This window comes from Rhinatrema bivittatum, chromosome 4, assembly GCF_901001135.1.
Source record: "Rhinatrema bivittatum chromosome 4, aRhiBiv1.1, whole genome shotgun sequence".
NCBI lineage: Eukaryota > Metazoa > Chordata > Amphibia > Gymnophiona > Rhinatrematidae > Rhinatrema > Rhinatrema bivittatum.
Genome location: NC_042618.1, coordinates 424,797,633 through 424,919,528, shown reverse-complemented (window position 1 = coordinate 424,919,528; position 121,896 = coordinate 424,797,633). Strand labels below are relative to the sequence as shown.

The window sequence follows — 121,896 nt, the reverse complement described above, 5'->3', positions numbered from 1 at the left end:
ATTTGGATTTTCAGAAGGCTTTTGACAAAGTCCCTCATGAGAGGCTTCTAAGAAAACTAAAAAGTCATGGGACAGGAGGCAATGTTCTTTCGTGGATTGCAAACTGGTTAAAAGACAGGAAACATTGTAGGATTAAATGGTCAGTTTTCTCAATGAAAAAAGGTAAACAGTGGAGTGCCTCAGGGATCTGTACTTGGACCGCAGCTTTTCAATATATTTATTGATGATCTGGAAAGGGATATGACAAGTGCGGTGATCAAATTTACAGATTACTCAAAATTAGTCAGAATCAATAAATCCCATGAGGATTGTGATAAATTGCAGGAGGACCTCGTGAGACTGTCTGTCCAAATGGCAGATGAAATTTAATGTGGACAAGGGCAAGGTGATGCATAAAGAGAAAAATAACCCTCGCTGTAGTTACTCAATACTAGGTTCCTTATTACGAGTTACCACCCAGGAAAAAGATCTAGACATCACAGTGGATAATACATTGAAATCGTCAGTTCAGTGTGCTGCGACAGTCAAAAAAGCAAACAGAATGTTAGGAATTATTAGGAAGGGAACAGTGAATAAAACAGAGAATGTCATAATGCCTCTGTATCGCTCCCTGGTGAGACCGCACCTTGAGTACTGTGTACAATTCTGGTCACCACATCTGGCAGGTGGAGACTGATAAGGGTTAAGGGCTCTTCATCCCTGATGGCACACTTTGGGGCCGATGCAATATTTGTGCCCAGAAAACGGGCGCTCAATGTTAAGCATACATTTTCCTAATGCGCGCCTAACCACTCCTCCTGGGCACATGATCCAATATTCAAATGAGAGGTGGCGCAAAAAAGGAAGCGCTAGGGAAAATTGGTGTGTGGTGCGTCCCTGGTGCCTCCGCAGCATTGGGCGCATAGGAGAGGTGGCTGTCAATCTACGAGAGTACATTTTCTCGTGCTACCAGCATAGACACGTACAAGATACACGGCCTGGACCATGTATCGTGTGTGTGCCTATTGGGTGTCCAGAATTTTTTTTTTCCAAAAACTTTTTTTTTTTTTAACTAAATCTGCTTTATTTGGCTCCTCTTACTTAGTGTTGCTATGATACTATTAGGAAGAATCACAGAAAGCAGGATTTTTCTTTTTTTTTTTAATGCGCCCTTGAGCGTGGCATACCTTTACGCTGGCGTAAAATTTGCCGCATTGCAATGGGCGCATTGGCTGCATGGGAAATTTTTTGCACCAGGGGAATTAGCTAATAGCTTCATCTACATGGAATTTACATGTGACGAGCGCTATTAGCTTCATAGTGATTTGGACGCACATTTTGGACGCATTAATCCCCATATTGTATGGGGGTTATGGACGTGCATCCAGTTGCATGTTAAACCGTGCGCTAGATGCTGTGCACGGTATTGCATCGGCCCCTTTAAGAGCACTGACATTTGGGATAGGTTTAATACTGAAATCCAGAAATGCTGTGTTTCACCCAAATAAAATATTCCTCTGTGTATGAGTATTTGTATGAATGAACCTTTAACTTTGCTGTAATAAAAATCTCCCATTTCCTGCCCTTTTTTTTCTAGAAATAAAAAAAAAGGATAAACAATATTCCTGGGATACAGATTGTATTTGCTGTTTGGAAGGTTATGTTTTTTCTGTGTGTTGGTCGTTCGTGTTCTGATCCGGCATGTCTGGGCACTGACTGGACTTTTGAAGATAGTGGTGCACTTCCTAAGCATCCGGGCTGGCCCCTTGCAGCCCCACACAGGGTGGTCTTTGCCAGCTGTGCTGTCCAGATGTTGAAGGCCTGAGTCGTCTGTTTCCCAGCAGCGGTGTTTGGGGCCTGTGGCTGGTTTCTTGATTGCTCACATCCAAGCAGGCTGACTGCGCTGCATGGTGCAGGGGCTGCAGATCTGCCAGCGGACAGCAGTTATTCAGACTGAATAGAAAGGTCTCTGTGAAGGGGAGAAAACCAGAGAGGAGGATGTTCAGAGAAATAAGAGAGAAGAGGAGACTGGAGACTCAGGGATGAGAGGAAGAGGTACTGCATGATACTGCTTCCGATATTACATAATTCACATGTTTTCTTTTGGCTGGCTATAGACGTTTTTAATAATTAGCACATGCGTGATCTTCACCTGCATTTTCTGGCAAGTAATCTGCTTTAAGGGCTACATTTTCCAAGGCTTGCATGGGTAAAATCACAGGTTACCAGGGTAGAATGACTGAATCCTTCTAAGTAGGTTTTTGGTTGGGTAAAAGTGCACACGTAATGCCACGACAGAGGAGAAAACCACCCACCTCCTTTACATTGACAAAAATGCAGGCATGTGGTCAACATGCGAACTTCACACTCCCACTGGAGATGTCTTAAAGTAGGTGCAGAACAATTCAATCTTCAAACACAAACTAGGCAGGTAGTTAATGTTTGAAGTTCAGATTAGCTGGTGCAGGAGAGTGCCTTGTTGGTTTATTGAAACTGGGAATTCTCAGTCCAGCATTGTACAATATTTCCCACCTCTACGTGCAAATTTTGACAAGGAATGGAGCAGAGAAGCTTCCCGTTTTAACAATATTCTGCTCATCCTTGTATAGTGCCATACTGTGGCCTGGCAAAGGTTAATACCATGAGTGTATTCAGCCTGTCAATGTGTGTGACCCATTGCTTGAATGCAAATAAAGGTTAACAAATAAAGAGAAAAAATAGATAAAGAGATGCCTTTTTATTGGACTAACAATATATATTCCTTGAAGCTAGTCCAATATAAAGGCTTCCGCTTATCTATTTTTGTTCTTTTTATTCTCATGCAGAACCTGGGTTAGTCTAGCAATGGAAGCAGAGGTTCAGCTGAGGGGGCAGCTGCGCTATTTTACATCTTAAGATGTATATCTGACCCATTCTTTTCCTCAGACCAGCTCTGTTTCTATTCTCGGCTCCACTGTACGTGTGTAATTCTGCTTTTGAACCAGCCGTGGGTTTATTGTCTCTCTGCGCTGCCTCTGCTCCGCAGCAGCACAATCTCATCTGGTGTTCTGCACAGTCCTTGTCTGGTTGATGGATCACGCACAGTTGAGATGCTGCATTTGACTTTTGTGTCTCTGTAATACAGAAAAATAGAAATAAGTATAGTTACAGCAAAAAAAAAAAAAAAAAAGAATCAGGACAAATGAAAAGTGCGCCAGAGATCATGGAGAAATGCCGTTTCTCCTGGAATAAGATGGCAATGGAATACAAAGATAGTTTTCAGGCACTGGGTGATATCCCTGGGAAACATTTGAAAACTGATGCCATGAAACAGGAAGGACGCAAAAGCATTAAACCCTTCCAAGGGCATAAAAAACATGTGGAAAATGATTTTCCTTACGTATAATTAGTTCTCATTAAAGTGAAATTACTTTCTAAAAGGTGGTGTATTTTGCTTCCTGTAAGCATCAAGCTGTCTTGAGAAGGAGCTCTCCCGAGTTTCACTGTAGAAGAAATACTTGTCCAATAAACAGTGACAGGGCGTCTCAACTCTGTGCTCTAAACATTCTGCCACTTGTCATTTTGGGACTACGCTGTCCCACTTTCTTAGAGATGGGAATCGGACATTGTGGACAGCTGAAAGCGTCCCTCATCGTGACTTGCAGGTGAGAAAGTACCAGAAGGTGGATTCCTTTACCTTAGGCTGAGGGCTGAAAGTCATCACAAGGGACAAGATGCCAGGCCAGCTGTGCCCCGCCATGAACAGAGATCTGGGTTGGATTTCTGGCTCAGGACTTCCACTGGCCAGGTTAGCTGGGGCTAGGGATAGTGCAGAGGCAGCACTCACATCCCTTGGTGGGAGGGAGGCGTAGTCATTGGCCATGGTGACACCCCGTGGCCGGAGACAGGGCCCGTGATTGCAGGGTTCTGCAAGGAGCCCTGGTGCATGGCCCCTGGCCCTGGACATTTGCTGCAATGACCAGACCAGGCACATTTGTCGGGGGTGGGGGTGGGGGGGAGAGACAGGGACGAGAGATAAAATAGAGGGAAAAAAATTGCCGGGTAGATGCGAATGATGACTTATGGAGCTGAATCCCAGCCCTAGTTCCGGATGAGGTGAAAGCTGAAAAGAGCAAAAGGAAACTTCCAAGTCAAAAAAAAAAAAAAAAAGGAACAAGACAGCAATCACTTTTAAATTCCAGTTTCACTGAACACTGTAGTTAAAAGAGTTCAGGTCCTGGATTTCTCAGAGAGGTAAGGAGGCTGCTTGCTGATATGGGGGGAGGCGGTAGAAATGGTGAACAGCAGGCCTGGCTTGCCTGAAGACCGGAAAGACAAGAGCCGAAAGAACCCAAACATAAGATGTGCGTTTGAACAGCCCGGCCAAGACTTTACTGGAGATGGCAGAACTTTATATTCGGTTACGCGATGTCTTGTAAAATTGAGCGGGCGCCCTCTTCTTGCATCCCACCTCCAACCGGAGAGAAAGCCAAGTTCAGCTGGCAGATGGCAGAAGAATGAATCTGTTCCCTTGTCAGCTGAAGGCTCCTTGGCATCCCAGCTTCCTGCCAGGATTCCAGCTGTTTGTTAACACTATCACCTGACTGGGGTTTGCCTCATTCAGCCTCAGATCTTGGCTGCTTTATAGATCTCATTAAATCAAGTCCACAGACAGGCAGCTGTAGTTCTGACTGTATTTTACTGACATAGGAAGAGACAATATTCTCATGTGGGAAAGGGAATGAAGCTGTTCTTTTCTTTTTTTTTCAGTCAATAAAACTGACACTCCTTTTCACAGAAGAGCAAGGGAACTGAGGTTATTTGGAAATAGAGTTTAAAAGGGGTTGATATTTAAAGAAGGGGCACGTTGGGATTTTATTTCACTGTAGATATGGCTTGTAGCAGTTATTAAAGAGTTTTTCTGTAAGAGTGGTCCAATATTATTTATAGATAGGAAGGAGACAGTTGTTTCTACTCATTAGATTTTAGCTGATTATTGATTTGGCTAATCTTTGATGGTTTTATGGGATTGTGCAGTTATGTAGAGGTTATGCTAGGGGTTTGTTTATGTTCTGCTGTGATTTTACTAAGGTTTTATTGTCAAGATTTGCGATATTATTTTTACCTTTTTAGGTTAAATGTTGTTATTTTATGTTTATTAAGCATGTTTGTGTTAATAGGAGATGGTTTTTATGTCATGTATGTCTTCTCATGAACTGGATTAAATTTTATGCTTTTACGTAGACCTAATCTTGAGCACTTGTGGAAGGATTTTTAAGAAATTAAATTTAATAAATACATATATCATATTGTTCCCAATTTAAGGTACTAAAGTCAGAAAACTGACAGCAGAGTTAGGGTTATCTGCAGAGCCAGGAAGGAGGCTGAGGAGATGACAGAGGGGGTGGCTGAGGAGAGCATCACTAGATGTTGTCTGTGGAGCTTCCCTACACTTAGACTTCCAAAGTGTTTTATGAATTAATGCCCTAATTTTTTGGACGTTTTAAAAGTATATGTACCAAAGAAATAAAAAATAAAAACCTCTCAGAGCAGAAAAAAATGCAAATAAATGAATATAAAAGATCCATTCAGATACTGTATATACAACATCAACAGCAATCATTAAATATGAAGGCTTGACTGTCATATTATCTGGATGCTGACACCACATTATATCAAATGCGATTTGATATTTGGAAAATCGCATCAAAGTATAATCATAGGTCTGCCCCTGCCTACATGTTTTTTTAAATATACATTGCTTATATATATGCAGATATAAACTTATCTTATTTCCAGGTGCCAATGAATTTTTTAGAAGCTTAGAAATTATCACTGATATGCGCAAACATGGATGAACATCTTTAGCGAATATCCTTCTTTAGCAGTGGTTAAAGCCATTCATATCTGCCAGCCGATGTGAGCGCAGATGGTCGTTGTCCATGTCACTGGTGGGTGAGCACAACTGGTCATGTGTTGGCTAAAACAAGAACACTCTTGACTTGGAACAGGAATACTCGGACGTCCAACATGCACCATGCTGGTCTCTGGGTAGCCCTCTGGCCACTCCGAAAACCCTTTCGGACCGCCGCTTGGAAGCAGATCGTGCATGAGGACAGACAGAGGCTGAGGGTTCTGAAGATGATGACAAGACGCTGAAGACTTGGATGACGAATGCTGAAACATGGCTTGAAGACAGGAACATGGCTTGAGACAGGAACATGGCTTGACTGGAACATGGCTTGACAGAGGTCCAAGCTTGACAAGGAATCCGACATAGACTGAAGACAGGGATCCAGGCGAGGACAAGGAAAAAGAGGGGACTGAAGACAAGATTTGGGCAGGCAATAGGAACAAGGAGTACCACTGGCTGGACAAGGATTCATGACCTAGGAACTTGGAACTTGGCACTCGAAAAATGGAACTTAAAACAAGACTTTAAAAATAAAGAAGGGCTCCAAGGACTTGAACAGTGAAGATGGGCATGGAGACTTGGAACTGGACTCGGCCAGGAACTCAAGACACTGGACTGGAGACAAGGAACAGGAAGCTTGGAAACCTGGAACTTGGAGATGAAAACAAAAACTTGTTGGAACCAAGAGACCAAAGGATCAGAAGATCCCTTGCGAAGGAAGCAGGAAACAGATTGAAGAACCCATTTAAAGGGCTGCAGGAAGGACATCATCAGGAAAGGCCGCGGGGCTTTTCCTGGGCAATCCCTTTAAATTATGAAAAGGGGCATGAGTGGGTGCCAGGGAGATGCTGCGGAGAGCGGCTGCCAGGCTCAGAAGATGTCAGGCCAGCGGAGTTTCTCTGCTGCATGGCTCAGCGGCAGCAGCGAAGGTCAGCAGTGTCTCAAGGCTGCACAGCAGGAAGTGGCAGCAACAGCGGTGTCTCACCACTGCAGGGGAGAGCAGCAATATTGCTTGGCAGCGCGGGGGGGGGGGGGGGGGTGAGTGAGCTACTCGCGGGCCTGTACCATGAGCAGAGATTGCAGCAATACGGATGCTAACCATACCGTTGAGTCTTTCCCAGCAGAGATGTTGATGTTTGTGTTGCATTCGGAGGATTGCGGGCCCGTTCCACAGCCTGCCACTCTTACCTCCAGCCTGGGCTCATCTGCACCACCTCCCGACACCACAGTCCCCTTGTGAGGCGCGGCCATCCACCGTGCCTGCTGACACTTTCTCATCAGCTCCTCGGCGTTGAGTCCTCCCCTGAGCACTGTGAGAGGCCACGCCACAATGGCTCTTCTTCGGCACAGGCCCCCCTCTAGGATGCGTGCTCTCTGGCTGCCCTAGCCTTAAAGGGCCAGTAGCGGGAAACCTCCAGAGGTGCTCCCTGATGACATCACCAAGCCAGCCCTATAAAAGGCTGACTCTTACTCCCATCCAGTGCCTCTGTAATAGATCATCTCGCTTCGAGAAGTGCTTTGCCATCGCGTTCCTGATTTTTGTTCCTGGTTCCTGTTCCTGCTGTGTACTCCTGAGTTCCTATACCTCATTCCTGATCCTCTTTGGCAGTCCGGTTCATCTTGAGTTCTTGTCTTCGGGGTCAGTCTTCCCTTGTCTGTCTTCAGCGTCTCCTGCCGAAGAAGAGCCATTGTGGCGTGGCCTCTCACAGTGCTCAGGGGAGGACTCAACGCCGAGGAGCTGATGAGAAAGTGTCAGCAGGCACGGTGGATGGCCGCGCCTCACAAGGGGACTGTGGTGTCGGGAGGTGGTGCAGATGAGCCCAGGCTGGAGGTAAGAGTGGCAGGCTGTGGAACGGGCCCGCAATCCTCCGAATGCAACACAAACATCAACATCTCTGCTGGGAAAGACTCAACGGTATGGTTAGCATCCGTATTGCTGCAATCTCTGCTCATGGTACAGGCCCGCGAGTAGCTCACTCACCCCCCCCCCCCCCCGCGCTGCCAAGCAATATTGCTGCTCTCCCCTGCAGTGGTGAGACACCGCTGTTGCTGCCACTTCCTGCTGTGCAGCCTTGAGACACTGCTGACCTTCGCTGCTGCCGCTGAGCCATGCAGCAGAGAAACTCCGCTGGCCTGACATCTTCTGAGCCTGGCAGCCGCTCTCCGCAGCATCTCCCTGGCACCCACTCATGCCCCTTTTCATAATTTAAAGGGATTGCCCAGGAAAAGCCCCGCGGCCTTTCCTGATGATGTCCTTCCTGCAGCCCTTTAAATGGGTTCTTCAATCTGTTTCCTGCTTCCTTCGCAAGGGATCTTCTGATCCTTTGGTCTCTTGGTTCCAACAAGTTTTTGTTTTCATCTCCAAGTTCCAGGTTTCCAAGCTTCCTGTTCCTTGTCTCCAGTCCAGTGTCTTGAGTTCCTGGCCGAGTCCAGTTCCAAGTCTCCATGCCCATCTTCACTGTTCAAGTCCTTGGAGCCCTTCTTTATTTTTAAAGTCTTGTTTTAAGTTCCATTTTTCGAGTGCCAAGTTCCAAGTTCCTAGGTCATGAATCCTTGTCCAGCCATCCTCCTCTTTGTTCCCTTGGATTGGACTTCTAGCTCTGACCTCGGACTGGTTCTGATTCTGACTTGGTTTGGATCTCTGGCTTGACCCTCAGACTGGACCTTGACGTTGTTTGACCACCACCTGCCACTGACCACTGCCTTCTTGCTGTCTCTGATTGAATTCCGCCTGCCTCTGACCACAGCCTGAACTTGACCATATCTGACCACTGCCTGCCCTGATCGCTGCTTGCCCTGATTTTGCTTCTTTCTCCGTGCTGGCCTGCAATGTCTTCATCGCAATGGATCATCACCTTCACAGAGACCCGTACCTGAGACCAGCCGGCCCCGGCACCCGAGGGCTGACCCTAAGGGGAACGTGGGCTGGTATTGGCGAAGCTCCAGTAGGGTCTCTCCTCCAGCCAGTTCCACCTGCCGACGGTGGGGCCCTGCAGGGCTTCTTCCTGCAGGTTGCGCCAACTCCGCCTTGGCCCAAGGGTCCACATCTGCAACAGTCTGAAATACTGCACAAAGTGTCAGGTTTCTAGTTTTTTCCAGTGCTGGCAAACAATAGTGCTTTAACCACCATTAAAGAAAGATATTGCGCTAAAGATGTTCTTTAGTGCTTGTGCACCTCAGTGATAAATTCTAAACTTTTAAAAGTCCACTGGCACCTGGAAATAAGATACGTTTATATCTGTATATACAATAACACTAAAGATATATTGCACAACCCCAATACATTTTTAACTACTTTCAAATACATTTTCCAATGAAAAAGCTTTTATTACATTCCTTATAAATATATTGCATATGCTATTAGACCATCACCCCTATTAAAAACCGTTCATACTTCAGTCATACCAATCATACTGCATCCCACTTAAAAAATCAGCACCCTTGCATCACATTATAACAACAATGCTCTTCTGTGCATAATAATTCTCAATAATCCTCTTTCATGTTATTAGAATAAACAGCACCATTGAGCAACAGCTTAGTCTGCTTATGAGTTTTTCTTATAGATGCTTTTTCTTCTTCTTCTTTATATATATATATAAAGTATATTAAAAACATATAGGAATAGGCAGACCTATGATTACACTTTGGCACAATTTTCCAAGTATCAGATTGGATTTGTTATAATGTGGGGTCAGCATACAGATGGTATGACAGACTAGCCTTCACATCTAATGATTGTTGTTGACTTTGCATATATCTGACTGGATCCTTTATATTAATTTAGAGTATATTTCACAGAGCATTGGAATAATCTAGAGAAGAGCCTCAAGGCCAAGTTCCAAAACCCAATTCATTCTCCAGCTGGGGACTTTGTAATTTATACTTTGAGTTCACCAAACTCAGAGCACTAACTAATAAAATATACTCAGCCCAGAGTACACACCTCAGTTGCACAATTAAGATAATAGGAAAAGTGCTGTCCTCACAGTCTAACCTAAAGTGATACTAAAATAGCAAAGTCTGTTATTACAAAGAGCCATAGTTCTAAAGCAGAGCTTCTCAAACCTATCGTAGGTATTCACAGCCAGTCCACTTTGTAGGAAAATCCACAATTAATTTGCAGGAGATAATTCAGTTATGCTAATTTATCTTGTGCATATTTACTGTGAATATCCTGAAAACTCAACCAGCTATGATATCATGTCATCTACACAAGTTTGAGAAGCTCTGTTCTCAAGATGAGCTTAGTGTACTAGCCCCAACCCAATCCTCGAGCCTTGCCCAACAGGCCTGGTTTTCAGGATATCGACCATTACTGTTCGTGTCATGTACACTGCATGCACTAGTTGGAAAACACTCGTTTCTTGCATTCACAAAAGCACACATGATATTCCTAGTACTTAGCGGCATATCTAAAGCAATAAGCACAATCCTTATTGGGTTCTCACAACAACATTTTTTTAGTGGCCTCCGAGTGTGGCCACCAAATCTTACTGGTGACAGCATTGACAAATACTTTCCTAAAACACTCAGTTAACATTAGCCAACACTTTCATCCAAAAAAGACTACTGGTGGCTGCATTTGAGAAATCCTGGTCTAAAGCTCCCAGTTAATTGTGCATCTAAAGGGCAGGGATTCTGGTAAAGGGACAAAAGGGAGGTGGGGATGAATTTCTGTCTCTGTTGCAGTACTGACCTCCTGCCATTTGAGGGCACTGGTTTGCTGCTCAGACCACTGTACCACAGATCAGAGATGTGGAGTTGGGACTCTATAAACAGTGATGGCTTGGGGCATTTACTTCTTGTGGCAATTATCTTTTTATATGCATTTAACAGTTCCATTTCATGGATGATTTTAGATAGAAAGTAAGTAATAAAACAATTTATGTGGTAATTTAATTGTCAACATTCTCAACCTTCAGAAATTATTATTTCATTAGTTCACATGTTACCTGCCTTTGTTTATTTCCTACTAGTTATTTTTTTTCTTATGGAAGTGTCATAATATCAGCTAGTTCTCAATAATGGAGGAGAAAAGGTTTATATTAAGGTATTTTACCAATCAGGAAGTCTTCAGATATTACACTATTAAAGCAATGATGCACAGCAAACCATCTACATCTTATTGTGGGCAAAATTGAAAGAAATTATTCTTTATCTTTTCTTCACTATAAAAAGCAGCCAGGTGAAGCCAGAGCAATGCTGACATTTACAATGAATCAGGCCCCTTCTCTGGGGACATTGTGGTAGGTCAGAGGTCTTCTCCTCTGACCTAGCCCCATCCAAAATTTCCCATTAGGGAACCCAGCCATCCCGGGCTTTTGGAGAGATGGGGGCATTGTCAGGACATCTTTGGACTCGTTATGAGCTGTGCTGCTATCTGAGGTCAGTCATTTATTTATATTCTGCTTTTCAGGCACTTCAAAGTGGATTACGTTTAGGTAAAGTAGATATTTTCCCTGTCTCCAGAAGGCTTACAATCTAATGAGTTAATTTTCAAAGAAGTTATGCATGTAAAGTTAGCACATATGTGCGTAAGTAGCTTGTACATGCTACTTTAGAAACATCAAAAGTACATGTATATTTTGGGTTTCTTACATACATTTACCTGTGCAAAAAAGGGGCAGTCTAGGGGTGTTCCAGGGCGGGGCCAAGGGGTCTGCATGTGCTGCTATTTTACAAAAGATTTACATAAATACATTAGGCAACTTATTCTGCAATTTTATACCTGCTAATTATCTAGCATAACTGATATCAGTCTCGTCTGTTGTCTGCTATTGTTAAGTCTGGCTGAACTTCGAAGAGTTCAGGGTGAAGTCCTAGGAGAGTCTCAATGAACTGGAGATGGACTGGGTGAACTGGTAGAGGTATCAGCAAAATATACCAACTTCCATGTATAAATCAGGGTTCTGCATGAACAAGTTCTATTTTTTTTTGTGCGTAAAATATACACCATATGTTTATAAAATAAGTACGTTTTCAATGTATTGCAGATATCCATGCGTACTAAAGCATACAAGTGTACATTGGGGGTGGACATAAGTGTAATTTATAATCTGTGAGGACCAGGTACATGCAGATTATACAAAGCTATGGTAGATCTCTGTGAGTCCATACAGAGGCATGCATAGTTCTTTGAAGGTTATCTTCTTAGTTTGTACATGAGGCAATGGAGGGTGAAGTGACTTGCAGAAGGTCACAAGGAGTGGTAGTAGAATTTGAACTGAGGCTTCCCCGATTCACAGTCTACTACCTTAACCATTAAGGTGCTACTCATATCTGTTCACTTGAGTATCTGCTCAGTAGGATGCTATTATGATGTCACAGAGCAGCTGTTTGCACTGAGACGTCAAAAATATTCTTGCTTCACAGGGAATGACTAGGCATTGCAAATTGTGATTAAACTGCATAATAAATGACTTCTTATTTGTGTTTTCCTGTTGACTTAATTGGAAAAGCCTTGCCTTGATGAGTAGAATACCTCACTCTCGCTTGTTTTGTAAAGAAAATCCCCACACTCTTTGTGTGACCCTACAAACTGAGAACAAGTGTCAGTGGTACATGCCAGATGTTTATGATTGTCCACTCTGTTGTGTCTTGCACTGCATAGTTAATATAGCAGGTGTGCATTCATGTTGTGCAGTCTGCTTCTGCCGGTGTCTAGCCCTGTCTCTGCTTTGTGCGTTCATTGGCTGCTTTCGCACAATGGCAGCCCAGACCTAGGTTTCTTACCATATCAGTGGCAGAGCATACGAGTCACCTCGCTGTGATAAAAATCAACATCAGCTGATAAACTCCAACTGCTTGCACTGTGGCTAATAGAATGGACATTTTTAAAGGGCTGCATTTCACTTGCCTGTTCCATGAGCAGAATGATTCCTGCTTTTATTCTGCGTTTCTGAAATTTCTCCATTACCTCCCTCTCAGCATAAAAAAGGTTTAAACTCTCTCCATAGCCACCCTTCCCTACTTCGCTTTAGTCATCAATCTGGATTAGTTTTGTATATCATCACCATAAGTTAATATAAATCTCTCCTGGGGAAAGTTCATTAAATTAGGAAGTTATCCTACTGCCCTGCTTGTTATTCATGTTCAGATCTGTACCTATTACAGCATTGGAGCTAATTCTGCAAGCAACGGCCTACTCAGCCTCAGCACAAACCTCTTTTTTTTTAATTCTTTATTTATGAGATTTTTACAAACAAACATAACATTAATTTGTATAGAAATTCGTGAGAAATTACAATTATTACAAATATGTAAGTTACATTCAAATACTATGGCAATAAACACTTCCACTTAGTTAACAGAATACTTTGCTTTTTTTTGGGGGGGGGGGGAGAAAGGAAATTACAGGGAGATATACAAATGGAAATATGACTAAGGTTTAATGACTTAACATAGACTTCCAGCATTACTAATTTTAATTATGAAGGCGATGGGGACGAAGTGAGAAGTTTTCGGGATTCTACAAACATTTTTAGCAGTTCAGGTGTGAAAGAAATAAAGCACTCTTCTCCTTTTTTTTTATGATACGTTTGCGATGAAAACGCAACATGAAGGAGAATCCTAAAGCAACAACCTCTTGACAAATAGCTATAAATCCTTTACGCCTAATTTGGGTTATTGAAGCTAAATCAGGAAATATATTTACAGATGAGGCATAAAAAGTAATTGGATATATCCTAAAGTAATTTTTCATCACAGCATTTACATCCATAGAAGAAATAAAGGAAACTAGCAATGTTCCTCTATCAATAACCTCAATAGAAGAGTTTTCAAGGAAATTAGTTAAATCATTTTGAAATGGCATATCTGCTGGTATATTTGGCGTTTTAAGCTTAGGTAAAAAGAAGCAAGTGTTTATTGATGGTACTGAATCCATAGGAAAATCCAAAACCTCTTGAAAAAATGTTTTCAGAGTAGTAAATGGGATCTCTCCAACTACCCTTGGAAAATGAAGAATCCTCAGGTTAAGGTGTCTGATGTTATTCTCCAAATATTCAATCCGTTTGGCCATAGCCTCTTGGTCTTTCACTGTTGCTGCGTTAAAGTCTTGTACTTGCTTAATATTTCCTTCAGATTTAGAAATTCTGGAAGACATCAAATTAACCTGGTTTTCTATATCTTGAAGGTTTTTCTGCAATATAGTAGTGTAATGATCTGTTTTAATATTCAAAGTGTTAAGATTAGTCCCAAAGCCAACCGCAAGGACCCACAGGGCCTCCAATGTGACAACTGCGGGCCGAGAAGGGATTTTAAATAACTCACCGCTGTCACCGATGTTACGCTTGGGCTCCGGTCAGGAGGCGTGAACACCACCCAGCAGAGTGGCTCCAGGTGGAGAGAGACAGGAAGCTAGAAACTGTGTCTGGTTCCAGGCTGGGTCAAGGCAGGCAGCAATAAGCAGTGTCTAGTTCAGGCTGGGTCAGAGCAGGCGGCAAGGAGCAGAGTCTAAGTTCAGGCTGGGTCAGGGCAGGCGGCAATGAGCAGAGTCTAAGTTCAGGCTGGGTCAGGGCAGGCGGCAATGAGCAGAGTCTAAGTTCAGGCTGGGTCAGGGCAGGCGGCAATGAGCAGAGTCTAAGTTCAGGCTGGGTCAGGGCACAGTAAGCAGGGCAAGGCAGGTCAGAAGGCCCGTAGGCCACACACACACAGAAGGCCCGTAGGCCACACACCATAAGCGGGGCAAGGCAGGTCAGAAGGCCCGTAGGCCACACACACACAGACAGAAGGCCTGTAGGCCACACACCATAAGCAGAGCAGGGCAGGTCAGAAGGCCCGTAGGCTCCACACACACAGACAGAAGGCCCGTAGGCCACACACCATAAGCAGAGCAGGGCAGGTCAGAAGGCCCGTAGGCCACACACACACAGAAGGCCCGTAGGCCACACACCATAAGCGGGGCAAGGCAGGTCAGAAGGCCCGTAGGCTCCACACACACAGACAGAAGGCCCGTAGGCCACACACCATAAGCAGAGCAGGGCAGGTCAGAAGGCCCGTAGGCCACACACACACAGAAGGCCCGTAGGCCACACACCGTAAGCAGAGCAAGCAGGTCAGAAGGCCCGTAGGCCAGGTGAGAACAACGAGGAAGGAGGCCCGAAGGCCGCGCAAGGCAAGGAAAGGAAAGGCCCGAAGGCCGCGCAAGGCTAGAGCAGGGAGCCCAGGTGAGCTCGATGCCGAAGCACCGAGGCAACTGTCAGGCAGGGTTATAAGGGCACACCCAGAGCATAGAGTGGACATAGGAGATGGACTGAGCCTGTCAGGAGAGCCAGCACTAGAGGGACCCCTGGTGGTGAGGCGGTAGCACTGCAGCCAAAACTGTAACAACCGACACCTTTGTTAATTTGGGTAAAAAAAAAACCCTACTGCACCGTCCAGACCAATCTCCCCGACATCCAGAGGCTGGCCGTCAAGGCGTGCCCCGCTTTCAGCCGCTCTGGAAAACGCCGACAAAGGACCCGGTTCCAGCGGCGAGGGTCGGAGAGCCGCTCCCTCTGCTTCAGATCCGGAAGTTACATCATCCCTCGGAGCCCCAGCGGGATTCTCAACTACTGTTCTCTGCGCTGGCGGTTGTCTGAGGTCCGGACTCAGGGGTGCCTCCTCTGCTGGCACGGGCGACGCTCCCACGCCGCCCCGCACATCAGGCTCCTCAGCCCCTGGAGAAAATGCTGGTGAGGACATGAAGCGGGTAATCTTCAGTTGTTGAATAGGAGAGGGGAGAGCTACCGAGGAGTAAACTCAGATCTTCCCCTTTCATTTTGGAGGCATATTTTAGGAAATTTCAGCCATGAAAATCAGACAATGCCACCGCTCAACCTCGCTATGCCGCCATCTTGACTCCTCCCTCTGGACACAACCTCATCTTAAATCAATAATTACTCTTTATTTATTTTATTTCCCAGCATTTGTATGGTGCCTTGAAGTAAGGCACTGTAGAACAAACTTCTTGCAGGTATGAGTCCATGCCCTGAAACATACAACTTTCCTGGATATTCAGCAAGGCTTACGTATATTCTCTACTATTGAACATACTTGGAGGAAGTTACGACTGCTACCTTTCCAACCAAAAGTACCCGGACAGTGCTGAATATGTGTGCTCACTGGGTATAATTATGCCCCGCCCATGGAATGCCTCCACTGATGACGCTTTTCCTGCAGGTACATTTTGTGCACACATGTATGAATTCGATAGGGGATAATATTCAAAACACAATTTTTGCACAGGTAACTTCTGATGTGCTTGCAAAAAGTGCTTTTCATACTCTCAACTATGAAATGCATGCACAAACTTCTGAAAACAAATGTGAACACTTTTGTTTTCAGAGGCACTGCTAATTCCATTTATTCCACTTGAAATTAACTAAATATTGGTTTTTTTCATTCCAAAAAATACATTCATTTCAAAGAAATGCACATCCCTAATCCCCATTCCCTCCCCCATCTCAGCTTGGATCCCACTGTCCTCCTCTGCCCTGCCAGTCTGATTCAAGTTCTCCTACATCTCACTCCACAAGCTCAATCCCTGCTCTCCTCCACCCCGCCCCCTCCCAAATTTGATTCTTACTCTTCTTCCATTTGTTCCCACCCACAGCTAAATTAATCCCTGATTTCCTACCTCTCCAGCCAAATCAATCACCATTTTCCTCCACCCAAGCTTACTTTTGGCTTTCCTCCAGCCACCTCGAACCCTATTCTCCCTACCCTGCTTCATCCTCCTCCCCCGAAGCCACCTTGCTCCTTACATCTCTGTCCTGTCCCTGGCCAAACTCCATCCCCTGGTGGGTGGACAGTCATGCTTCTGAAATGCTTACTCTGCTCTGCTGCGGTACTATTAATGCATGTGATGCACATGGATCTTACGAAACATCCCCAGCCCACACCAGCACCTATTATTTTGATTGAGCTCGTGTTCCTATTACGCAGCTGCTCCCCTCTGGACATTTGGAGTGGCAGTTACTACCCTGAACAACTTGCTGGGCAGACTGGATGGACCATTTTGGTCTTCATCTGCCATCGTTAACTATTTTACTATGCTGGGGATTTCAAGACGGCTGCACTGGCTCGGCGTCTGTGAGCAGTGCTGAACCAGCCCAGTAGTATTTCCTCAGAACGCCCCACTCTGGCCGAAAAAGAAGAGCCAGAGAATGGGGCTTCACCACAGCAAACAGCAGCTTCAGTGTGGTTTTGGGTCCGATGGACACTCGCCTTAAAAGATGTGTGCACCTCTTTCACAGTTTTGCCTTGTGCCTGCTTGAGGAAGAAGCAGTGCAATGTTCAAGATTCCCGATGTTGTTCGAAAGATTTAGGGCCCACAAGCTTGGATCTGTGTCATTTGAACAGTTCTGGTTTTACCCCACGGCAGCTATGAACTTGTGGATTCAACATTTTCTTTCAAACTTAGGGCCTAATTTATTTATTTAGACATTTTATATACCGTCGCCCCATGTATAGATCACAACGGTTTACAAAGTGACATTCATAGTTACAACTCAATATACAAACAAACAAAGATTGGTTACAGAGGAGGTATTTGGAGTGGCAGTTCACTCATTTACTAAGGCTTTTCTCCCCATTCTGTGTCCATGGGAAAAATGCTTAGTAAATGAGGCCTTTGTTTTTTTTTTCTAGTTTTTCTCAATAATTATAAAACATTAAATGAACAGATGAAACTCATCTTTTACAGATACAAAGGTTTGACAAAGTGAAGGAGGTGCAGTGTCAAGATGCAAAGCGAGGTCCATGTGTTTCCATTCACGCCGATGTACGGGTAACATAATTCTGGCGAGCACAGTTCAGGAACGGGGATGAGTTCTTATTAAATGAACATAGTCCATCCGTCACTAAAAAGGAAAGACGCTGAATCTACAAAATAGGTCAGATCGTTGCATTCCTCGCAGACAGGAGAGGAGACCTAATACATTTCCACTTGCATGTAAACGTCAATGGATTAAACTTTTCTAAATACGGTAGGACTGGGCTTCTCGTTTACTCACAGAGCCCTCCAGGGCATTGGTGCGAGGTAGAGTACTGGAGTAATTTCTAATGTGCACTGAGGAAGATAGCTTTGATGAATGCCAAATCGTAGACATTATACATTTATGTGTTCTGTACTGTTTATGAACAAATTCATCAGAAAACTGGCTGAGGTGACTCATTAATTGCTCTGACTAGTTAAAGTTACAGTACACCTGCAATCTGAAAACCATCAGGAATGGATATGGGCTCTGGGTATTCCCACTGCCAGCTGGAATAATAAACTGGTCGAAGCTCATTTTTTTTTATAGTACAGAGAAAGAGAGAGAGAGTGAGGAATGTAATATACATGAATTGTGACTACAATGTGTTCAATCCAGAGTATTTCTGCAGAAATACCATGGCAATACCAGTCTACAGTGTATTCCAAGGGTAGGCAACTCCGGTCCTGGAGTGCCTCAAACAGGCCAGGTTTTCAAGATATCCAGGATTATGAATATGCATGGGGTATTGTTGTATTTAGATCTGTCTCATGCATATTCATTGGGGATGTCCTGAAAACCAGATCTGTTTAAGGCACTCCAGGATCGGAGTTGCCAACCCTTGGTGTAATCAATCAGCGTGTTACTACAGGAATATCCCAGCAAAAACAGACCACAGTGTGACCAATCCAAAGTATTACCACAGGAATACCACAGCAATACCAGGTTATAGTGTATTCATTCCAGACCAGTGCTTCTCAACCCAGTCCTTGGGGCACACCTAACCAGTCAGGATTTCAGGATATCCACAATGAATATGCATGAGAGAGATTATCTATCTGGGGCACACCTAACCAGTTAGGATTTCAGGATATCCACAATGAATATGCATGAGAGAGATTATCTATCTGGGGCACACCTAACCAGTCAGGATTTCAGGATATCCACAATGAATATGCATGAGAGAGATTATCTATCTGGGGCACACCTAACCAGTCAGGATTTCAGGATATCCACAATGAATATGCATGAGAGAGATTATCTATCTGGGGCACACCTAATCAGTCAGGTTTTCAGGATATCCACAATGAATATGCATGAGAGAGATTATCTATCTGGGGCTTACCTAACCAGTCAGGATTTCAGGATATCCACAATGAATATGCATGAGAGAGATTACCTACCCCCTGTGATACTGTGCAAGCATGCTGCTTAATCTGTTTCATCATGTCTGTACTTCAGTGCTTCTCAGTCCAGTCCTCGGGACTCAGCTAACCATGAGAGGGTCTGATATTCAGACAATGGATAGCCAGATAAGTAGGACTTATCCTGCTATCTAGTGGCTGCAGAAAATACGGTTATGTTCAGTAGCTGGCTAACTTGGGGACAAGCAGTGGGAGGATCGAGGAGCTGTGCTACTAAGCCAGATAACATATCCGGCTAAGTCGCAATATTAAGACTTAGCCAGATAAATTAACCAGCTAAGTCAAGATCTGCTATTGAGCGTGTCTAGATTTAGCTGGATAACGCTTATCTGGCTAAGAAGCATTTTGTACGCGGATATTCATCATCAAAGCCATGCTGCTGAATATTCTTGTAACTAAGGGCCAGATTCATTAAGGCTTTTCTCCCATTTTGTGGCTAAGGGAAAAACCCTTAGGGGTAGATTTTCAAACCGCGCGATTTGGCCTACTTTTGCTGGCGCATCAGGCGCAAGCAAAAGTACGCTGGATTTTAGTAGATACGCGCGGAACCACGCGTATCCGCTAAAATCCAGGATCGGCGCGCGCAAGGCTATGGATTCTGTATAGCCGGCGTGCGCCGAGCCGCGCAGCCTACCTCCGTTCCCTCCGAGGCCGCTCCGAAATCGGAGCGGCCTCGGAGGGAACTTTTTTTTGCCCTCCCCTCACCTTCCCCTCCCTTCCCCTACCTAACCCACCCGCCCGGCCCTGTCTAAACCCCATCCTTACCTTTGTCGGGGGATTTACGTCTCCCAGAGTGAGGCGTAAATCCCTGCGCGCCAGCGGGCCGCTAGCGCGCCGGGACGCAACCTGGGGGCGGGTACGGAGGGCGCGGCCACGCCCCCGGACCACCCCGGGCCGTAACCACGCCCCCGGACCCGCCCCCAAAACGCTGCCGACACGCCCCCTAAACGCTGCGACGACCGGGCCCGCCCCCGACACGCCCCCCTCGGAGAACCCCGGGACTTACGCGAGTCCCGGGGTCTGCGCGCGCCGGTGAGCCTATGTAAAATAGGCTCACCGGCGCGCAGGGCCCTGCTCGCCTAAATCCGCCCGGATTTGGGCGGATTTAGGCGAGCAGGGCTCTTAAAATCCGCCCCCAAATGAATCAGGCACTAAGTTTATTTATTTATTTATTTATTTATTTATTTATTTAAGTGTTTTTAGATACCGGGATACGTTGGGAACATCATCTCGGTTTACAGTTAACTTATCTGGCTGGCCTTTGAATATCTACTCCGAGATAGATTTGCATCCAATGAAAGTAGCGCATGTAAATGAATCTCTCATGCATATTTATTGGGGATATCCTGAAACATGACTGGTTAGGTGTGCCCCGAGGACTGGCTCGAGAAGCACTGCTCCAGAGTATGGCAATAATAGACTTCATCAACAGATTCTCAGCGTGGAAAGAATAAAATAATCTGTTAGATATCAAGCAGTCTTAAAACATGCAGAATCCTGTTTAGGGAGAAAAGGACAGGAGAACGTTTTATGCATGTTCACGTTCTACAGGTGGTTCCATTACTAGGCTTTATGGTAATACCAGAATGTCCCTGGTATTACCAGAACTACATCACTGTAGGAACAAACTCCATTCTGTTTAAGCCAGAGCAGGACAGGACTACAATTCCCATAATGCTATGGAATGGGACATAATACAGCTAGATTGAAACATCCTGGCCTGCCCTGGGGCCATATGGCTTCCTTTTCCATAGGGCAGTATGAAATCATATGAGCTCCCCATGTTACAGAATAATGTGATTGCCACTGCCAACGCCCAGTGTCCTCATTCCTCTCTCCCTCCCCCAATTTATAGGTGGGGGGGCCTTTAATTTTCCAAAATCTTCTTTGTGATAGAGCATGATTCTGACATCACAGGCTCTAGGCTTTTTTTTTCCCCTGTGATGTAAATGGGGTTTGACAACTAGAGCGTTCATGACAATAGCAAGAGAGCGGGGAAGAGTCTGTTACAGCTGTAAAAACTGGGGCTTGTTGCGTTCTGTGTCGGGCACAGACTGGAACGGGGGGCCCCCAGAAGACGCGTACGTTGGTTCACTGAGGACATTCCTCCATGGTCCTTTGCTGCTTCCAGGCAGGAAAGGAAAATGGAAATAGAATTCCAAGATGCCACCGCCATGAGGTGGAAAGAGGGGGCAGGCGAGCCGGTGCTGGACTCGAGTTCTCTGCCCCGGGCCTCTGTGCTTCCTGCCTGGCCTCAAGTTCTCTGCCCCGGGCCTCTGTGCTTCCTGCCTGGCTTCTAACTGCCTTATGAGGCATTGCGAGCTGTGTAAACAGTAATGTTCTAATACCGAATCAGGAGGCACTTATCACAGCCCGTGAAGAATGGCTTACCAGCCAAGCAATATGCTCTCTCTAAACGGTATAATGCTTCTCGTGGACAGCAATATTAATCTCCCCGCCCGCTGACAGCGTCTGATGGCGCAGGCTGTTATTAATACCTATCTCCCTAGGAAGCATTTGCAATGGTAATACCAATTTTAATAATGCGAAGACAAAAGGCAGCGAAGCCGGTGGCTGCCTCGACAAATGAGAGCCAGGGAGGAAGGAGAGGAAGCGATTAGACGGGCAGTGCATAATTCACGAAGGAGGAGAGAGAGAGAAAGGGGGCCCTCCTGGCCACTTACAGCGCCAACCAACCCCTCCCCTTTATTTGTTTCAGTGGCTGCTTGTTTCATGGGTGGTTTAAATCCTGTTAGTAAAATATAATCCCCTTATCTTGGCACTTTACTGCTGTCCAGAGACTGCAGGTCTGAAAGGAGCTCTGTTTACAACACCCCCCCAGTAGCAGTGATTCGGTGTGAGTTTATTATTCCAGCCTCTTTGGTTCCCATAGCTACCTTGCAAACTTTTATTATTATTATTTTTAGAGGAGCCGCTAGAACAAGTTATACAGGGGGGGGGGGGGGTGGCAGTTCTCAAACTGCCCACCTGCACCCTGGACCTAATTTTCAAAGGGAAGCCACACACTACTTTTCCTACGACGATTGCCCATGGTTGCGCACAAAGGGCCCGTGCTGTTGCCGCTGCTTCTTCAGCTGGCAGATGTGTGCTGGATAGGTTGGAAAATCCCCGCAGTGCTTGCAGTTTTCCAACCCTGTCCTAAAACGTTTCCCCAGGAAGGCTCTCCGGCGTGGCGTGGAAGCTGGCAGGCGCACCTTTAGCCAGAGTGCGCCAGGGAATCGTTATTTAGCTGGGAAATGGCGCTATACAGCGCCTATACAGTAACCTGGGAGTGCGGGCCTAACGCTTCACGGCCACGCTGAGTGGTCTCCCGTCACTCAGGGTCCATCATAACGGTTCATCACAGTTTAAAATACAGTGTTCCTAGTAGCTAATGTCATTTGAAATGACAGGTACCAGGAAGTGGTTTATTTATTTAACATTTTTTATATACCGTCACTCAGGGTCCATCATAACGGTTCATCACAGTTTAAAATACAGTGTTCCTAGTAGCTAATGTCATTTGAAATGACAGGTACCAGGAAGTGGACGGTTCTCCGACGCTAGGGATTGTCAGCCCTCTCTCCCCTCCTCCCGAAGCAAGGCGCGAAAAGCAGCCTCGCTCCAGGAGGAGGGGAGAGAGGACTGGCAGTGTAAAGCGACGAAGCGACTTACTTTTTTTGCAGCCCCCCTCCGGAGACGGACATCTGCGACGAGGGACCGCGGCTCCCCTCCCCTGCCTCCAGCTGCCCGTGAAGATAGATGCATCGCACGGGCGAAAGCGGCCCCTGTGCGTGCAATTGGCCGCTCAAGATGTGACGTCACATGCCGTGACGCCAAACATCGTGACGTCACATCTTGAGCGGCCCGATTGCACGCACAGGGGCCGCTTTCGCCCGTGCGATGCGTCTATCTTCGCGGGCAGCTGGAGGCAGGGGAGCCACGGTCATCTTCGCCGATGTCAGTCTCTGGAGGGGGGCTGCAAAAAAAGTAAGTCGCTTCGTTGCTTTACACTGCCAGTCCTCTCTCCCCTCCTCCCGGAGCAAGGCTGCTTTTCGCACCTTGCTTCAGGAGGAGGGGAGAGAGGACTGGCAATCCCGAGCGTAGGATTGCCCGTCCTCTCTCCCCTCTCTCTCTTGCAACTTTTTTTTCGCTTTATCGCTTTTTTTCGCTTTTGTTGCTTCGGGAGGAGGGGAGAGGACTGGGGCTGCCTCGGAGACCAGCACCCATGGACGCGGCCAGGGCAGGTGAGCGGGGGCTGGGGGAAAGTTTGCCGCCTACCCTTACCCCTGCCTCTAACGCAGGGGTAAGGGTAGGCGGTAAGTTAGCAGGTTAAACGCGCGGCAAAACGGCAGGGTAAAAAAGCGATAGTCGGGGCGCGCGTTACTGGATGGTAGGGAATAGCTAATTCGATCGTTTACATGTAATATACATGCTGCGGGCGGAAGGGATTACCCGGTGATTTAAACAGGCAGTAAGAATCGGATAAAGGGGATTGTGTATCGCAGGAAGGGCTAACGCGGCCGGAAAGTGAGTAGAAAGCGGGTTAGGATCGGGGTAAACGCGGCCGCACTTTACTGGATTGACCTGAAACTGAGCAAGCGACTGCAAATAAGGAGCATTAGGCCCATTCGGTCCTGCCCAAGTTCCAGACCGGGGCCCAGCTAAAGTTTGTCACTTCCCCACAGCAAAGAGAAGCTGGTGTCGGCAAGGCAGCCTCCCGCTGCTGACTGATCCACGTTCTCGGGGGCAGCAGGGATCACCTTGCAGGCTCGTTGATTACTTCTGGAATCAATGCAAACGGCTCTTTACAATGTCATATTGCAACACAGAGCCATGAAAGGGATGACAACAAAACACGAGCCAGGCCATTACCGAGGTTTTTGATTAGAGCTTAAGAATGTTCTTCGCTCAATTGATGAGATAGTGAGGGTAAGCAGACTTGTGGCGTGCTCGACGTGTACAGCCATGGGGGTCCACCAGGCATGTCCATGAGCATAGAGAATGCATTTCTAATGTGACATGACTTTCAGAAGTATCTAGCAATTAATGCAAAGCAAAGACCCGAGGATTGGAGCTGCTGCTGTCAGCACTCTGCCAGCTTTCTTGATGCTACCTATTAAGTCCTGCATGAGACCAATACTAATGGATCTGAGTTATACGAGTTAAGGTGACATTGCAAAGTGCAAGACCAATAAAAAAAAATGTTCAGGACGATATATCAATATGAAGGAAGTCAGAAGAGAAACCTTTGAAAATACACCTCAGTAAGGGCCTCCATCCTTAAGCAAATGTGGTTGTCTGCGCTATAATTTCCCAGGTTCCTTCCATACTGCCAAATTCCTACCATCCTTTCATCCTTCCCTAGCAAAGACAGCACTCAGCTTTCCCCCCCTCTCCCCCCCCATGTTCTTTGCCCACCTGCAAAAATCATGCACCAGGAACTTTAAAACATTTAGTTTCTCTGTGAATCTCCATGGTTAGATTTATTTATTTAACATTTTTTATATACTGTCACTCAGGGTCCATCATAACGGTTCATCACAGTTTAAAATACAGTGTTCCTAGTAGCTAATGTACATTATAAAAGCCTAAGATCTGCATACTAACATAACAAAAAATATTTCCTAGCTTAAAATACAGAGGATCCTGAAATCATAAAACATAAAAATAACTCAACTTGTATCCTAAAACACTTAAAATTAAACTTAATGAATAAAACATAAATAAAATTGATTAAAACAAATATTAAGACAGTCAGTAGTTGTCTTTCTATATAAAATTCTAATATCAGGTGCGACAACATATAACCTATTTAGGCTTGGCTCGAGTAAACTTTGCTAAAAAGCCAAGTCTTGAGCTCTCGCTTGAACTTTTTAAAATTGGACTCCAATCTCAAGACCTCTGGTAGTGAATCCCAGATTCCAGGGCCAGCTAGTGACAACACTCTGTCCCTCACCTGATTCAAATGTGCCGATTGGACAGATGGTAAAGTTAGCAGACCCTTATTCGCTGAATGCAAATTTCTCTGCGGGACATGTAGTTTAATCGCAGCGTTCAGCCAGTCTACCTGATCAGCAAAGATCAGTTTGTGTAAAATACACATAGCCTTACATTTAATTCGGGATTCAATCGGTAGCCAGTGTAACTCTGATTATGATGCCATCATTGGATACATTTCTTATTTATTTTAATTATAATTTAATTTCTAAATTGCACTTTCACAAGAGCCCAGAATGATATACAGAAGTTAAGATTATACATGTAAGGGCATCACCAGTGTCCCTTACTAGTTATTTACATCACAAATTAAGCGGGTCTCTTTGTTCGGTTAGTTTCTTTAAATTTTAAGATTTTACGGCCATTGAAGTTTGTGATCAGTAGTGCAGGCTGTGATCACTGGGCAAATAGACTATTGTAATAGTCTTTAGGTTTCCCTCAGAAACAACGGGCGCTTCAATTAATTCAGCATGCAGCTGCAAGAGTTATCCCAGGCAAGAAATTCGATGAACATACATCACCAGTCTTGAGTGATTTGCATTGGTTACCGCTTAATTGGGTGGCCAAATTTAAAGTTCTTTTTCTGGTTCACAAATTATCGTATTCAGATGATCCTTGTTCTTTGATAAATTGTAAATTGCATGCTGCCACCCGGGTGTTGAAGTCTTCTTATACGGAGAAACCGGAATGTTCATATCCAAAAGGTCCGCCAGGTACTGAGAAATACGTCCCCTGAAGGCTTTAATCTGGGGGCATTCCCAAAACAGATGAAATAGTGTCCCAGTAGCCGCCTGACATTTGACACAAGACGCCGACACTGATAGCTTAGCAAGGAACATAACATTAGGTGAGATATATGCTCTACGTAAGAATTTAAACTGCATCTCCTGATAATACATATATGTTGGTTGTCATCACAGAGATGCATCCAAAGCAAGTGTGCAGAGTAGAAGGAGTAAGGACCAATTGACCCTCTTTGTTCCATCTCTCTGTCAATATAGCACAGACATCCAATCGTATCAGATTCCTAAGCCCCTTGTATTATGTTGATAATGACACAGGACCAGGCTTATCAAAGAAAAGAAGCCTTTCAAGTGCCTGAAAAACTGTGGGTTGGCGGGCCTCGGAAAGTATAGAATGGATGTAGTGTCATACCTGTAAGTATGCGAACACTTGAGAGCTATGTAGGCCATATAATTCTCTCAGGGCCTGAAAAGTAAGCATCGTCCCTTCTCCATCCAGCATGTGCCCCAACTGAGTGATGCCTTTATCCGCCCAGTGTCTAAAGGCCTGTGAGTGCAAGCTGGGGGTAAGCGCTGTATTACCCCGACTGGGCAACAAGTAGGTGCACACATGGGGAATACCCTGCATTCTGGTTATACGGATCCAGGTGCATCTTATTGGTTCCAGCAGCTCATGATTTTGCAAAGAAACTGGAAGACCCTGAGAAGGCGCCTGTAGAACATAACGCAGGTCCAGGGGGGCCACCAAAGCTTGCTCAGCAGAGATATTAACATAGGGTGAGTGACCCAATATCTAGCCCCGGATAATCCTCAAGTTCCCAGCCAAGTTATAAACAGCTCGGTCAGGAACCCCCATACCACCCCACCCCTATTGCTCTCTCAACCATGTCAGTGGGATACGGGCCTTGCTTCCTTGCCACAAGAAGGAGCGCAACGCTCTATCGAGAGTTACTCGATCCCTAAATTTAAGCTGCAGAGGCAGGTTCTGAAATACATAAAGCCACCTGGGGAGGAGGATCATCTTGAAAAGATTTATGTGTCCTCCAAGAGATAACGGAAGATCCCTCCAGGCCTGTAATTTGCTCAATGTACGGTTTAATACCTGGGGAACATTAAAGGCGGTAAAGCCTTTTTAAACCTGGATATAAAAATCCCCAGGTAACGGATAGAATCCTTGACCCACTGCAATGGAAAGTCCACTCCCCACACTTGTTTCAGCTCCTCAGGGAAAGCTAGGGTGTTACACGTGCCACCCAAGGCAGACCCGCGGCGCGGCCCTCTCACCTTCTTGTACAGTCTCCAGCTCCTGATTCCTCTTCACTGGCGGCGGTGGGCTGCCAGCTCCAACCTCGGTTGCCTTCGGTGCCTCCAGCTCTGCCATGGTCCCCAGTGTTGCCAGCCAAGTTGTCCCAGCTCGTCAGGCCTCTCCGTGTGTCCCGCGGAGAGATGCCGCCATCGGTGCCTCGCCCCTCCCTAGGTGCGCGCACGTGCATCGCTGATTCTTTTAAAGGGCCCGCGGCAGGAACCTGGCCATGGCCCTGGATGCTGACGTCATACTCTTCAGTGTATATAAGCTCAGGCCTCGCTCCATAGCGTTGCCTTTGCAACAGGTCTCCTCGTACTCCTCGTACTCTTTGCTGATAGAGAATCGTCTCTACGTCTTGTTCCTGTCTCCTGTGGTTCCCGGTTCCTGTCTTCCTCGTTCCTGTCCTGTCTATGTGTTGGACTGACTTTCTGGATTTCGACTCGGTTTTGTTTGACTTCTCGTCAGCCTTTCTCCAACCCCGGACTTTTGCTGCGTTTGACTACTTTTCAGCCTATCTCCAACCCCGGACTTTTGCTACGCTTGACTACTCTTCAGCCTATCTCCAACCCCGGACCTTTGCTACGTTTGACTACTCTTCAGCCTAACTCCAACCCCGGACCTTTGCTACGTTTGACTATGCCTGCCTTCTCGGTGCCCTGACCATTGCCTTGATTAACTACGCCTGCCTTCTCCGTGTCCTGACCATTGCCTTGATTGACTACACTACAGATTACTCTGTGTCCAGAGTTCTACATAGCTCCCAAAACCTCATCAGCCGTAATGGACTCATTCAAATAATCTCGCTGCGCCGGTGTTAGACACAGTAACGACAAGGGTGCACGAAAGGTAGTATAGCCCTCCCTCTGCCCTCCATTGGTAGCATACAAAGCCGATCAGTATTGCCTGAAGGAGGCAACAATGGCCGAGGAATCATTAACCACGCGGCCTGCGGGGTCACGTAGGGTAGCCATATGCCTAGACCCCCTGCGCTGGTCTAACCAAATTCACCAGCATTTTCCCCGATTTGTTGCCATACTGGAAAGGTTTAAATTGATAATAGGTCAGACTTTTTTGTACCCTTTGATGGATCAAGGTATTCAGAGCGATTTGAATTGACAAGTATTGCTCTCTATTCACCTTGGAGTGGGCCCCCTGAAGTGCTTTTCTGGCTCGCTGCAACTGTGTGCTTAAATCCAACAAGCGCCTATCCGTGGACCTCCATCTATGGGCCAAATAGGAAATAATGTCTCCATGAAGAAGCGCCTTAGCAGTATACCAAAACAGGACAGGGGTATTGGCATGTGCGCAGTTAAAGGACGCATATTCGGCCCACTTGGTGCGCAAAAATTCTTGAAAAGAGGCGTCATCAACTAAACAATAGGGGTACTGCCAGGGGGACTCGACCGAGGCAGGGATGGGTCCAAGAAATCAAGCCAAACCGGCGCATGGTCAGAAATAATAATATCCAGCGACTTTAGAAAAGGCCTGCACACTAACCAAAAGGTAATCAAGCCAGGAGTGTGACGAGTGGGCCCTAGAGATATGAGTGAAGTCCCTATCAGTGGGATGCAAAGTCCTCCAAGCATTGACCAAATGGAGGAACTGCTCAAGAAATAAAATCCCCCTACCTGGCCGACGCTCTGAGGAATGAGACTGAGAGACATCTAAATCAGGATCCCTAACGGCATTGAAATTTTCCCCTACCACCAGGGTATGAGAGGCAAAGGGTAATAATATACAATATAGGTTCCTGTAAAAGATTGGATCATAGGTATTGGGAGCATGTAGATTACATAAAACCATAGGAACCTTGTTGAGTTCCACAATCAGCCCTAGGTATCGGCCCATGGGGTCCTTAATTACTTTCTGGACCGTAAGGGATAAATTTTATGAACCAGAATGGCAACACCCGGAGATTTAGTGATAGCCGAGGCAAAGTAGGACTGCACCAACTCAGCTCTGAGAGAGTTTTTTATGCTCCAAGTCAGTGAGATGTGTTTCTTGTAAAAATGCTATAACTGCAGATTTCCTTTTTAGAGTGGTCAGGATCTTAGCCTGTTTGATAGGCGAATGGATACCGCACACATTCCAGGAAATTATACGAGAACCGTTCCGCGTCATCTATTCACCTGAGGACCGGCATGGCCTGTTGCAAAAACAGTACTAAGTTGGAAGGAAGACCCTCCCAGCAGGAGCCCTCCTGTCTGACAGGCGAAGAGACGCACCTCGGATCGCAGACCAGTGATAAAAACAGAATAAATGCATAATCTAACAGAAAAAGGGTGAGCCTGTTTCCCCCTCCCATCCCCCCATCCCCCACATCCATCAGGATACCCCAGGGGAGTATCAGAGATCACCACCGAACATGCTGGCTCCGTCCCGAGACCCAGCCCCACCCTTAACTGTAACAACAGAAGCTTCATTCCAACATACGGGCCGATACAGTAAAGTGCTCTCAGGCCGAGCGCACTGTTAGCCTCCATTTGGACACACGTTTTCGACGTGCTATTTTTACCCCTTATACAGTAAGGGGTAATAGCGCGTGGAAAATGCACGTCCAACCCCCCCCCCGAAACTAATAGCGCCCGCAACATGCAAATGCATGTTGATGAGCCTATTAGTCATTCCCGCGCGATACAGAAAGTAAAATGAGAAGCCAAGCCGCACATTTTACTCTCAGAAATTAACGCCTGCCAAAGGCAGGCGTTAATATCGGCCAGCACCAGGAAAGTGTACAGAAAAGCAGTTTTTTCTGCTTTTCTGTACACCCTCCGACTTAATATCATAGCGATATTAAGTCTGAGGTCCCAAAGATAAAAAAAAAATAAAAAAAATCTTCCCGCAGCCTGCAGGTTGGAAGACGGACGCTCAATTTTGCCGGAGTCCGTTTTCCGAACCTGTGGCTGTCAGCGGGTTTGACAACCGATGCCGGTAAAATTAAGCGTCTGCTGTCAAACCCGCTGACAGCCGCCGCTTCTGTCAATAAGGAGGCGCTAGGGACGCGCTAGTGTCCCTAGCGCCTCCTTTTTACCACGGGCCCTCATTTGCATACCTTGGCTTCCTGAATCGTGTGCCCAGGAGAGTGGCCTGGGCATGCGTCGGGAGAGCGGGCGCTCGCCGGCTCTCCCACGAGGTTTACTGTATCGGCCCGATAGGCAGGACATAGAACATGAATTCCGACCTTTCCCCTCTAAAAACCTGGGGAAGGTAAGACAGCAAGCATGACTCCAGCGGGAAAAAAAAGTCTCTGGAGCCGCCCGCGAAAGCACAAGGGCAACCAACTCCCCCCCCCCCCCCCCCCCCCCCCCCCCCCCCCCACACAGAGCAATGTCAGGGAGTTGCAGAGGTAAACAATACACCCCAGCCCATATACAAAAGAAACTGGGTGCCTTAATCAGGGCAAGAGTCAGAACCAGCCGGCCAAAGCAAGGCATAAAGTCCACATACGGGCCTGACCTGTCCATAAGTCCCCTGCCCCGGGGCACCAGATGAGACGTTGAACTTGCCCTCAGCAACCGTCTATATCCAAAAATGCTGCAGGTTTGGACTGCCAGGATAAGAGAGAAGAGAGAAAAGTACTCAGCCACTCACTGTGGGCTGCTCCGGTTTTTCCTGCTCTTTCACAAACCCCCGGAGGTCTTCAAGGCCCGCGAGCCAGCATACCCCTCCGGGGGTCTGGACCCTCACTCCAGCCGGGTAGACCTCGTCGGCCCGGAGCCCCAAGGTGAATAGTTTGCTGCAAAGGGGAGCGAGGGCCCGCCGCCAGCGAGGCAGAATAATCTTGAAAATTCAGGATCTTTTCATTTTGGTAGGTCAGCGACTTCCCATCGCGCAGACTGGGCAGAATTTCGGCTTTGTGCGCAAAATTTAATATTTTGGCAATAACAACCCTTGGTTTTCCATTTGCAAATCTCGAAGGCCTCAAACTGTGCGCGCACTGCACACGGAGCGGGCCGTTCTCCGGGGAGAGGCCCAGCTCCCATTGCAGCCACTTTTCAAAAAAATCTGGCGAGGCTACCTTCCTCGAGGGTCTCCGGCAACCCCACAAAGCTAGGTCCTCGATCCACGTTTCACATCTCTGCAGTGAAGTTTTGAGCTGCGCGATCTCTGCTTGGGCAGCCACGAGGCCATCTTGGTTGTCAGAGATGCGCTGTTCCACTTCCCCAAATCGCGCCTCGTACACCGCCAGCGTCCCAGAGAGTTCCAAAAGCTGCGCCGAGATCTTTTTCGGTTCGGGCGCAAGAGCTTCCAAGACCGCAGTTTGAATTTCACGAGCCGCCGCCATCGGAGTCGCGTCGGACAGCCCGGTATCATCATCCGGCGGGGGGGGGGGGGGGGGGAGGTTATCTGCAGGACGGGCCTTGTCCCTCTCTCTCTCCTTTTTCACCACGCGAGCTGCCATCGGAGCCAAAAGTGAGTCCCTTAGGTTATACTCACTATAGATCAGCCCTAATTATTAAAATGTTTAGTAGATGGGCTTGGATGGGGCCGGGAGCACGAAACGGGGCCCAAGGAGGGGACCTACATCCGTCCTCCTCAGCGCATCACGTGATCTCTCTATTCTGTTTGTTTTATGTTGTGTATTTATGTTGCCTAATATATTTATGGCTGTAACTGCTGTAATCCGCTTTGGGCAGCATGGTTGAATATGTGCAGAATACAATAATTTTTAATTAAGTATATAAAGAGTTGCATCGGTGTCTTCGCAGACCCTGAATATATACGGTCAAGGAGTATCGGTTTCCATGGCACTCCCCCAGTGGGAGATGTCTGTAGAGAGTGTATGTTTTAAAAAATCCACAGTCTTTTTGGTTCGTGTTCTGTTCTTTTAGTCTCCTGTCCTGAAAGGATGACTTGGACACAAGGGCCGGGTTCCTCAGATTTAGGAGATTTAGACAAGTAAGCCTGACATCAGTGCCGGGAAAAATAGTGGAAACTAAAGATCAAAATCACAGAGAATATAGAAAGACATGGTTTAATGGAAGACAGCATAGATTTACCCAAGGCAAATCTTGCCTCACAAATTTGCTTCATGTTTTTGAAGGGGTTAATAAACATGTGGATAAAGGTGAGCCAGTAGATGTAGTGTATTTGGATTTTTGGAAGGTGTTTGACAAAGTCCCTCATGAGAGGCTTCTAAGAAAACTAAAAAATCATGGGATAGGAGGTGATTACAGACTGGTTAAAAGACAGGAAACAAAGAGTAGGATTAAATGGTCAGTTTTCTCAGTGGAAAAGGGTAAACAGTGGAATGCCTCAGGGATCTGTACTTGGACCGGTGCTTTCCAATATATTTATAAATGATCTGGAAAGGAATACGACGAGTGAGGTAATCAAATTTGCAGATGATACAAAATTATTCAGAGTAGTTAAATCACAAGCAGATTGTGATAAATTGCAGGAGGACCTTGCGAGACTGGAAGATTGGACATCCAAATGGCAGATGAAATTTAATGTGGACAAGTGCAAGGTGATGCATATAGGGAAAAATAATCCATGCTGTAGTTACACAATGTTAGGCTCCATATTAGGAGCTACCACCTAGGAAAAAGATCTAGGCGTTATAGTAGATAATACATTACAATCGTTGGTTCAGTGTGCTGCAGCAGTCAAAAAAGCAAATTGAATGTTAAGAATTATTAGGAAGGGAATGGTTAATAAAACGGAAAATGTCATAATGTCTCTGTATACCTCCATGGTGAGACCGCACCTTGAATACTGTGTACAGTTCTGGTCGCCGCATTTCAAAAAAGATATAGTTGCAATGGAGAAGGTACAGAGAAGGGTGACCAAATTGATAAAGGGGATGGAACAGCTCCCCTATGAGGAAAGGCTGAAGAGGTTAGGGCTGTACAGCTTGGAGAAGAGATGGCTGAGAGGGGATATGATAAAGGTCTTTAGAATCATGAGAGGCCTAGAATAGGTAAATGTGAAACGGTTATTTACTCTTTCGGATAATAGAAGGACTAGAGGGCACTCCATGAAGTTAGCAAGTAGCACATTTAAAATTAATTTGAGAAAAATCTTTTTCACTCAATGTACAATTAAGCTCTGGAATTTGTTGCCAGAGGATGAGATTAGTGCAGTTAGTGTAGCTGGGTTTAAAAACGGTTTAGATAAGTTCTTGGAGGAGAAGTCCATTAACTGCTATTAATCAAGTTGTATTAGAGAATAGCCACTGCTATTAATTGCATCAGTTGCATGGGATCTTCTTAATGTTTTGGTATTTGCCAGGTACTTGTAGCCTGGATTGGCCACTGTTGGAAACAGGATGCTGGGCTTGATGGACCCTCGGTCTGACCCAGTATGGCAATTTCTTATGTCCTTGGGAATGAAGAAGGATATTGAGAGTGGAAAGGATCAAGAGGTGATCTGAAGGAAGAGGGGAGCCAGTGCCATAGTCCTCGTACTTTGCGGGGATTATCTAAGCATTCTGCAGACTGGATTTCTGTGGGAGACAGCCTGAGTGCTGCCAGACTGGGAAACCTACTTACAGAGTTGCTGTTGAAAGACGTTGTCAATAGAGAATCATCAGAAGTTGTATTAGGAGGAATTTCCAGTTTCCTACCTGGAAGGAGTCTGCGTCCAGCTTGCAGGTACCATTCAGGGGAAGTGCCTTTGTAAGAGTACCTACTGCCAGGAGTGCAGGCTTACCAGGGACTGTGTCTGTCATTTTGGGGGGATTTTCTTTTCGGTATTGAAGTGCATTGTTTCAAAATATTTCTGCTGTGAATTTTCACCTGCAATCAAGTTAATCAATAAAAGGATTTATTTTTCGACAACAGCTGACTGTGTGTGTGTGTGTGCGGGCACACTTTTTATTTTTTTATGAAAATTGGCAGGTAACCTAAGGAGCTTGAAAGCCTTTACCCTTTCCCTCCTGTTGGAAAAAGAGCCCAGGAGCATGGGTCGAATTCTAGCCAAAACTGCCCAAACTGAGCCCCTGAAACAGACGAGCTGGAAGAACAGGGGCAACAAACAGTTAATTATAACATCATATAATCATCACTATATGCATTATGGTAGGGTCCAAGACTCTGTGCTGTAGAGAGATGGTGTGTGGTTTAAAATATTTATTTTCTAGAGCTCTGTCCCTTTTGTACTCTTGGTCAGGGCTCGTTTTGCAGTTTCTCCAGTGAGATATTCTAAGCCGTGCAGCATGTGCTGTCGCTAGCAGGCTGCCTGATGTCCCCATCTCCTTCGGGGGTCTGGCAGTGGTTTCTCTCCTAGATTCTCCCCTTTAGATCCTGCAACACTATCACAGATTCTCCCAGCAAGATTTAGAAACAGAAGTTCACTGATCAGTGGAAATCATCAATTGTTTATTTTTATTTCCCCTACCATTCATTCCCCGCTCCTCTCCTGGGTGGCCGTATTAGCTGATTCAGGTCCTCCGGCTGGCTGAAATCGATCCAGCACCTCCGAGGCAAAAGTCTTCAATTCTTTCCTGATGCCAAAAAGGATACTTCCTTAAGGGGGCAATAGTCAACCTGTCCACATTCATGCAAAGTCCACAGGTCCTTTTTACCATCAGGGGCAAAGTATCCATAGACAGTTGCACCTGCTCATTCCCATGAAAAATAATGCACGTAGATTTCAAATTGCAATCTATGTGTGTTATTTTTCTCCCCTGACCCAAACATGCCCCCAAGGACACCACCTCCTGTGGCTAAAAGTGCAAGCACTGTAGAGCACTGCCCTGCTTTTAGCTACATAAAGGATAGGCAATTTTCAGATAGTCCTTTCACCAGTTTTTTCTGGGTAAATGGTTCATGAAAATCGCTCTATAAATGTAGAAAGAGTCCTTTCTCCCCAGTGACCCATCTCCACTGAATACCCTCTGTATTTTCAAGAGGTACAGCTCAGTCTCTCCTGCTGGACCAGCGGACGATGGGACTGGAGTGTGATTGCATTCCTGGGAGTGTACTGGGACTTCTTGGGAGCGTGTGGCTTTTCAATTCATTTCATCTAAGTGCATTTGTGGACTTCTTCTGAGGCCGGCAACAACTCCATTGTCTTCAGAATTGCTAATTAAACTGCCTCTCTCCTCGCTACAGCTTAAATTCCCACTGTGCCAATTGTGTTTAACTGGCAGAAAAAAAAAAAGAATACTTTACAGGCAGATCAATAAGGGAAGTGTTATCCTTCCTTCTGCCAAGTGTGCAACTTGTGCTTTCTCTGGGATCTGCTTTCATTTCTTCCTGGGGGAAGCACCAGCAGGTCTGTGGCCTGTGTGTGCAGTAGTGACAGAGTTTGCTTCAGATTTTAGTCTCCTGTTCCTGCTCTGCACCTTGTTCAGGACTGTCCCACCTGACAGCTGGCGCTCTTTGAGCTGTTTTCGAGGCACGGTGAGTGCCAGATAATGTCTGTTCAGTAGGTGATAGCTTGGCCAGCCGAGATTTTGTCCCCTTTCTTTAAAGGGAAACGATGACCTGACTCTCTTTGATTGAAAGCTTTTAGAATCAGATTGATGGTGGTGTGTGTGACTTTGCATGTGACCCACATGCAAACATCCCATTCCAGCCATGATTTGATGGAGTCCCATTGGCCATAGCCAGAGACGGACAGCCTTAAGATCCACTATTTAATGTTTTATCTGAAGAACGGGGGTCACCTCCACCCAGCGGGCACCTCCCCCAGAGTTGCGCTGCAGGGTTAGCGATAGCCTGGGGTTGTAACTGAGTCGCCCCCATGACCTTCTGATTCAGAACTTGGAGGGCAACAATCTGAGGAGCGGTAGGAACAGAGTAGGCGAAGTGCAAGTACTTTGAATAATACGTGTGGCAGTGTGTGTAATGAGAGCCATTCGCTAACGTGTTGTGGAGCATTTACAGGGCTTTTTAAAGTCCCCCTAAACTGGCTGTGACTAATTGACTCCTAGGTTCCTGCCATTTGTATTCAGTCTTCAGCTTTCATTGGCGCTATTCATAATTCACCGGGAGAGATTACACTTCAGGAGGAAGGAATTTGCAGGAAGATAAATGTTTGTGATCGGGGGCATGTTTAAAAGAGCAACACGGCTGTGAAGTAAACAGGGGGGAGTTTAGAAATGATTGACAAAAAATGATGACTCCTCTGAATCTGCATAAAGTGAAGAATTTCTCCGGTGCTCCTCATCCATCAGTGCTGCCGCACATTCCTAGATCAGTTTGTTTTTTTACAAGCATCTGACTTGTATCACAGTTGAAAGGGGTGACTGGGAATCTTATGGCGAGACAGAGCACGCTGTGGAGTCCGCCAAGGAGACATTTGCTAGCCCGTGAAAAAAAAAATGTTCTGATGAACAGAATACTCTGGGTATCTCCAGCACAGGCCCAGTGCAGCACAACCAGTGGCACTGAAATCTGCCCTCACCCTGCCCTCCCAGCTGTACCACGGCCCTGCCCTGGAGGGACCACGTCTAACATAGAGAGGGCACTTCACTCTGCAGACCCAGCCAATCCTTGGGCCTGCCGCTGAGACGACCAAGAAGGGTGGAGCTCGTACCAGCTATGATGGGGCTTTCCCAGTGCGGAGGGCCACACCATGGGAGCTCAGGACCCATCCCACGTAAACATAAAACTAATTATAGTTTTGCTTGCTTTTTTTTTTCTGGTTGATCTCTCTCATTGTGCTCCTTAGCTGCAGGAGGTAGGATTGCACTCTGATGGAATCGTACCAAAAATCAATACTTGGGCCTGGAACTCATGAATTTTGAGCCTGGCCCTGACTATTAATAAAGCGAATTATTTGGCATCATTTATAGGACAGAAAAAAACCAGTAAATACTAAGGCAGCTCAGAGACATATGGTACAAGCTATCCTACCATACATTATTGACTCAGGGCTATGGTTCCTCAACATTAAAGTAGGCGAACCCTAAGTAACTATGAGATAAATAAAAGGAAGTGAAGACAAAGAGGGTGGTTAGGTGGCTTCTGCATTACTTCAAGGGGAAGGGACAATGGGCAGAGAGAGTAGCTGTGCCTTACAGTCTTTATCTGCCATCAGAGTCTCTTGTTTCTATGAATTTAACTGTAAAGTCACTGCTAATAAGTTCTATTACAGAAACACTCAGCCCACTCACAGAATTTCTGCTTACCCATGACAGATGTTACATGAGCGCTCATTTCAGTTCTGCAGTCACTGCTGTTTTATGGCAGGTGTGCTAAATAAGCATGCTTCCTGAATACAATTGGGAAAAAAAACCCTTAGACTGTTGTGTAATCAGCCCACTCTCTTTATAACACAAAGGAAATAGAATGCCGAGCCTCATTTTGTGTGTGTGTGTGTGTGTGTGTGAGAGAGAGTGTGTGTGTGAATGTATAAATATATATGTATGTATGTATAAAAAAAAACCTTCTGGGACCTCCCAGTACACAGGGGCACTCTGTTGTCCCTGAGGTCACTTTTACTCCTGGATCTCCCTCTTCTCACACAAAAACAGTCCCGGGGTGCTGGGATTCTTTCCAGCGGGGAGGAGGATTACCTTCCAGGGCCCTAGGTTCACGGCAGACCCTCACACAGTCACTGAGTCTTTCTTTGGGGCCGATGCAATACAGAGCGCTCAGCCGAGCGCACTGTATAACCCGCAGTCGGACACGGGTTAAATAGGCGCTAATCCACCCCCTAATGCAATAGGAGGATTAGCACCTATTTAACGTGCGTCCGACGTGGAGTGAATGAGACAGCGCTCGTCACATGCAAATGCATGTGAATGAGGCTATTACTCATTCACTCCAAATGCACTCCAGAAGCACATTTATCGCTCAGCTATTAACGCCTGCCTGGAGCAGGCGTTAATAGCTGAGCGCATTGAAAAAAAAGTACAAAAAAGCAGAAAAAACTGCTTTTTCTGTACTTTTTTAAAAGTTTAAAAAAAAGAAAAAAAAACCTCTGCTGGCTGCTTTGAAGACTGACACTGATATGCTTGGCATCAGTGTTCATAAACGTCAGACCACCGGAAACCGCGGGGTTGCGTTAGCAAGGAGGTGCTAAGGTCGCATAAGCGACCCTAGAGCCTCCTTGCTAGCGGGACCCCCTAATTTGTTTATTGCATGGAGCCCCCCTTGCGGGCACCCATGCACACATTAAGAAAGTGGGTGCTGAAAAGTCAGCGCCCACTCTCCTCATTTAATATTGCATCGGCCCCTTTGGTTGCTCCCACAGGCGTACTCACTATTCCGATGCCCTTGCTTCAGGGCACTTTTGACTCCGAATGGACGCTCTGGTGGTGAGTTCAACCAAAACATTTTCTGCACTCAAAAATACTCAAAAGTCCAATTCACAACAAAAATTCTCCAGATAATCTTCCCGCGAAAATAAACAGTCCAAAAGTGCCTCTTTCTCGGTTTTATTACTTGCGTCAGTGTCCTTTGGGATGGCAAGCACTAGGAAAATCCCAACACTCCTGAGTGATAGAGAGTATGATCCCAGTGGGGCTGGGATTTCCTTATCGCTTTCTCTGATGGTAAAAGCTGGACTTTAAGTGGTAGAAAGTTCCCAAATGTGTTCAACATCCAAAAATCTCTCCTCCTTCTCAGTGGATCGGAACTGGTGGCAAAAATTCCTCCCAAAGCAAACTATCTGGAAAGCTCTGCTTTCTGTCAGGTCACTCCTGTCCCCCCCTTAGCTAGGCGGAAGGAATCACAGCACCTCATCCTGACGTCCCAAGGCAGGGGTGAGAATCCTTCTTAGGCAGGAGCAGGATCCCAGCACAAAATTCACTGAAAAACAAACCAACAGCTCTTCTCAAAAAAAATTCCTCTTCCACTCCTCCAAGACAATCACTTCCAGACCACGAGATTTTAGGCTAGATCACTCCCCTTGTTCCGGGCTGGGGACCCAATGTGGGAAATCTATCTGGCAACTCTGTTTCAACTCTCCAAAACGCTAACAAAATGCTACTTCTCCGTATCAGGGCATGGAGCTCAAATGATGGGGAGAACTCCAAAACTGTAACTCTGACCCAAAGCACAACTTATAGAAAGCCACACTGCTCCTTGCGCACATCCCGCTTTTATAGTGCACCAATCCAGGGGTGCCTGCAGGGATGGTCTGCAAACTACAAAATCCTAGCTTGGGATGCCTGGAGACCTAGGGATCTCTACACACACACACACATATCCATATATATTTTTATTTTTTTTAATGTATAGATGTATGTCTCTCCAGCTCCATGCTAATCCCCTATTTACTGATGCTCTCCAGCTCTGTGTTATCCTCTAGTCACTGTAATTCTCTCCAGCTGTACCTATTCACCAAGTAGGAGCTGTTTCCAGGTCCTGTTCCTCTATCCTTACCTTTGCATCTATTAAGATATTCTGTGGATGATGAATAGTTAAGCTGGGAACCAACTGTGGAACTGTCATTCAGGGGTATCTGTGAGAGGGAAGTGACTTGTCCCAAGATGCCAGTAAGGCTCCAATTTCCCTTTGCCTTTCTCATTAAGTTATATTGAAAATAACTGGATCCTGTTAGATCCAGAAATTGTGCAGAAAAACTCCAGAGAGCATTTCTTCTGCCTTACTCTAGCCACAACCATGGACAGCACCTATCGGAATAAGCTGAGGCCTCCCCCCATAGTAATCAGTTCAGGTTTGCTGCCCTTCCACTGCCCCTCAGCATTACTGCCTGCACATGGCCCACCCCACAAAGTCAGGTATGCGTATATCCTAGAGCTATCGGCAGCAAAGTTAGAGGCCATGCATCTGACTCCCTGTCAATCTACTTCAAATGTTTTTCTACGATGCTCCAATTATTTTTCCATCCGTCTCCCCTCGTCAGTATTTTCTCGCCTGTCCTACCACGGAAGGTTTACCTTTGCAGGGTTGTACACTAGAACCCACTGGGGGAGGAGGGCCAAGGGGCTGGATCCTTGGTGATATTAATCAGTCCCGATGACGGATGCCCCAGAATGGAAACAGAATTCTGTCTGAGCAGATTGGAAGGCCAAAAGTTGTCTTGCAGATGTACTCTTGCTACTGTACCTATGAAGCCATTGTACCCGGTACAATGATGTATAAATAACAGTTATACAGCCAAATGTTTGTCTTTAACTCCCAAGTTATTTATTATCCTATTATCACCATTTGCAAAGCGGCTCTACTCAGCACTTCCACTTCCCCTGAAATACTGCAGTGCTCCTGCAAAGCTGAATTCATGGGCCAGAAGCTCAATACCCTGATGCAATTACCCACGCAGAATCGCATAGGCCTTATTCATTCAAATACTGATGTGGTGCAAAATACAAAACTGATCTCTTTGTATGCCATAATATTATATCACTTATACAATCAGAGAAACAGAAAAACAGTTGAATAACAATGATTATTATGGCTTTTTAGAATGCCTCATATAGAGGAAATGTTTCTTTTTAGTGATTCTACAAAAAGGTTAAATTCACAGATTGATAACTTCTAAGGACAACATTTAAAACCTGCATTTCAGCATAGAGATGCTTGGGGATAGAATTAAAGTAAACCTCTGTAGAGGCACAATGGCAAGAATCTGAAAAGAGAACATGGAACCCATCTTATTTCCCTGACGTATTTTAGAGGTTGGGTCTAAAATCTTGCCACGGTGGAGTCTGGCTCCAGCACAGCTGCAGAGCTTCTTTCCAGATTTCTCTGAGCTGTGCTAGAAGACCTGCTGGGTGGGAAATGTCCTATCTTCCTCCCCCGTTTGGAAGAGGACACAAAACAGCGCAAAGATAATAATGGGAACCGGCATTCAGTGGGATCCTAAAATATCTTAATTCAGTTTACCATGTATGCATACAGAGGTAAATACAAATAAACTTCTTTAATCACTTGCTTGCTGGGAGATGCTCTGTTCCTGCAAATTAGACAAAATATACGTACATCCAAGTGAGTGTCAGAGGCTAACTAGAGTCTGGGAGGTGATGACAATGGAAAAATGATCAGGAGAAAGAATGACAGATCATATGGATTTTATCCGATGCGAGTCCCTGTTTTGTAGACCTATAGTGGCATTTGATGCTTGTGTTATCCTCCATTCTCTTGCTTCCACGTCTTCTTTTTGCTTTTCTCTTTTGTTACTTTCTATCTCTCTCTCTCTGTTTTTTCCACCTAGATTGCTTAATTTTGTTCCCGCGTGAGTTTCCAGTCCAGATTGGATTTATGTTTTCGATCATTTATGTTCCTTGTATTTGAAAAAAAAAAAATCCTGGAGCTTGTTTAGGATTCAGCCTCTGTTAATCAATTTCTTAAGCAGAATGTCTCTTGTTAAAGTGTTATATGGCTGTAATAACGCGGACATCATGACCTCCTGTTTCAGCCTTCTCTCCAGAGGGGAGAAGCAGCAGGAGTTAGGTAGCCAGCCGAACAACACCGTCCAGTTCCCTAGCTGGGCTATCTAGTGCTCCTGTGGAGGTTCAAGAATAACAGCCTTGCATGTTTCCCAACGCTTGGAGAAGAGTATATAGAGAGAGAGACCTAGTCTACAAGGGTAGCCCTGAAGGAAGTTCATTGGGAATCCAAATGTGCCAAGTAGAACCCTGTTCCGAGGGACAAGGATTCAGCCCCAAGCTGAAATCCTTCTAACTCGTCTATGTCAGCAAGTGGAAGCGAGTGCAGCTATTGACTGAGGAGACTGCTCTGGAATTTATTGTATTATATTCAATGCTCTAAACAAAGTGTGAGAACTGTTAGATTCTTTGGAAGAGGAACCTGTGAAAGCAAAAAAGCAGGGTTGTCTGTAATTGTTATATTATTTATACTTTGATATCACTTTCTTGAAACCAGTTCAACCCAAGGCGGTTTACATCAAGCAAATGCCACAATCAAAATACATTATATAAATAATACAGCAGTGAAATACAATGCATAACAGAGCAGAAAAACATATAGGAACATATCAATAATCTAGAACTGGGACTTTAAAAAAACCCCACCCTATCTGTTTTCACTAGGGGGAGCAGAGTCACAATTAACATAAACATTATCAGTATTAGTACTACACTTAAACCATCCATCATAATAAGTTTCTCACAAAATAACCCCCAAATAGCTACTCAAATCCCAAACCCCCTAGATGCTCTCAAAGGAGCTGCTAAAGTGTGCGTAAACACTCACACACACACACACACACACCCAGGAGCTGTCTAAGAAGGCACCTGTGGATGACATCCACAGAGAGATGGCGTGACCAGCAGTGTGGTGGCAACGAGCAGATGCAAACATCAGCCAGAGCTAATACAAAGATGTCATCTGCAGCAGGCTCCTTTCCAGGGTTTGCAAACTGCATTTCCTCTCAGCCAGGCACTCTCATCTTTTAGTGAGAGTCACAGAAAATAAACGGAGAGAATAAATCATCTTATTTCATTCTCAAACATCCAAGACGCTAGAGCTACTGCAGATGTTAGCATTTCCAAATCTGACATCTTAGATTTATGTTAGGATGTTATGTTGTTAGTACTTACATACTATCTTCCTCATACTATGGCTTCATCCAAAGTGGTTTACAAAATAATCAGGACATAAAAATACAATCAGTGACAATACTTGAATAATCTAAAAATAGTTCAGTTAAATACAATTATTGAAACGCAATCATAGTTAAATGTATAATTACAATTTAATAAACAATTTCCTAAAACCCAACAAAATCCCACTCCATGCCCCCACTAAGGAAAAGAGGAGGGGGTTCACAATAAAATTATTCACAGAACAAGTAATAAATGCAAGCATTAAGACTCGGCACATTATATCCCCTTATTAGGCATTTCTGTTTTACAGGTGAAGTATTTCACAAAAAAGGATGAAGAAGGAAAGCAGAAACAAACAGGTAGGCTCGGTGAAGGCTGTTCCAAATCTTGTGGGATCTGGCAACAACCCAAGTTTCCTCCTTGATCTCTCGTGACCTCCTCCATTCAGCATCTTTGGTGAGCTTGGATTTTGCTGATGGACACAGGGGCTTTCATCCAGTGGGTTCCAAAACTGGGGGAATCCGGGCAGATGTAGCCATGGCTGGTGGCCTATGGCTTAGGATCCCCTCCTAGCACCCATTCACAGTTATTGGCAGCCACAAAACCCAGCAAGAAGGAGTAGAGACTGGACACATTCACCTTCGGTACAGGCAGGGCTTAATTTGTAGACAAAAAAGGAATAGAATTGTGGAAGGGGGTGGGGGCCAGGGTCAGGTGGGACCTGTGCAAAGGGACGGGTTCAGGGTCAGGTATGAACTCTTTATCACACACACACACACACACACACACACACACACACACACACACACACATACCCAAATCGAAGCCACTGCCCTTGTCCCAGGGTAAGCAGCTCCAAAACTCTCTGATCTTCTCTGCTTCCTCCAGGGGCTGTAGGGCCATAAATAATCCAGGCAACTACTGGCGCTGTTCTGTTTCCTCAGGGGAGCCAGAACTGATATACATTGCTGGCTCTGCTCTGCCGGCTCTACTTTGCTCTCTCGGTTCCAGCAAAAAGGTGGCAGAATGCCGTTCTGGGTTGTTGTGCCAGAAATGAAGCCCTCGGTAATGGACACAAGAAGGGGTTCGAATTAGAACACGTTTACACATTTTGAGCAATAGGACTATTTATCAAGGCCAGGGCTGAAGCCTTGACATTTGGCACTACTGCTCAGAAGTTTCTAATTTGTGCTAATTCAACCCCTTTTTTTTAATCTGTTCTTTATTCTGCAGTGTCTGCTCCAGTATCACCCCTTCCCCTTCTGTTCCCTGCAATACAAGAGGGGGGGGAGGGGAGCAGGAACAAGAGGGGAGAGACTGGATTAGGGAGCAAGTGTCTGTTCTCTTCTCTGCCTGCTCCAGATTCAACCCCCTCCTCTTCTCATCCCTGCAGGCTGCCTGGAGGGGAGGGGCTGGAGCAGAACAATCCTGCTGCTCTGCCTCTTAGGCCTGAAAAGAAGTCCCCCCCCCCCCCCCCCCCAATTAAGCCCTGAGTAAAGGGAACATCCATCTGCCATTCTTGGTGACAATCATCTTGTTGGTGATCTCCCTGAAGCGCAGCCAGGGATCAGCCTTCTGCAAGGTGACGTTCAACTCCCACTCACCAGGGTTGCCCTTCTCCCTGCTCACCTGCAGTTTGCCCTCCGTGGAGCTCGGCAGATGATCCACCAGGCACTGCAGCAGACTCTTTCTCCCGCTGCCGCCGCTGCTGCTGCCGCCACCACCACCACTCTCCATGGGGCCAGCCCTCGCCCTCCTGCCATGCTTCACCCCGTCCCCATGAGACCTTCTTCTGCACATGCACACACAACTACTCTTAAGGTATATAACCACATGCTCAAGATCTGCAAAAAATATATACACTTCCTATACATTTTCCCAGTGGAGAAAAGTGAATAGTGGAGTGTCCCAGGAATCTGCTCTTGGGCCGCTGTTGTTTAACTTATTCATCAATGACTTAGGAAAGGGAGAGACAAGTGGAGTGATCAGATTGGGAGACGACACAAAAAATATTCACAGGCAGACTGTGAGGAGATGAGAGACTGGGGAACCGGGCATCTAAATGGCAGATGAAATTTAATGTGGACAAGAGCATAGGGAAAAATAATCGTAAGTTTAGCTATACAATTCTGGGTTCCATACTACGAGTAACTACCCAGGAAAAGGATCTTGGAGTCACTGTAGACAGTGTGCTGAAATCCTATGCTTAGTGTGCAGTTGTGGTCAAATAAGGAAGCAGACGAATGCTAGAAATTATTCCGAAAGGCATGGAGAATAGAGTTATGGTGCGACTGCTCCTTGAGCATTGTGTGTAGTTCTGGTCGCTCCATCTAAAAAAAAAAAAAAAGATAAAGCAAAACTAGAAAAGGTGCAGAGAAGGGCAACCAAAATGATAAAGGGGCTGGAACGGCTCCCCTATGATGAGCGCTAAACAGTTAGGGCTTTTCAGCCTGGAGAAGAAACAACTGAGAGGGGATATAACAGAAGCATTTATGTTCATACCTTTCCAGCTTTTCTTGTTCAGTTTACTGCTTTTCTTGGGCTTCTTTTGTGTCTCATTCAGCTGACTTTTGTTATCCCCTTCACCCATTTCCTTTGTATTTGTATTTGGGGGGTGACATTCTAATTTCTTTCTGCCACCCCGTTGTCTAGTTTAAATGCCTTATGGCATAGGATTTGAATTTATCTCTTAGGATCCTTTTTTCCTGCTACAGACAATTACTCTATATTGGACACACTAAGCGTCAGATAAGAGCCCGAATTGTTGAGCATAAGAGTAACCTGAGAATTAAAAGAAAAGGGGCACCGCTGGTGGACACTGGCATAAGTTTAAACATGAGGTAGAACAGCTACAGTTTTTTGTGATTACTCAGTTAAAACTGTGTATACAAGGTGAAATTATAAGTATGTAGTGGAAGTTGGAACAAAAGTTCATTTTTTGGTGGCGTTCGGTACAACCTTATGGGTTAAATGCTGGTGTGGATTGGGAGGCGTTTTATAAATAGGTACAAATGGTGGATTTATTGTGGGGGATGGCATTGTGGTAAGTACCCTTGTTTGGGTTGTAAGGTGTAATTGAGTTTCTATGTGTTTTGTGGTGAATGGATGTGAGTGGTGTTATTGTGTGAAGTTGGGATGTATGGTGTGATGTTTGGATATATGTGTTGGGTTGGTTTGAGTTGATTGGATGTGTCAGTTGTGTGATGAAATAAGGTTTTTGAGTATAGGGATGTTTAGAATAACTGGGTGAAGTTGGGATATGTGGAGTGGTGTTTTGATATGCGTGTCGGGTTGGAATGAGTTGATTGGATGCATCAATCGTATGATGAGTGAAGGCTTGGATATGCATGTTGGGTTGAGTTGATTGGATGCGTCAAATGCATGATGTGAGAAGGTTTTTTGAGTGTAGGAACCTCTTTGCAATGATGTGGATTGGTTGTTTAGATGCGTCCGATGCATGATGGGTGGGGTTATTGGGTGTGTTTGGGGAGCGCCATCTTAAAAGGAGAGGAAGATGCTGTGGTTGTACTGACGTTACCAAATGTGAAAGACGTGCTGCAGTCAAAATCGGGCGGTTTGGAAATAGTTGTAGAATTGAGGTTTTGCTTTTGAAGGTAAGATTGGAGATATAGTTTAATTTATGTCAACTTGAGGTAGCTGGAAGAGAATTGTATGGTTTGTGATGATTTATGTGTGTACCTTTTGTTTGAATAGGTACATGTGAATCCGGAATAGAGACGGGTGTTTTGACTTACCATTTGAGGTTAATTTAAGAACAGTGCTGGAATTTGAAGGTTAGAACTTTATGAAATAATGAGTAGACATATGTGACGGTTGTATTGGGCAGTATTGTATATTACAATAATATTCTTAATGGGGTTGTTTTTTGTTATAGGTAGAATAGAAGCAACGGAAGTGGACATGAACAGAAATTGATAATACTGGAGGAAGTGAGTTAAGAGATAGTGAGGTGGGGAGTGTAAGATTTTTCTCTTGTTGTGTTTTTATATGTTTTTAACATTGTTTTGTGTGTTGAGGTACACTGGGAGTATGGAGATGTCGACTCATAAATGATCTTGGTGCAAGTTATCCCCTGGAGAAGCTCATGTGAAACAAGGAACCTTGTAGGGCATATTGGAAGGATCCAGTGTGGGATCATTGGAAACATTTAATTCAAGAGAATAATATTGTTAAAAGGGTTCTCAATGAGGAAGTATTAGAACAGAGTGATTAAAGAGAAGTGTGGGAATATGAGATGAATCAGTAAATGTGGAGATATAGGGGTAAAGGGATATGCTATAGAGTGGCTATCCTGGGATTGTTAAAAGTGTGCATTTTAGGTTTTTAGATGGGATGGGGATTGTATGAGGCATGAGTGTGAAAGAGTGTGTGGGGGGTATGTTTTAGGATAATGCTTTTGAGTATTTCTGGCATGTCCATGATATAAAGATGTATAGGAATTGATATGAAAATTTATTGTATGAATTTTTGTAATTTGCACATGTGTTTATGAGATTGTATAAATTAATAAAAATGAGAAATATAAAATGCTGTTATGTAATGTGTAAAATTGAGGTTTAGTAATAATATGTATTAATACTGTACATTATATTTGGAAAATAAGACTTATGGCTTAACACTATATATACATAAGGTTTGGCAGACAGATCTTTGCCATAGAGCCTTTTACTGTTCCATACATGGCCCCAGCCTCCAATATATCCAAAATTTTCTTCCTTACACCAAGTTTTGAGCCATGCATTAAAATTATCTATATGGCTTAGCCTCTCTTTTCCCTTTCCATGAACAGGTAGCACTTCTGAAAAGACAATAGTCTGTGCCATGTGCCAGAGACTGGAAATTTCTCTTTACCACTTGAATGCTGTTTTTAGCAAGGTCTTACTGTCAATGGTGCTGTCTAGTCTTGATTACTGCAGCTTGTTCTATATCTTGCTCTTCCATTTTGGCCATGGTATTAGGGCACATAATACCCCAGAGTACTGGAGGATTCTGTACAAGATGGCGACATTCATTCACAGCCGTTTGAGCTCAGATTCTTCGGTATGGGTTTGCACTATGCTACAGATCTAGCAACCTTTCCTGGCTTTGTGATCAGCACAATATAGCCTTTCAGAGGTCCCATCTCATGGCTGGCTCACTTGACAGAAACATGTGCTAGAACTTTCTCGGTGGCTGGTCTGTACTTGTGGAATGCAATGCCTGCCTGATCACTTGAGAACAATGACATGTTTGCTGGCTTTTACAAAGCAGCTGAAAACTTATTTATTTAAGGCTGCCTTTGAAAAAAAGCAACGACTAGCTGTAGCTGATAAGCTCTCTCTAGCTGAAGGATAGTTGGTTGTGTTTTTAGCGTTCTTGAGAAAATTCAGGATAGACATGACTTTAAAGAAAGAAATAAAGAAACATCTGAAAAAGCGGATTTTTTATCGTTTGAAAGTACACATGCATTTACCGTATATCACATAGAAAGGAGGCATTCTGGGGGGGGGGGGGGGGGGTTTAGAGTCATTTTTGGAAACTATGTGCATCCACTGAATTTCCAACGAAGTAAGCTCGTTGCAGGCATGTTGCTAACACATCTATCTTATGCTGTCACTTGAGATGTGTTAGGGTATGTGCACAGAGGCGGATTTGTACCTTTGTCAGCCCTGTTTAGAAAGCGGTAGGGATGCACAACTGCCATAACAGGGCAGGGCGGCAGCCCACTGCACCTGCCTAATCTGTTTATTAATAAATCCGCCTCCCACACACACACTTTTGTGTATAATTTTATCCCACATTGCTTAATAATCCTTGAATTAATTTCAATTTCCCTCCTGCCAATTTTTCAACCACTTGTTACATGATTGATCCTAATTTCCAATTTATAAGATTTCTGCTATTTAAAATTGTATATATTTTATAAGATGTTATTTATTTAATTCAATTTTTTCCAAGTTCCTCATTTTCCTTGTTCTCTGTAAGACACTTGTGTTAAGTCATTTCTAAGTTTTATGTAAACCGAAGTGATTAGTAACATTGTTACCAGAACCTCTGTATATAAAAAATGTTAAATAAATAAATAATAAGCCGATTTTCAAACACGAGGGTGCGCGGGTAGCTTGTGTTTGAAACCCAGCTTTTTTAATGTTGGCTTAAAAGTCTGTGCATTCCTTAGCACTTGGAAACCTTACTGAAAATGTACCCAATTGTATTAAAATCTTCCACAGGTAAAAAACCTCTTAGTTTAGGAAATTTAATGCACAGGAGATGACATGCACTTAAGCGCTGTTCCTGCTGCCGGCCCGGGTATGGGATTGAGAAAGAGGACCTGGAAGGAAAGTTAACTGTACCAGCGGTCACCAGGAGGCTGGCCACCTTCAACTCCAGTCAGACACCCAATATGCCGGGATAGGGAGAGCTTTCTAAAACTGGAACAGCAAAGTTGGTGGTGGGGAGGCAAGCCATATTTTTTTACAGGAGGAGGGGGGCAATTGCCACTCCGCAACGACAACTAAGACTTTTGCGTCTCACCACTGCCTTGTCAAACTGCTTTGCTACCTTGGGATTATCATATACGAGCACCCTAAGATCTGATTGGTGCACCTCAGTACCTAACTCCCAGCATGCACTGCTGCCTTGGCATTCTATGCCCCCAGTACATGACTCAACACTTTTTTTTTTTTTGCATTAAATCTTAATTGCCATTAAATCTTTCGTTTTTTAGCCTGGTAAACACCCGCTCTATGAACTTTTGTTTTCCCTTGGAAAAACTCAAGTTAATGAACATGAACAATTAACTATTCTTGTTTGTTTTACAAACAGTACTTCCACTAGCCTTCTGTTTATTTATATAAGTGGGTCCATGTTTCCTCTGTGAAATCTAACAAGTTGGGCCTGAATTGTGAGTAATTACTGAAAAGGGAGCAGGGAGGGGGGAAGACCACCTTAATGATGGTCTTCCAGTAGGACATAAACCCTTTGAGTGGAGGCTTGAATATCACAGCTGCCAATAAATAGGTGTGAAAGGGGTGTTCCTGCCCCCCCCGCCCCCCCCCCCGCCCCCCCCAGGAGAACCCCTGGCATTATACAACCTAAACCTTATTTACTATCTGAATCGCTTGGGAAAAGAAGGAGGGAGGCAGCCAGGCATTTCTTCAGGAATGGGGAAGAGGTCAGAAAAAAAGGGGAGAGGAGACAAGAAAGTGTGGGTGAGGAGGAGGAGGAGAGTCAGAGACAGGGAAGGGGAGAGAGAGCAGGTGAGAGGGACCAGGGAGAGAGAGAGGATGGAGTAGACCAGAGGAGAGTGCCCTCCTGTTATTTTTGCACAGCAACACCTGGCTCCAGCATTTCTTTGACAGTGTTGTAGATATTTTGCTGAACATATTGAATATCCTCAGCTATGCCTGAATGCACCACCAGTACTGTACAAAGTGTCATGTGAGCCCAGCAAACGTTGCTAGCTGGAGGACAGTTCCTGGCTCATTTGGTAGCTGCTGTTAATTTTTTGTGGGGTTTTTTTTTCACTCACAGGGTTTGCATCAGTTTTCAAAAAGAAAGTATGCATGTACTTTCACTGAAAAATTTCTGCCTCCGGATTTTAGCATCTCCTTTCTGTGCAAGTCCTTTTTCCACGGAAAATGACAAACGTAGAGTTAAAAGATGCTATATCGTGCGCTGAGCCTAGCACACAGGCTAACGAGCTCTTGGACGCGCATTTTGGAGAGCTAGGCTAACACCAAATCCAATAAGGGGATTAGCGCGTCCAAAACAGGCATCCAAACAAGCACAAATTATTACTGCCCGATACAAAAAAATCACTCTGCACTCGATGCACATATTTTAACACGGAAAACTTAATGCCAACCCCAGGACTGGTATTAAGTCTTACACGCTCCAAGCCATCTATAATAAAACCCCACAAAGCCACATAAAAGCCCAAAATACTGCACCATGAAAAAAAATTGGCTGGCAGTCAGGTTAGGGAAACGGATGCCCATTTTTCTAACTGGCGCACAGCCACTTCTCCTGGGCGCCCGATGCCATGGACGCGTTAGAGACGCACAATTTATTTATCCCTAGTGCATCCTTTTTAGCGCGACCCCTCATTTAAATAATGCTTCACGCGCCCAGGAGGGGTGGCTGGGCTCGCATTATGAGAGCGTTACGCCAGCCGATATCGCATCGGCCTGTAATGTGCATTTTTTACCTTCCCCTCCGCGTACATACCCCCCACAGAAATCTAAGGTCAGCAAACAAAGCACTGCTAACTATTCCGTCAGTCAAAACGGCCAGATTAACACAAGTAAGGGACAGGGCCCTATCCCTAGCAGGACCGATAATATGGAACACCATGCCGGTAGAAATCAGATTGGAAAGAGACATCAAAACATTCAGAAAGAATTTAAAAACATGGCTATTTAAGCAAGCATACCAGAAAGAGAATCGAGAGTAGAACCCAGGGAACTGTTAGTTGCGGTCAGGCAAACTCCCACACACACACACACACACACCGTTCTTCTTAAAGTGTGTCTCCTCTCCTACATTCTAAATTCTTCTTTTTATTTTATACAACAAAGAACTAGAGTTAAGCAACACCAATCTTATAACTGAGTTAGAAAAACTGGACATGACTTATAACACTCACCAAATAGTATTTATTATGATATTATGTTACAGTATTTTTTATGGCACCTGTTTAAGAGTTAGAATTCTAAACACTTTATACAACATAGTTTTTGTGCCTTTTTGTGAACTGTTGTGATGGCACCCGCTTAACGATGGTATAGAAAAGATTTTAAATAAATAAATAAATAATCGCTCCCTCAGCAGTGCCTCCCCCTACATGAGGTTAAAAGTCCGCACGTTGTGGAAGAACGTGTGCCCTTTTAACCAGCTTACTGAAATAAATAACCAGTCTGAAGAGCTGAGAGATCGGAGGTGTACAGCAGGCGAATGGGCATTATAAACTAGGGCAAAGCCACAATCTCTCATGGCATGGATGCAGATTGGTAATACTGACTCTTGCTATGGCAGAAGTGATTAATTCTGCTTATTTGCTAATTAGCTTAACACTGCACCAATAATGAATATTTATTTAGTAAGCTTGTGCTCAATTTCTACTGCATAATTACTATGCAAATTTTACAGTTCCCAGTACCATTCTGTAAGCAATGAAGAGGAATAGCTGTCATGCCCCTTACTTACTCCAATTCTTCTGGTTGGCTGAGCCTCCAGTGTTCTCATCCGTCTTTGTCTCTGCTCAGAGCTGCTTTGGGGGACAGATCTCCACCTGTTTCCATCCCGCCCCATGATTTTTAGGAGGGCTAAGGGATACCTCGATTGTTTCCTGACGGACTGAATTCTAGTATGCGGAGAACTGGCTCTGAAGCACAGTCCTGTGTTGTTTTCCTCTATGAATATTTTCTTGGACTGTAGTGAGACCACTGGTCAGTGGGCCTTTGAAAGAGTTGCAATGTCCACCATTGATGCACGGGACACTGTAAGGACAGCAAAGGCAGGAAGGCTGCCCCGCACATGGCATCCCCAGCTCTGCAGGGTCCAACTTTGGGAGTCTGCTGGTGCCGATCTTTTCTGTGCTCTAGTCTAGATGGCACAGTGAGGCCTACAGCTCACATAAGAAAGGTCATTGCAGCAGACTGGATTTAGAACTTTCTTCGTGGAGATGCGCAGACATATCTTTCCTTTTCAAGCTGAGATGTGGATTAGGAAGTGGCACAATTCAGAAGTGCCGAACTCTTTGCACACTATAATTTCAGCCTTAGTATTGGGTTTAGGAAGTGTTTGTAGTGCTGCTTGTTTGATGCTGTTTATTTTGTACACTATGGTATGATGGAGCCGGATCAGACAATACTCTTTTTGACTCCCTGGCTGGCACATGGTGAGATATCAAGCTTGATAAATCCAGTCCTACTCTTGAGACCATGCTGAGATCATTTTCACCTTTAAAATATCAGTGCTACTCTCTGGCAGAAGGTGAGAAAATTGTCCTTTATTCATCTATTTTTGGAGCTTCCAGCACAATTAAAAGGGGTCCCTGCTGCAGTGACAGTGCCATGAGCCTTCATTTGCAGCTACTCATTGAATTTGTGCCCTGATTCTGGCCAATAGAATTCATGGTTGAGCAATGGCTGGGACTCTCTCGCTCACCTGGACCATGGAGCAGAAGCCATCCCTGGGAATGGAATCTGGATCTCTGGCATGGTGGTGCGGAGCTGCCACTAAACTATCATGCCAGTCCCATAGAGAGATGGTATGACTGTGGTGACATCAGGTTTTCCCTCTGGCAAATGGGCAGATAATATTGACCTTCCTTGCCCCCTTGCACATGTGGGCCACGTCCCAATTCTGGTCCATATGCCACTATTTTCAACTTTTAACCTTGACATAATCTATACTTAACCTCTACCTATTGATAGTACTGGACTACATTTGTCTCGGTGGTAGATAGTGTAATGCGGTATTTGCACGTTTTACTCTCAGCGCCTGGTTCTTATTATATGTGCCCCTAACAAGGTTTACAGAAATATACCATCTGGCCCCATTGCTTTATCTATTTTATTTTTGTTAGTTCCTTGTGAACACAGGCTTATAAAAATTGATTGAGTTCTAACTCCCTTCCTTTCCTATTTGTGGCAGTTTTCTGTGGCCCCTATTCCAAGCCCTTCCTCTGAACAGAAATCTTTGCTAAGCAATTCTGCTTTCTCCTCATCAGCATTTACATTTATCCCCTCCCCCAAACCACACTCTTCTGTATTTTATAATCCCATGTTTGCATTTCTTCCTGTCATTAATGTATCTAAAAAAAGTTACCATATTTGCTATTTTTAATTCCATTTGTGCTTTCAGTTCCTGACTACTTTCCCAGCTTCTCGCAGCTTTGCCAGATATTGTCGCTTGTCTTCCACCTTCTGTGACCTCTTGTAGTTCATGAATGCTAACCTTTATTCTCTTATCTTTTCAGCCACTTCTTTAGAAAATCACAGCGGCCTCTTTTAACTCTTTCCATTATTTACTTTCTTAACAAAAAGGTTAGTTGCCCTTACAATATATCCTTTTAGTTTTGCCCACTGCTTGTCTACTTCCCCTAGATTTTCCCATCCAGCCAGGGGCAGACTGACCATTTGTGCAATAAGACAGTGCCCGAGGGCCCACAGCACTTTCCCCTAGCTTCGATAGGTGGTTAGGGGCCTGGATCACTCAGGGGCCTAGATCACTGACTCCTTGAAGTATTTCCCCCTTGAAGTATTTTAACAAAGTCAGTTTTTTGAAGTCCAGGACCCTTGCCTTTGAATGAACCACCACTGCCTGTGTTCTAATACTGAATCACACCATCCTGTGACCACTGGATCCCAAGTGATCTCTCACTATAACATTAGAAACACTGTCCCCGTTGTAAACGTCACGTCCAGCGTCGACCCCGCACATATCCGTTTTGTTGCCAGATGAGTTCTTCCTTCAGGTCATCCAGGATCTCCCTGCTTCTAGAAGATACTGCAGCCAGGATGTTCCAGTCAGTATCTGACAGATCGAATCACCTAGTAGTGGCACCTCTCCTTTCATAGCAATTTTGTGAATGTCTTCAATTCAATTTCTATTTCTTCTGCCTGCCGAGGTCTGTATATCACACCAGTATAATCTGATTTTCCAAATTAATTCATAGTGCCTTTTCCTTACCTCTTAAACTTTATTTTTTCATATATAGCACCACTCTTCCTTCCTTTTCCCCCACCATGTTCTTTCTGAATAGATTATAGCTTGGTATAACTGTATCCCAGTAATCATTCTCTGTGTACCATGTCTCTCTGACTGCCACTATATCCAAGTCAGCCTCTTCCACAGCTGCCTCTAGCTCTGGGATTGTAGTTCCCATACTATGAGCATCAGTGTACATAGCTTTCTAGATGCCCTTTCTTCCTATTTTTGTGTTTAAAAATGGACTTACCTGAGTACTTTTACTTACTTTTGGGCTTTGTCCACCCATCCTTGAGGATCCTAGATTAAAGCCCTCCTCAGTAGGTTTGCCAGTCTGTTTTGGAAGATGCTGCACTACTTCATTGACAGATGGACCCCCATCTCTGCTCATCAGTCTTTGGAACATCATTCCATGATACAGGAAGCCAAAATGCTCTTAACACCATGCATGGGCCTTTATCCTTGACTTGGAGGACCCAGGAGAATACCGCCTGTGCACCTATCTGCTTTACCCTCTCTCTCAGAGCCATGAAGTTACATTTGATACGTTCTTGTGCGGTATCTAGCAGTATCATTCATGCTAACATGGATGCACAGCATCGGATAGTAGTCAGTAGACTTGATACTTGGCAAACTCTTCATATATGTCTTGGCACCCGATAGACAGCTTACCTCCTAGGACATGTTTTGTGGGCAGGAGGATGTTTTGTTGCTCCTCAGAATTGAGTCACCAACCACCACTATCCTTCATTCACAACTACCCAGGGATTTTCCTCCTATTTTATATGCTCTCCCAACTCTCATAGCCCAGTCATCACCGTGACAATCCTCAGCTGGGAGCCACACACTAGGACTCTTTCCGGAACTTTGCAATCCTAGGCCCTAAATACAGCAACTAGGTATTGCTGTTGTGCAATGACTGAGAATTCCTCCCTCTATGTCATTCCCAGCCCTGCCTGGCCTATAGAGTGATAGACCTGAGCCAGGATTCGATCCCATGTCCTCTGAAAGGTTGTTCTGGGCTCAGACCATTCACACTGGCATTCTTCCCGGGGGCTCTTACCAGGGGCCCTATCTCACTGAGGGCTACACTGGGAGTTACCTGAGGGGCATGCACACAGGTCTGCCTCGGGGGTTACCCAATATGAACACACACAATTACTGGGATTATACCTGGGGGCTTGAATCTAGGAGTTTATTCCTCACACAAATAGTCACATGCACGCTCTGACTCAGTACATCACGGTTTCAGGTATTTAGCAAAGTAGGTTTCTTTGAGCAATAAAATAATAGAACAGAAAATAAATAAAATCAAATAATACAGAAAAGTTAGTTGCAGCTAATAACAGTTACTATATACAGTATTTATAAAGCTTACATTTTTCCAAGGGATGAGTCTATGCTGTCACATCCAGGAAACACTCTCTCCCTCTCTCTCTAGCTGTTATTTCTTCTTATATACTGAACACTAGCAAATGCTTGGGAGAGAAGCAATGTCTCTTCCCTGGCTGCCTACTCTTACCAGTTTCAAGAACACTCTCTCAGACTTTAGTATCAGTTACTTACTTTCCCATCTGGGAACTACTGGCTCTACACAGGGCCGGTGCAAGAGGATTAGGCGCCCTAGGCACCTTCTGACCTTGCCCCGCCCCCACCCTGCCCCTGGTCACAGCCCCGACTCCTAACTCCAGGGGCAAGGACCACATGCCGCCATGCTCCCACCCCCTGTGCTGCCCCCCCCCAAATTTAAATAAAATAAACCCTTCCACCCTCCAGATCCCCCCCCCAAGACTCACGAAAACCCATGGTAGTCCAGTGGGGAGGGGGTCCTGAGAGCAATCTGCCACTCCTGGACGTCGGCTGCCGCTAACCAAAATGGCATCAGTAGCATTTAGCCCTTACCATGTGGCATTGGCCGACTGGTGGCATTGGCCAGCCCGTGTCACATGGTAGGGGCATGTTGGAATTTGTTGCCAGAGGATGTGGTTAGTGCAGTTAGTATAGCTGTGTTTAAAAAAGGATTGGATAAGTTCTTGGAGGAGAAGTCCATTACCTGCTATTAATTAAGTTGACTTAGATAATAACCACCACTATTACTAGCAATGGTTACATGGAATAGACTTAGTTTTTGGGTACTTGCCAGGTTCTTATGGCCTGGATTGGCCACTGTTGGAGACAGGATGCTGGGCTTGATGGACCCTTGGTCTGATCCAGTATGGCATGTTCTTATGTTCTTATGGATGATCAGCACGATGGGCGCAATGGGGGGAAGGCAGGGTGAGGCAGGGGCTGGGCAGAATTTTGAAGGGGCACTTTTTGCTGCTTCAAAATTCTGCCGCCTGAAGCGGCCGCCTCACCCTGGCTCGCGATTGGCGGTGGCACCCCATAATGGTCAGCGCTCTAGGCCCAGGCCTAGCTCGCCTAGTGCTTCTGCCAGCCCTGGCTCTACAGTTCTCAGTCTTACCTGTTCACAAGCATTTCACAGTGCAAAACAGTAAATATGAGAGGTTGCCTGTGGCCTTCAAACTAGTCTGTGTCTGGGTGAGAATTCGGAATCCACTACCTCCTCAGCCAGAGTAGTCAGAAGTAATTCCATTACAATGGTAGTGCAAAAGCACTGCCACTGAGCCACCCAGCCAGCCCCAGGGAAGTAACTGCAATGAACCAGAGGAAGATATCAAAAATACTTACCTGCTTTAATGCTTTTACATGAATACATATACAGCGTTGCTCTCTGCTTCAACGGCAGGGGGAAATGTGGAAAAGAGGATTTTGCATTCAGACAACAATCAACAAGGACTGAACTTCACAATCTGGGTTAACAAATAAGCATGGGGATAGCTTGCTTATTGCTGTGGTTACTACACTAAACCAATTAAGCCTGATACATCACTTCGAATACATATATAGCACTGCTCTTTGCTTCAACAGTAGGGGGAAATGTGAAAAACAGGATTTACATTCAGACAACATCCAACAAGGCATCGATCTGTGCAGTCTGGGTAAACAAGCATCGGGGTAACTTGCTTGATGCGGCGGTTTCTACCCTCAACCATTAAGCCTTATGCTCACCTTTGATGCAACCCCAACATTACTCTCTGCATCAATGACAGGGGATGGCAGGAAATTTGAAACAAACAGTTAAAACAAGGGCCCTTAACTTGGTGGTTGATGAAACAGATAAGGATGGGAAAATAAGTGTGGGAGCTTGCTGGGCAGACTAGATGGGCCGATTGGTCTTTTTCTGCCATCATTTTTATGTTTCTATGTATGTTTAATGAATTCATTTCCAGCAGGTAAAAAGTTTTTGACTGAACCCAAAAATTTAACCAAATTAAATCCCTGATTCAAAAAGTCAATTAGAATCTCCCCAAATCTGAAGTCATAATTAACCATTAACATCTGTAAAGTGTCTCAGGAGGTAGTTTAGTGCAACCACCATGTTCAGAGCACACAAAGGACAATCTTCAAAGTTGTTAAGAAGTACCTAAAAGATTCAGGACCCGTAAGTCCTCTTCTTCCCTCCCCCCCAAGGTTTTGATACTGAGCTCGACTACAGTTAGCAGTTTTCACTCCCCCCACCACCAAGAAAAAATCCTATAAAAGCACATAATTGGACATCACACAAATGATCTCTGTTCTATGTTCTCATGCAGCTGTCATCAGGGAATCCTCGTATGTGACATGTGACAGAGAAACCATCCAGATACTTTGATCCTGGAGGGAATTCAGTGGATCTATCCGAACTGCTTCTTACCAAATTCTATCCAAGAAGAGACAGGACACCCCCCATTCACATAGCAGCAGGTACTGCTTTATCAGAGGTTGGTATGCATTTTAGCAAATTTTATTGTAATTTCATCAGGCAAGTAGTTTTGATATTAAGGTAAAGCTTGTGTGGCAGACCCTCCCAGTCTGGCCACCAGATGTCACTGTCCCTGTAGTATTACACTCTAGTAAGGAACCATCCATACCCCTCAGTCCCTCCCACCTGGAGGATTTGGATTGGATGCCTGAACACTATTTAGCCCAGCCATTTTAAGATATCTGGGGTTCAGTTTGAGGAAGCAAGGGAAGAGTAAGGATGTTTCAGTTTTACACTCTGACGAGTCTTCTCAGTTTCATTCAAAAGGAGTTTCATTTAGAAGTGTCGTCTCACCGTGCACTCCCTGCCAGAGGTTCCTTCTAATTTGCGGAGAGAGAGATTTTTAAGGCAAAAGGGCTCTCACTATAGGACCAAAGTCCTGTGAGCCCACTTTAAACCCTTGGTGGGCAGGCACCAGTGATGGATCCTGCTGTGAGAGAAGGTGAGGGCAGAAGATAGGGATGGGTTTTGGATCCCCCTTCCCCACTGGGATTGCAGAGCTGAGAATGTGCCTGATGCCACTGATTTTCCCCCAAGGAAAGTTCCCTAGAAATATCAGTAAATTCAGGATGAAAGAACCACTGAGGACAGGAACTGGAGATCCCATCCGGATTTCCACCCCTGGGACCTGGACCAGCTGGGTGTCCATTATGAAGATGTCTAAAGACACAATTTTTCAGTAAAGCTGGGGACACCTCCATTAGGATTCCTGCACAGCCACTGGGAGAGTTATGCTCATTTAAAATCACCATGGCTTCTACCCAGGGGTCTGGATTCAGGACACCTACCTACAGCGGAGTAAGAGTAATGTACCATCAGTCAGGTGTACTCTCACATTTCTGGATAATGGACTTTAATTTCTTATTACCAATCAGTAAACTATTATTTTACACCCAGACCTGGACCTGTCTGCTTATTACAGTCTCTCGCCTCATGGGAAGCACCACTTGACTACACACACACTGGCGACCTTTTCTCATTGTCTGGGCCAGAAGCAAGAACATCCCCTCCCCCCATAAAATAATTCCACCCCCCCCCCCCCCCAGGGATTAAGAGTCAGCATGGGATGGAAGGGTTAGACCCTGAAGATATAAATTAGTTGTGTGCCCTTAGGACAGAGAAAGTGAACTCCCAGAGCCGCAGCATGCCTGTGGCCATTATGGCCACAGCCATAGGTGCCGCTACCAAAATGCGCCAACAAGAGCAGTACAGCCAGCTGCCATCGGGTCCTCAGCAAAAGAAAAGCAGCTCTGCCCTGATTGATGGCGTGGTCGGCGCGGACTTAGTAAATGGAAAAGCAGCACAACCCCGCCAGCAACACTGCTGATTCTAGTGGGGCCGCACTGCTTTTCGTTGGGGCCAGGCTGCTGAGGAGGAGGAGGGGAGCACGCCCTGCCGGAAGTAGTCCAATACCCCATGGCATGAAGTTGTTCCCTTGGCCATGGGGGCTGAAGAAGGAGATTGTTGCTGCCTACTATGTCAAGGAAGAAGTAGCTGAGAGAGAGCATGTGTGCAAGAGAGTGGGAAGGTGAGAGAGAGAATGTGTGCTTGTGTGAGAGAGAGTTAGAGAGCATGTGTGCTTGTATGTGGAACAGTGAGAGTATGTGTGGGAAAGTGAGAGAGCATGTGCACATGTGTGTGAGAGAGAGCAGTATGTGGGAAAGTGAGAGAGCATGTGTGCATGTGTGTGGGAGAGAGCATGTATGTGGGAAAGTGAAAGAGCATGTGTGCATATGTGTGGGAGAGAGGGAGCATGTGTGCATGTGTGGGAGAGTAAGAGACAGCATGTGTGCATGTGTGTGGGAGAGAGCATGTGTGCTTGTGTATGGGAGAAAGAGCATGTGTGCATTTGTGTGGGAGAGAGCATGTATATGGGAGAGTGAGACAGAGTATGTGTGTATGAGAGGATGCATGAGTATGCACAACTACTCCAGTACTCTTTGCCTGCTAATCCATGACAATTTCAGAGCATCTGGAAATCAAAGTTCCAAGGTATGGATAACGGAGAATTTTTTAAAATCCTTATTTTAATTGTTGAGTGTTATTTGATGTGTCTGTTCTGAAATATTTTATTGATATTTGGAAGATTTTTATGAGTTTTTAATTATTGAATGTTATTCTAATCATTAATTGTTTTGAATTATTCTTTTTATTGTTATGGTTTTACTAATTTTGTTTTATGAGGAATGGTAATGTTTCTGTTTTTTACATTGTTGCAGTACATACAGAATTTGGCTTGTTGCAGTTTCCAGATCAGTTTTTGTCTGTACATTTCTATTTATACTGTATGGTCTCTTTATTATGTATTTAAGGGTCTATCTGTGTTTTGCATGTGTGACTGAAGGGAGTTATTCCATTACTGTGTACTTTCTATGTAGGGATTTATAGCAGCTTGGCTTGTTCTATTTTCCTAATAGGGGGTGTATTACTATTTTAGGCCTGTTTTAATATTTGTAGCATTAACTTTCATAGGTAGGGTTGTTGCTGTTTGAGTGCTGGCAGTTAGTGCTATTTTTATATAAAAATTATTTTTTCTCATGGCTCTCTGAGGGTCATGCCCATTCTCAAGACGCACAATTAAACTCTGGAATTTGTTGCCAGAGGATGTGGTTAGTGCAGTTAGTATAGCGGTGTTTAAAAAAGGATTGGATAAGTTCTTGGAGGAGAAGTCCATTACCTGCTATTAAGTTCACGTAGAGAATAGCCACTGCCATTAGCAATTGTAACATGGAATAGACTTAGTTTTTGGGTACTTGCCAGGTTCTTATGGCTTGGATTGGCCACTGTTGGAAACAGGATGCTGGGCTTGATGGACCCTTGGTCTGACCCAGTATGGCATTTTCTTTTGTTCTTATGTTCTTATTACAGTAGGCCTAATACCATATAGGTTACAAGTATCACTTGCTTTTTTGCAGGGTTTTCTGGTTGGCACCTCAGCAGTGCATGTAACTATACATATTGTGATATTTTTACCTCAGAAGACTCTGCTTTGAATGTCCTTTTTCATGTAAAATCTGTTATTATAAATGCATTATTTGTAATTGTGTGTGAAGCAGGTGTGATGGGGTGGAGGGTTCAAGGCTGCAAAGTTTTCCTAGAGCCTCTAATACCTTTGCAGTGGCCATGGGCATTGCTGTACAAACATTGAACAGAGTCTCCCAACTCATGGTGTCATGTGTTGTGTAAAGGGGGAGGGCACAGATTTTCATTTGGCCATAGGTGCCAAATTGCCTGGCTACAGCTCTGCGAATTCCAGACCTCGAGTGCCACAAACAGTCCAGATTTTCAGGATATCTACAATGAATATGCATAAGAAAGATTTGCATGCACTGCCTCCATTGCATGCAAATCTATCTCATGCATATTCTTTGTGGATATCATGAAAACCTGGCCTGTTTGTGGCACTCGAGGACTGGAGTTCCCCACCCCTGCCTTAGGAGCAGCAATCCTCCATTTACAGTGCTGCTGTGAACCTTTCCTGCTGGACTTTTGTAGAACCCTTTAGGGCCTTAAAAGGCTTATCCTTCCTCACTGTGTGGGAAGGAAAGACCCAGGAGCATGGGTGTAGCAGTAGCGCATGGTCTCCCACATCAGCCCCTGTTGCCAAGGAGAAGTTGGGGCAGGGACTACATACAGATGATGTAGAAGTTAAGGGGTGAAAATATTAGTGGCATAGGGACTAGAGATGTGTCCTTTGACTTGTAGACCTGGGCCCAGAGCCATCTTCTTAGACTGGACAGGCAGTCCTCTCCCCTTGGAGAGACCATCCCTACTAGCAGCTCTCTATTGAGAGATACATCTCATGAAGAACCCTGAACCACAAAGAAACAGGAGTTTTATTAAACAACTGACATCTCCCACTGGGGAGTGCCAGACACCTCTACCACGCCTACTGTATTCTGACTTCACAGAGGGTCTGTTAAGACTCTGAGGTCTACTAGTAAAGGACCCACTACATATACTTAACCTCTACCATAGAAGCCAATGAGCTTCACTGATTTCAGTGGTAGGAGTTGTATGAGGCACATGTACGTCTAAGCCTGGATGTTTCATAGAGTGACATCTTCTGGTATAAGAGATGAGATCTACACAGAGCGCAGGAGCTCCTTTTGCTCAGCCTTTTTGTCTGGGCCCATTCTTCTGCCTTCTTGCCATGTTTTTGGCCACCTGGTAGAGAAACCCAGGGAGGCACATTTTCCCATGGAGGGAGTAAATGTTACACTCTACTCCTAGGCTTAAGGCCTAGTTTCCTTTGGAGGAGCCCCAGGACAGACTTATGGGGATACCACCGTTGAAAACAGCCTGCCTTGGGAGTCTCATCATTTATCTCGGTCTCAAAATTGAGTGACTGTGTTTCTCAGATGCACTATACTGGATTTTTGTCAGAAATGAATTCCCTATGCTGAGGAGTTTGTTGTGCTGTTAAAGTGTTTTATTTTGCAACTGGCTATCTGAACTTCTTTACTGTGTAAGCCTGTGGAGCTACCTGAGTGCCTCTGTTTGTATTTAATAAATTTGGCTTTATTAGAACCACCAATCTAAAATGTGGACTGAATCCTTTTCTGAGGGTTTGGGTGCAGCTGAGATGGAAGAGGCCTCTGAATTGCGGTAGGTCTGACGAGGCAGCCATATGTAGTCAAAGGAAGTCTGTTCAATCCACAGAGGAAAATGTTTCCCTGTCCAGTAAGAAGGGTCCATGAATGATACCTCTGAAGACTGGTCTGCAACACCATCTGCTCAACCATTTTTGAACCTACAGACCAATTCAAGGATGTGAACCCCTCAGTACCTGGGTTTTATTTTATGTACCCCTACCCGGGATTGCAGATACAAATACTCAAACTGTCATTAAGCTCGGTGGCTGCTCTTGATATTCCACACCTTGCAAAAAGCCATCTTTATATAGCTTTGACTTACTGTCTCAGTGGATTTATGGCGTGCTTTAAACTATGTTTGTCTGCATTTTAAATGCCACATTTGAGTGATGAAAGGCTGAAATTTCTGTAATTAGTTTGTCAGATCGAGCTGTTTAGACGAAAAGGGAACAGTTTGAATGGCGCCCCCAGGCAAGCAGCATTTTAGTAAGAAACAAATAAATTAATAAACATTATTTTGGCAGTGTTTCTAATTGCCCTGCTAGCATAATATAAGAAGAGCTGCCTGCTGAAGCATCTGCCATGAGGAGATGATCCAACCATGGCTGGGCCACTTCCTGAGGGCTTTGCCTTGGACACTCGCTGAAGTGAGCACGGGCAGGATGCTACAAAGTTAAGGGCTGGCAAGTGCTGTCCCTGTGGGGCTATCCCCAGAAAGGTCAGCATGTGGAACTGCTGCCTGCTGTGGACTGAGGACAGCTGCGTGCCATCTCCCGCCTGCTGGAATAAACACACTGACCACATGCCATGCTCAACGTGAGCACACAAAATGCTGCTATGAAATGTTAACGAGCATGGGCCACTGGCAATAAGCACAGAGGTGTTAATTCCCTTTACTGGGATTTTTTCCTTTCTGGTGTACAGTCATTGATGTTATGCCCAGTTTATTTCTGAAGAACAAATAAGCCATCTTAAAAGAGATGCTTCTAGGGAAAGTCGCACAAAGCCATGCAGGATTTTATTAGATGACACTATTAGAATGAGATTTCGACAATGGTCTACTTGTTGGCAAAGGAGTTACCTAATATTGCAGTCTAATTGGTTGCTGAGGCCGGTTTTGAGGGTGTGTGAGAGAGGAGGAGTATGTGTGAGAAAGAGCAGGAGTGTGTGTGTGTGTGTGTGTGTGTGTGTGAACATGTGTGCATGAGAAAGAGGAAGTGTGTTTGTGAAAGCATGTCTGTGTTTGTGAGAGACAGAGGGATTGTGTGATTGTGAGAGAGAGATTGTGTTTTTGTGTGTGTATGAGAGGGAGTATGTGTATATGAATGTGAGAGAAAAAAGGAATTGTGTGTGAGAACGTGTTTATGTGTGTGAAAGTATGTGGGTGTGAGATGGAATGTGTGTGAGAACATGTGTGTGTGAGAGAGAGGGAGTGTTTGTGTGTGTGTGAGAGTGTGGGTGTGTATGAGAGAAAGAGGGAGCGTGAGAGTGTCTGTGTGTGTGTGAGTGTGAGATAGGGATTATGTTTGTGAGAGAGAGCGAGAGAGACCGAGAGGGATTGTGTGTGAGAACATATATGAGAGAGAGAGTGACTGTGTATGAGCATGTGGATGCACAAGAAAGAGAGGGAGTATGTATGTGAGCATGACAGCATGTGTGAGTATGTGTGTGAGAGCATGTTTGTGTGTATATGTACACTCTGCTGATCAGACAAGTCACTCATCTAGGCTCTTCTCCTCTACTGCCAGTTCCCAACTCTGTGCTTTCCAGCTGGCTGCATCATGTGCTTGGAATATATTTCCTGAGCTGAAGCTTTACGCTTCCTATCTCACCTTCTTTAAATCCCATTTAAAAAAAAAAATTTTTTGAGGCTGCTTTTAAATCTTAAGCCTGATTGTCCGCTTTCAGCATCCTTCATGAACTAACCAATTTTAACTATTCTCTTATTATATGAAAGTCCCCAAGTCTCTTTTATCCTGTATGTTTGTCTTGATTAGACTGTAAGCTCTATAGAACAGGGACTGTTTTTTTTATATGTTGTTTATATATCGCTGTGTACGTTGAATAGTGTTATAGAAATAGAAAGAAGTAGTAATAGTGGTATATGAGTATGTATGTATATATATGGCAGAGAATATAAATTTTATGCAAGCCCTCCCCCACTAATCCACAACAATCTCAGGTTGACTGGAAATTAAAAGTTGCCAGGTAATATGATCTTTATAGTATGCTACACTGTGCATGACGTTTGTCATCGTCTAATGTTCTTGCCAGGTATAGAGAGCAGAGGAGTTGTTTATCTTTATTATTTTTAATTATTGGGTGCTATTTGATATGTCTGTTCTTATAAAATATTTTATTGATTTTTGGGAACTTTTAAAAAAAATTTTATATCAGTTTTAAATTATTTGTTGTTATTCTTTTCATCATCTGTTTTGAAATATGTTTTGTTTTGGTTTTTTTTGGATTTTTTTATATACCGAAGTATAGCAAACTGCCTTCACTCCGGTTTACATGATAACAACATAATACATACCTTTAACTAAGATTTATTATGTTTAACTAAGATTATTTTTATTATTATTTAAGATTATTATGTTTAACTAAGATTTATTATGTTTAACTAAGATTTATTATTTAAGATTATTATGTTTAACTAAGATTTATTATGTTACGATCATGCCTCATTCACCCCCAACACCATCCAGGGACATCACCGGCCCTCGGACATTACCATCCTCCTGCCTCTGCACGGGGCCTTCCTGCATGCGTGCGTGCAGTGCGCTCTGCATCTTAAAAGGACCGTGGCAGAAAAGTCCCCCATGGTGCCCTTTGACATCACTGGCTCCTAGTGTATAAGGGGACCCAGAACGCTGCCACGATGCCTCAGTAAAGGGTTTCCTGCATCAGCAATGCACGTTGCTCTCAAGTGCCTGGTTCCTGCTTTTTCCTGTGATCTTGGTTCTTGTTTGTCCAGCATTACTGATTCCTATTCATCCTGCCCTGTCTTGTCCAGCCTTGCCTTGTCCAGCCTTGTCCTGACCAGCTTATCTCATCCAGTCTCATTCCCTTTTCTCTGTCTCATCCAGTGCCTTCCTGTGTCTTCATCCATCCTGGCCTGACCTCAATATATAGACTCCTTGCCTTGGACCTGACCACTCTGCCTGCTGCCTGGACCTGACCTCTTGCTTGGACCTAAGCACGTTTGCCTGCTGCCTGCCCCGAACTTTGACCTGTCTCCGTGTCTCCAGCTTGCTGCCTGTCCTGACCCCGGTGTGCCCTTGGACTCTTGCTCTCTTCACTGCCCTAGGGACCCACCTAAATCCTGCCGGCTGCCAGAACCCAAGGGTTCAACCTGCGGGGGAGGCAACTGGTAAAGGCGAAGCTCCAGACTGTCCCACTACAGGGCGCGTTCACCAGCTGCAGGTGTAGGCCTCATAGGTTCACTTATCAGGCTGCGTCGACTACGTTGCAGCACAAAGGGCTCACTTCCACGCCACTCATTACATATTAGTATGGTTTTAATATTATGATTCATGTTTTATGTTTCTTGATTTTGTTTGATGTTTTATGAAGAATGGTAATGTATCTGTTTTTCCATTGTTGCACTGCATACAGAGTCTGGCTTATTGCAGTTTCCAGTTCCAATTTTGTCTGCATGTTTCTATTTATCCTTTAGGGTCTCTTTATTCTGTTTGGTGTGAATCTGTCTGTATTCTGCATGTATGACTGAGGTATTCTGTCAGTGTGCAATTTCTGTCTAGAGATCTGCAGTAATTGTGAGAAGATAATTTTAGGCAGCTTAAGCTAGATTCCCGGAAGACTTTGTGATGTGAAGAGAGCTATGGATCAGAACAGGCTACAACAATTGATGATTGTGGATCAATATGTATATTTATTACATATAATTTAAGTACAAGGATTGTAAAAGCATGACACTATTACTGGTCTTTGTTTTCCCTTTATTCTTGAGACTCCCTGGCACCAATGAACTAATAGTTAAGATAACCTCAAAAGACTTCTGGTGTCTCTTAAGCAATGGGAAGATCAAAAATCAAAAATACCTTCCTAGCAAGCTGGTTTTAAATCTTTTGTTAAAGTGCAAATTGAAACACCTAACTTGCAGTACCTGGACTAAACTCAGAGAGGATAAGATATATAAAGCTGTGTGCAACAGTGAGTCATTGAATGAGCCACGAACAAGAGAGTGAATAGCTTCTATATGTGGAGTTCCCAGAGTTGTAAAGTACTTTGTTTTCAAGAATACATAATTCCATAGCAGGGAGGACGCCTGAGGAGAGTATTCTTTGTATAATACCTTTTCTTTATGCTTATGATTGCAATCTTATTTACTTGATTAATCTAAATAATGCTTACAGTTTTGTGTGCTTGTATTGATATTCATTATGATATTGTTTCTCTTTGCTGATTTCACACTATATATTTACAATATTTAGAAAACTAAGGCCAGGATTCATCAAACTATCACATGCTATAGGAAGAGGGGCGTGTTTTATGGTAATAGCCTATTTATCACAAAGTGCGCTATCTTAGCGCTTCGCATAGGTATTACCGCAGAGTGTGATAACTTCTTATAGCCTTATAGCTGTTAGGATTTGTGGACCCTTGGCCCGAGGTGAGGTTTGTGCTACCTGAGGGATTGGGCCCTACAGGTCCCCACTGTCAGGAGGCGAGGCTGGCCGGGAACAGAGGCAAGCTGGGCTTCTCCAGTACCTCTGGGTGGCTGGTCCCGGAGAGAGTACGCGACTGGATGCAGAGAGTGTCAGAGGGGTTAGGTATAGTCCATGACAGGAGCACTCTCGGATGGGGAAAAAGAGAGAAACTCCTGGGATGCAAGACCACACTGGCTCCGAAGACTGTAGCACAGGGCCACGTGGAAATGGACTCGAGATGAGGAGGTGCAGATGCGGAGGCTTGAACTGTGATATGCTGAATAAAGGCCAGAGCGAGGAACCCACTGTAGCAGATGCCCATAGGATAGCAACGCAGAGGGACTGCGGTAGGAATCCAAACGGAGGAGCATTGGACCAGGGCCCGAGGAGCGGGAAGCACTTGACAGAGGATCCGGGTGAAGAAGCGCTATGCCTGGCCCCGAGGAGCGGGAATTGCTGAGAGTGAGTCCAGGTGAAGTAGCGCTGAGCCAGGCCCCGAGGAGCGGGAAGTGCTTGAGAGAGAGTCCAGGTGAAGTAGCGCTGAACCTGGCCACGAGGAGCGGGTGGCGCTGGATAGGAAGCACAGAGAACTGAAGAGCAGGAACAGGAAGTCCGTAGCGAAGGATCAGGCACCACTAGGAACCAGGGAACTCGTTGCCAAGTTGGTTAGTGGTGGCTGGAGGTGTAGCTTAAATATGCCGGGCCTGTGATGTCATCAGCCGGGGACCGGCCTGAAGTTCCCGTGCTTGGCCCTTTAAAGGGAGGACAGCTGGCGCACGCGTACACCTAGGGAGGTCCAGGGTCGGAATGCTGGTCGGCGGCGTCTCAGCCACCATGTGGAACACGGGGAGCCAGGAGGAACGTGGCGGCAGCGGCTGGCCAAAGCCGTGCGTGAACCGGGGGTGCTGAACCAAGCATGACGAGGTGAGTTGAGCCTGCTGTGGGCGGCCGCAGCCGGCGGCCATAACAATAGCTAGGCTCTCTCTCTCTCTCTTTCCCACTCTCTCTCCAGCTTAAAATGCTATTTGCAAAAACATTGCAAAGTGCGATAAAGCCACAGGAGTGGATTTTCAAAGGGTTACGCGTGTAACCCCCGAAAACCTACTCTTGCGCGCGATGAGCCTATTTTGCATAGGCTCGGCGGCACACGCAAGCCCCGGAACACACGTATGTCCCGGGGCTTTGAAAAAGGGGCGGTCCGGGGGCATGGCTGGGGGGGGGGGGGGGGGGGGGGGGGGGGCGTGATGGCAGTCTGGGGTTGTGGCCGGGGGCGTGGCGGCGGGCCGGGGGCAGGGCCGAGTGCTTCAGCATAGTGGCCTGTGCTGGGGCATGGCGCGCTGGCAGCTGGCTGGCGTGCGCAAGTTACGCCTGCCAGAGGCAGGCGTAACTTGATGAAATAAGGTGGGGGGGGGGGGGATTTAGGTAGGGCTGGGGGGTGGGTTAGATAGTGGAAGGGAGGGAAAGGTGGAGGGAACGGGGAAAGCCATCGGGCCTCCCCTAGGGCTCGGCGTGCACAAGTGTGCACCCCCTTGCGCGCACCGACCCCGGATTTTATAATATGCACGCGGCAACGCACGCATGTTATAAAATCAGGTGTTCATAACTTTTAAAATCGGCCCCATATTGCACAGCTTAACGCAAATTAAAAAGGTGTAGTTATTTCCCGCATTAAAATTGTGCGATATGGCTTCACAACTTGCGAAGCCAGCCCACTTGGCCAGAAATCCTGTCCCAAACTCCTCCCCCTTTTCCAAATTAGCATTGCACCGTGCATTATGGGGCTTTTCACATGCGAAAAGCCCATAACGTGGTTTGGAAAATAACCCCCTAAGTTTTGCTTTACCAGATTGTGTGTAGAGTGTTATATGGCATAATATACCTCCATAAGGCCACCAAATACAGTAATCGGATTTGTTCTATTTTCATAATAGGAGGTCTAATGGTGATTTAGGACCTGGTGTAATTTTTGCAGTGTTGCCTTTTCATAGGTAGGGTTGTTACTAGGATATGGTAGGTTTACTATCATTTTTGCAAGGTTTTGCATTATTACAAAATGTCCCTGGTAGTGGATGGAGTTTGTGCTGCTGTTACTGATGTACCATCTGAATTTGAATAATATTTATCTTTGGTGAGTGGTAAAGGGAAATGTCCTTGTTCTGTTCTGCACCCTTTGATGGGGGATTTTCTGTTAACCCAGAGTATTGTAGAACTTCAGGTGCAGGTTTTATATTGGCATTCTGTTCTATCTTGTGTAGACCCCAGACTTTACTCCTATATAGAATTTTATTGATTAATGCTCTCATATAAATTTAACAGTAAATTTACGTAATGGTTGAAACTGGCCAAGGTTTTTTTTTATTGTTTAGAAAGTCCTTTTGTCTAGAAATACTACTGGCATGCATGCCCAGCACTTTGAGACAATAGTGCAAAATATTTATCTTTATCTTAACTTAAATTTCTTAATCACCTAAGAATATGCAAAGTGATATACATAATAAAATATGCATAATAAATAACATAAAACCAAAATAGCACAAATGCATAAAAACATAACACAAATGGAATCCCTTTTGGAGGATTATGGCTCCTTAGGGCACATAACTAATTTCTTTCTCTTCATGTCCTGCTCCGGCTAGCAATTCCATCCCACTCTTGACTCTCAATCCCTGAGGGGGATTCCTTTTATGGGGGTAAGCTCTCGCTTGTGGCCCAGAAGATGTTAAAAGGTTCACAGTGTGTATATACTGTATTGGTACTTCCCATGAGATGAGAGGCTGTAATAACTTGGACAGGACCAGGTCTGGGTGTTAAATAAAAGTTTACTGATTAATACTCATAAATTAAAGACCATTCATCCATAATATTGAAGTTACTTCTGAATGTTGGTACGTTTAGTACTGGGTAAGTAGGCATCCTTTTTTTTCAGGCGTCTGGGTAGCCTCATGGTAATTTTAATGCGTACATCGTACCCAGTGGTTGTGAGGGAATCCTAGTGAAGGGGTCCCCAAATTTACTGCAAAAATCCTACCTTCGGACATCTTCTCCTCGGACACAGATCTGAAGGGGTCTCCTGCTCTTGTTCTTCCTTCCTCAGTAGTTCCTTCATCCTGTATTTACTGATATTTCTAGGGGACTTTCCTTGGGGAAAAGTCGGTGGCATCAGGCATAGTCTCAGCTCTGCAATCCCAGTGGGGAAGGGGGATAAAAAAACCCCACATAAGTGTTCAAAATAAAATCCTTTACTGGTGAAGCTTGTTTACAAGTGAAAATTGCAATAGGTTTACTTGTGCTCTGTGATAAGTCAATACAGGAAAATGAAGTTCCAAAACTCTCAATTAATAGCAATTCTGCACATCCCTCATTCCTTGGGCAGCAGGTACTTTTGGGCAACAACCCTCTCCCTGAGCAATTCCCCTTGTGGTACCCTCCACTACTGGATGCAGCTCCTGACATCCAGAAGAACTGAACCTGGATGCTTCTCTTTAGATACAAATTGAACCTCTGCTGATGCTTTCTTCAGACAGCAACCCCACAGACCTTTTCCTTGTAAAGAAGTCTTCTCTTTGAGACTCCACAAAGATGAATCCTCTCTCTCCAACTCTGAAGAAATCTTTTCTGGGACAGATGAGAAGTTAGGAATTATCTTCCCCTTAGATGTCTTCTAGGCATAGGGACAGGGAGGGATTTAGTGTTTTTGGCACCCCTGGGCATTGTTGGTGCTGTTACCTCCATCTCTTCCCTTTCCTCCCGAGTTTGGAAAACAGGGAGCAGAAGGTCTAAGGCACAGTCCCCTTATATTCTATGGCACCTCATGGGTAAATTCTGTAGCAAAAATTAAAAAATTCGGAAGCAAATTGGCAAACATTTCCATCCTTTGTATTACATTATAAAAATAAATTAGTTTTACAGGATATTTATGAGTATAATTAATTGTATTTTTATTAGTGAAGAAAAGTGATCTCAAGCATCAGTGCAGGGATTAGAGCTCAGCGATGGGGAGAGAAAGGTAGGAGGATCAGGAATTGGGAGAAGAGAAAGGGGGAGGAGTGAGAGAAGGAAAAAGTCTAGGGCTGGGGAAGATTATGAATCTGGGTTGGGAAAGAGGAAGGAAAAAGGGAGATTCTTCTATTTAGAAAGGAAAGGAAGGAGTAGGAAAGGTTGGGGCGTGGATTCCAGGATCTGGGGAAAAGGGAGAGGTAGGAAGGGAGGTTCCAGGATCTGGGGGATAGAATCCAAGATCAAGGGAGGGAGGATGTGAATTAGAGTGGCTGGGGAGAGGCAGGAGGTGTCCCTACCATACTCTGGTCCAGCTCCTCCTTGCATCTCCTCTTTAACATCCCACCCAATATAACATAACTTGGCACCAATCCCTTCTCTGACACAAAAATTGCCTCCTGCCCTTGTTCCCCTCTCTCTCACACACAGACATACACAGCCCAGCTGATCCCCCTCATCCTACAGCCTCTCTCCCCACCTCCAATTATCTCTACTCAGCCCCTCCTAGTCTCCCTAAAATGACACCCCCCCTCCCCACCACCATTTGCTCTGTCTGCTGCAGGTTTGATCCCTTTCCTCTCCTGTTACCTGCATGCTGCCTGGTGGGGAGGGGCTGGATCAGGAAACAGAGGGATGCTCTCTTTGAGTGAGATTCGGCACAACTGAGAGGCAGCAAATCTTCAGCCAGCCTGATGCCCCCTCCTCCCCCCCCCCCCCCAGATTTTTCCTGCCCTAGGCACAGGCCTAGGGTGCCTAGTGACACATCCAGGCCTAGTGAGGTATTCTGCTATCATATAATTTATCTGTAGTGATCTATAGCAGACTGATTTGTTCCTTTTTCCTAATAGGAAGTGTATTGGTGTTCTAGGGCCTGGTGTAATGTGTAGTGTTGCCTTTTCATAGATAAGGTTGTTACTGTTTGCGTGCTGGCAGTTAGGGTTGTTTTGATATGGGAAGTTTACTATATTGTAATGGTAATTCCATGGTAATTCCATTTATTCATGGCTTTCTAGGGTACCTAATACCTTTCCCTTGACCATGGGTTCTGCTTTTTTTGGATGGGCACAGGACAGAGACTGAATGATGCAGGGGTGGGGTGGGGGTGGGGGCAGCACATTAATTGTTCGTACAGGGCAGCAAAAAAGCTAGCACCGGCCCTGTTTCTGTGATTTAGTCAAGATACTTTTTGGCCTTCATTAAGAAAGAAAAATAGATCATGTCTGTTTGTCTGTCTGTCTGTGAAGTAGCAAAGAAACCGGAAAATGGATTTAGATGAAATTTGATATTTGAAAGGTATATATACAAAGAAGAGTCAAAACTGATACTTTCAAACTATGTCTGTCAACAAAGGCATTCAGGTTACATGAAGCTTTACCAAGGAAGGCTGAAGTACTCATGTACTTGCAACCTTGCTAATTATGTAGATGGTATCTAAGAGAGACACAGTGAGCTGGGTGAAAGTGAGGCTGGGGAAATGAAGAACGAGAAGACTTGCCGTAGTTGGGGAGAGGGACCTGGGAAGGGAAATGAGTAGAGGGGGAAAGGATGTGAGTCAGAAGAAGATTAAGGGCATAGAGGAGAGGAAGAAGTGTAGCAGAGTGGAGAGGCAGCTTACATGTAAGTGCTGGTGGGAAGGAACATCTTTGGAAATGTTGTGTATTCCTTGAGTTCACTTTACCAAGCTTCTTGATCCTTACTTATGGTCCTATAGGGGTTTTTGGGGTTTTTTTGCTACTTTGGATGCTGACCAAAGAAAGATGCCTTTTTTCTCCAAGGGACCCTGACAAAACCTTTTGTTTTTAATTTTCTATTTTTACATGGGTCTAGCATGTTCTGCCATTTTTAAACTTTCACTCTACAGGGGTAATTTTCAAAGCCATTTATAAGCATAAAACCTGGTTGTACTAAAATAGCCTGAGGTTCTGTGCAGGTAAAAGCACACGTTAAATGCATACTTTTACACAGACTGTAGAGAGGCATTCTGGGAGGGTGGAGTTGGAGCAGAATTGGCATTTATGTGTGAGGAGAAGGTGTAACTTTATGCAAGGTTATTTGTTCTGGACCAATTACTCAAGCATTTTTAAAACAAAGTGAGGCAGATTTTGAAAGCAGCACGCATGGGGTACATTTGTGCACGCTACCTGGCGTGCACAAATGTACACCTGATTTTATAACATGTGCGTGCTGCCGCGCGCGTGTTATAAATCCGGGGTCGGCGCAAGCAAGGGGGTGCATACTTGTGCACCTTGCACGCGACGAGCACTAGGGGAGCCCCGATGGCTTTTCCCGTTCCCTCCAAGGCCTTTACAAAATCTGAGCGGCCTCGGAGGGAACTTTTCTTCCGCTCCCCCCCACCTTCCCCTCCCTTCCCCTATCTAACCTACCCCCAGCCCTACCTAAATCCCCCCCTACCTTATTTCATTTTTTACGCCTGCCTCTGGCAGGCTTTTCTTGCGCACACCGGCCAGCTGCCGGCGTGCCATCCCCGGCACAGCCGCTGTGCCGGAGGCCTCGGTCCCGCCCCCGGACCACCCCCAGACCGGCACCACGCCTACACCCCCACCCCCTTCCCGCCCCTTTTTCAAAGCCCCGGGACATACGTGCATCCCAGGGCTTACGCGCGCCGCCAAGCCTATGCAAAATAGGCTTGGCACACGCGGGGGGGGGGGGGTTTAAAGGGTTATGTATGTATATTACGCGCGTAACCCTTTGAAAATCTACCCCACTGTGTGCAAGTTCACGTTGAAAATCCTCAGTAAAGTATGCGTGCACTGTGTGCATACAGATTTTACCACAATACAGGGAGTGATAAAATGACTCTCCCTAAGATTATGATGAATGGCATGGCAGCATCAGTCACTACAGCTGTACATCCCTATGCTGGGAAGGATTTCCCATCAGGCTGCTCTGATATTTCCAACAATGGCCAAGAAAGTGATGCAGTCCAGCACCTGTGCAGTGAGAATCTCAGAAGGATGTATGAAATCAAACACAGAGAAATTCCCTAACCCTTCTTCCTGTCCATCTGTGGCTTATCTACCAGCTCACAGAGCACCCACTGACTCAGAGATTAGGGCAAAACTATTAGTAAGAGCAATCACGGTGCATACAGAGTGGATCAATCAATAACAGAGGTTTACAGTCCCCACCAGAACTGCACCCACATAATTACAGCAGAGGACAGAATCCACAGAGCTGGTGGTCCAAGAGTTAATCATAGTTTATTTTTATTTTTTTTAACCTGGGATGAGAAAAGAAATATCCCCATTCTAAAGCTAATATGGTCATTATTCCAAGGAGATTACCGTAGGAGAGAAAACTAGTTTTCATGAATCATTTTTCGTGAGTTTATTCAAAACTTGGGAGGTGTGGATTCGCACCATGGTTTTCTGAGATCGTTTAGCTCCAAGCCCATTTTTGTAGTGCTGATGAACAAGGTAAAAGAGCAACCCATTGCCCCTGCATCCATAAAACCACTCTGGTAGGTTAAGAGCCAATGTTTATTGCAGAATTCATATTTACAAAGTCTGTCGACACCATGGGCGAGAGGCACCTTGGCACAATGCAGTGCAGACTCCGGCCAGGAGCATTATTCTGTGCTGCTTAGCATTCACACGTCTGGTTGGGTTTCCTCTCTTCTTTGACAGCAGTCTGATTCCTGGACAAGCTTTTGGGCTCAGTTTGCAAAAAGGATTTCTCCTCTTCTGTAACTGTGGCAAATAAGTTATTTTCAAAATCGGACTCTCGGATGTTATTGAGCCCTGTAAAACTTCCCTCATCTGCAAATCTGGGAATATTAAGTGCAGCAAAAGTAAATGTGCTGTGCTTGGCAAATGTATGCCGTAAAACCACCCTGAGAGTCCTCGGAGGCCAAAAACTTATGACCCAATGGTAGCATTAATGGACCATTCTCATAGAATGCCCTGGGTACACCAGGAGGGCAAAATAATCCGTGTGTATGATGGGAAGGTTACAGTTTAGCTGCTGATTCAGGGAGATGCCATATTCTGGGGCTAGGTGGGTAATTCTTTCTCCGGGAGACAAAAACTGCTGTAACAAGGCTTCTGTCTTCCTCTGGATCACCAGTAGGGAGCTGGCAGAGGCAGCTGCAGAAGGTTGAACATGATGGTCTTAATGTTGCTATGGCAACAGAAACACAGGATATAGCCAGGAAAATGTAGAGCAGCAGAAACTTGGTAAATTTCCCAGCAGGACGACAAGGACCAACGTTGACTGGGATGAGCATGGGAAAAGAGGACAGGGTTAAAGATCCTGAAGACATAGGGCCTTATTCAATTAAGATTTTTTTTTTTCTATGGGCACAGAACAGAAAAAAAAAGAAAAGTCCAGTCTGAGTTAGGCCCAGAGCATTGTAAGTTGGTAGCACTGTCTCCCTCAGAACTGCAAATTAAATAAACAGATGCATTGTTACAAACTGGAGAAATCGTATGTGCTCTTCGAAGTCTCATTTTCCAGGCTCCATTCCTTCCTTCACCATGTTTAAGCGTTGGAGTTTCCTCTCCTGAGATTTCCTCTGTCTTTATAAACTTCTGAAAAACCCATAAGATTAACATTTTCAGGGGGAGGGAGTTAAATCTGTCTCTCTGTCCTTCCTTTCTTCTCAGAATACTCTGTGCCATCAATCCGGATCAAACCATGGAGAGAGAGAGATTCCTTCCTTCCTGACCACTGCACCCCAAGGACAGATTAAGGCTGCTTCTGTGCAGGTACCAGAATTTTAATGTGGTCTATTAATACCTGATGATTTATATGTCTGTGTTTTTAATTGTTTACTGCAGTGTGGCCTTTGGAGGATGCAGAATGTCAAATGTAAATTGTGACTTCTCCTGTAGCTTTTTTTTTCCCTGCGCACATGAGCAGCAGCGGAAACGGTTTGGATTCATCTTCCAGAAACGGAGCATGCGATCAATATTCCTCTGGCCCCCCCTCAGTACTCTCTTTCACCATGAAAATTAGTAACTAGATGAATCGGGTGCTAATAACACCAACATAAAAAGCACTTGCTTTGTGGTGATGTAGACGGTGCCCCGACAGTGTATTAACTTCCAAAAAAAGACAGTGCCAGCAGCCGTGCATTACAAGACTCTGGATATACTGTAAGTGCAGGAAATTAATTATTTGAACAAGAAATGTGGCAGTTTCCCTGATAGCCTCCTTACCTTTGCGTTAAAGGGGGTGGCAGTAATGAATTAGGCTATCAGCTTTATATGTTTGCAGATTGGCTGACAGAAGGCAAAAGTCATATATACCATACTTTTTAGTAACTATTTGATTTATAAAGAAAAATCCATTGGCTCCATGTTGTATGTGAAATGTATTCTCCTCTCTTATTTACCTGAGAAAATGGAGGGATTTCACAGGCACTTTACAGCCCTCAGTTTCTCATAGCACAAAACCTCAGCCCTTTCCTATTTCGTAGTCAAATATCCTTTTACTTAATTGCAGGAATAGAACTTATGTTACCTCCTAATGCACAAGTTTTAGGGCTCATCTGAAGATGGCTCCTTTGTGCTCTTGAATGCTTTTGTACAGCATCCTCTCTGATCTAAAACAAGGTATCACAGTCTGCAAAGACCTGGTAAATCATGCACACATTTGGCAAAGGTTATTAACCTATGTGCCTGATGCCTCTCTCTAGTATTGGCTCCATTTTGCATTGACAAAACACACTTTACGCAAAACTCTTATACATTCCGGTATAACAAAGGCAATTTACACATATGGATAGTGGGAGTGCTTCTTTGCAAAAAGCAGCTAGGAATATGATCTTGTAACCATAGGTCAAAAACCATTCAGATCCTCTATACTTGTATTAGTTCTCAATACCTTTTTTTTGTATGTATTCTCCTCTGCGTTTGGTAGCCCAGTTCCCAGGGCTATGTCACTAACATCCTAGACTTCTTTGCTTCTCTGACACACCTCACAATTTACAGCTACTGGGATGCTGGGGTTCCATTGGCAGGAAGAAGGTATATATATATCCTCCTGGGCCTTTGATTCAAAATACTGTCAGACACTCTTATTCACCCTTCAAATCTCAGTTCAATAGGTACTCAAAGAGGGAAGGATCTCCATGAATTGAGGTCACAAAGAAAAACACAGTCCGCAGTCCAGTAGTGGTGTTCAACAAAAAATAGGTTTCCGTCAATTTAGAAAACCAGAATCCAGGCCAAAATGGAAAAAATCATTAGCATAAAAAGTAAAATAACAATTCCAAGGGCTGCAGTTTCTTTGTCTATAATGCGCCTCCTCTTTACTCTTCTTTTCTGATATGTGTCAGGAATTGGTCAAAAACCACAAAAAGCCACATAACTCCCAGTTTTCTTCAACTCTCTTCAATTGGTGAGCTGTGAAGCCTAACAAAAACACTTCCTCGCTTTAGTGAGTCATGAGGTCTACCAGGAACGCCTCCAAACTCCTGAGTCAAGATAGCCTTTCCCCAAGGGCTTCACCTCCAAGCCTCTCTTTAAGAGCTAACCCAGTATGTAAAAGATAAGACCCATCCCGAAAGGGGGACAGCCAAAGGCTAGGGGAGTATCCCCCAAAATGCAAAAATCCCCAAAAAGATGTCACTAGCAAAAATGTTCAGCAAGGGTTGCGAAGCCACATCACATATTTATTTTTACTATTTAATAAAATCTTGAAACTGCCACAAAGTCTCTGTTCTTATTTGCTGAACACTACTATCAATCGCAGATTTCTGCATTCAAGAGGCAAAGAGAGCTTCTTATTCAATATAAATAAGGCCAGACTCAAAGGCTGTGGAGCTGATGCTTGGCCAGCGTTTGCTGATAGATGCCTCAGGGCTCTTCCTAAAAGATAACCAAACTTGTTAAGATCATTCATTACACTAATTTCCTCACAAAACAAAGATCCATTTATTCATAGCACTTTACAGCGTCATTGTTCAATCGAGCAATAACGCTCTCCTACTTCTTAACTAAAAAAAGCTCAGCTCAGCAGACTCTCACTGTTGCGCATCCCAGCTGCACTGGTGCCGCGACCGGGCCTGCTCACCTCGAGCTTCCCTCCATGAGCTCCGGGCACTCCTCTCTCGCCACTGCAGCCAGCTCATGGTGTCCTCTGCACCTTCCCCGCTCACCTCCGTCATCGCAGGCCTCACAGCTGAGCTCCCATCAGGGCTCCGCGTCCTTGGCCCTGCCCCTAGGTGCTTGCGCGGCCCGCACCCCTCCAGGGCGGGAACCTCGGGCCGGATGCCTCCCGATGACGTCACCTGAGCACCACTTAAAAGGCGAGGTCCTTCCCACAGTTCCTCGCCGTGGCAAATGGGTCGTCACGTATCGTGAAGCTAGTTGCCATCCTGTGTTCCTGCTTCCTTGATCCTGTGCTTGTTCCAGTGTTCCTGCATTCCTTGTTCCTGTGCTTGTTCCTGTGTTCCTGTGTCTTCCAGTGCTCCTGCATTCCTGTGTTCCCGTGGTCCTTCCTGTGTTCCAGCTTCTTCGTTCCACTACCTAGGTTGTACCTCCTCAGACTGATACTCGGTACTGACCTCGGCTTGCCTTTGACCATGTTTGGACCGCTGCTTGGATCTGACCTCTTCTTGATACTGACCATGCTCAGACTGATACCTGGAACTGACCTCTGCCTAATACTGACCACGCTCGGACTGATACCTGGAACTGACCCTTGCTTTGGCTGACCACACTTGGATGCATACCCTGGCTTTGACCCTTGCGCTCTACTCGGACATTCTCTTTGCTTCTCCTGTGACCACCAGGCCTGCTTGTTCTGACGTCACTCATGGCCTTCTCCAAGCTAGACCACTAGGCGCTGCCTACCTTGACTGGAGGACCTTCAACTCCTGTTCCATTCCAGTGGTCTCCGGTACTCTCAGTTCCGGTCTAGCTTGTCTGTTCTCCACTAGCCACGCACCTCTGCTCTTGGTGGGCACACCTCTCTGCTACCTCTCCGGGAGACCCTCCAAGGCCCACCTAAGCCCAGGCGGTCCGGGAATCCAAGGGCTCAACCCACGGAGCCCCCGGACTGTTATTGGTGAAGCTCCAGCTAGCCTCAGTCTCCTTGTGTTCTCTGCCTCCTGGCGGCAGGTGCCCTCTGGGGACCCTCAGAGAGCCGTACCAATCCTGCGCCAGGCCAAGGGTCCACCTCCAGTGCAACACTCACAGACTCTCATAGGTGGAACTGGAACACATGATTCCACTAAAACCAATCAGATTAATGGAAAGCCTTCAATCTAATTGGTTAACTGTTCAAAACCTTTAAAAAAAACCAAAAAAAAACAAGCTCATAAAAGAACCTGAAAGAGAATGTTAAAACTACATACACTGTCCCTGCTCTTTTTACTGCATTTAATCCATGGGTTCAACAGTGTTTAGGTGAAAGATCCATCCTCCTTCTAAACTGTAAAGCTTCTTGTCCCAATTACCTCTTCAAATGTTTTTCTTCATACAGTCCAAATCTAAGCACCTCGAGGAAATAAATGTATGTCCTTTCATAATCCCTAAGAGCAAAGGTATCACTAGCTCCTTTTGAACTGTCGTTTCAAAAGCACACAGAGTGCAGGCCATTAATGGTCTTGATCAGAAATAATCTTTAGTGGAAGCTTCAAATCAAGCAATACAAAGACCGTGGTCCCTCGACATGGAACCTGTGTTGGGAAGGACAACATCATCTAAAAGAAAAGAACAAATTTACAGTGACAGGTCAAATTGAAGCTACTGTCAAAAACATGATAGCCACAAATATATAGACAGGGAAACAATCGTTCATGATTCCTATGACACGCTGTGAAAAAAGACAGCCTTCCAAAGGCTATCACTTACAGCACATAAACTCAGGTTCTGAAAACCATGCCAAAAATCTTTACTACTCAGCCATCCAAAGGTATGTATTAAAATGGCAAACAGGAGAGAAAATAAAAACAGTAGTACATAAAGGACTGGATAAGTTCTTGGAGGAGAAGTCCATTACCTGCTATTAATTAAGTTGACTTAGAAAATAGCCACTGCTATCACTAACAACGGTAACATGGAATAGACTTAGTTTTTGGGTACTTGCCATGTTCTTATGGCCTGGATTGGCCACTGTTGGAAACAGGATGCTGGGCTTGATGGACCCTTGGTCTGACCCAGTATGGCATGTTCTTATGTTCTTATAATGAGTGGAGTGGACTGAGTAAAAGTTTCTCGGTTGTTTAGTCTTTCAAAGAGTACAAAGACCAGGGAACGCACAATTAAGTTACTAGGTGATATATTTAAAACTAATAAGAGAAAATATTTCTTTACTCAATGTATAATTAAGCTCTGGAATTCATTGCCAGAGGATGTGGTGAAAGCTATTAGTGTAGTTACATTTAAAATAGGTTTGGACAAGTTCCTGGAGGAAAAGCCAATAAACAATTATTAAGGTGGACTTTTGGAAATCCACTGCTTATTCCTTTCAGAAGAAGCATGGAATTTATCTATCCCTTGGGATCCTGCCAGATACTTGTGACCTGGATTGGCCACTGTTGGAAACAGGATACTGGGCTTGATGGACCTTTGGTCAGACCCAGTATGGAAAGTCTTATGTTCTTTCAAAGGAATTGTCACCTTAATAAGACCCAGACAGAGTGTCAAAGCAGGAGCGGCTCAAGGCAATCTGCTGCCTGAGGTGAAGGATGAAATATCGCGCCCCCCCCCCCCCCATATGGCACGATGCAGGTGAAATCAGCAAGATGGCCAGGACAGGGGGGAGGCAATGAAGGGTGAAGTGACTTACCCAAGGTCACAAGGAGTAGCAATAGGATTTGAACCCTGGCTTTCCTTTGTTTGCAGCCCATTGCTCTAACCACTCAGCTTTTGGGCCTGCTATTTTTTTGTTCTCAGTCTTCAGCATCCCCACTAGGGGGTGTTGGAGAAATGTTTAATGAAGCAGGGCAGCCTTTGGCCACCCCACCCTTTGGGTCTAGAAACAGAACTCCACCATTCCCTATTGCCTGCCTCCCACCCTTCTCTGGGATCTGCCCCCTGGGGGTGTGAGAGGTTGGTGAATGGAGGGAGTCTGTGTGTGTGACACACTCTCTCTTAGTGCCAATGCAAGGGTAGTAGATGCCCTAAACAAACCTTACAGCCTTTCATTCCCCCTTCCCTCCCCTCCCCACACAATTTAAATGTATGCATTCTTTTCTATTTTAAAATTTATTAACTTCCCCAACCTAAAAAGGCAGATTTCCTATGGAAAATAGACATTCAATGTACAATCTTCTGAAGTAAAAATATCACTTACAACCACATATATATATATTTGATTACACTGCAAAAAAGACACTTTTAATAATAATAGTTTAACAGACTTAATAAACTAACTTTTCTCATAGTAATCAAGGCAGTTTACTGAATCCCATATGGTATTAGGCCTATGGTAAAGGGCACTGGGTATGGATTTGGCTCACAGAAAGCCAGAAATAAACTGAACTACAATTCCAATACTCAGGCCGATACAGTACAGTGCGCTCCATCGTTAGCCTGCTCTTGGACGCGCGTTTTCCCTTACCCCTTATTCAGTAAGGGGAGGAAAACGCGCGTCCAACCCGTGGCACCTAATAGCGCCCTCAACATGCAAATGCATGTTGATGGCCCTATTAGGTATGCACGCGGGATACTGTAAGTAAAATGTGCAGCCAAGCCGCACATTTTATTTTCAGAAATTAGCACCGAACCAAAGGTCGGTGCTAATTTCTTCTGGCACCGGGAAAGTGCACAGAAAAGCAGTAAAAACTGCTTTTCTGTGCACCCTCCGACTTAATATCATAGCGATATTAAGCCAGGTTGTTGTAAATCCCTGCACAGAAACTACATGCTAGCAGAATACCTAAAGCCTCAATCACACAAGCAGAACACAGACAGACTCTCACCAAATACAGAATAAAGAGACCTTAACATATAAATTGAAATGTGCAGACAAAAACTGAACTGGAAATCACAAGAAGCCAAACTCTGTAACAATGCAAACACAATCAAGAAATATAAACCTTTAAACATACCAAGGGGAAACACAGGTTGCACTGTAGGCCCTTTTCTGCCACCGGCTGCAGGGAAAACACTGGTGGCACCACAGTGACTCTTCTTCAGCTGCTGGATTGTCCTTTTGCTGGTGAGGACAATCCAAGTTCTGTGCCGCTAGGACCTTCCTTTTGCTGGCAAGAAGTGGGAACCCTGCCAAAACGTCACAATTCTGTACCTCCGGGATCTTCCTTTTGCTGGCAGGGAGTGGGAACCCTGCCAAAACGTCACAATTCTGTACCTCCGGGATCTTCCTTTTGCTGGCAGGGAGTGGGAACCCTGCCAAAACGTCACAATTCTGTACCTCCGGGATCTTCCTTTTGCTGGCAGGGAGTGGGAACCCTGCCAAAACGTCACAATTCTGTACCTCCGGGATCTTCCTTTTGCTGGCAGGGAGTGGGAACCCTGCCAGCACATCACAGTTCTGCGCTGCTGCGGGACCTTTCTTTTGCTGGCAGGAAGTGGAAATACAGCCAGCATGTCACTGCTCCATGCCGCCAGCACTGCAGGTTTTCCTGCCAGCAGAGTTATTTGCCTGAATGAAGGGTAGGGTGGCTGTGGCAGGAAGGTTTCAGGGGGCAATTTTGCAGCCTCAAAATCTTGCCGCCCAAGGCAGCCGCCTCACCCTGCCTCATTATAGAACCGCTCCCGCGTCAAAGAGACAAAACTTAAACACCACACATATCACATGCCAGGGAACTCAGTAATATAAGACCACTCAATTTCCCCTCTGTGGCCACCAGGAGCCAGAGAGTGGAGATCCACCATTGCTCTTAGTAAATCAAAAAAATGGTAAAGTTTCCAACTCATTCATCTCAAGTTAGAAATATCATGGCAGGACTGTAACCAGTGTAAAACCAGTGGGGCATCAACTCTGGACTGGCAAGTACAGTTACAGTGCTTGAAAACTGGAGTAATTTTGTCCACCTACAAGAGGACAGGGACACATGATCCTAAGCAGCTGGGAGCCTGTCATAATTATGAAGGTAATTTTATAACCCCGTGTCGAAAGAACACGTGGATTTCAGCCTTAATGTTCAAAGCGGACTTACACGTGTAAATCTGCCTTGAAAATTAACAGGTACATGGGTTCCCCTGCATGGCCCATGTACAAAATCCTAAGCCTGCTTGGGAGCAGCTGTAACCTGTGCATGTACAGTACATTTACACAAATACATTAGAAAATAGTAAGTATGCACATAAATGCTTTCCCTGCCCTAACTCCATCCTCGGGAACACCTCTTCCAAGTACACATTAAAGTACGTGTAAAATTGCTTCTGCATGTACTGAGCATACAACCCCTGGGGTAAGTTTCAAAAAGCCATTTTGCATGCGTAAATAAATACTTTTGAACATTACTCCCTATAAGATCAAAACAAGAGGAGGGATTCTCAATGAGCCCTATAAAATGTGACTAGTCTGCATGATTCTTACACTTATCCAGGCTCCGAGGCAGGGAGCGGGGATAAGAACATAAGAACATAAGAAAATGCCATACTGGGTCAGACCAAGGGTCCATCAAGCCCAGCATCCTGTTTCCAACAGTGGCCAATCCAGGCCATAAGAACCTGGCAATTACCCAAAAACTAAGTCTATTCCATGTAACCAATGCATTGCTAATGGCAGTGGCTATTCTCTAAGTGAACTTAATAGCAGGTAATGGACTTCTCCTCCAAGAACTTATCCAATCCTTTTTTAAACACAGCTATATTAACTGCACTAACCACATCCTCCGGCAACAAATTCCAGAGTCTAGTTGTGCGTTGAGTAAAAAAGAACTTTCTCCGATTAGTTTTAAATGTGCCCCATGCTAACTTCATGGAGTGCCCCCTAGTCTTTCTACTATCCGAAAGAGTAAATAACCGATTCACATCTACCCGTTCTAGACCTCTCATGATTTTAAACACCTCTATCATATCCCCCCTCAGTCGTCTCTTCTCCAAGCTGAAAAGTCCTAACCTCTTTAGTCTTTCCTCATAGGATCCACGCCACATGGTCAGCAGGAACGACGCTCTGACTGTGCGGCCTCATGACGATAGTAACTGCCCCCCCTAGACTTCTATGGGCAGCTTAGCCTGTCTGATAGGGTTTGTCAGGAGGAGAAACCCCATATGCCAACCTCATTGGGCTTCAAGGTTGGACATTTGCTAATTCAAAGCTCAGGGATAGAGGGGAAGGGTTGGTTTGGGTGGCGTGGACGTATATAAGGATGCACAATCTTGGTGCTAACCCCTGTTCTTCCTGCCTCCATGCAGCCTCAGCCTCCAGAGCCGACTCCCATCCACGCTCCCAAGTTACACTGTAACGCCAGGCAGAATCCTTGGTCTATCCCATCTCATAATCTATGGATGCAAAGTTCATTGTATCATTGTAATTTGCATTTGTCAAGTTCATAGTCACAGCATTGGGGCAGAAGTACTTGAGCCTGGAGAGTTTACAGGAGGTGAGGGCCAGAAAGAACCATGTTAAGACCTTACAGACACCACCAGGGTCTTTCTGTTGCCTGGGTCCACAGGTTCTCAGTATGGCGGCAGACTGGTTCTCCCCTGCCAAGGCCTTAGCAAGGCTCGGAGGAATGGTGTCCTTGCTTGCATGTGGGGAGCTGTCCAGTCAATATGGCCTTCCGGAAGGATCAAGACGTTGCTTGAAGCAGGTCCACGGGACCCAAGGTGATTAGCCAAGGCCAAGGGTCTTACTCTTTCCTCCTCATCCTCTTGTTGCCCCATCCTTAAGGAAAGGCAAGAAGGGGACATATTTGGGATGTGACTGTGTAGTTTAGGAGGGGTCAAGAACCTAGGCTAAGTGATTGCTAATTACATATTAATAAAGTTGTGGCCATATAATTATTCCATTTGATAAATGCCCTGAGTTTTATTGTGTTTGTGCATTTTCTGTTTGGGGATCCTCCCTATCACCATCCTGGGTTCAGTCACAGCTGTCCAAGTTACTCTTATTGACTGGAAATGTGGTGGTGTCTTGGATCTCCCATTCAATTTATTCTCTCTTGTTGCTCTTTTTTTGTATATTGTGATGCTCTGTCTTGATTACAATCGCTTATATAATTAAAAACAGATAAGAAGAAAAAGAAGAAGAAAAGAAAAAGAAGCCTGGTGGGAAAGATGGCACTGGCCCTTTAAAACATATTTCACATGGCAAAATTTAGCCAGCATTTTAAAATAGGAGAAAGGCAGTTAACATTTTTTTTTTGTAAGGTATTATCTAATAATGTAAAAGGAAGAGGGCTTGTTCAGACTAGCTTTCCTATTTTCATGCAAGTGAAATCAAACTTTAAACATGCTAAAATCCCGTCCACTGGAAGTGAGGTGCTAGAAATTCTGTACGCATTGTGGGTGAATGGATGACCGTAAGCAGAATGGTGGGTGTTAGTTAGTGGCACGTCCATGGTTTCCGCTTCGATGTGCTCTGAGTATCTTTGTTTCAAGTTGTCCTAAATAATCTTCTCGTTTGTTTTCAGAACATCCCATAAATATCTGCTTTAGCGATGGGCGCCATTCGACAAAACACAAATGTTTCTATTTTGAATGAAACAAGTTCCTTGCTGGCAGTTTTGAAAGAAGATATGTTCCAGATATGATTGACCCCCCACCTATTTTTTCAGGACATTTTATGTTGGAATGGGTGTACTGGTGATCTGTTTTTCATTTTGTGTTGCACTGAGGGGACAAATGGTCTTATTTCATGACTGCAGCACTTTAATATCAACCTGGAAATTTACAATTAGTTGTAGTGTTAGAAAGCTCAGGTTTTTGGATATCGGTATATCCCCAGGAAGCAATACAGGTTGGAGAGTTTTCCTCACTGCTGAAGGTAGTAGAGACAAAAGTAGTATCTGAATTCAAGAAAGCATGGGATACATACTGGGGATTTCTAAAGAAGTGATGAGAATTATAATGCTAAATGAATTGGACTGATGGGCGGACTGGATGGGCTATACAGTCTTTTTCTGCCGTCATGTTTCTATGTGTTTTAAATTGGGATTTGTTACTGTAATCGTATATGGGAAAACATTTGAAGGCGGTTATGCAGGTGAATTGCTCAACACAAGATTTATATTCAAACAAATGTTACAACAGCACTAATGGTGCTGCAGCTTCAAAGGAAAAATCCTTTTCCAAATGACCTTAGCTTTTTTTGTGAAGAAAGCTGTCAAATCTAATCCCAGAGCAGGCTGATAGCAATGAGAAATCAGAACAAAAAGAACAATTCCAGATGCTTGAAATGCGATCTTTACATCCTGAATGGTTTACATGTGGACACAGTGACCTGACAAATATCTTTCTGAACGTGGCTATACAGAGATTATTTGCTTCTTCAGTCAAACAGGCGTTGGAGGTCACTGTGGTGCCATGTTCACATTATTATGGACTGTGAAGGAATTCAGAAAGGCGGTGAGACATTGACTTGATATTAATTGGGTAAATGTTTTCCCATCACATATATACACATTACTTGCTGTCGGAACGAGAGCCTCTGTAACCACTGAACCCCCAGGAGTACACAGACATGCTGATGACCTATTGCATTTCTTTGTTAATTGCACTCAGGATATACCTGGCTTTCAGCATTGTAGACACATTCAAGATTGACTTAAAGCTTTGCAGAAAAGCTGATTGGATACCAGTATTCTTTTTTGCTGGGAATGTATTAAGTTTATGTAATAAACTTTATAAACCAGGCCTCTGAGCCAGAGATTAAAGGATGTTTTTCTTTTTTTTTTTTTCTTAATGGGAGGATTGTTGCTAAAACTTTCAGTGCAAAGGTGCTTTGAATCTGGCTCAGAAGTTATACCAGAAAGTCGGTGAATATAACAGAGGCTTAGCTGTCAGCAGCTGTGTTAACAGTTTTGTTGTCTAAATTCTCTTTGTTTCTCCAAGCATTACCGCAGTTCATGAAGTAATAACAGGCCAATTATGTTCAAGAAGCGAAAGCATCTTCAGTTCCCGTATCATTTTTCAGACGTAAGAGTTAGTCCAGTGGCTGAGGAACTTGGAAAGAAAGAGGATGGAGAGGGCACACGTATCAAGGCTGCTCCTGGATTTCCTACCACCCAAATCATTTTACTTTCACGCAGCTGGCAGACACTGAGAGCAGGTACCATCGCTAGGCTTTGAAATGCATCTGAGCATTTTCATAATCACAGAATCCAGATGCTAAGAAAATGTCTCAATCTTCCAATGGCATGCAAGGTCTTGCTTCAGGTGCACTGCATGGATGGAGAAGCCCCGGTCTCTGGGTATCACCAGAGAGCATCCTGTCTGCAGGTGCTGGTTCTGGGGTGCAAGGCGCTGCCTCCCTATTTTTATTACCGTAGCAGCACAATGTTGGGATGCTCTGTCTTCCTGTAGGTGGGGGGACGGCGTGGGCGTGTGTTGCTGACTCCTAGATCTTGCTCGCAGCATTTCTGGTTACCCACTGCCATGTTCTGCCTTTTACCCTGCAGTGTCTGAGATCCCAGAATATCAAAGAAGGCTGAGAAGCAGAAGGGGAAAACATAAAATCTAGAATAACTGCAAAGAATTAAATGTGCTGCTCATATATAGCTGCTAATTGAGAATCCGTAAAGCAATTAACAAATATTTTTAAACAAATAAAATAAATCAGGGGTGTGTTTGTGACTGTTCTTATCTGGTCATGAAGATGAAGGGCTGAGTTTCTCTTCGTGGTATGGATTCCTAGGTAGCCTCTTGCTTCTCTTCATTGTGTCCCAACCCTTCCAGCATTTGCTTATATTCCGACTGCCTTGGTCTGTAGTGTATGTCTGTGTCCCATGTCTCTTCTTGTGAGTTCCCCATCTGTCATTTTTCATGGCAAGGCTGTGCAATAGAAACACCAGCTCCACTGCATCATCATCAGAATTATTATTACTAATAACAGATTGACTTTTATTTATTTAGATTCTTATATTCCACTTTCTGGCATTTCAAATATAGGTATTTCCCTATCCTCACAGGGCTTACAATCTAATTTTGTACCTGAGGGTAAAGTGACTTGCACAAGGTCACAAGGGGCAACAGTGGGATGTAAACTCTGGTTTTGCTGGGTTATAGACTGCTGCTCTAACCACTAGGCTACTCCTCCACATTGTTAGGGGCTCAGATGAAGATCTGCTCTTCAGTTGTCCATGCTGTACTCATGCGTTACATGTATCAGTCTGACACCTGCATGGGGCTGTGCTAAAGATCTGCTGTTAGGCTGTATTCATTCCTAAATGTATCAGTTAAATCCAGGCCGGATTTAACATTTTGGCACCCGTAGGCAAAGAACCACAGCGGCGCCCTTTTGAAGCTGTGCCACCACATGACCCTAAAACAAGCAGAAGCAGGCTCCTCTTTGGCCTGGTCTAACACTCATGTTACACCAGGCCTGGTGAGCCCCATATAGGCGTTACGGTTACACCCTAGGTACGAACGTGATGACTGCATGATGCCCGTGCTGTATTCATGTTTATATGTATGCATGCAATGATTTCATGGGGCTCTGATAAGGATCGGCACGCACAGCAGCACCCTCTGATTTTCTGAGATTCATAACATCGAAGAGATTAAAGCGGGAGAGGTTTTCAAAGTCATTAAATGCTAATATCTCATGAATGAGGCTCTCAATGATATTGTTAAACTTTTACTGCTGAATGAAATAAAACATGAGCTAGCATTGCGTTTGAAAGCAGGGCATTACCCTAAAGATAAGGAGACCCAGAGATGTATGCTGCTTTTCTCTCTGCCTCACATACATTTTTATATTTGTTCAGCAGAAGAGGGTTTATATCTTAACAAGTCTCCAAATCCCAATTCTCTGCACTCAGCATCCTTCTCCATTCCTATACTGCCCGAGCTCAGCTATACAAGCATCTGGTGTCCGTGATCTACAAACACTTCCCTAGGCACAGGCATAAATATCCTTCCAGAACATGCCCAACAGGGCGCTGTCCCCTCTACCCCCCCCCCCCCCCCCCCAGCCACTTTCATGAGTCCTCACGGCTCATCACACACTGCTCCCTTTTCCCTTAACCGTTCATCTTCTGGGAGATGCAGTGATTACCAACAGATAGAGAAACCTGCTGATGTCTCACTTGCTTTTAAGATGTCACATAAAAAAAGCAAGAGCTAAGCTGTTTCACTCCTGATTATGCCACCTCAGCTGCTGCACCAAGCAGTGTGTGTGTGTGTGTGTATGCATGCAAGCGCACGTCTGTGTGTGTGTGTGTATGTGTGTGTACACACACACATCACATAGAATGGGCAGGACAGTGTTAAAATCCTGTCTTCCAGGAACTGGCTGCAGCAAAATGCATTGGTTGACCCAGGTGAGACCTATGAAGGTTGTAAGGTGTGTATACTTTTTGAGCTTCTCAGGAGAGAGAAACAGAAGGCTAGGGCAATGGGCAGGTAATACCCATAGGGAGGGGTGGCCACAAACAGGCCTGATTTTCAGAGAATCTATCATGAATATGCAAGAGATAGATTTGTATACAGTGGAGGCAGTGCATGCAAATCTATCTCATGCGTATTCGTTGTGGATATCCTGAAAACCAGATCTATTTGTGGCTTTTGAGGAATGGATTTGGCCAACCCTGCCATAGGGGAAGAGTCTTACTCTGTAAAAGAAGGGATCCAGGTTTGATTTGGAAGGGAAGCTGGGACTGCAACAGAGCAGCACTGCTGCTAGTAAGCGGGCCGATACAGTAAAAACGCGGGAGAGCGGGCGAGCACAGGCGGGCGAGCACAGGCGGGCGCGCACAGGCCACTCTCCTGTGCACGCGATTCAATATTTTAATTTATTAAAATTAGGCCCGGCGGTAAAAAGAGGCACTAGGGACACTAGCGCGTCCTTAGCGCCAGTTTTTTGACAGGAGCAGCGACTGTCAGCAGGTTTGACAGCCGATGCTCAATTTTGCCGGCATCAGTTATCGAGCCCACTGACAGCCACGGGTTCAGAAACTGGATGCCGGCAAAATTGAGCGTCTGGTTTTCAAGCCGCGGGCCTATTTCAATTTTTTTTTTTTTTTACTTTTTTAAACTTTCGGGACCTCCGACTTAATAGCGCCATGATATTAAGTCGGAGGGTGCACAGAAAAGCAGTTTTTACTGCTTTTCTGTGCACTTTCCCGGTACCCGGAGAAATTAGCGCCTACCTTTGGAATAAGGGGTAAAGCTAGTGCGTCCAAAACGCGCGTCCAAATGCAGGTTAACAGTGAACTCCACCGGAGCGCACTGTACTGTATCGGCCTGAAGGTAAGGTCTGTGCAACCAGCAAAGCACTGGCTTAGATGTACTAAAGGCCTTTTCCCATTAGTGCAGGGATGGCGAACTCCAGTCCTCGAGGGCTGCAAACAGGCCAGGTTTTCAGGATATCCGCAATGCATCCAATGGAGGCAGTGCACGCAGATCTTTCTCATGCATATTCATTGCGGATATCCTGAAAACCTGGCCTGTTTGCGAGCCTTGAGGACTGGAGTTCGCCATTCCTGCATTAGCAGGCCGATGCAATATTGGTGCGCAGAAAATGGGTGCTCATGATTGAGCGCCCGATCTCCTAACGCGCACAGATCGACCTCTTCGGGGCACCTGTTATAATATTTAAATGAGCTGCCACCGTAAAAAAGGAGACTCTAGAGGAAATTGGGCTCCCTTAGTGCCTCCCCTGCAGCAGGCGCCCAGGAGAGGTGGCTGTCAGTGCGGGTTAGGAAAACGGACGCCCATTAATTGAGCGTCCCTTTTCCTAACCTGACCACTGGCGACTTTTTTTTCGTACTCCTTTTTTCTGCTCCTCCAACTTAATATCGTCACGATATTAAATCAGAGGAACTGAAAAAAGGAACAGAAAAGCAGTGTTTTCTGTTTTTCTGTTAACTTTAGGGGCTCCTCAAGAATTAACACCTGCTCCAGGGCAGGCATTCATTTTCGAGAGTAATAGTATTGCACGTTGGGCACACATTTTTTTTTTTTTTCATCTGGGGTAAAAGCTCAGAGCCTCATGAACATGAATTTACATGTGATGAGTGCTATTCGCTACACGCTGGTAGGATGCACATTTTGGATGCGTTAATCCCCTTATTGCATAAGGGTTTTTTGACGCATGTCCACAACGCGCATCCAAGCGCGTGTTAAGCAGTGTGCTCAGCCGAGTTCACTATATTGCATCGGCATTGTTTGTGTCTATAGCAATAATGTTCAGTTCATCTAGTACACTCTAGGGGAAAGGCAAAAGCTGTAAACCCAATATCCAGCTCCACTGAATTTTTTTTTTTTAACTGAGCTTGATAGTACTGCCAGAGCCCAGTTCCATGGCCCTGATGATTTCAGTCTGGTTCTGGTTTTCTAACTCCCATTCCAATACATTGAAGTCTTGTTACAGTTTCTTCAGTGACAACCAGTTGCCCTACTGATATGAATCGACTTGAAAGTTACTGCAGTGGCGTAATATAAGCCCATGATAAGGAGTTACTCCAGTGAATTGCGGGGACCATTTGGTTTCTGAGGGCGGTTCATGAGGTTGTTGGTAAGCTGTTGATGGAGCTACAAAGTGCTTCTCTGTGAATAAAACAGAAAATGTCATAATGCCTCTGTATCGCTCCATGGTGAGTCCGCACCTTGAATACTGTGTTCAATTCTGGTCGCCACATCTTAAAAAATATATAGTTGTGCTGGGGAAGGTACAGAGAAGGGCGACCAAAATGATAAAGGGGATGGAACAGCTCCCCTATGAGGAAAGACTAAAGAGGTTAGGACTGTTCAGCTTGGAGAAGAGACAGCTGAGGGGGGATATGATAGAGGTGTTTAAAATCATGAGAGGTCTAGAACGGGTAAACATGAATTGGTTATTTACTCTTTTGGATAATAGAAGGACTAGGGGGCATTCCATGAAGTTAGCATGGGGCACATTTAAAACTAATCGGAGAAAGTTCTTTTTCATTCAACGCACAATTAAACTCTGGAATTTGTTGCCAGGGGATGTGGTTAGTGCAGTTAGTGTAGCTGGGTTTAAAAAAGGATTGGATAAGTTCTTGGAGGAGAAGTCCATTACCTGCTATTAATTAAGTTGACTTAGAAAATAGCCACTGCTATTACTAGCAACAGTAGCATGGGATAGACTTAGTTTTTGGGTACTTGCCAGGTTCTTATGGCCTGGATTGGCCACTGTTGGAAACAGGATGATGGGCTTGATGGACCTTTGGTCTGACCGAATATGGCATGTTCTTATGTTCTTATGGCTCTCTCAAACCTGAGAGACTATGTAGATTGCCAGATGTTGATAGCAGCTGGCACTGTCTGAAGATATATTGAGTCAAAACTTTATGCTTTCTTGGACAGACTGAGGCCAGATATGCAGCACTAAAGGAATTCTCCCATTTTATGTCCATTGCAAAAATGTTGTGTCCATCCAGCCTGTGGTCTTCAGGTACCTGATGTACAATGGTGAGAGTAACCCAGATGAGAAGGGTTCAGATCCTCTGACACTTCTCGTGACTTTAGACAACTCACTTTATCTCCCATTGCCTCAGGTGCCCATTTAGATTGATAGTTCTCTGGAGAAGGTTCTTGTGTCCGTATGAAATTTCTCATATAGGGACCTGATTTAGATTTTTGTATGGGTGCTAAAATAAAATTGAACATTTTTTTACTCTTTTTTTTGGTCTGGCAATTTCCTCCTTCTTTGGACTTCCAGCTCAATCAGAACCAGCCTCCAATGGGTCATGACACTGTAAGGCTTCATTTACATCTACCTGAGGTTTTCCCCTTATTTTATATCTCCCCCACTCCCCTCTCCCCAAAGAAATAGCCCCATCATTGCAGCAATAGTCAGTCTTTGTCCAGGGGCCACAATCCATAGCTCCTTCTGGAACACATCTGATGTGGACCCTAAGTATGGCCACTAAGTGTTGCTATTGTTCAATAACAGAGATTCCCTCCCCTTCTCTACCCAGGGGCTGTGGGCACTACCTCTGCAGCATCCCCAGCCCTGGCCCAGTAGCAGAGGACCTGACCCTGGATCAAACCTAGGTCCTCTGGCAGGCACCGAAATACCAGGGGCAGCCCAAATAGTTTATCTATTTATGAAGTTCTCTTTATTTCTGTTACAGAGAACTAATAACCCAGAGTGTCCAATAAAATCCTGAACAGATGGATAGCAGTAACTAGCCACACATAATAATTATGTGTTCTGATTGCTTACTAATTATACTGAAAGGTATTAAAATGCTTTCTCAGAATAATTGTACTGCAGCTTGCTAGAGATGGATCTGAATCATTCTGGGTTCAAAATCATCAGTGGATCTGGTTGCACTATTCTATGCTGACTTCTTTCTCTCACAATGGTCCCTGGTAATGACGGAGTCTGCTCGACAGCATATTGCTGTATGGAATTACCCCTTCCGAGTTTTGCCCTCACCATGGAGTTCATGTTCCAGTTCTAGTTTGGTGAATGACACCTATCACTGAAATAATCTGTCAGGGAGTGACCCCATGAGATTATGTTAGTTAGTCCTTAATACAGAATTAAGGTATCTGTGAGAGATGCCTAATATGAAAAACAGGGTGCAGTCTATTGAGTGTGCCACTTATTTTGGGATTAAGTTATTGCAGGCCGATGCAATAAAGTTTGTTCAGCACGGTAGTTCCATGCAAATGAGGGCATTAACCCAATGCTGGCTGAGCGCACATTTTCTTAATGCTAAAAACTTTACTCCTGGTCATAAGTGGAATAAAGTTTCTAATGCTGGATCTAACATGGGGCTCCCCACTACCCACAATGACAAGCAGCAGTGGCTCGGCAGTGCATTTATTTTCTTAAGCCTGACCGCGGCCAGATAGCCAGATAAATTAGGAGCACAATAAAAGATATGCCCCTAAATTAAGCTACAACAAAGGATATGCACCTATATGCTGTCTCCTGTTCAGCCCCCCTCTCTCCCTGAGGAGCATAGCCTTAGCTTACTGCATCAGGAGCTAAAAAAAAGTGTAACCTGTGTGTTAAAACCGTGTGCTGAAATTCAGTGCAAAGGCTCTTCATACATAGGTTATTTCATTGGCCTGTTGGGTAGTAGCAGACTGTGATGTAGGTTTCAGAGAATGATATTTACTATGGAATTAAGGTGTCAATAGGTAACACTGATCCTGGAAACAGGCTGTCTGGGATAAATTTGACCATAAAGAGGAGTCTGATGATGCAGATCAGCTTTGGGCTATCATAAAGGGCACTGTTTGGAAAGTAGATCCATGCAGACCCAGATTTAAGAATAGGCAACATAGACAACTGCCTAGGGCAGACCCTGGTGTAAATACAACCTCTACTCTGCTGCTTGGGGGCGGGGGGACGGACCACTGAAGATCTGCTGCTAGGTCCAAGTCCCTCCTGGGAGGAACTGAAGCTCCACTGCCACCTGGTTTTCAGGATATAGACAATGAATTTGCATAAGATAGATTTGCATGCATTGTTTTCAGTGTATGCAGATCTATCTCATGCATATTTATTGTGGATATCCTGAAAACCCGATTGGCTGTGTGTGTCCTGAGATTATCTTGAGAACCACTGGCTTAAGGCACCAGATTTTGAAGGCACCAACAACCCAGGCTGAAGAGGAAAGTAATCAAAGAAGACAAGCACACAAGGAAGCCATAATGTCAGGATATGACACCAGTGGTGATTCAAACCAAAGTTAACTAGAGAGGAAAGGCAGAAAGCTTAGCCACTAGAGGAGTAGTAGATACTTTTAGCCCTTAAGGACCACAACAAGGTTGGTTTTTCAGGATATCCCTAATGAATATTCATGAGATAGATTTGCATGCACAGTGCTACCATTTATATGCAAATCTCTTTCTTGCATATTCTTTAGTGATATCCTGAAAACTCAACCTCTTTGTGGCCCTCGAGGACTGGAAGTGAATACTACTGCACTAGCCGATCTCAATCACAAAAAACCGCCCAAATCTATATTCCAGAAACCCTCACAAAGTGTAACACACTCACAAAAACAGTAGGTTTCACTGGTCAAATTCCCCCCCCCCCCCCCCCTTTTCAATTGTAACCACATACCTAGCAATACCAATACATTGTTTGTAGGACCCACATGCTATGAGTTTGTAATTCAATCAAACTCAATCTGGTTATGGTCCATTTACTTTATTTAATTGTTGACTCCTTTTTATATTTTTATGTTTCAAAATTTTTCTTAAAACCGGAACAACTAAAAGAATTTATAGAGCAAAGGAAAATCCCATCCTCCTCCCCTATTTCGAGTTCAAATTGAATGGAAAATAGCAGGTAATATGTTGGCCCTGAATTGTTTTTCTTTTTCTTTTTTAACTCCCCTTTGATTATCGGTTTAAGTGCAAATCACTCTCAATTATGTTTGATATTAAATGATATTGGGGTTTATTTTGGTTTCATTATAGATTTTGATTATTTAATACTGTAAGCAGTACAGATGTTTCCTAAATATAAATGTAACCCAATACATGTATTTCTATGCAAACTATATTTTATTGTTTGTTTTGAAAACGAGAAATAAAGAATTAAAAAAAAAAAAAATTTTTCTTAAAAATAAACCAACTGGAGCTGACTCACTAACCCCATGTATCAGTATCTCCTCGGATCAATAGAGCGAATGAATAGGTATTCCTTTATAGTTCTTTATAATCCTTAGGAAACAATCCCATATCTCTAAGTATGAAACAAACTGCAGAGTAATATTCATCTAAAATAGCAAACAGTCCCATTTCAAAATAATACTCATCTGATGCAGCAAACAGTCCCAGTCCCGACACGATCGTGTTTCGGACCACCCGGTCCTGCCTCAGGGGAAAACGCTCATGAAAAGGCTGCACTCCATATCCCGTGACGGCTCCAGCCAAACGCTGTTCATTCTCCAAAACATATGTGGTTAGCTCAACAGTTCCTTCTCTTCGCAGTCTGGCTTCAGACCAGCTCTTGATAAAAAAACATGGCAGACCCCCCCCGGCTTTTTATTGTAAAACCGGAAGTGCTTACGTCACATCTCAGTCCTCAATTGGGTCGTGGAGAGCTCAATCCACTGTATCTATCTCTTCTCAGTTTGCAACTCAATACTAGATATATAAACACCAGATGAGAAATAGGAAAAAACAGTCACTTCTATAAATCTTTCAGGACCAAAAAAAGGTTAAAGCATACCAAAAACAAGTCCTTCAAAGCACCAAAAAGGTCCCAACCAGGTCCGATTGTGCAAATAAAAACCCAAGAAGGTCTCAACCAGGTCCGATTATGCAAATAAAACCCAAACATTCTAAGGTCTATAAGGACTCCAACCCTGGTCTCCTGCACACAAAGTAGGGATGCTCACCACTGTACTAAACCAAGGTGATTATCTCAATCCTAAAGTAGTGGCAAGTACGAAGAATGTACAAATTTCAGCTAAATCAGCGAGTACCAATTAATTTTCTCATTTGAGCCCAGAGGGCACACAGAACCAAGTTTAAAAATCCAGAAATGTTCACGTCTGTTAAGCCGAGCTTGAATGTAAAGTAAATGGACCATAACCAGATTGAGTTTGATTGAAATACAAACTCATAGAGCGTGGGTCCTACAAACAATGTATTGGTATTGCTAGATGTGTGGTTACAATAGAAAAGAAAAACATTTTGACCAGTGAAACCTACTGTTTTTGTGAGTGTGTTACTACTGCACTAGACCATCTAGCTTCACAGGGAGGTGTATCAGATAACTGGATGACTTCTCCCCGGGGCACTGAGACTGGCTGAAGGCTATATGCTGTATAGTTGGCCTTAGGGCTAGCCAGTGCCATTTTGAAAATGGGAACCAGCAGGGTGGAGTGACTGGGGATTATTCCTGTCCTATTTCAAGCTTGGAGACCCATAGATGGTGTAAGAGGAAACTGGGGAGTGAGGAGACATAAGGAAAGGTCTTGGGGAGGGGTGGAGTCCAATTTTTAACTGCTGCAACACTGTTTTTTAATTTTCAAAGCGAAAAGCAACAAAACTCTCTCCCCCACAAACACAATATCAGTGGTGGGTTTATGTTTTTATTTTCTTACAAAATGAAAACAAGCCAAGTTTTTATTTCCTTAGAAAAAGAACTCACATCCCTAAATTAAGTACTCAGCAGCATGGAGATCCCATCTCATACTGTAGACTTTCGTAATGGCCCTCTGGGAAGGCATAACCTAGTGCTTAGAGCAATGGGCTGTGAACTCAGAGAAAATGAAATCAGCTCTCAGACCCTACTTCCCCCACTCACACTCCTTGGGCGAGTCATTTTATCTCCCAGTGCCTCAGGTACCCACTTCTGGGAAGGGACTTACACTTGAATACTGACTACTGCTGTACAGTGCTGTGTACTTCCAGCAGCAGCACAGCAATGGGAAGCAGTCAGGTTTAATGCAGGTACTTCAGGAAAATTTCAAAGAGGAACTGCCTACCTTACTTCCCTTTGATAATTATCACGTGCGCTAAAAGCGTTTGTGTGCTTCGCACCTGCTGTTTGTTAGAGCAGCGGGGGAGGGGACGGGCAGACTAGTGCATGTACATTTGAAAATCCCACGTCCTCTCACTGTTCTCATACCCCCCCCCCCCCCCAAACGTAAACACACCTATAGGTACAGATCTTTCTGATGTGGCTAAAGGGTCCCCACACTCTGCAACCTGCGCACATCGTTTTGCATTTGAGGAGGGCGGATCATCAGTCGGGCCATTTTACCTGGGTATGTACCTATTTTCCTGGGTAAGTGACTTTGAAAATTGTTCCCCCTATGTTTTGTTTTGTTTTTTATTGGGGTTCCCCTTGCGGTCACAAAGTCTTCTGCGACCCACAGACTGAGAACTCCTTCACTCAAACACCACACTTCACATCACCCTCAGAACTGGAAACAGCTCTGGTCCTGACTCTCTGGGAAAGGGTTGGAAGAATGCCCTGTTCGTTGTATTAGAGAATGCACCTTTTATTCCTAATGCATGCCAAAAGTCTTCCTCTACCCTGGACTCACTCCTTCTTACCTTTCACGGCAGTAAATCTCCTTCCTTCCCCCATGCTATGAAAAACTAAGGGAGAACATTTTAAAACTTCATCAGCACATGAAATGGCTTTGCCTTGTACTTAAAGGTAATTTTTCTTCCAGCTTGTGATGTACTTTTGGCCTTCAGCAGGGCTTGTGCAGGCTTCCAAACAGATGTTCAATGCCTCTGGAAATCTATTACAATAGAGGATGCCTTGATACTTAAACATATTCCAAGCTGGATGACCCTAACAGCAGTAGCAAGACTACATCAGGCTTCCAGGAAGGCACTGAGGGGGTAACCTGCATGAGAGTGCTCATGGTAAAAACCCAAACTTCAGCGAGCATGGGGAGGCCGAATGTTTTCAACTATGGGCTTCGTTAGTTTTGGTGACCGAGTGGATTATTAGAAAACTTGTCCATAAGACACGGAAGGGGGTCTGGGTATTGGATTTAGTGCTAGCCATAAAGGAAGATGACAAGGCCTACAACGGCCTATCAGTGGAAGTGGTGGAGTCCAGCACTTTAACAGATTCTGGGCATGCTTGGGACCGATATGGAGGGCAGTGGTAGGAAAAGAGCTGAAAGTTCAGAAAAGTCATGGGGGGAGGGGGGAGTTGGGATTGGGGTGTATATGAGTGCTGCATGCTCTTCCACCCATTGGACAGACTGCATTGGGTCAATTTGGTCTTTTCTGACATCATTTCCTATGTTATTATGCCCGGAAAGGATTTTTGATTTGCTGTCTAATATTAGCCCAGGCACAGGTTGGAGAAGTCTGCTGAAGAGTACGACACAGATCCATCCATCTCTTCATGCCATCGTGGATGGATATGGAATTGGCTCCTTTGTGCGCTTCACTGTTTCCCTTTCCAGGATCTCTCCCCTTGCGACACTCGGCAGAATTTATCTGTTACTTTCCCTGTCCATCAGAAGTCAAGCCCCTGAGAGGTAGGCTCTCTGAGGCTGTGAGCCAATGATATGGGATGGATGCAACTGAGCTGTAGCTGGAAAACAATCCAATATATTAGCAGGGGACATTAGGGTGGCCCTTATTTTTCAACTTTTGAAATTCTTTGCTCCCAACACCTAATCTTGCTCCAGTATATGAAAAAGTGCTCCTTGCCAAATTTCAGCTCAATTGAACTCTTTTAAGGTGACCCCCCCAAAGGCCTTAAAATTTCAAATTGCACTAAAAATTAGTACTTCTTATTTAAAACTTTTGTATTTCATTTTCAAACATTGTTTGGGGAAATAATAGTCAAGCATAATCGAAAGACAATTTTATTTATAACTATTTTCTTCATAACAGTTATTTACATGAAATAAAAATTAGCCAAGATATTGAGGATGTACTAAAGAGTTTCTCCCCATTTTCAGGCCGATGCAATATTGGGCGGTCAGGTCAGTGCGTCACTTATCACGCAATTGGATGTGCGTTTTGGACGTGCTAGACTTACGCCCAATGCAATACAGAGTTTAGGGCATCCAAAACGTGTGCCCAATCAAGCACGTAGCTAATAGCTTTCATTACATGCAAATTCCATGGAGATGAGGCTATTAGCTATTACTCTGCAATGCCAAACATTTCCGCACAGCAAAGGCACCCATTTTAAAATGGCAAATTTAACGCCTGCCTGGTAGCAGGCAATAAAGCACACCCTTACCGGGTGACGTGACTTGTCAAACCGAACTGGTAACTCTTCGCACCAGAGCTCTCCACACAGAGTCAATTCCCTTCTTTGTGTTAGAGAAGGCCAAGCACCCTATCGTCCTGGGGTTACCCTGGTTGCAGTCGCACCAACCCCAATTCGACTGGGCTTCCTTGGAACTCTCCCATTGGGGCCCAGGTTGTCATGGAAAGTGCCTTAAGGAGATTGCTCCTGTCATCTGCATGCCTACAACTCCAGCGATGCCGGGACTGCCGCCTCAATATGCATTTTTAGTGATGTGTTTTCCAAAGAAGCTGCTGACATTCTTCCTCCGCATAGGTCCTATGACTGTGCCAAAAAACACAATACTGAACCTCTTAAAGGAAGTGTCTATCCACTCTCAGTGACTGAGAACAAGGCTATGTCTGAATACATCGAGGAGAATTTACAGAAGGGGTTTATTAGACCATCGAAATCTCCAGCCGGCGCAGGCTTCTTCTTTGTGGGGAAGAAGGACGGTACCTTATGTCCTTGTATCGACTACTGAGCTCTGAATGAGATCACGATTAAAGACCGCTACCCCCTGCCTTTAATCTCAGAGCCATTTGACTGGCTTCAGGGGGCCAAAATATTCTCAAAACTTGATCTGAAGGGGGCCTACAACTTAGTTCGCATTCGCAGTGGCGACGAATAGAAACAGCCTTCAACACTCGAGACGGCCATTTTGAGTACTTAGTAATACCCTTCGGCCTGTGCAATGCACCCGCTGTATTTCAGAACATGATAAACGATATCTTGCGGGACCTTTGTACAAGAGTGTCGTGGTATACTTGGATGATATCCTGATATTTTCTCAGGATTTGCCCACTCATCTAGAGCAGCGCTTCTCAACCAGTGTGTCGTGACACACTAGTGTGTCGCCAAACACCGGCAGGTGTGTCACGTCTCCGAGTGTCCCACTGCCCATTGCACTTCCCTTCTCCCTTTTTTCCAGCCCGCGGGCCAATTGGAAGCCTCTTTTCTTCCTACCCCCATTCCCCAATGGGAAGCCTCCTTCATTCTGCCTGTCCCCACGCAGGCCAATCGGAAACCTCCTCCCTTCTACCTACCAGTGGGAGTAGGAAGAAGGGAGGAAGCCTTTGATTGGCCGGTGAGGCAGGCATCGCCTTGCCCAGGGGTGGGATGGAAGAAATAGCAGTTTCGGACGCTAACGAAGCAAGGCCGCCACAGCCCGTGGCAGCGAAGAAGAAACCAGACGCCGACAAAGCATGGCCGCCACGGCCCATGGCGGTGAAGAGGAAACCCAACCCCGACCGAGGCTACTATGGGAGCCCATCCCATTGGTGCTCAAAAAGAAGGCCCGCCGGAGTAAAGCCGTAGCGGAACTGGAGCCCATCCCTGCAGTGAAGAAAGAATAGTTTTTTGTTGAGAGCGGGTGTGTCTGTGTGTGTGCATGTGTGCCTTGGAGAGAGCTGGTGTGTCTGTGTGTTCATGAGTGCCTGGGTGAGAGCTGGTGTGTCTGTGGGTGTGCAATGAGTGCCTGGGTGAGAGCTGGTGTGTCTGTGAGTAAATGGAAGCCTGGGTGAGAGCTGGTGTATGTGGATGCATGGGTGAGAGCTGGTGTCTGTGGGTGTGAATGGATGCATGGGTGAGAGCTGGTGTGAATGGGTGCTTGGGTGAGAGCTTATGGGTGTGAATGGAAGCCTGGGTGAGAGCTGGTGTGAATGGGTAAGAGCTTGTGGGTGTGAATGGAAGCCTGGGTGAGAGCTTGTGTCTGTGGATGTGAATGAATGCCTGGATGAGAGCTTGTGTCTGTGGGTGTGAATGGAAGCCTGGGTGAGAGCTTGTGTCTGTGGGTGTGAATGAATGCCTGGGTGAGAGCTTGTGTCTGTGGGTGTGAATGGAAGCCTGGGTGAGAGCTTGTGTCTGTGGGTGTGAATGAATGCCTGGGTGAGAGCTTGTGTCTGTGGGTGTGAATGGAAGCCTAGGTGAGAGCTTGTGTCTGTGGGTGTGAATGGAAGCCTGGGTGAGAGCTTGTGTCTGTGGGTGTGAATGAATGCCTGGGTGAGAGCTTGTGTCTGTGGGTGTGAATGAATGCCTGGGTGAGAGCTGGTGTGAATGAGTGCTTGGGTGAGAGCTTGTGTGTGAATGGAAGTCTGGGTAAGAGCTGGTGTGAATGGGTGCGAGAGCATTTGTGTGTGATCGAGAGCTTGTATATGAGAGCATGAGTGTGACTGAGAGAGAGACTGGTCAGGAAGATGACTGGTGTGAGAGAGACCGAGACTGGTCATGGGGTCTAATTGGAGGTGTGTGTGTGAGTGACTGATTGTGGGCGCTAAGGAAGAGGACTGTGAGGACAGAGCTTCAGCAGCCCTTGCTGCTTCTGGTGAGTGCTATTGGCCTGGAAGGGAAAGGAGTAGGAGAGTTGTTGGAGAGGGTAAGTAAAGGTGGCTTTTTAAATGTATTTTTCTTGATTGACTGCCATTTTAATTATTGGGTATTATGCAATGTCTGCTGTTTTGAAATATTTTTATTGATATTTGGATATGTTTTAATAATGTCTTATCAGTTTTTAATTGTTGGATATTATTCTGCTCAGCAGCTGTTTTGTAACATTTTTAGTATAGCTTTACAATTATTTCTGTGTGGGGCTCTTTAGCAGCTTTGCTTATTCTGTTTTCCCAGTAGGAAGTGTATTAGTGTTTAGGGCCTGGTTTAATAGCTGTGTTTCTTAGATAGGGTTGTTACTGTTGAGTGTGTTCCATAATACAGGTGTAACTTTGTGCGGGTTAGTTTGTGTACATTACTGCAAATCCTGAGAGTCTGTTAGGTGCTATATTTCTCTTTCCATTTCTCCAGGTTCGCACTGCATGCAGAGTGGCTTTTTTGATTTTCCATTCCAGTTTCTGTCTCCATATTTATAATTTGTGGTTTTTCTGTATTTGGTGAAGGTCAGTTCTGGGTGTGTGACCGAAGTGAGGTAATTTACTAGCATGTAGGCATTTGTATCAATCTTATTTGTTGTGTTTTCTCAATAGGATATGCATTAGTGGTAAATTACTGTCTTTTCATAAGGAAGGCTATTTTGCCTGGTAGTAAAAGGAGTTTGTTTTGCTTTTACTGAGATGTCATCAGAACCAGAATATCTTTTTTGTTTGGCGAGTGGCACAGGGTAATGCCCTAGATCTGCTCTGCACTCATTGCTGGGGGTTGAGGGGATTCCTGTGGTGCAGAGTGCATGTTTACATTTAGCCCCGTGATGGTCACATGTTCAGTGTGTCACGCATGTGAGAACCATCTGTCAGGTGTGTCCCGGCCAAAAAAAGGTTGAGAACCACTGATCTAGAGGATGTCAAGCAAGTACTTCGCCGACTCCGTGAACACCGGCTCTATGCCAAACTATCCAAGTGCGAATTTCATAAAGACTCTGTGCCTTTTCTTGGCTATATCGTGTCTAAAGATGGCTTCCAGATGGACCCTCAAAAACTAGAGAGTATTAAAAATTGGTCCCAACCTACCAGCCTGAAGGCCCTGAGATGATTTTTGGGGTTTACCAACTATTATAGAAGATTTATAAAGAACTACTCTTCTTTAACAGTGCCCTTGACCACAATGACCCGCAAGGGTGCCAATGCTTCAAAATGGTCTGCGGAGGCCATTTCCACTTTTGAGAAATTAAAGACTGCCTTTTCCACGGAACCATGCTTGCGTCATCCTGACCACAACAAGCCATTCATCGTAGAAGTTGACGCTTCGGATGTCGGTGTGGGGGCTGTATTGAGCCAAACTGGAGACTCCAAATCCTTACGTCCCTGCTCTTTCTTCTCACGACGTTGCTCCCTGGCAGAGAAGAACTATGGGATCGGAGATAAAGAGCTCTTGGCTATTAAGCTAGCATTTGAGGAATGGCGGCCTTGGCTCGAAGGCGCTCAACATCAAATAACCGTATTCACGGACCATAAAAATCTACAGTATCTCCACCATTTATTTATTTATTTATTTAAAATTTTTATATACCGGCATTCATGTTGCAAACACATCATGCCGGTTTACATATAACAGGGGTGTACAGTAAACAATTCAATAACCTATTTGTGTAGAAGGAAGCAGTTACAAATAACAAGGTAATAGAACTGGGAGGAGAGAAGAAAAGAAAGAGAATAACATTAGGTATAGGTATTTACATTAGTAATAACATTTTTACATGTGGAAGTGGTAGAATCTGGCTGAATAGAATTAATCGGTGTCCAGGAAAGCTTTTTTAAACAGCCAGGTCTTAAGTCTCTTCCTGAAGGTTGGGAGGCTGGGCTCCTGTCTAAGGTCCGGTGGGATGGAGTTCCATAGAAGGGGGCCGGCTGTTGAAAAGGCCCGATCTCTCAAGGTAATGTGTTTGGTAGTTTTGGCTGGGGGCACTTGAAGAGATCCTCTGAGTGTGTCTCTTGTTGGTCTGGAGGAGTTATAAATTTGGAATGGGACTTGTAAGTCGAGTGGGGTGTGTTGATGGATGGTTTTGTATATTATGGAAAGAGATTTGTAGAGGATTCTAAAGTGAACAGGCGTAACATCCTAACCATAGACAAGCTAGATGGTCCTTATTCTTCAATCGCTTTGACTTTGTGCTTAAATACCACCCCAGAGACAGAAATACCAGAGCCGATGCTTTGTCACGCTCCTTTCTCTCGGAGGATGTGCCTGAAGAACCTCAGCACATAATTGACCCGAAGAAAGTCATCTTGGTGACTACACATTCTGTGCCCGCTGTTAAAACCATCATGCCTAAACACCTCAGGAAGAAAGTGCTCTTTTGGGCACACAATTCCAGGCTGGCTGGCCATCCTGGTCAACGCCGTACCCTGCTCAAGATCCAGAAGTTCTATTGGTGGCCTACTATCAAAAAAGATACACTATCCTATGTGGCATCTTGTACCAACTGTGCCAAGCACAAACCCGCTTCTGGCCAACCGTGAGGATTGCTGCAACCGCTGCCAGTTCCGGAACAGCCATGGTCACACATTGCTACTGACTTTGTAGTCGATTTACCCCTTTCTGGAGGAATGAATACCATCTGGGTAACAGTCGATCGCTTCAGCAAGATGGCCCATTTTGTGATGCTGCCTGGCTTACCTTCAGCCTTGGAGCTTGCGAAGCTCTTCATATTGCACATTTTTCGCCTTCAAGGTCTACCAAAACACATAGTCTCAGACCGAGGATCCCAATTCACAGCAAGATTCTGGAGAGCCTTGTGCAAGCTATTCGACATCTCTCTAGACTACACTTCAGCCTATCATCCGCAATCAAATGGCCAAACAGAACGGATGAATAGAACCTTAAAACAGTTCATTCGAGCCTACGTGAGTTGCCGTCAGAATAACTGGGCTGAACTGTTACCTTGGGCTGAATTCGCCATCAATTCTCATCCAGCAACATCAACTGGATCAACACATTTTGAAGTGGTATATGGACGCTCACCAACACCGCCACTTCCACTGAAGCTCTCAGTGACATCCCCAGCAGCTCAATCTACTGCTGATGAAATCCATAATCCATGGACTCAGATGAAAGACATGCTAATTAAAGCGAGTGACCGTGCTAAGACGTTTTATGACCCTCACCATTCTCAAGCGCCTGTCTTCAAACCTGGTGACAAAGTCTGGTTATCCACCAAACATCTCAGACTGAAGTTACCCTCCACTCGATTTGCTCCTCGCTATGTTGGACCATTTCCAATCCTCCGACGTCTTGGCAACATCACTTACAGTCTGAAGCTTCCACCCAGATTAAACATCCACAACGCTTTTCATGTTTCACTCTTTTTTTTTTTAAATTTCAAAATTAAATACAATATTTCAATTTCATTTCAAATACACAAATATCGGGAGTACATAGAGTGAACAATCAAATATACTTCACTATTAATAGTGAAGTAAATATCCTATGAATCATCATAGCACAAACAAAAATTAAATATCTTCTATGTCACCCTGTTACCAAACAATTTGAGGGGAATCTATCATTTGAGCAAAACTACACCATGTATATATTCAAAGATATTATGAGAGGTTACAGAGCAATATTTTTCCAACAAATTAAGAAGATGATGTATTCAATTCATTTCCTTGGTTCCGTCGTCCTTCTAAATATCTTTCCAACTGATCAGGTTCATAATACACATGTCTTGTTCCATCCACTTTCATTATGCACTTGCATGGAAATCTAATTGTTAATTGTATACCAAAAGTTCTAGCTTGGTTTGCCAATACTAGAAATTTTTTTCGCCTTGTTTGTGTCTCCTTAGAGACATCCGGGTAAATCCACAGTTTTTGCCCTAAATATAGAGAAGATCTTTTATGCAAAACAGTTTTAAAACATTATCTCTATCCATCAACGATTTAAACTTAACCAGAAAGGTTTCCCTCTTTTCAATTTGAGCAGTATAAGATGTTTTCAGTAACTGTGACATTTAATGATGTTCCTTCCACAGGTTGATTTCCAATTAATTGTTCATTTTTCCCTAATAGGAATTAAGCTTTCAATATTGATGGAAATGTTTCAGGTGTCATTAACAACACTTCCTGAAAATAGTTCTTTAATTGTTCTTTTGGAGCAATCATTTTACACATGGGAAAGTTTAATATTCTTAAATTATTGTATCTAAGAGAATTTTCTAAACTTTCCACTTTCTTTTCCAGTAATGCTTCTCCTTTTATTATAGAAAGCTGCACTTTTTTAATCTGGTTGATATCTTCACCTACTTTCGTAAGGGTCTCCGTATGCTGGTTTATGACTGGATTAATATTATAAGACGCTGTTTGCATTTCGCTTATATTTACAGACAAATTTACAAATGGAATTTTGCATCATTGTTATTGCCTGCCATAACGAATCCATGGTCACGACGTTTGGTTTTTCAAACGGTACAAAAGGTGTAGGAATTACTGTTTGAATTAGAGATGTACCTTGTAACTCCTGGTTCCTCGGAAATTGAGCTGTCTTCATGTCTGTAATGATGGAGTAATCATCAGTTGCAGCTCCGACAACGCCGAATGTCTTATCCACTTGAGGGGAGGAGGTAACAGGGCCTCCCGCCCTCTCAAGCGCCACCATTACTTCTGCTGCTCCCTCCTCGATTGGGCTCAACACCATAGACGCCATCCGTCCCTGTGGTAAGCCTGGATCAGCAGCTGTTGCGGCGCTTTTTGGTGGAGAAGGAGTCGCTGGTGCCCTGGGACTGAGTAACTTCTCCCTGGGACGGCGGCGCTTGCTCTCCGCCTTCCAGTCCAGCGGGACTCTCCGGGGCTGAATTCTCTGACTGTGGGTAGAAGCCCGCTAGCTTTGTTTGAATAAGCGCGCGGGTCGCACGGGGGTCGAGGCACTCTCTCTCACCCGGCCTTTGCATTTTGTATGTGGCATCCTTTCCACAATGCCAAAAAACAGGAAATCAATTTAATAAAACAGCGATTCGGGAGCTACTAACACCAACACCTCTCACAGAAACACCATCTTGGATTCCCCTCTTTTTTTGTTTCTTCACATTTCACTCTTGAAACCTCTCATACTCAGTGAATTCTCTTCCAAGACTCAGGAACCACCTGCCATCAATGCAGAAGATGACCTAGAATATAAGGTCGAAGCCATTCTTGATGTCCGAAGATGAGGCAAAACATTTGAATACCTTCTTTCTTGGGAAGGTTTTGGCCCCGAAGAAAACTCTTGGGAGCCTCAGGCTAACATCCTTGATAAAGATATGCTCCATCAATTTCATCTCATGCATCCTTTGAAGCCAAAACCTGGTACCCGCAGAGGAGACCGCCCTTTGAAGGGGGGTACTGTTACGACTGTGGCTGCCCGATGTCTCCACTCCGTCCACCTTACCTTTTTTGCGACTCCTCCCGTGGTTGATGGACGTCTGGCTGCCGCGGTGTCTGCCTGCCATCCTCTCCGGCATCCCCGGTCCAGCTTGGGCGCTGCATCCCACCATGTTGTCCAGGTACCATAGGGCGTGTGCGCCGCGCAGCCCTGCTTCTTATTTTCTCTTTGGCGTGAACCTCAGGGGCGTCCCCCTGTGATGACGTCACGCATCCCGGATACAAAAGCCTACACTTTTTGCTAGCTAATCGAGTTAGCAAGGAAAGGGATCTCCTTACGGATGGGATTCGCTCTACGTACCTAGCTACTCTGCCTCTCCAACTTTTGGACTTTATCCTAACGGGGTACCCGCTCCTCGGGGGCCTCTCTCATTTCTTTCAGGTCGTTATCAGGAACCGGTACTCGCTCTTTGACGGCCCATGTTCCCTGACTCGCTGCCTGAACTTATCTCTTCTGCTTGGAAAAAGCCGCTGCCTACATCATCAGTGAGTTACCAACTTTATTTCCTCAGAGCTGTTCCCTGGAACCAGGTACTCGCCCGAGAGCCTGCCTCTATTCCAGCTTCTGTGTCACCTTCCGGGAGAAACCGCTGTGTGAGTAACTTTACCAATGAGGATCTATACCAGAACTCTGTGTATGCTCCACTGTACTCACTATCTCAGTTTTCTCCACTACAGCACAGCCATAGAGAGAATGGCTGTTCCAGTATCCTGAGCAACCCTAGCCAGGCTTCACCTCTACTCACTACTGCCACCTCTGGTGGCTTCTCAAATCTGTCTAATAAAAGATATAACTCTGTGTTGCGTTTCCCAAGCTGAGTCTGACCTGTGGCCCCTCACGGGACTTCCCCCGTGGGCATGGTCAGCTGCCACAGTGTCCAAGGGTCCACCCAAAACCTTACAAACAATAACAGACAGGGCCTGGATCCAGAAGCCTGGACAGGCTGAAGCAGGCTAGGAGTCAAGAACACGTTAAGTCCGAGCTTGTAAATAGCCAAAAACCTAAGAAAAGCCAAGTCCAAGTAGACAGCTGGAGGCAAAGTCAAGTACAAGCTGGAATCAGGGCAGGCGGCTGGAGACAAGGTCAGGACAGGAACAGGAACAAGCGGCAACTAAGCACACGACTGGAAGTGTGGAGACCTGTTGCCAAGGCAAAGACCGGATGGCGGAGCCTGCCTTAAATAGCAAGACCCGGAGACGACATCATCCAGGGCCGTGGGAAGGTTTCCCGCCATGGCCCCTTTAAAATCAGGGAAGGTGCGCGCATGCCTAAGGTAGACAGATTGAAACTAAGTGGTGGCGGCGTCTCCCCTCGTCGCATGTGGGGAGACCCAACTGGGACTGGAGGAGGCTGTGGAGCTGCCGGAGGAACCTGGGAGCATGGCAGGAGCGTGGGCGTGTAGGCGACTGCCTACTGCTGCCAAAGAGGGAGGGCCAGGCCCGGGGCCCGGGGCCCGGGGTGAGTAGAGTCGGTTGTGGGCCTGTCGCGGCCGGGATACGCAACATTGGCAGAGTTGATTCCTGACTTGGGCTTGTGTTTCTGGCTCAGGCTTGAAGTAACACAGCCTGGATTGCCAACTGTCACTAAGTTTACTGACAGCAAAAAAAGAAAAAGATCCATAAGAAGAATTTGACGTGTCCATAAAAACAACCTGAGCGATGGAGGCCCGGGTCACCACTGCTGTGGACTCAGACTTTTGAGGTTTCAATGGCGAGGAGTCAGGGACTACATCGCGGTGACTCTCAGCATAGTAAGTCCAGCTGTGCACAAATTAGCAATGGTAAAACACAAATCTGTAAAAAAAAGTGAGGCTGTCGGTAAAAATCTGAAAGACTGTCAGGCAAAACTGTTTTCACAAGTTGACGATCCTGAGCCAGGCTCAAAGGAACCTGGTGACTGAGCACTGCAGAGCACTGCTTTGGTCCATACACACGGAGATACAACGGGACCCACCTTTTTGGAGGAAGACTTGTGTTGTTGCCAGCCTGACAGTTGAGCTCCCAGCCCAGTGCATGGTGGGATTTGTAGTCCCTGATTCTTCCGTTTGCACTCAGCAGAACAAGTACCACAGCGCCTCAAGAGGGAGACATAAAAAATATAACCCTGCTAGCCCAGATTCTGTCTCCAGAAACCATCTGACATCACCTCCGACTGTATGAGAGGAGAGTGTAATAGTGGACAGGAGGACACATTGAGGGGATCCAGGCTTGGAGTTTTAAGATCAGCCCCTGTGGCGAGTCACCAAAGCATAAAAGATGTCAGCAGGAAAGGACCACTGGGTCCACCCAGCCTGCCCGTGTGTGCCATCGCGGGCCCAGGCCCAGATGTAGGAACAGGCAATTAATTGTTTAGTCATTAGAAGCAGCCAGAAAATGAAATAACCCAAGTTAAAACGAATCCTATTTTCATTATGTTTTTAATGCTCCTACAATAAGATTGGCTCCTAAATTTATGCCTCTGAGCAATTGCTTCTGCTGCTTAATTTTCATAATGGAGGAAAGGAAAGCTCATCCCTATGTTGTCTCGTCGTTGCTGGATGCAGAGGTAGCAAGGGCCTGGCCCGGGAGCTTGGTGTCAGAGTGCTGTGCACTGCCCTGCAGAAGGCCCTGGGTTCGAATCCTGGCTCTGGTTGTCTGCTCCCTAGGCTGGCTGGTGCTGGGAATGCTGCAGAGGTAGCGCTCATAGATCATGGAGGAAGGAAATAATAGCCCTCTCAGTGACGCCCAGTAATTGGACTTAGGGCCCCTGATTTCAGGATATATGGACCTCCGGCCAACGACTGTCAAATCAATGACCAGACTAACTACACTGGGGAGGTGTCAGGGAAAACCCCAGGGTAGTTGGGAAGGCTTATGGTGCTGGAGACCAGTCCTGGTTCTGTCTGCGCTGGAGGCACAAAAGAACAGGAAGAAGCTGCTGGGTCAAGAAAAAAAAAAAAAGAGCAAAGGGTACAATAAAGACATCTGTGGCTTATAACAAAGGCTGCACCTCTGGAGCCGTGGTAAAGACATCCTTGCAGTCACTGGAAGCCTTTTGGAGTTGCGCAAACTTGTTCTTCCCTGAGCTAAGAAACTGAATGTTACTTTTTTGCTTTTAATAATAACACTTCTGTATTCTCTATAGCTGCTTGTTCCTTAGTTGGCAAGCTAAACGTTCTGTTTGGTAACTGAAAACCCCCCTCCCATTTCCTGCTTTCCTTGTTCAGTCATCCCAGTGAGAAGACAGGGCTCCAGATTCCAGAATGCAATTTAAAAGCCTGTTCTGGAGGACCGGGGCCAGCTCCGCGTCTCTGATCCTGCTCGCAATCCACCGGCTGCTCTCTGATAAGACCTGGAAGGGGTCGGGGCAAGCTGGGTCATTGCTGTGACACAATAAATGTAACATAGCAAATGAGAGCAAATAAAGACCAAAAAGGTCCATCCAGTCTGCCCAGTTAAGATAGATCTATCATTCTTTTTAGCTTAGTACAAACAAGGGACATGCAATACTATAAAACAAGGTTTCCAGATGGCTTCAGGTCAGGAGGAACAGGCCGAATGACTTCTGATTTTGCTTAACTTCTGTCCTGCGATTCCTACTTCTGCTTCCAGCAAAAAAATCAGGATGGCTCATCTCTGGCTATAGTGGGATTTTAGCAGGGAAAAATCCAGGACTGGTCCATTCTGTGCCTGCTGACCTGGATGGAGATGTTAGAGAACATTGCCAGCAGCCGGATGTGGGCAGCAGAGAGGGTCTCCTGTGGGCTGTGACCTGCCGAGCCACAGAGGCTGTTACTGCCAGACAGAGCCTTGGTTGGCTCCTTCTTTTCATCCTCTAAGCACAGGCCTAGACAACTGTTCCCATTATAAAAGCGATGACCATCCAGTTGGTCATTCTTCCCTGGCTGTCCCAGCATTTCACAGGCATCCGAGCACTCCTGCCCGAGCCCAGGTGAAACCCTATCTATCGGGTCAACACTCAGCCATCCCGATCCACCCTGTGCAGGGCTGGGACAAGGATTATTTGGCACCCTAAGTAAACCTTTGGTTATGCACCTTCTCCCCCAATTTACCTCTAGAGCAGCGCTCCCTCCTACCGGCAGCAGTGGCTCCTCAACAGTGCTCCCCTCTTTAGCAGTATTAACACTGGCACAGCACCCCTCTGAGCCTCCTGCTGGCAGGATTTTGCTGCCCCCAAAACTTTGGCGCTCTAGGCAACTGCCTAGTTTGCCTAATGGAAGCAGCGGCCCTGACCATGTGTATAAATGAACTGGAAACCTATCGCGCTGCAAGCAGTTCCATGTTGGACACAGGGAAACATCATTCCAAGCAAAGCAACCATGTGCACTGTCCCTTACTCACAAAAAAAAAAAAAAAATCATCTTTACGGGGAGCTAAAGAAGACTGAGCAATGTCTGTGGTGATGGACCTGCTGCTGCCTGACTATCTCCTGTCCTTTCCCTCACTTCAGTGGCACCAGCTCATCTGATTCGGGTTATCGGCCATCTTTCAGTGAGTGCCTAAACTGTCAGTCTGAGAGACCCCTCTACCAGGAGGGGCCATGCAGCTGTCACTCAGCTTCAGGATCGTATGATCCCAATCTTTAGAAAGCAATATAAAGCAAAGTACAAGCTTTGTGTTACTGAAATATTATTTTAATCTAAAGGGGGAAGTGGAGCAGTGCTTGCCCGAGAAAAGAGGACTTCTGGGATTTCACGGTCTTTGACAGCTGAAAGCGGACGGCTGCAGAAACTGTTCCACTTTTCTACTTTCTTTTTATCCTCTCTCACAAAGCTTCGTGCATTTCTGGCTCCTTGCTGTCTGGATCCCATCAGGAGCCTTCATGCATGGTCACCTCACTCTTTGCCTTGTTTCCACCTAAAGATATCTCTGTAACAATTCCTATGAACTAACCTGTTTTGGGGTTTTTTTTTTTTTTTAGCATTGTCAGACCATGAATGTTAATCCATGTCCTGTCAACTGGGATTACGAGACAACACCACTGTTGTTATTGCTCTGGGCAGGTCAGTGTACTCAGCAATAGTCTCTTGTGGCTGACCGAGCAGATGTAATGTTCTCCAGCGCTGCTATTTTGCTACTATATGTCACTACCACATAAATAGGGTTTGGGTCTTTTTCTTCTACCCAGCTCGCAGGCTGTGAATGCCACATCAGCAGATTGAGTAGATAGTAAGCTCCTTGGAGCAAGGACTGTCCTTTCTGTGTATCTGTATAGCGCTACGTATGCTTAGTAGCACTTTAGTGATGATAAATAATAGTAATAGTATTTATTTATTTATACATTTTTATAAACCGACATTAGATCAGTGATGTCACGTCAGTTTACAGATAACGGAAAGGAAATAAGCGGGGGGTTATTTATTTCTTATAGTGAAACGTGTTTCTAACAATGCAATGTAATGAAACTTAAATTCTTGTGTATTTCTTACAAAGCAACTTAATTAATAATATAAATTGATATGAAAGTCTTCTAATGTAACTTAATGAGACTTGAATTCTTACAACGAAAATGTAATAAACATAATCAGCATGCAACATGGGTAACATGGAGGCAGAAAATGTGTACAAGGGTCGGATGGGAATATGGTGCTACAAAGGAGGGAGGTGGTGGGGAGATAGGATCATTCGGGGAAGGCTTGTCAGAAGAGCCAGGTTTTTAGGTGTTTTTTTTGAAGAGCTGTGTTGAGGGTTCAGATCTTAGTTGTGCTGGAAGGTTGTTCCAAAGTGAGGGTCCGGCTATGGACAGTGCACGTTCTCTAGTTATGGTTAGATGTGCTTCTTTTGGGGTGGGGATGTGGAGAACACCGGTGTTAGAGGATCGGAGGTTTCGTTGCGGTGTGTGTTATCGTAGTGGCGTGCTTAACCAATTCAATTTGTCGTTGTGGAGTGACTTATGGATGACTTTGTGTTGTATTCAGAAGATGATGGGTAGCCAGTGGAGGTCCTTGAGGATGGGAGTGATGTGGTCCGATTTCTTTCTGTTTGTGCGGGATCTGGCTGCTGCATTTTGTAGTAGCTGCAGCGGTCTGATTGCAGCGGTGGCAGGGAGGCCGAGCAGAAGGGAGTTGCAATAGTCAAGCTTTGAGAAGAGTAAGGTCTGGAGGACGGTTCTGTAGTCGTATGGGAAGAGGAGCGGTAATAGTAATATTATTAATAGTAATAGTTGTAATCTCCTAGCCGAAGTCAGCCAAAGGAAGACCGTTTTATTGTCAGGTTTTTGATATGCTGTGCACCGCACCGATCAGGGTTTCTCTGCATGAGCGGTCAATAAGAATGAATGAATGAATGAATGAATAAAGACTGTGCCAGGGATGGGACCCATCCAAGTCCCCTGCATGACAGTGCAGAGCACTAACTACCGTGACCCAAGGAACAGGGGTTTGAGCTGTGACTGGAACCCCTGACTCCAGCATGGCAGTGCAGAATATCTATCTCTGTGAGCCTGAACTGGGATTGGGGCCCAGACCGCCAGCCTGGAGTCCCGACCGCTGGCATTCAGACCACTGGGCAGCCCCAAAGCATTCATTCACTTTTCAGTGTTTAGCCCTGGCCTTCAGAAGCTTTCGCTGACTAATGTAATCACAATCCGCCCCCCATTACTTAGCCAAACTTGGGTGCTGACCAGATCTCAGTAACAGCAATGCCTTTTGAAGAATTTGTTGTCCAGATGTTGGGCACCAGCACATTAATAAAATGCCAGCTTTGCTGCTGCTTTCACCTTCTCTCCGTATGATTTGACCCCACATCAAGCTCCTCCTCAGAGCTGTAAAGTGTCACTGTGTTTTAAACATTTGCTTTTCTTTATCACGTCGTGGACAAAGTGCAACCCAGACTAAAAATAAAGATTTATTGGGCTTTTCGTAGGGTCCCCAAGGCTTGAGAAAGGAGATTATTGCAGTCACCACGCCAGCCAACTTCCAAGAGTCATAAACCTTCCATTAGATGCAGCAAAGGGGATGGGGGAGGGGAGGCATTTATTCTTGCTGTAGCAGCTAATGCTGGGAAGGTGGGCAGTAAAACCCGAAGATATTGGTTTCTTTCAGTGTGTTTTTGATTCAGCCTGTGCGTGAAATAAATAATGTAGAATCAGTGTGTGCCCCAGCAAGTCAATGAAAGCAAAACCGTATTGACTGGGCTGTTGAGCAAATAAGAGTTTATCGAACTCGCAGAGTAACTCCAAGCAGGCTGCTCCATTTTCCGAATGTAAGTGCACAGCCACTGTTTAAAAGCAGAGGCAGAATCTAATGTCATTTGTTAGGTTGGAAGAAGAGCAGAGACCCAACAAATCTGACCTATTAATTGCCTCACACATCTGGCTACATGACAAAACCCCAGGGAAGATGAAAGAAAACACGGCCTGTGTCACCGACTCTGCAGGACAGTGGAAAAATAAGTTCCATCCTTTCCTCAGATTGAGAGATCAGGACCTTTCCCTCAAATCTAAGTGCCTGTCCTCCCCCGATCGTCTTCGCCCAGCGCTTGTCCTAAAAAAAAAAATTCACTTTCTGTGAACTCAAGCCTGCAGCTGTATGAACGCCCTCTGAATCTAGACAATGGAGCAATCTCTACGGGAGCGTCAGGTCTGACCCTAGAGGGGTGCGGGGCTTCAGAGCAGTGGGGGCAATACTGTAGGCATGGAGAGGCCCTCCTTCCTCAATCTCTGGGGATGCAGGGAATTTCCCCACTCCAGAGATTGGGAGCGGGGGCTGTCTCTCCATTGCTACAATGTCTCCTGGCCCCAGTAATGTCAGGGGTGGCTAAGATTCCCTCAACCCCCGAATCCCGTCCTTCAGTACATAGTAAATGGTGAAGATAAAGACCAAAAAGGTCCATCTAATCTGCCCAGCAGAGATTTTTACTTGCAGCTACCCAGAGCAGATTAAATCCCCACATGGAACCTAACGCCCGATTGCGTTGTGTCCCTTTTAGGTTTGCAACTGCTTCTCTATGCCCTACACACTCAGCATCCCTGATTCCTAACTATCCCCCTCGCACTCCCCCCCCCCCCCCCAGGCACTCACCTAACAGCTTTAAAGGACCCTTGCTTTAAAGGACCCACCTTCCAGGGCCCCTCTTCCTCACCACCCTTCCATCTCCATGTCCGAGACAGCAGGAAAGCGAGGCCAAGTGTTCAGTGCTTTTAATCTGCTCCTGCCACCGGCAGGTCCTCTCCCTCCCCTGCCAGTCAGATCAGCTGATTGAGTGGTGGGGGAAGGAGACTTGGAGCAATCCACCACTTAACCCTGGGCGTAGGCAACAAGAAATGGATGTATTCTCTTTGAGATCAAGAGTGTAAAATCTGCTGGGTACTTCCTAGTGAGCTGGTCTGACCCAGCATGGCACATCTTGTGTTTTTAACCATTTCTTTATGGGACTCTTGGCCTCTGACTGGGTGCAATGAATTCCAGTCTGCCTGTCTGTGCTTTAAAAATCCCAGCATGGAAACAGGTTTTTTTCTGGTGTTCAAATCTTGGGGAGAAAATTAATTTCAGAACAGCAGAAAATCCAGGAGTCACCACCCTGCCTGTTCCCTCTGCTTTTCTGTTGTTTGTCTTTCACCGATCGTTACCTAGTCGTGGATAGAGCTTTCCCTGCATCAAAAAAACTACCAATGTCTTTTCTAACCAGCTCTGTCCCTCAGCTCAAATCCTGACCAAAAAGTCATCTCTTCAGTTATACTTACATGTGCTAAAAAATGTAACCCGCATTGTAGTCTATCTGTACTATACACAATGAGGCCCAGATTAGCCACCAACCAGTTAGGAAAGTTAACCAGATAAACTTATCTGGTTAATTTAGCTGGGATATTCAGCAGTGTGGGTAGACTGATTACATCCAGCCATCCTAAAGTTATCTGGCAATGTTAGCCATAAGAACATAAGAACATAAGAAAGCAGAGGCAGAATCTAATGTCATTTGTTAGGTTATGTTTTAAATCAGCCTTTATCCAGTTAACTTAGCTCCTCCTCAGAACGCCCCTGACCCATCCCTGAGCTAGCTGGATAAAATCCCACCACTTGTCCAGGCAAATCCAAACTTAGACAAATGGCACTGAATATGGACTTCTACGTGATTACAAAGCATTGGAGGACACACTGTAAGAAAGATTCTGCTGTTGGAAAGCAAACAGAGAACTAGGGTTCACATAATGAAACTCCAGAGGGAATAACTCAAAACCAACATCAGGAAATATTTCTTCACAGAGAGGGTGGTGGATGCCTGGAATGCCCTTCCGGAAGAGGTGGTGAGGGCAAAAACAGTATATTAATTAAAAAGGGCATGGGATAAACACTGTGGATCCCTAAAGGCTGGAGGTTGGAAATGAAGAAAAGGCTGCATGGGGGGTAACCTGCATGGAGCGGCAGTTACTAACTACCCTTAACAGAAAGCACGGGGATTTACCACCTTTAACCAATTTGCTTACATGATTTTGACACAACTTCAGCATTGCTCTCTGATTTGACAGCAGGGGGGAAAATAGGGTAATTGGATTTAGACGACAGCCAACGCTGTTCACCTACTTTTGCAGTCCGGGATACTGATATGCAGACATTAGGGTAAAGCGCAGGACTTCTTCTACAGCCAAGTCCCAAAGCAAAGCACGTTCATGCAGCATTGTCTGAATTATCAAGAAGACTGCTCACCCCGTAAAAATGTTGTTAGCGGTAATTTTTGTTATGGATTTGACAGTTGCTTGGTTTTGATTGTGACTGGCATGGAGTGGCAGATACTACCCTTAACAGAAACATGGGGGTAACCTGCACGGAGCGGCAGTTGCTAGCATAAGAAACTTTCTGGGCAGATTGGATGGACCATTTGGTCTTTTTCCTCTGTCATTACTATGTTACTATGTACAGGTTCAAGGCCATTTGTCCTTCCTGTGTCCTTGAAGCAGAGAGTGCATCGTTACTGGAAGAGTAAAGACAAGGGAGAACATTCATTTAATAACACCAATTTAGGGAAGGATTCCTCACAGCAGACGTGTCTCTCCACCCCCTGAAGCCTGTTCTGTGACCCAGGTGCGCCTTCAGGCTTTAATGAGCAGCCATCGTTGGCTTATTAAATTGTCGAGAACTGCAACCTCCCGCCACAGCACGCATCAAGATGTACAGTGCTCCATGCCAAGCCAGGCCGGCAGTCTCAATTGCATTTTACATTAAACAGTAAGTGGTATTCTATTTAATTTGTTATTTTAAGAGGTACATTGGGGAGCTTGTGCTGCTCCTAGTTTTAATAATCCATACAGAGCTCCAAGACAGATATTGGGCTTATCCATGTGGCAACAGTCCAGAGGTATCCATGTTAAACTGTTTTGGCCTTTTCAGCAACATTATTTAGCGTCTACTTACACCCTCCCCCATTGTAAGGTTCTGGATGGACATGGAGTTGAGTTTTGGATATTTGCCAACAGGCAATTTTTCATCCTGGTTGCTACCACATTAACAGATGTACTAACTGATGTTTCCAGATATGTTACAGTAACTCAGCAGTCATGAGGGAGAGTAAGTTAGTCCTGAATGGTGTTAAACAATGCTTTCCAGAACAACCTTGGCTGACATATTTGTTACTGAATTCTTATGCCTTTAGGTTTGTTTGATTTCATATTGCATTATGTTTGTTTTATGCTGCTATATATTTTGAATTTTTCATTGTTGAGAAATATTTTTTATTGTAAACCTCTTTTATTTGTTTTTGAAAGATGGCATTATAAAAGTAATAAACTAACCTAAATTTCTGTTTGCCAGATTGGTGAATGGATGGGGACTGTTCCCATCTCCCCCCAGGTTAGAAATTTGTGAATGATTTTGGATTCTGCTTTACCATTTTGTCCTCATGTCAGAATGGTTGTACGAAGTAAACTCTACAGGTTGCGCATGTTGCATAGGCTGAAACCATTCTTGAATCAGGATGGTTTCCAAACGTGATTACAGGATTAGACTATTGTGACGTTATGTCAGTTTACCAACAGTGGCACTGAGAGCAGATGGGTCCAAATAGTGCCAGCCTTTGGGTAGGTTACACTGGATGGTTGCCTGGGTCACCGTGAGCTGAGCGTGCCCTGGGCACCTCTAGCATCTCTCAGGCAGAAGAGTTGGTGGAGAGTTGATTTTCACCCAGAGCACCATTTGTCCTAGAGGCAGCCCTGATTTCAAATGTGGCGCTGAGAAGCTTACTGCTGCACACCAATGGGACTATATAGCATCAATTTTGAGCGCTTTACATTGGTATAGTATGGGGTAAAATGTACAATTCTAGCATTAATCCATAAGGTGATGAATGCTGAAGTTCCAGAATGTATTAGTTCAGCGCTGAAGATTTAGCGTCCTCTCTGGTTAAGTTCAAGTGGCGGTAACCTGTTAGATGTGTCATCAGCGTGGGTCTTAAGGTTAGCAGAGGCGACAGAGAGGACATTTGTAGTAGCAGGTCTGTTGAACTGGAATCCATTGCTAGTGGAATTAAGAGCTGAAAGCATTGTTGGTTGTTTTAGAAAACAATTAAAGATACTGTTTTCCTCCATTACAAGGTGACTTGTGTACAGACCTCCACTACAAGGACATACACATGCTCTCCCCCACTACAAGGTGACCCATGAACAATCCCCTGCTACTAGAAGACCTATGTGCAGTCTCCCACTACACAGATATGCATTTATTCCCCAGCTACAAGGCAATCCTGTGCATTCCTCTACTACAAAGAAACCTGCTTCACGGAGACTCACATGCAATCCCCCAGTATAAGGAGACCCATGTGTATTCTTCCAGTAGTCACAATTCAGTTTATATCCCCTGAACTGGCTTAGCCTTTTTATATGTTTTCCACTTTTTGGTGGCATCTTATTTCATCCGGTGAATCTACCTGGTATTTTGACTTTCTACTCGATTCTGCATAAAGTATCTAAGTTTATCACTGCTCCTTATAAAATCTTCTCTGGGATAATGTCTCAGGATGGGATTGGCCAATCCATCATTTGGACATAATTGTCCTTGAACCATCTGTATATGTATTGTTATTCGTTTCAAGGTTGGGTTTTACCTTTCAACAGGTGTGAGGTAGCTGCAGCCTAAAGTGCTGATGTATAATCTCATAAAGGTGAAGATAAAATACCCCATGAGGAAATAATATTACATTATTCTTAAATGTGTCAAATGTCTGATATGATATATTGTTCATTGCCCACAGTACATGAAAATGATATTTACCAATGTCAAAGATATACTCAAAAATGTTGCAAGAAAGTCCTGTGCATCCAAGGTAAAACTGTATTATCATCTGAAAATGAGAGATAGTCAATGCACAGGACTGGAACTCAGGAGACGACTGAAGACTTCTGGGTTCTAATCCTGGCTCCAGCAGTCACTGTGTGACTTTAGGCAAGTCACCTTTCTACTCTGTGCCTCCATTTACTCACTTGTAATTGGAACAATGAGTAATAAAAAATACGAGTAAGCCTTCCTTCACCCTATGTTGGCTGTGTGTAGGTATCTGAAGGGTTAATATGTACATGTGGAAATTATGCCCAGATGAATTAAATTATATAAGTATTAATTAGAATTATAATAAGTTAATCCATAATTGATTTGGCGACTAATGTGTAATGTTAATCAGATAATGTCTTACTTTTTAATAAAGCAATACTGCAGAAATTTTGATAAGGAATTGGATAGTTTCTTCTATTTTTACTAACACTGCAAGATAAGGGATAATAAGCAATCTCACAGTAAAAAAAAAAAAAAAAATCTAATTTCCTTTAGAATTGTAAAGGATGAAATGAAGCATCATTACAGTAAGAGACAGCTGATGGGTTTGTGTAATGGAGCGATGCTTGGCTTAACCCTGTTCCAGAATTCTGTAAAACAAACACCTATTCTGGTTTCGCTGTGCCCCAGTGCACTAGAGAGGGTGCCATCTTGACTGTATTATTTGCTCTAGTTTGGGCTATAACTGCGGTTGAGCGGTTGAGCCTAAGCAGGGTCAGGATGGGAGACAATTGGGGAAGATCTGGTCACTGTGGGATGCAGAAGGCAAGGGCAAAACCACTACAGTATCCTGCCAAGAATGCCATTTTCTCCCCATGAGGGGCCGGAATTGCTTACATCTGGAAAAACAGAGAACACAATTCAGTCATGTGACTGTACAGAGGTGCCAAAGCTGGCTGATGAAAAGAAAGCTGTAGAATTGGGGTGGGTGGGGGTCATATATGAAGCTCTGAGGGGATAGACTTGGGAACAAGGTCAGGAAATATTTCTTCACCAAAAGGATGATGGATGCATTGAATGCCCTACTAGAAGTGGTAGCAAAGACAAGGAGAGTAATGGAATTCACAAGGACTTGGGATAAGCACAGAGGATCCCTAGTGGCTAAAGGGTGGAAAGGAAGAAGGGGGTAACCTGCATGGAATGGCAGTTACTACCCATAATAAAATGTCACTTACGGGTCTTTTTCTGTGGTCATTTACTATGTTATTGTGGAGGTGGTTGTGCCACCAATTTATTGGGGTAAATAAGCAGGTTGACTACATGAGGGAGCCCATCCGTGATTACACGCTACAAGAAACGTGATCTAGAGCATTTTCTTATATGCAACCTTATTTTGTGGAACGGATTTCCAAGAGAACTGAGAGTAGTACAGCTCAGAAAAAGGTCAACGCTTTCTGTTTTCCAGCAGGTATACGATTCATGATATGATTTTATTCATTTTAATTGGAGCTGCTGAATCGTGGTCAGTTAATAAATGACTCGTCCAGAGCTTCCAAATCTTTTTCCACTGAGCAGTACCAGATTCCATTCGCCCAAATTCAGAACTTTCCATCAAACAGATAGCCATTGACTTTGTCAACTAAAAAATAATTCTGTAAATATACAAAGGGTCAGAAACAAAAAACTGTGAAAAAACAAAGGTCGTGCAGCTAAACTATAAACGTGTAATAGTCCAAAGAAATCTTACAAAAACATATAATAAAGCTCAAAATAATT

At 44.9% G+C, this 121,896-nt stretch overlaps 3 long non-coding RNA genes across 3 annotated transcripts; 2 read left to right on the top strand and 1 right to left on the bottom strand.

The window, feature by feature from the left end:
- Positions 1-1,583: 1,583 nt before the first annotated feature.
- On the bottom strand, positions 1,584-7,207 carry LOC115089559. The gene is made up of 3 exons (XR_003856165.1): positions 7,061-7,207; positions 2,889-3,092; positions 1,584-1,948 (listed from the first exon to the last, which is right to left on the bottom strand). It is a non-coding gene; the product is annotated as an uncharacterized LOC115089559 (long non-coding RNA).
- Positions 7,208-7,456: 249 nt separating this feature from the next.
- Positions 7,457-87,104, top strand: LOC115089557. The gene is made up of 3 exons (XR_003856163.1): positions 7,457-7,703; positions 75,983-76,084; positions 85,876-87,104. It is a non-coding gene; the product is annotated as an uncharacterized LOC115089557 (long non-coding RNA).
- LOC115089558 lies at positions 46,253-46,644 on the top strand. Its single transcript, XR_003856164.1, has 3 exons — positions 46,253-46,307; positions 46,409-46,463; positions 46,551-46,644. It is a non-coding gene; the product is annotated as an uncharacterized LOC115089558 (long non-coding RNA).
- Positions 87,105-121,896: the final 34,792 nt, after the last annotated feature.